At 49.2% G+C, this 141,875-nt stretch overlaps 3 protein-coding genes across 3 annotated transcripts; all 3 read left to right on the top strand.

Annotated features, from left to right (window-relative positions):
- Nucleotides 1-32,728: 32,728 nt before the first annotated feature.
- On the top strand, nt 32,729-55,323 carry LOC309603543 (E3 ubiquitin-protein ligase RBBP6-like; the record flags this gene model as incomplete). Its single annotated transcript, XM_082338363.1, has 18 exons — nt 32,729-32,894; nt 35,411-35,510; nt 37,192-37,230; nt 37,895-37,931; nt 39,381-39,425; nt 41,796-41,884; nt 42,001-42,097; nt 42,910-43,049; nt 43,963-44,135; nt 45,479-45,582; nt 46,031-46,296; nt 48,037-48,133; nt 48,214-48,292; nt 48,386-48,443; nt 49,548-49,913; nt 50,139-50,240; nt 50,939-52,672; nt 53,760-55,323. The coding sequence occupies 18 exons, from the start codon at nt 32,729-32,731 to the stop codon at nt 55,321-55,323; spliced, it is 5,256 nt and encodes a 1,751-aa protein (XP_082194489.1).
- A 15,103-nt stretch (nt 55,324-70,426) lies between these two features.
- On the top strand, nt 70,427-92,997 carry LOC309603544 (E3 ubiquitin-protein ligase RBBP6-like; the record flags this gene model as incomplete). Its single annotated transcript, XM_082338364.1, has 18 exons — nt 70,427-70,592; nt 73,107-73,206; nt 74,890-74,928; nt 75,593-75,629; nt 77,079-77,123; nt 79,497-79,585; nt 79,704-79,800; nt 80,584-80,723; nt 81,637-81,809; nt 83,153-83,256; nt 83,705-83,970; nt 85,711-85,807; nt 85,888-85,966; nt 86,060-86,117; nt 87,222-87,587; nt 87,813-87,914; nt 88,613-90,346; nt 91,434-92,997. 18 exons carry the CDS (start codon nt 70,427-70,429, stop codon nt 92,995-92,997), a joined length of 5,256 nt encoding a protein of 1,751 aa, XP_082194490.1.
- Nucleotides 92,998-107,612: 14,615 nt separating this feature from the next.
- Nucleotides 107,613-130,176, top strand: LOC309603545 (E3 ubiquitin-protein ligase RBBP6-like; the record flags this gene model as incomplete). Its single annotated transcript, XM_082338365.1, has 18 exons — nt 107,613-107,778; nt 110,292-110,391; nt 112,076-112,114; nt 112,779-112,815; nt 114,265-114,309; nt 116,681-116,769; nt 116,888-116,984; nt 117,763-117,902; nt 118,816-118,988; nt 120,332-120,435; nt 120,884-121,149; nt 122,890-122,986; nt 123,067-123,145; nt 123,239-123,296; nt 124,401-124,766; nt 124,992-125,093; nt 125,792-127,525; nt 128,613-130,176. The coding sequence occupies 18 exons, from the start codon at nt 107,613-107,615 to the stop codon at nt 130,174-130,176; spliced, it is 5,256 nt and encodes a 1,751-aa protein (XP_082194491.1).
- Nucleotides 130,177-141,875: the final 11,699 nt, after the last annotated feature.

The following is a 141,875-nucleotide window of genomic DNA, read 5'->3' as shown; positions in this document are numbered from 1 at the left end:
CTGGCACAATGGTACAGCTCGCCTCCCATGTCGCATCTCTGGAATAAGAGGGGATTTCCTCAATGCTGGTGTCTGGAGGTTGGGCTCTTCTGCCAAAGCTGAGGTCAGGCTGAAGAAACTGCCCCCACAATGCCATGCTGCTTTGCTTGGCTTCTCCATGGGATGAGGGGATGAGGGCATGGGGCAATGTATTAGAGAATGGGCCTGGGCTGAGCCTTCACCTGTGGGTGCCCAGTTCCCCCGGAGATGGTGAATGATCGACAGGGATCTGCCTGGGACATCACCCCATGGCTTTCAGGCACCACGGCCCGGTCGCTCTGCAGAGCAGTACCAACAGCTTGGGGCCCTGTGGAGAGCACAGGGAGCGGGTAGGAGCAGCAGGTGAGGCCAGCATGGACAAACTTCCCTGGTGAAGGCTCTCTGGGGGCAGGGACATGCCTGGAGAAGAACAAAGAAGATACTCTCTGCTTCCAGGGGGGCATAAAGGACAAAGAGAAATCTATTACTGAATGCACCAGCTTGGGCAGACTTTTCTATTGCTTTGGCAGCCGGAGCAGCCTGAGGGTTCCCTGGGCCAGGAGTCTTTTCCTGGTGTCATGGTTTAACCCCAGTCAGCAATTAAGCACCACAGAGCTGCTAGCTCACCCTCGTCCCTCCCTGGTCAGATGGGGGAGACAGTCGGAAAAATATAGTAAAACCTGGGGGTTGAGCTAAAGACAGTTTAATAGGACAGCAGAAGAGTAAATAATAATGCAATTGCCCATCACCCACTGATGAGCCCCAGCACGTCCCCGAGCAGCATTTACTGCCCCCCGGCCAACTCCCCCAGTTTCTATACTGACCATGACGTCACATGGTATGGAATAGCCCTTTGGCCAGTCTGGGTCAGCCGTCCTGGCTGTGCCCCCTCCCAGTTTCTTATGCACCTGGCAGAGCATGGGAAGCTGAAAAGTCCTTGACTAGTGGAACCACTGCTTAGCAACAACTGAAACCTCAAGTGTCTATCAACATTATTCTCATCCTAAATCCAAAACACAGCACTGTACCAGCTACTAGGAAGAAAATTTACTCTATCCGAGCCAAAATTAGGACACCTGGGAGAGGGGCTGGCACAGAGGGACTTGCTGGCAGTGGACAATAAGGATGTCTTGGAGACAGGAGCAGCCACTGGCTTCCGTCTCCTCATGCCATGGCTGGCCCTCAGCCCTGCACCTGATGGGGAGGCTGAGACACCTCTCTGCCTCCCAGAAGCTACTGTGACCTTCAGAGGGGCTGGGGCTGTGGGGTTGAGTGTGCAGACCTCTGCAGTACCCATCAATGGGCACTGCCACGGGGTCAGCCCAGAATGGGCTGCTTTTCTGGGCTGGACAGGAGGGAGATGGGTAGGGGGTGGGAAGTGATGGGGAGAGCCAGAGAGGGACTGGGCTGGGCTGGGAAGTGCTCAGGAGAGGAACGCACTGAAGTTAGCTGAGCTGCCTGACCTTGCAGGGTGAGGACTCACACCAGGGGCTGGTGCTGCAGAGCCAGGGCTCATGGAAGGGAGCTGAGACTTGCGGATGCAGGAGAGAGGAGGCTGCTCTGTGCCTTTGGTGCCATGGAGAGTTGGGGCAGGTGCCCCAGGACATTTGTAACCCCCCAGCCTTTCTCCCTGGCCATTTCCAGCACTGGCAGCACACCCCAAGTTTATGGGTGAATTGTCCTGCTTGGCCATTTCCAGCCTCCTGCTGGGCTCAGTGCTTGAATCCCTCTGCTCCAAGATGGTCAGGGACTGGAGCACCTTTGCCATGAGGAGAGGCTGAGGGAGATGAGCTAGTCCAGCCTGGAGAAATGAATGCTGAGAGGACCTCACTGTGGCCTGCCAGTACCTACAAGGACTTGATGGAGAATAGAGAGACAGGCTTTTCACCATGGAGCATGGTGGGAGGACAAAAGACAGGGGGTGGGAGGTGAAAGAGGAGAGATTAAGCCTGCAGATAAGGAAAGTCTGTTTCAGTGTGAGCTGAGCCAAGCATTGGAGCAGGTCACCCAGAGATGCTGTGCAGACTCCGTCCTTGGAGGTTTCCAAACTCAGACTGGATCAAGCCATGAACAACCTGGTCTGACCCTTTTTTTCTGGCAGGTTGGACTGCAAAACTCCCGAGGTCCCTTCCAACTTGAACTGATCCTATGGTGTCAGGCCCCTTCTCTGATAACCACAGAGTAAATGTTTATGGGGCAGGAATCTTCCTGTGCTGTATGTGACCACCTAAACTAACATCTCAGCCAGCGAAAAGAGGTCGATACCCCAGTGTGACTCTCTCTCGGCAAAGACTGAGGGGTATCGCTGACAGTCCTGGGCAGGAACTGTCTTGGGGGCACAGGGCTCTGGGCAAGACACAAAATGACCTTTTTTTTAAATGCTGCTAGCCTGAAAAGAAAAATGTTTAGAAAATGTCAATAAACATAAAACAAAGAATTAAACAGAAAGCTGCAAAGCAAAGAATATGTTTGAAAACACTACTGAGCTTTTAAATTTTATTGTGGTTGGATGTAGGACCCAAATGCCTTCAGCTACAGGGACACAGACACCTCCTGCCAGTACAGATGCCCTGGGAACCCCCTGCCCAGCCTCTGCCCGCACATCCTGAGGGGCTCTGCTCTCCCACACGTCCTGCCTGATAGCTGCCAGCCCCAGGCAAACACCTCGGGTACACTGAGGCCTCTACAAGCCGCCCTGGATGTTTTATGGTCAGACAAACAAGGTCTGCCTGGAAAGGTGAACAAATCTGCAACACTGAGAAAAAAATAGGAGCCCATTTTCACCAGCTGAAACAATTGAGTACTTTTAATATAATGGCAGGGTTTTCCCATCATGCCAGAATGGGAATTTGCAGGGAGTGCATTAATCATAGGAGAAAAAATATTGATCTCCTGTACTTGCATTATGGCTGCTCTATCTATTATATTACGCTGCGTATTCCATCTCCCTTATCTTTCAGGTCTTCCCACCTCTCTTGATTAAATGACCATGTCTAAAGGCATCTTCTCAGCAGAGGTAGTGGGACATTTGCCCTTCCCATTGCTCTCCAGGCTCCCCCCTCCCCCTGCTTTTTGTTCATTCAGATACCTCCCAATTATCTCGTCGATGCTTTGAGCTTCAGGGACTTAGAAGCTCGCCCTGTCTTTCAGAAGTCAAATGAACTCTTTAATCAGCTCCTTCATTGCATTTATATCTATCCCTTCCTATCTCTCTGTCAAAAACAGTTCTTGTATGGCTATTGTCATTGGCCATCTCCACCCCAGGATGTCCTACGCTCCCACGCCTGTGCCTGTTTCCCTGCAGGCTGTAGACACATGATCCACTTCCCCACCTTGCTCTCATCCTCCCATGTCCCTGCCTGTACCAATATCTCTGAAAGAGAAAGCCACGGGCTGATCACAGACAAACACCACCACCACCAGTGACCCGTTGCACCACGCCACTACCCTTCAAGTGACATTTCATCTTCCTCATGCCCAGGCTCAGACTCCAAAGCTTTTCCTTCCTCATGCTGTTTCCTCTACAAAGGAAATCTTCATCCTCCCTGAAACCACCTCTCAAGCGATTGCAGGCTACTACAACCTTGCCCTTGGCTTCTATGCCATGAGGCCAAAGCAGCCCAGGTCCCTCAGTCTCTCCACACAAGCCATGTGATTCAGCCCCTTCATGCCAGCTTGGCAGGCCACCTCTGGACCTTCTCCAGTTCCTCCCCACTCCTGCAGAACATGGAGCCCCACACCAGGAGAGATTATCTCAGATGTGGCCACAACAGCGCTGAGTCAAGGTAACTCCCCTTGTCTGGGTGGTCTCGCTCATCCTAATTCAGCCCCGTGTGCAGCTGGCCTTACTCATGGTCAGCATGCTCCACTGGCTCCTATTGCATCCCTTGTAGCGACCACGGTCTTCTCCTCAGGCTCACTCCTCAGCTGGTCAGCTCCAAGCTTGCCTTGATACATGCGGTTATTCTTCCCCTGATGCAGGACTGGCCACTTCTCCTTGTCAAACTTGATGAGCTTTTTGTTGGCCAAATCCCAGGGTTTCCCAAGGTCCCCATGAACTGAATCTTCCTTGTGTCAGCTGTTCATGTGTGCGTGTAGGTGGCTCACCCTGTCCTGTGGTGCCTCTAACAAGATGACAGCATGAGGAATTGAAGGCCATGACGGATAATAAAAGGAGGTAGCAGTTTAACGGCCTTGCTGACCAAGGTAGGAATTCCCAATGCTGCCAGCCCAGAAACACCAAAGGAGGGCAACAGGCAAGCAAAGCCAGGGCCAGCGGGTAAAGGGGAAACAGAGGTGGCCTTCTTGAATGAGAGGGATTGAGGATGACCAAAGGGAAGAACCTGGGAGGGGGGACACAGGGAATCAGAAAGTTGGAGGTGAAGCAAAGGGTACAACCACGGCTGTTTGTGGGCACCTGTCAATTAGCCCTCAGTCTCAGCAGGGAATCAGCATAGCTGGGCACACCTCTGATGGGCCTGCACAGGAATGCAGATGGCTTGGGGAGCAAACAGGAGGAATTAGGAGTCTGTGGGCAGTTCTTGAGCTGTAATCTCACTTAGGTATCAGGGACGTGGTCAGATAGCTCACACCACTGGAGCGTGGCCATGGATGGAAGCTGCCTCTTTAGGAAGGATGGGGCAGGTCAGTGAGGAGGGGAAGGTGCCCTGTCTGTGGGCGAGCAGAAGGGAAGCATGGAGCTCTGCCTAGTGACAGGTGAGGAGCCAGGTGAGAGCCGATGGATCAGGATTAGTGGGCAGACCAACATTACCACGGGTAATGTTGTAGTTGGTGTCTGCTGTGGACCAACTGGATTAGGAAGAAGCAACAGATGAGGCCTTCTTCAGACAAGTAGAAGCAGCTTCTCATTTGCAGGCCCTGGTCCTCATGGCAGACATTACCCAGCTGGACATCTGCTGGAGGCGCAGCACAGCAGGGCACAAGACACTCAGGAGGTTTCTGGAGGGCACCAAGAACCTCCCGAGCATTCAGAGAGGGTGTTAGGAAAGCCAAAGCCCATCTCAATCTCAATCTGGTGATTCCATCTGGACATGAAGGGCATCAAGAAAGGATTTAACAATGATGCCAGCAGCAAAAGGAAGGCTCAGGAAAATGTGGGCCTGCTGCTAGATGGGGTGGGACCCTGGTGACAGAACACAGAAGAAGCCAAGGTACTCCATGCCTTCTTCCTCTCTGAGTTTACTGGTAAGACCAACCTTCAGGAATCCCAGGCCCCCAAGACCAGAGGCAAGGAGCAAGGAAGACTTACCCTTGGTGCAGGAGTCTCAGCTTAGGGAACATTGAAACAAACTGCACATGCATAAGTCCGTGGGACCTGAGGAGATGCACTCATGAGAGCTGAGGAAGATGGCTGATGTCCTTGTAAGGCCACTTGAAATCATGTTTGAAAGGTCAAGGGGATTTGGTGAGGTTTCTGAGGACGGGAAGAAAGCAAATGGAAACCTTATCTTGAAGCAGAGCAAGAAAGAGGATGCAGGGAGCTGTCAGCCTGTCTCCCATTCTACCCCTATAGACAAGCTGAGCAAGTATGGACTGGCTAAGTGGAAAATGAGAGGGACTGAAAACTGACTGAGTCCCAGGGGGTTGTGTCCAGTGGCACAAAGTCCAGCTGGAGGATAATCACCAGTGGGGTAGCCCAAGGGTTGATACTGGGTCCCATTTTATTCAGCCTTTCATTACAGTCCTGGATGATGGGACCAAGGGCATCCTGAGAAAGTTTGTGGATGATCTAAAATTGGGACGAGTGGCTGATACACCAGCTGGTTGCACTGCTGCTCAGAAGGACCTGGGCAGGCTGGAGAACCGGGCAGAGAGGAGCCTCATGAAGTTCAACAAAGGGAAACACAGAGCCCTGCCCCTGGGCAGGAAGGACCCCATGGACCAGGACAGGCTCGGGGACGGCTGGCTGGAAAGCAGGTTTCTAGAGAATCATAGAATCATAGAATCATCAAGGTTGGAAAAGACCCTTAAGATCATCAAATCCAACTGTTAACCTAACACTGCCAAGTCCATCTATACCATGTCTTCGAGCACTGTATCTATCCATTCTTTAAATACCTCCAGGGATGGAGACTCAACCACTTCCCTGGGCAGCCTGTTCCAATGCTTGACCACCCTCTCAGTGAAGAATGCTTTCCTAATATCCAACCTAAACTTCCCCTGGTGTAGCTTGAGGACGTTTCCTCTCGTTCTATCACTCGTTACTAGGGAAAAGAGACAGACCCCAACCTCGCTACAACCTCCTTTCAGGTAGTTGTAGAGAGCAATAAGGTCTCCCCTCAGCCTCCTCTTCTCCAGGCTAAACAACCCCAATTCCCTCAGCCGCTCCTCATAAGACTTGTGCTCTAGACCCTTCACCAACTTCATTGCCCTCCTCTGGCCATGCTCCAGCACCTCAATGTCCTTCTTGTAGTGAGGGGCCCAAAACGGAACACAGTACTCGAGGTGCGGCCTCACCAGTGCCGAGTACAGGGGCACCATCACTTCCCTAGTCCTGCTGGCCACACTATTCTTGATACAGGCCAGGATGCCATTGGCCCTCTTGGCCACCTGGGCACACTGCTGGCTCATTTTCAGGTGGCTGTCAACCAACACCCCCAGGTCCTTTTCCGCCAAGCAGCTCTCCAGCCACTCCTCCCCCAGCCTGTAGCATTGCATGGGGTTATTGTGACCGAAGTGCAGGACCCGGCACTCAGCCTTGTTGAACCTCATACAGTTGGCCCCGGCCCATCGGTCCAGCCTGTCCAGGTCCCTCTGCAGGGCCTTCCTACCCTCCAGCAGATCGACACTTCCACCCAACTTGGTGTCATCTGCAGACTTACTGAGGGTGCACTCGATCCCCTCATCCAGATCATCAATGAAGATGTTGAACAGCACCAGCCCCAACACTGAGCCCTGGGGAACACCACTCGTGACCGGCCGCCAACTGGATTTGACTCCATTCAGCACCACTCTCTGGGCTCAGCCGTCCAGCCAGTTCTTAACCCAGCGCAGAGTGCACCCATCCAAGCTGTGTGCAGCCAGCTTCTCCAGGAGAATGCTGTGGGAGACAGTGTCAAAGGCCTTACTGAAGTCCAAGTAGACAACACAGCCTTCCCCTCATCCACTAAGTGGGTCACCTTGTCATAGAAGGAGACCAGGTTAGTGAAACAGGATCTCCCTTTCATAAACCCATGCTGGCTGGGCCTGATCCCTCGGTTGTCCCGCACTTGCTGCATAATGGTACTCAAGATGACCTGCTCCATGACCTTCCCCGGCACCGAGGTCAGGCTGACAGGCCTGTAGTTCCCGGGATCCTCCTTCCAAACCTTCTTGTAGAGGGGCGTCATGTTTGCTAGTTTCCAGTGATCCGGGACCTCCCCGGTTGACCAGGACTGCTGATAAATAATGGAGACAGGCTTGGCCAGCTCCTCTGCCCGCTCCCTCATTATCCTCGGGTGGATCCATCTGGGCCCATGGACTTGTGCACATCCAGGTGGAGGAGCAGGTCAGTGACTGCCACCTCTTCAACAACTGGGACTTCACTCTGCGTCCTATCTCCGTCTCCCAGCTCAGGGGCCTGAAAAACCCGAGGATGACTAGCTTGACTATTAAAGACTGAGGCAAAGAAGGCATTGAGTACTTCTGCCTTCTCCTCATCCTTTGTGGCAAGGTCACCTTCTGGATCCAACAAGGGAGGGAGATTCTCCCTGTCCCTCCTTTTGTCACTAACATATTTATAAAAACTTTTTTTGTTGTCTTTAACGGCGGTGGCCAGTTTAAGTTCCAGCTGCGCCTTTGCCTTTCTGATCTTCTCCCTGCATATCCTCACAACATCCTTGTAGTGCCCCTGAGTCACCTGCCCCTTCTTCCAAAGGCGGTAGGCTCTCCTTTTTTTCCTGAGTTCTAGCCAAAGCTCTCTGTCCAGCCAGGCCGGTCTTCTCCCCCGCCTGCTCGACTTGCGGCACATGGGGACGGCCTGCTCCTGCGCCTTTAAGATTTCCTCCTTGAATAACATCCAGCCTTCCTGGACTCCTTTGGCCTTCAGGACTGCCTCCCAAGGGACTCTGTTAACCAGACTCCCGAGCAGGCCAAAGTCCGCCCTTCTAAAGTTCAGGGTAGCGGTCTTGCTGACCCCCTTCCTTACCTCTCCTAGAACTGAAAACTCTACCATTTCATGGTCGCTGAGCCCAAGACAGCCTCCAACCACCACATCGCCCACCAGGCCTTCTCTGTTTGTGAACAGCAGGTCCAGCGGGGCACCTCGCCTGGTTGGCTCACTTACCAGCTGTGTCAGGAAGTTATCTCCCACACACTCCAGGAACCTCCGAGACTGCTTCCCCTCTGCTGTGTTGTATTTCCAGCAGATATCTGGTAAGTTGAAGTCTCCCATGAGAACAAGGGCTAGAGATTGTGAGACTTCAGCCAACCGCTTGTAGAATACTTCATCTGTTTCCTCGTCCTGGTTGGGTGGTCTGTAACAGACTCCCACCACGATATCTGCCTTGTTCGCGTTCCCCCTGATCCTTACCCATAAGCACTCAACCTTATCATTACTGTCGTTAAGCTCCAGACAGTCAAAACACTCCCTAACATACAGGGCTACCCCTCCCCCTCTCTTTCCTAGCCTGTCCCTTCTAAAGAGCTTGTAGCCATCCATTGCAGCACTCCAGTTATGTGAGTCATCCCACCACGTTTCCGTGATGGCGACCACATCATAGTTTTCCTGCCACACAGTGGCTTCCAGCTCTCCTGTTTATTGCCCATGCTGCGTGCATTGGTGTAAATGCACTTCAGTTGGGCTATAGATCTCTTTACCAATACAGGCATCAGGGGATCAGAAGGATCAGGGGGTCCTGGTGGACAGCAAGCTGACCACGAGCCAGCAGTGTGGCTGTGTGGCAAAGCAGGCCGACAGCCTCCTGGTCCGCATTCAGGAGAGGCTGGCCAGCAGGTCAAGAGAGGTGATCCTGCCCCTCTAGTCAGCACTGGTGAGGCCACATCTGGAGCGCTACATCCAGTGCTGGGCTGCCCTGTACAAGAGAGACATTGACTTACTGGAGCGAGTCCAGCAAAGGGCCACAAAGATGATGAAGGCACACAGGAATCCCTCAGGAGGAGAGGCTGAGAGAGCTGGGACTTTTTAGCCTGGAGAAGGGAAGGCTCATGGGGATCTTATCAATGTGTATCAACACCTGATGGGAGGGCATGACGAAGAGGGAGCCAGACTTTTCTCCGTGGTGCCCAGTGACAGACAATGGGTAGAAATGGAAGCACAGGAACTTCCGTCTCAACACAAGAAAACACTTTTCTCCTGTGAGGGGGGTGGATCACTGGAACAGGTTGTCCAGAGAGGTTGTGGAGTCTCCATCCATGGAGATATTCCAAACCCAGCTGCACCCTGTATTGGGCAACCTCAGTAGGTGCCCTAGTCTAGACTAGACTAGGCAATCTCCACAGATACCGCGAAGAAGAGTCAGAAGGAACCAATGGAGGTCTCTAGTGCCACAATCTGCTCTGAGCAGGGAGAGCTTGTCCCTTAGATCAGGCTGGTCAGTGTTTTCTCCACTTGAGTTTTGAAAATCTCTGGGCCCCAGACCCAACACTAAGCAACTATAAAGGTGTGGGCTTTTTTCCTTAAACCTCATTTGAAAATCCCCCTCCTGCTTCTTGTTCTCGTTGTGTCTTGTCCTCTTCTTTCCCTCCTGACTGCTAGACAGATCCTGATGCCTACTCTGACCAAGGACAATCACAACCTTCTCTCCGGCAACACCGGGATCGCCTGCGGCTGCACCGCCAGGCATTGGTGGACAGCTCCAAGGAGAGAGACACCCTTGGGATCGCTGCATGAGCTCGGAGGAGGGCATGTGGAGACACCCAGCACCTAACAGTGAGAGAATGTGGCAGTGCCTGTGGGCTGACACTGAGGGAGAGCTGGGGGCAGCATGGGGGAGCAGAGAATACCTCCAGCAGCTCCTCTGCATACCTGCTCAGGGAGTAATGCACTTGGTGGTGCTTCTGAGAGAGGATGGTGGCATGGGAGGGGAGGTACTAAGAGCTGTGGTGCAGGGCACCGGGGCTCAGAACTAGGTCTGGGCTTCCCAGCCAGCAGTGCCAGTGGCTACAGCCCCCAAAGAGCCCTGACCATGGAGAAAGCAGCAGCACATCTCCTCCCAGCTGTGGAGAGCTGCTCTGGCTGCAGAGAGGCTACCGGGAGTGCTGCGGTCAATCCTGGCTGCCCTGCATCTCCCAACCCAGCCTGTCTCTTGGGTCCCCAGAGCAATTGCACTGACTGGGGTGACAGCCCTGCCTGGCTAGGGACTGAGGGGAACTCTGGGCTGAGTCATGCTTCCTTCAGAGCAAGCCCTGACGCAGGGTCCCAGCCTCCCTTTCGATGCCACCCTTGAGGAGGGGCGATGGCATGAAGGGATGCGCAGTCGTGAGCACCAGTCCTTCTTCATCTGCTTCCCATGCCTGGTGGAGCTCCCGGACAGCAAGGACTTCTGGCTCTGCACCATGACCATGCTTTAGGGGACCCACACCCTGGGCATTGTCTTGGATTAGGTGAACGCTGGTGGTTTTGACTCTGAGGCAATTTCCAGCCCAGGTCATCTCTGTTCTGATCTCTCCCTAACCCTCCTCCCATCTGCCTGGCCATTCCTCGCCTCCTCCCCACCACCCCTGCAGGGCCCCGAGCTGGCAGTGCTGCTCTGCAGAGTGATTTGGCTGTGGTGCCTGGGGTCACAGAGCGACTCCACACTGGCCTTGCTGCTCAGGGTGTGGAGCAGCTCCAGCTGGATGGGGATGGCTGCTGCTCATCTCCCCACTGCACGGGGGAGATCCCGTTTTATTACAGAGAGGCTATGGGGCAGTCAGCTCCGCCCCGGTGTTAGACACACTCTTACCCAGGCTCCAGGTGAGACAGAGCAGGTTCATGCCCCTGGAGAAGCGAGACAAATCCAAACATTTCTCTAGGAACACAATAACCACAAGTAACAATAATGGTAAAGTTAAATGATAATGACAAAAATAATGATAATACACCAAAGCACCAGTTTTGGATGGGATATCCTGGGAGTCGTTTGTGGAGAGAGATGGAGAGTTGATCACTATTGCAGAAACTTTTATGCAAGCCCTTTCCTAATTCCACCCTTGAGCTCCTGGTTCCTCATGCTGTAGATGAGGGGGTCACTGCTGGAGGCACCACTGAGTACAGAGCTGCCATCACCAGACCCAGGGGTGGGGAGGAGATGGAGGGGGGCTTCAGGTGCTGATAAAGAGGGAGACCACGGCCAGGGGAGGAGGCACGCGGAAAAGGCTTTATGCTGTCCCTGCTCCCAGGGGATCCTCAGCACAGTTGTGCACATTTTCCCACGAGACCCAGGAGGGTCCCGCAGCGGTTTTTTGGAGAAGGGTTGTGCAGCCTGGAAGCACAGGGAGGTGGGAAAGTTCTCATGTCAGGCACAGACACTGAAGCTCTGACACCGCAGTGACCCGTTCTCTGACAGCGGTTCAAAGGAGCATTTTTACCTCACCACGAGCCTTCCTTGTGCTCATTTGGGTCACAGCCCTGGAACACGCCAGGAGCAGAGGCACCACCGCCCCTGTCATTACGTACAGGGAGGCCACCACTTGTGACAGCCTCATTCCCCACGTGATCTCATACTGCACTGTGGTTGGCTGGCAGCCATTTCTTTGACACCGTCAGACCCACGTGTTCCCATGCAGCCCTTTGATTGGCTGCCTGCCTCCTTTGGACAAGGAAGTGCTGGGATAGAAAAATATGCAGATTGATGTACAATAGATACATTTTGAGAAAGATATCTAAAACTGAGTGTACAAATAAGTATAACTATATTTTTATTTATTTATGATTAGATACACTATTTTAAATACATATACTTCTATAAACATATACATGTGTATGCCTTTTTATATATATATGTAAACATTTATAAAGGCAGAGAAATAGAATTTATATAGCCATTACAACATAGGTATCAAATGGATAAAACCTGCTTTAATAAGAGCTACTAGAAGGAATAATCAGAGTTTAAATGTGAATAGAAAGCAAAGTACAAGGGTGGGTCAAGGTCCCCCACTTTACCAGGCTGCAGAAGCAGTGAAAGGGGGCTTTAGAGTGTAACAATAAAAGTTGCAACTATTATACAAAAAAACTATTGAAGTAAGGAGTCTTGCAATCTCTCAGCGAAGGACAGTTCCTTGATAAGAACAGAAACTTGTCCTAAAAACCAGCTGAAACCGACCCTGCAGTTTGGACAAGAGTCAAGGAGCAACTGAGTCTGCGCAAGACCAAGGGGTTACCAGCGGTGACGAAGAAGAGTCATCAGCCTTCATCCCCACAACCCCCTGCGACCACCATCAGGAGGCATCGCGCAAGCGCAGTTGGGAGGGATTTATGGAAATGACCTCTGGGGGCTAATTTTAATATGAAGCGGGGACAGGTCATGCATATGTATAGGCGTATTGGGAAACCTTTTGTATATGTAACACTTTCTTGTATAAATCCACGACAAGCCACCACGTGGGCGCGCACGACTTTGGCGGGATGACCCCCCCGTGCTGCCCAGCGCTGAATAAACATACCTACTTTACAGTCTTACGGGTTGTGGAGTCGGTTTCCGCACATCAGCAGCCCAGACATGTCTGGGGTGGGGGGAACTTCAAGAGGGCAGGGAGGACACAGCCAAGCTGGAACATGCCCGAGGGCTATGGCCCCCTCCCAGGAGGCCACCAAGGGGCCCTTGGCCGAAATCCTGTCAGCATACAAAGAAGAGCCCAGTGCTGTGAACCAGCCTAGGAGGCTCCCACATCCCAGCCCGGCCCAGCAGGATGGCCACACAGGGTGAACTGGGGAAGACTCTCAGATTTTCTCTCTGCTGCAAGACACAGGCAAAGCTGTCTGCGAACATGAAAAAAACAGGACAAAATGCCAACTTCAGAAGAATATGTGCATGGGGACCATATGGAAAAGACTCACAGAGGATCTGAGAAAAGACCATGTGAACAAGAGGAACTAGCCAATGAGCCCATGAACAGCAAACTGGATTTTGAGGTGCCAAAGAGAGGGGAAGGGTGCTGGTGGGGAACTCCCTTTCCCCAGGGTTGTGGGGGATCTGACAGCTACCTGTAAGACCACTATAGGGTGTGGGCTGGTGATACGTGTGTTTCCTTGTCCTGAGGTTGATAACCTGATTGAATGTTTCAAAAAGCTCTGGCTGACTGAGTGAGGGGAGAAGTCAGGAGTGTGCTGGGACTTGTCCAGGTCCACCTGAGCCAGACCAGGCAAACCCAGTACGCTGTGCCTGTGTCATGTCAAAGGATGGGGAAGGGAGTGGTGGTGGTGGATGGAAATGTATTGAATACTGTAGGACCTGAGCGGGATGCACACGGTATGGAATAAGGGGTGGAGATTGTACTGGGTCCGGCTGGGATGAAGTTAATTTTCTTCTTAGCAGTCCCTATGGTGCTGTGCTTTGCCTTGGTAGCCAAAACAGCTTTGATAGCACACGGACATTGTAGCTATTGCTGAGCAGTGCTTGCACAGCATCAAGGCCTTCTCTGTTTCTCTCAACAGTGAGGAGGCTGGCTGTGGCAAGAGGCTGGGAGGGCACAAAACCAGGATAGCTGACCCCAACTGACCAAGTCGATTTTGCACGCCATACGATGTCATGGTCAGCAATAAAACTGGGGAGGAGGGTGTATTCTTCAAAGTATCCTTTGCTCAGATACTGGCTGGGCATCGATCTCCTGCTGTGAGTGCTTACTCCTCCACTTATTAAACTGTCTTTATCTCGACCCATGAGATTTGTTTTCTTGCTTTTCTCTTCCAATTCCCTCCTCCATCCCGTTGATGGGGAGTGAGCAAGTGACAGGGTGGGGGCTGCCACATGAGGTCACCCCGCCATGTCAACACATAGCAAATAGGTTGGTATGTGCTTGAGTAGATGATAGGCTGAGAGCTGGCACATGGCTTGTGTAAGTGGTTGTGAGATTACTGATGCCTGTGTAGCTGATAGGCCAAAAGCATGCACGTGGCTTGTGTTGGAGGTTGTGAGGTCACTTGTGCCTTTGTATCGCATAGGCAAGTGGATAGCAAGTAGGTGGATATGTGGTGGTCAGGACACTGGTGCCTGAGTAGCTGATAGGCAAGAGGGAGACACATGGCTTGGGTATGTACTTGTGATGTCACTCTTATCTGAATAGCTGATAGGCCAGGACCAGGTGCATGGCCCTTATAGGTGCTTGTGAGGTCACCGGAGGCTGAGTACCCCAACAGCGAGTACATGGCAGACAGGTGTACATGTTCTTGTGAGGTCATGGGTGCCTGAATAGCTGATAGGGCAGGAGCAGGCCCACAGTTTCTGTAGGTGGTTTTGAGGTCATTGGTGCCTGAGTGGCCAATAGGCCAGGAGCAGGCCAATATCAGAGGTAGATGCTGTGACATCATCTGTGGCTGAGTAGCTGATAGGCCAGGAGCTGGCACATAGCTCGTGTAGGTGCTTCTGATGTCACCAAAATAATATTTAGACCACGCCCAAATATGACTTTTTGGAAGAACCATCATCAGCAGAAGTCCATACACCACACACGTGTGTGACGGTGTAACTCATGAGCACGCAGCATTGGCAGTAGGAGGGTGTGAGGTCACCATCAGTATAACCCATGAGCGCATAGAGGTGGCAGTAGGAGGGTGGCAGTGGTCATGTCACCAATGGCGCCCCATGGCTGTGGGGCTCGGTGCAGAGCAGCCGTGTGCTGTCCCAAGGGCATCACGAGGGACGGGAGCTGCCCGGCCCCGTGTCTGTGAGGCCGAAGGAGCAGCCCCTGCAGCCCTGGCTGGAGCAGTCGGGGTGGGGGTGGCTCGGGGGCACCGCAGGGATGTGCCTGGGCACGGTGCCAGGAGGAAACCACAGACTTCCTGCCCGGGCGCTGCGCGGGGAGCGCGGGGAGCGCTGCGAGGCCACGGGGGCTGTGGTTTGTGCACCTGCAGGCTGGAGCTCCTGATCCACCTGCAGGGAATAACGGCCCCTTGGTGACAGGCTGAGAGTCAGGGACCTGACTGAGCCTCTGGGCTGTGGGTCTGCTGCCAGGGCAGGGACATGAGGGACCTTCCATGGGGCTCTCCAGGGAAGGATGGGTGAGCCAGCACTCCTGGGATGGGGCTCTGGCCTGGGCTAAGGCCCTTTCCCAGCTGCTGCTCCCAGCACAGCGGGGTCTGTAGCAGGGTCAGGGGCTCTTTCTTTCCCTTCCTGACACAGCCTCCAGTGCAGTCCCAGCCCTGTGGTTCCCATGGCACGGGGGCGGCTGGACACTCTCACCTTGGGCTCTTGGATGTGCCTGGCATAGGAGATGCTCAGTGCTCCTGGTCAACACAGCAGGGTTCAAGGGGTGAAAATCCCATTTCCCACCACCACCACCAGCCCTGTCCTGTGACGGACCCCACCACAGTGACGTGACGCAGCAGAGCCGTCTCTCATATATGGTCATGAATGGCACTGGAGAAGTTCATTGGAGGGCTGGGCTGTGTCGGAGGGGAGATAGCTCCCGATAATGTCTAAAAAGGTCCTGCTGCTTTGATTGGCTCGTCCTGTAGCTGGGCTGGGATCTGCAGAGATATATTGCCCTCCCATCATCGTCCCCATGGGTCCCCAGGAGCTGTGGCAGGGAGTGTGGCGCGGCAGGGATGTGCTGGCAGGGCAGGAGGCTCTGGATGGGCACAGGGGAACTCCTGTCCCCTCAGATGCTGTGGCTGCTCCTCTGGGTACAGCTGTGCAGAGGTAAGTGCCAGTTCCATTGTCCCACAGCCCAGGGCCAGCGGGTACCCGCATGGTCATCGGGATCTGTCTGGGAATGAGGTTACTTTGCAGGTGCTACTGAGATGAGGGTCAGAAGGTGCTTGAGTCCATGGACCCTGTGCCTGCCTGTCTGGGTGGGAGAGTACCTCCTTCTCCAGGGCTCCGGTGTTGAAGGCAGCCTGTGCCTGGCTGGATTCATAGACAGCCTGTCCTGGGGCACCCTTTTGGGACCCCCTGTTGCCCAGCACTGTGCCTCTGGAGGCGGTGGTGGCCTAGCTGGTGACGGCAGCACCCAGAGATGCCCAGGGCACTGCCAGCCTCTGGGGTACCCCGGAGGGTTTGTGTGCTGCTGACTGCCCCCTTGTTCCAGGGGAGCCCTGACCCCATGAGGGCAGTTTGTGCCCCGCAGAGAGAAGGGGACGGGGGCATCTGCGTAGAGAGACAGCCTTCCTGGGGGGCCCGGCCCAGTGCAGAGGCTGGGCTGACACCAGGGGTGAGGAGGGGATGTGGGTGGGGGGATCATCGGAATCATCTTGGTGGGAACACAGAAAGCCCTGGGGGTGGGTGTGGTTATGGATCGTGCCGGGGCAGGCGGTTTGCATGGGAAGCTGCAGGCCTGGGTACACGGGGCTGTCGAGGGGGTGCTGTGCTCGGGGAGAGAGGGTGCCCTGTGCAGGGCTGGGCACAGTGTGCAGGTGTGTGTGGGCAGGGGGCAGGTGGCCGCTGGGGTGGGAAAAGGTGCCTTGTGTGGTGGGATGGCAAATGACCCATCAGGGCCAGAACTGCACACAACCAGCCTTGCGCAGCCCATGGGGATAGAAGGGACCCCCCACACTGCCCTGGGGACAGGCTGGAGGGGAGAGCGCTCCCACCCTGGCACCACTGACATGGCCTGGGCAGGGGCTTCTGTACGAATAAGTGAGATTGTGTTTTACTTTGACGAGATGCAGCTGTGCCCTTGAGGCTTGTTACAGGTTCGCAGGAATGCAGCTGTGGCCTTGAGGCTTGTTACAAACAAGTTTGTGAAACTTAGAGGCAGAAAAATAAGGATGAGATTGGATACATCCCTGAAAGAGGAATTTGTGTGCACCAGCTTGAAGAACCAATAAGTAACGCTGAAGAGACGCGTGGACAAAAGACAGTAGCCAATGCAATGGGTTTTGCTTGCTTGTGAACACTAGATCATATTATAAAAGGGATAGATTGTAAAAATAAAGGGTCTTCGCTTGTCTTCGCCTGAACTCATATGCGGAGTCCGTGTCTCATTCCCTTCAAATGGTGACCCCAACGTGATCCGGAGGAGGCAGCGCTGCAAGTAGCGTCTGGAGGGAACCCCAGCTGAACAACTCAAGCTGACGGCAGGACCGCGGCTTTAATCCCGGGACATCACCTTAAGAAACAGGTGAGCAGCTGGTCAGTAATCATAGGAGCTAACATATCAGCTCAAGAAGAAGCTATAGTTAAACTTTTAATGCAGCTATTAGCGAAACGAGGAGTGAAGTATGACGCATATAAAATAAAATTATTACTGAAGTTCTTACAAAAGGAAGGGACTCCTTCTACAGTCTCTGCAGTATTTGATGTGAAAGCTTGGGAACAGGAGGGCAGATGATTTGGGAGGCGGCGTCCAGAGGGGACACCACCACCACCGAAGTCATGACCACTTGGCAATTAGTGACTGAGACCTTGCGCTAGTGGCAAGCTGGAAAAAAAGAAAAAAAAAGAAAAAAAAAAAAGAAAAAAAAAGGAAAATAAAAAGAAAAAAAAGAAAAAGAAAAAAGAAAAAGAAAGCAAAAAGAAAAAGAAAAAGAAAAAAAAAAGGTACAAAACGCAGTCGCTCAAGCGGCGCAGATAAGGAATGATGAACTGAGTGAAAGTAAGCCCCAAGATAAGGAAGCTCTTATAGACCGGGGGAAAATGAAAAGAATGGGAACTTGGGTGAAACAAACAAGGGAACAGGACTCAGACCACCTCCCCCAAGTTCCATTCCAATGAAATCCACTCCGTCCTGTCCCCCGTGTCCGATGCAGCCGCCCACACCGCAGGCTGTACCACAGCCTGAGCGAGCCTTCGACCCCCAGGATTGGTGGGAACAGCTCCGTAGGGAAGCGTTGAAAGATGGAGAAACCGCGGGGTTTGCGTTTCCGGTGCGGGTACAAGATAACAGCAGCCACCCCCGCCCCATGCCGCCGCTACCCTCCGCGCCGTTTTCTCCTTCACCTGCTCCTATAGCTTCAACACCTCTGCTAGACCTTCCGATCCCTGCGATCAGTACCCCTCCACTTCCCCGCCCGCCCGCCCCCGGCCCCTGCTGCGTCGGCATTCTTACCGTCTTTCTCTACCGCTCCTGATACCGATACTCCACAAACCCATAATCAATTGTCGCCCAAGGAATGGGGGGCATCAGCCCCTGCTACGAGGTAGCAAAAGATTAGACACCAAGCATTGCAAGCGGGAGATACAGCTTTTTGTTCAGCGATAGCGTGTCCTGTCATACGCAGCAACGCAAATGTCCCCAATGAGCATGAACCTTTTGGCTATAATGTTTTAAAAGATCTACGACAAACAGTTGCCATGCATGGACTGGGTTCTCCTTTTACACAATCCCTGCTACGGGGAATATTTACAAATGAAATAGTACCATTTGATATATGCATGCTTACTAATCTTATATTGACCCCAACGCAAAAGGTGATCTTTGAAAGCACCTGGCGTACCGCCTGCCAAAACGCCACAATTATCGATATGCAGCGACAACAACGCGACCCTTTACAAGGGGCAGGACTCCCACAGCTTACGGGGGATCCGCCGTTAAATCACCCAACGTTACAGGCACGATTACGACCAGAGATATTAGCACAAGGCAGAGACCTTGCTTTACAGGCATTACTAAAAGTGCCGGATGCCGGAAGAGTGACAAAATCATTTACATTAATAAAGCAAGGGAGAGGAGAGGGATCTATCTCATTCTTAGATCGTCTTAAAGAGGCTTTGGAAAAACAAGTCAAAAATGCAGAAGCAAGAGAGGTCCTACTCTTAAAATTAGCCTTTGAAAATGCGAATCTGGACTGTAAAAAAAGTGCTTTTGCCTCTAAAAAATCCCTCCTTAATGGATATGATAGAAGCTACCCAAAAGGCGGAGTCAATGTTCCATAATATGGAAACATTAGCTACAGCTTTTGCCACCGCAATGAAAGTACAGAAATCATGTTTCTCCTGTGCCAAAACTGGACATTTTGAAAGAGATTGCCCACAACTAAGAAAAAGAGATACGACGAGCTCTAAACAGATATGGACTTGAAATAGACCCTGAAAAAGTGCAAAAAACTGAGCCTTGGAAATATCTGGGCTGGAAAATCTTGCAACAAACAATTGAACCTGCAAAAACAAAAAGGGGGAATGCCAGGAGCCACTCCAGCAGACTAAGTAAAGCCGTGTATGTGTTAAACTACCTGAATATGTCTGAAAATAATATTCCTGTTATTATCTCTCATTTTCTGTCTCTTCAATCAAAAGATTTAATAGCCACCCCCACAGAGGGCTTGATTGGAGTCGGCGGCCTTTCTCAAACCTTTCAAAGTACCCACCTGTTCAATATCAATACCCAAGAAGGGTCTACATTTACTGTATGGTCATATGTGACAAATTTGCCCATGAGCCTGTTGGGGCGAGACGTAATGTCCCACTGCGGCTTCACCTTAAATTGTCCTGAAAATTTTCAGTAGCGGCCATCGATGAGCGACCGACAATGAAACTTATTTGGAAAAAAGAAACACCCATTTGGATAGATCAATGGCCACTCCCCAAAGAAAAGGTCGCTGCCCTTCAAGAACTGGTCAAAGGAGAACTTCAACAAGGACATATCACTCCTACAACCAGCCCCTGGAATTCTCCTGTATTTGTTATAAAAAAGAAGAGTGGAAAATGGCGACTGCTACATGACTTGAGACAAATAAACAAAGCTATGGAAGAAATGGGAGCGCTCCAACCCGGCTTGCCCTCTCCAACAATGATACCCCGAAATTGGGACATAATCATAGTAGACTTAAAAGGCTGCTTCTTTACTATCCCCTTACATCCTACGGATGCACCGCGTTTTGCGTTTTCGGTACCAAAAATTAACTGAGGCGAGCCAATGGATAGATACCTCTGGACTGTCCTGCCTCAAGGAATGAAGAATTCTCCAACGATCTGTCAAACATATGTGGCTAAAGCCATACGTCCTGTGCGACTAAAATTCCCGGAAATGTATATCTATCACTATATAGGCGACATTTTACTAGCAGGCCCCACGAACACCATGGTGCGTGAAGCACTACCTGTTTTAAAATATGCATTGCAAAGCAAAGGACTGCAAATCGCACCAGAAAAAATTCAAATGGAAGCACCATGGAAATATCTTGGGTGGAAAATCTTACAACAAAGTATCCAACCTCAAAATGTGATCATTTCAGCAGACATAAAAACCTTGAATGATGTACAAAATGTATTGGGAAACATAAATTGGAATAGAGCGCAGTGTGGTATTGATAACTACACATTAACACCCTTATTTGAGCTACTTAAAGGAGATACCGATATTAACGCACCACGCCAATGGACGACCTAAGCAAAAAACACACTGAGAATCATAAATGAAAAACTCTCACTGCAACAATGTCACCGATGACTTGAAAATTTACCCATACAATTATATATCTGCAACCAAAACCAACAGCCTCTAGCAATCATCGGACAATGGGAGAACAAAGGAGTAGACCCTCTCATAATGTTGGAATGGGTGTTTTTGCCACATCAGCCTGCGAAAACCCTGGCTACTCGTATTGAAATGTTCGCCGCCTTGATAAAAAAGGGCAGAGAGCAAATTGTAGAAATGGCTGGAGAAGAGCCTCATCTCATTGTCCTTCCTGTCGTAAAGCACTACTTAGATTGGTGCTTACAAAATAGTCTAGAACTTCAAATGGCCTTAGCAGGGTTTAGTGGAAAAATTGATACTCATCACCACTACCACCCCCCTAAAATGTTCACCTTTTACAATAATGTGAAAATTGAAGAGGCGCCACTATACCAGTGGCAACCGGTTAAGGGTCAAACAGTGTTCACCGATGGCTCAGGGAAAACAGGAAAAGCAGTCATCACATGGCGAAAAGAAGGTCAACGGCAACACGAAATAGAACAAATTGAGGGTTTGCCTCAATTAGTCGAGTTGCACGCCATTAACATGGCTTTTAGAGAATGGCCTCTAACTCCATTAAATATTGTATCAGACTCACTATATGCTGTAGGAATTATGCAATGCATTGAAAGGGCACAACTAAAACGTATACTGAAAGAAGCCTTGTTTTTGAGGTTTAAGGAGCTATTATTCTTAATAGAACAACGAAAATATCCCTATTGTGTAATCCACATTAGAAGCCATACAAACTTACCCGGGTTCTTTACAGAAGGAAATGCACGAGCCGATTACCTAACGAACATTGCATTACATACCCCAGTACCAAACACACTTTCTCAAGCTCAATTATCGCATCAATTTTTCCACCAATCTGCCAAAGCTCTTGTGAAACAATTTGCAATCTCTATGGGGGATGCAAAACTTGTTGTGCAAACATGTCCAGACTGTCAACAACAACCATCCCACCCATTGTTTGCGACAAACCCTAGGGGACTCTCTTCCCTTCAGCTCTGGCAAACTGACGTGACTCATGTACCTGACTTTGGTCGGCAGAGATATGTTCACGTTTCCATAGATACCTACTCCCATGCAATCTGGGCCACTGCAATGACAGGTGAAACTAGCCAGCACGTACAAAGCCATTTCCGAGCTGCCTTTGCAGCGCTTGGTATTCCAAAAGAAATAAAAACAGATAATGGCCCTGCATATGTCAGCCACGCGACACAAAAATTTTTCCACACATGGGGTATCACTCATAAGACAGGGATACCCCATTCTCCCACAGGGCAAGCTATTATAGAACGTGCACACAGAACCTTAAAAACTCTATTGCAAAAACAAAAAGAGGGGGAAGCTCAGGAATCTCCACAAAACAGATTAGGAGAAGCTATATATGTACTAAACCATTTATCGCCGCCTTTTCAACATGAAGATGTCACACCCATAGTCAAACATTTTAAAGCTATGGAGTCGGGAATGGCACATATATCAAAGGAGAAGGCGATGGTAATGATGAAGAATTTAAATATTGGGTGTTGGGAAGGGCCATATCAGCTCCTAACTTGGGGTCGAGGGTATGCTTGTATCTCAACAGATGTAGGACCTAAGTGGGTACCTGCAAAGTGCATAAGACCGGCTCTTGCATCGGATAACAAGAACCAACAGCAGAAGACACTGAACTCCGAGAAGACTGATGGGGAATGACTTATTAGATAACTCCAAATTAATCCGTAAAGCAATCAATCAAAGATTTGAAGTTAGCAAATTACAAGTCAGTGATGGATTTGGTTGGCTGAATGACTTACAAGTTGGGGAATTGGCGGGTGGATAATGTCTCTAATCAAAATAGGTTTTTTCTTGTTACTAATATTTTGCACTATAATAATGATAGTTTCTTGTCTAGTGTCTTGGGTACAGAAAATGCTACAGAATATGATTAAACAAGCTTTTGTGGTAGAAGAACAAAAAGGGGGATTTGTAGGAATAAGTGAGATTGTGTTTACTTTGACGAGATGCAGCTGTGCCCTTGAGGCTTGTTACAGGTTCGCAGGAATGCAGCTGTGGCCTTGAGGCTTGTTGCAAACAAGTTTGTGAAACTTAGAGGCAGAAAAATAAGGATGAGATTGGATACATCCCTGAAAGAGGAATTCGTGTGCACCAGCTTGAAGAACGAATAAGTAACACTGAAGAGACGCGTGGACAAAAGACAGTAGCCAATGCAATGGGTTTTGCTTGCTCATGAACACTAGATCATATTATAAAAGGGATAGATGATAAAAATAAAGTGTTATTATCATCGCCATTGCCATTGCCATTGTCGTTGTCGTCATCGTCTTCGCTTGTCTTACTGCCTAAACTCATAGGCGGAGTCTGTGTTTAATTGCCACAGTTTCTTACCCCGTGTCGCCGCTCTGAGCTCCCCTGGTCACCCAGAAAATGCCCCCGAAGCAGCTGCAGCCCCTCTACGCCTCCCCGCAGGGCGTCTGCCCCCTGCCCGCACCATGGTGCCTGCCTGGCTCGCCCGGCCCGGCCCAGCCCAGCTGCTCTCCTGCAGCCAGCCCCAGCCCTGGCCCCGCTGCCGCCCCGCTGAGGTGCGGTGGATGCCATGACACGCTGCTCGGGGCTGGGTGCTGCCCCCGCCCGCCTACCTGCTCCCTGCGCTCGTCTGTGAGCAGCCTGGGTGTCCTGGGCTTGCAGGGCCACCAGGAGGAGGAGGAGGCAGGGGAGAACCACGGCCCCCCACGCTCGCACCACGCTGCTGCTCTATAACCTCACAGCCCCATCGGGCCATGCCCTCCGCCAGGCCTCCCCAGCGCGCACCCACTGCCAGGGAATTACTGAACCTGCACACTGCTGCATTTCCCTCTTCTACACAAGTGTGGAAGGAGCAGGAGTGGAGAAGGGTGGACCCATTTTGGGAGGCCACATGGCTTATGGGAGTGCACAGGCACTCAGCACTTGCTTCCCAGAAACCAATCAAGATCAAAAGCTCCGTACGAAGACTGCATAAAAAAGCCAATTTCAAGTGCCTTAACTTGCTCCTATTTTTGTCAGGCAGTGTTCTAGCAAGAAACTAGCTTTTCCCACGAGTTTTGCTACAGCTTCATTACCTTTAAAGACACTACTTCTTACCTCTGCTGCTCCAATACAGCCTCATAGCCCAGCAAAATCCCACTGCAGGTAGGAAACCTTCACCACACAGAGATGGGCACGCTATGGGAATACGTTACTCTCAACAAACAGACTTTCAGCCACTCTGGCTTACCAAAGTTCAGGCAGTGTTTGAAAACAACAACAAAAGCGCGGGGTTCTTATTCGCCTTTTATGCAGTCCATTGTATCGGCTGTTCAACATAAGGTCCAACTCCAGTCTGAACCCCAGAATAAGAAATGCCTTCCTAAAATCTCCACGAAAAGGAAGGGCTTTGGAGTGGCAAGATCAGAAGACATTCATGAAAGCACCATCATGCGAGTGCATATCCCTTATCACAGGCCACCGCCCCGTTAGCCAAGTAAGTGATGTTCTCAGCTAATCCGCAGCCACGGCCGTCTGGAAGAGAGCACATGGTCTCTTGGTCACTAGTGCTGAGCACGTGGGCTGGAACTGGAGCTGGGAAGAAAACCCTATGAAGTCAGTCTGCTCTCATCCGAGTACATGAGGACAGGTTCAGTTCACATTTCCGAGGAACCACAGCAGGTCCCATCTGTCCCTCCAGTCCCCAACACCGCTCTTGGGCAGCCTCCCGAGGAGCAATAAGCACAGAACAAGAAACCTTCCTTCAAAATGAGGCCCACAGCCTGCTCTTTCCACAAGATGCAGAGAGCAGCCGCTGAGAAGAACCCAGCTCTGCCGTCTCCGTAAGGAGACCAGCTCCTAAATGACCCCTAGCCCTAAACCCACCGATCTTCCCTAGGGCAATGCTAAAGGAAACAGCAGAGCACAGGCGCCCCTGCGCATTCAGTTTAAGCTGATGGGGAGAAGGACAGAGGACTAGAAAGAGACCAACCAAACAAGAGAGAAGACAGAGGAGCCGAGAGAGGAAGAAACTCCCAGGGAAAACGCTAAAGAGGTGGAGAAATGAAGACAGATCGGGATGGGGAGCCCTGGTGAGACATGGAGGAAGAAAAAGTAGCCTTGAGGAGCAGGGCAGAGGGACGGGCGGGAGGGAGGAGAAGAAAGAAGGGGGGATGAAGAAAGACAGGGAGCAGGATGCAGAGATGGAGGGAGAAGGAGGAGGACAGGGAACAGAAGAAAGAGACTGAGAAATAAAGAGAGGGTAAGATCTGGATGAAGAGACTGAAAATGGGAAAAAAACCAGCAATGAGCTAGAAGAAGAGGAAAAGAGAGCTGAGAAGCAGGAAAGAGGAAGAGAGGACAAATAAAAGGGAGAGCCAGCTGGACAGGGGTGGATAGCAAGAAAGAGTGGGACAGGCAGCGGGACAGAGAACTAAAGACAGAAAAAACGGGGATAGGAAGCAGGACAGAGGGACAGCGAGAGGAGAAAAAGGTCAGGGAGTGTGACAGAAGTGGAGAAAGAAGCAGCAGGAACAAAGGGATAGAGAGCACAGAAAGACGGGAAGAAGGACATGGGACAGAGAGAGAAAGACAAGGAAAGGGAGCAGGACACGGATTGTCAGAGAAACACAAGGAGAGGGAGAAGGACAGGGCGATACAGAGAGAGAAAAAAGGGTGAGGGAGGCAGGACAAAGGGAAAGACAGGCAAAAATAAGACAGAGAGAGCAGGGCACAGATGGAGGTAAAAAAGCCTGGGTTGGGCAGCAGGACAGAGAGATGAAGACCAAAAAACCAGCATTGGACTGCAGGAGAAAGATGAGTGAGAAATAACAGCGACAGGGAGCAGGACAGAGTGACAGAGCGGAGAAAGTGAAGAGGGAGCAGGAAAGAAAAAGAGGGTGGGGGAGAGACAGGGAGCAGGGCAGAGAAACAGAGAGGGAATGAGAGGGGCAGGGAGCAGGACAGAGAGAGGGAGCAAGGAGGGAAAAGAGATGGGCAGCAGAACAAAGGGATGGAGAGACAAGGATGGGGGCAGGGATCAGGACAAAGGGATGGAAGAAGAACAAAATAGTGACGGGCTGCAGGACTGAGAAGAATTTAAAAAAAGACACAGGGAGCAGGAGAGAGTGACGGAGAAAGAGAAAAGGAAGAGGGGGCAGGGCAGCACTGGAGGCAAAAACCACCTGCGAAGGGCAGCAGGACAGAGAGATGGAGAGAGAAAAAAACAGAGCGAGAGAAAGTGGACAGAAGGGGCAGCCAGCTGGACAGGGGGATACAGTGAGAAAGGAGGGGACAGGGAACGGGACAGAGAGAGAAAGGCAGCAAGAGGAAAAGGAGAGAAGGACAGCAAGAGGAAAAAAGGGACGGGGATGTGGACAGAGATGGAGAAAGAAGCAGCAGGGAGAGAGGAAGGGAGGCAGAAAGAGGGAGAGGGAGCAGGAGAGAGAAAGAAAAAGAAGGGCTGGGGGCAGGAGAGAGATTGCAAAAAAAGCCTAGGGTGGGCAGCAAGACGGAGAGGAAGTAGAAAAGAACAGGGGCAGGGACAGGGGCAGGGAGCAGGCCAGAGGGATGTAGTGAGAAATGACGGGACAGGGAGCAGGACAGAGCGACAGACAAGAATAACGGCAAAGAGAAAGAGAAAACCAGGGCTGGTGAGCAGCACAGAGGGATGGAGAAAGAGAGGGAGGTTATCAGGAGCCCTGCAGAGAGGTGGGGGTGGTGGGGAGAGATGGTCAGGGAGCAGCAGAGAGGGACAGAGAGAGGAGATGAACAGGAAGAAGGAGAGGGACAGTGGGATCCAGACTGCAAAAACACAGTGACAGTGAACAGGAGAGAGCAAGAGAGAGAGAGAACGAAAGAGAAGCAGAAGGAATGAGGGAGAGGGGAAGACAAGGACAGGGAGCAGAAGCTACAGGCAGAAAGAGACGAAAGACAGGGAACAGGCCAGAGAGATGATGGGGCAAAAGAGAGGGATGCAGATCGAGACAAAGAGATGGAGAAGGGAAAAACCGCGATGGCCTGCAGGACAGAGAGAGACCGAAAGAAAGAGGCTCGGGGAGAAGGAAAGAGGGGCGACAAGGAAAGTAAAGGGAGAAGGAGGATGGCAGAGAAAGAGAGACTTGAAGAGATGGGGGGACAGGGAGCAGAGCACAATAATAGAGATGAAGGGAGGCAGGGGGAAGCGAAAGAAATGACACCGAGGGGAAGGGGAGGGGGCAGGGAGGGCCTGGGACGCAGAAGAGGGGTGACATGACCCCAGGGGCCCAGGACTCCCTGCAGTTCCTGCTCTCTGCACTGCCAGGCAAATTTGAGAGTTCAGGCACTTCTCTCTCTGTCTGTCTGTCCTTGCCTCCCTTCCTCTTCTCTAGCTCCAGGTACTTGACTGTCCTCCAGGGAAGAGAACGCCTGGGTGTCTTACAGCTCTTACAACATGAGGCTTCCCAGGTACACAGCCATGCACACGCACACGCACACGCACACACTACAGGGCCATGCTGCAATTTTCCTTACTTCCACAGGCCCTGCGGTGCCCGTGGGCAATCTGGTCTGCTGAGGCCTGCTCAGAGGGGTCCCTCCTCACCCGGAGAGGCTGGCTGTCTCTTGGCTGCAGCTGGAGGCAGCAGCTGGCTGCATCCCCTTCCTTTCATCCTCCAGCTGCTTCACCTTCTTCTGGTCTCTTCAGCTCCAGCTGCACCGGCTCCTCTCCAAGGCCAGTAAGCGTCCACCTGCCCCTTGTCGCCCACGTCGCCAGGAGAGCAAGGCCAGAGAGCCAGAGGCAGAGCCAGTGCGAGAGGGCCCGGCCCTCACCTCAGCTGGGCCGCAGCCGGAGCAGAGTCGGCGCCTCGCAAGAGCGACATGGCCGCCCGGCAGCCCCGTGCCCAGCACTACAGCTCCCGGCATGCCCCGGGAACCAACATGGCCGCCCGGCAGCCCCGTGCCCAGCACTACAGCTCCCGGCATGCCCCGGGAACCAACATGGCCGCCCGGCAGCCCCGTGCCCAGCACTACAGCTCCCGGCATGCCGCGGGGCGCCCCCTCCTGCTGCCTGACCCTGCGCGGCCACCGTCCCCCGCCCCGGCTGGGCCTCACCCCCCCGCAGCCCCATGGCCGCCTCCCCGGGGCTGCGCTGGCCCAGGCCCAGGCCCCGGAGCCCCGGTGGAGGAGGGAGGAGGAGGAGGAGAGAGGGACAGAGCAGGAGAGAGGGGTGGGACAGGGCGGTGGGGCGGCAGGAGAGGGACGGGAGACGGACAGAGGGACGAGAACGGGGGGAGCTGGGCAGGGAGTGGAGGAAGGAAGAATCCTGGTGAGGAGCTGGCCCAGGGATAGAGCGGGAAAGAGGTGGAGGGGAAGGGGAGAGTGGGGTGCAGGAAGAAAAGTAGCGCTAAGCAGCAGGACAGAGGGCCAGGGAGAGAAGCAGCAGGGCAGGGTGAGGAGGACAGAGGGACAGAGAGACAGAGGCAGGGTGAGGGGGGCAGAGAGACAGGAAAGGCAGCAGGAGAGCGGAGTGAGAGAGAAATGGGAGAGGGAGTGGGAGAGAGGGAGCGAGGGGAAAGGGTGAGAGGGGAAAGGAAGGGGAGGGGGAAAGGGAGAGGCAGGGACGGAGAGCGGGACACAGAGCGAGGGGAGGGCGGGAAACAATCCAGAGGGACGAGACACAGAGGGAGGCGGATGGGGAGAAGGAGGCGGAGGAGGAGAGAACAGCGATGGCCTCCAGGGTGGAGAGGGAGGAAGAACAAAAGGGGATGGGGAGCGGGACGGAGGCCAGAGAGAAGCAGAGGCAGTGGAGCAGGGGATGCAGTCAGGAAAGAGGGCACAGGCTGCAGGACAGGGAGGAACAATTAAGGGCGGGAAGCAGGAGCCGGTGACAGAAAGAAGAGAGGGAGAGGGAGTGGGAGAGAGAGATGTAGAGAAAGGAAAAAATAGCAGCAGGCTATAGGAGAGAGAGGGAGGAATTAGACGAGACAGACAGGGAGTAAGAGAGAGGAAAAAATGGTGACGGGCTAAAGACAGACAGGGAGAAATTAAAAAAGGGGGAGCGGGAGCCAGAGAGAGAGCCATGGGGAGAGAGCAAAAATAGGAGTGATGGGCAGCTGCCCCATTTCTTGCGCACTCCCCAGGACCTGCATTCCCGGGAGCCGCAAGACACGTGCTGCCTGCAACAGCCCTGACCTGGGCCCAGTCCTGCGCCCTCATATTGGTGACAATCATCACCTTGCAGGGTGGCCAGGGCTGGGGGAGAAGAGCCCAGCTGGAAGGGAAAATATCGCCCAGCGGTTTTTTTGTTTGTTTGCTTGTTGATTTTGCTTTTAAAAAAATACTACTGAAGCTCTAAATTCAACCTGCAAGAAAAAATGACCCATGGGAAGGCACCAGCCACACGGAAGGACAAGGGTTTCCCCGAGGGTATGTGGATTTTTGGTTTTTGCCTTTGAGTAAGAAACCTGCAGAGAGGCTGCTATCGTTAAGTTTAGTGACATTTTGTGAAGTCATGGACTGAGTATCGTGTGACTTGAAACATTGCTGAAAAAAATGGTGGGTGTTTGCCTGCGTGTTCTGGAGGCATCGGGTTTGAACATCTGCTCGTGGCGGTGACTTCATGCAGTCCTTAGCTCCTGTCTGAAGGCACAACGTGTGCTTAGGACAAGGTTCATCATCCATGGTAGTGGACGTGAATCTGTATTTCAGATAGATTTCTTGACCATTTTGGATTGGGGGGGCGGGGGCAATTTCTTGTCAGACCTGGGATGAAAGTACCTGCTTTAACTTTTTGTGGCTGTTTGTGCATTCTTTGGCAATATCTACTTAAAAGTCTGCTTCAGCAGCAGCAGCAGAAGAAATCACTTGTGATTTCTGTGTCTGACTAAAAGAACTAACCTGCTCATACAGAGACCTGATGTGAGGAGCGGGATCGGGTACCACCTCTGACGGGTCGTGCTTTCCCTGGGCGTGGGGTGGTGGTTTGTGCGTGGCAGTGGTCTGTGCTGCTGGGTCCGCATCCGCGTTGGTTGCCAGATGCAAGGCAAAGGGCTTATCCTCGTTAACAATTACTTGTCTAATTTCAGAAATTGTCTACAGAGAGTTAAAAATGAAACTCTTCCTGATCGCTGTGCACTAGTAGAGAAGCAGCGAGGGGGTTTCAGGGCAGTGCCTGCGAAAGAGCCTTTAGGAGATCCTGTCCCTTGACTCTCAGGTGGGGCGATGAAGAGTTTGAGCAAGTCATGGGTGTTTTGGTGTTCACCAAAGCAGGTTTTTTGTCTTTTGTCGCTTATGTAGCTTTACGTTTCTTATGTAGGAGAGCTGTGAGGCTGGGAGGAAAGACTGTGGGTAGGAGGGAACGTGCTTAGTTCCATACCAAAGGAAGATAAAATAAATCTCTAAGTAAGGGTCAGTGTAAGTACTGAGAGTTTGGGCTGTTTAAATGTTGGCCTGAACTTTTACTGAAATGGATTTGCTTGCACTTCTCTTCTAGTTCTCGCGTGGGTACAGGAAAGAAGGCAGCAGAGGTGCACTCTAGCTGAAACCCCTTTTTATCGCCGGCCATAAAGGTGCCTCTTGGCTGGGGGCCTGAGAAGGACCCCGTGGTACAATTCTTGATTCCTTACAGGCAATCTTAAGGCTACTCACATGTGCTTTTTTACAGTCTAAAAAACCTGTTGGCTTTGGCCGTGAGATCGCCTGTTACCATTCACTTTTGAGGATTTGTACGCACAAACCCCGTGCAAGCTCGCTTAATGCACATTTATTAGCTGAGTTTGCACTATTTTGTTGCAACTTTGCTGCTTTCAGCTGGTTTCTGTCTGGTTTCTTCTAACAATAGACCCACTTGTATAGGCGAGGTCACTGCCAGTCAAGCTCTCTTGCGCATCCTTCGAAGCCATCTTTACATAGGAGCTTTTTCTTACGCACCCCAGTCTGCTGGTCAGCTTTTTCGCCAGGGCTAGTTCAAAGCCTGCGCAAGAGGATGCAGCTGCTGCCTGACAAGTGTTCTTGATATCCCCCAGGAGCTCGATGGTGATTGATTATCTTCAATCTGGTTATGGCTTCCTGCAGAATAGCGAGTTAATCCATCTGCGAATATCCACATTGTCTTGGAGTCTGCAGGGCCTGATAAGCTCCATGCAGGAAGAAATCTGCAGCGTGATGGCTTATTGCAATAGGTTTTATGTAAGGGCTTCTGGAGAATCTGCCTCCCATGCTCGGTGGATGTGGTATACAACAAGGTTTTGGAAGGATTTGTGGAGTGATACCAATTCCCTTTAGGCCTAGGAACAGATCTATGGAACATTCCAGGCATAAGCCTCCCCTTTTTGTCCGTATGGTCATAAGATCTGAATTGTCCATGTCCCTCCATTCTATGAATTTTACGGCTTATTGGCATTCCCAGTTCCCAGCCCCTACAGAGTGAGTAAGCTTGTCCATAGGTTTGCTCTCCAAGCATACCCAGGGGTCTCCTTTCAGACCGGTGACAAACCCTTCTTGGCGGAAGGGTGCTGTGCTTCCTTTCTTCAGTGAAAATTCGTAACGTAGGGGCCTGTCCTTGTACCACTGAGAATTCAATGGGACGGGTACCCAGGAGAGTAGATTTGTGGTAGAGGATAGGCTTTTAGTGCCTATCCAACAGTCGGGCTTATTTGCCTCTGCTGCTGTCGTTTGGAGTGTGGCGATGGCCCAATTATGGAATGAATGCGTATAATCTATATTCCACCCCAGGCTTATAAGCAAGGCTACCATATTAAAGCCTAGGCTTCCAAATCACTGGTGACAGGAAAAACAAAGAGACACAAGTAGCAAAACTAAGCATCCCTTGGCTATAGAGGACAGCACTGAAATCAAAAGGGTTTCCTGACTCCAGAAACCCAAAAGGCATTTAGAGATCTAAACCAAGCCGTCGTGGAAGCTCCCTCGTTAGCCCCGCCAGACTATAACAGGTCTTTTATATTATATTTACGTGAAGAGAAAGGAATAGCCAGGTGGGCCAGAACTGTCTGCAAGCTGTAGTATATTAGTCAGCAGAACGAGACCTGGTAAGGCAAGGCATGATGTCATGCGCTAGGGCTGTTGCAGCAGCAGCGGCGAGGACTGAGAAAGCAAGAAATATTGTCCTGGGGCAGCTCCTATCGCTCATGGTTCCTTCTTTGCTTTTTAGTCCTCCTCCCCAGAGTTCAGGCAACCGTGGACGTGCCACAGTGGGGAAGTACCTTGGTTGATGGCAAGAAATAGAAATGGTCGTGGGCTTCTTTGACTGAACTTCCCATAAATGCACCCAAATACCCTCCGACACCCTGAGATGTCCCCTCCCTTCGCTGGCCCTGCGGCGCGGGCAGCCGAGCGCCAGCCGGCAAAGGCCGCTGCATCTCCCCCCGGCTGTCTTGCCCTGGCTGGCTGCTGACAGGAGGGGACAGCGGGTGGTGACAGCCTGGGGGTGACAGGAGGGACACCGCAGGCCCAGGGGGCGACAGGACACCGCAGGCCCAGGGCTGTTGGGAGAGGCACCACAGGCCAGGGGCTGGCGGGAGGTGACGCTGGGTGGTGAAGGCCCAGGGGGTGACAGGGGGACACCGCAGGCCCAAAGCGGGGCAGGACAGCGGGCGGCGACAGGCCGGGGGGACAGCAGGGACACCAGCGGCCACGTGAGGCGCGGGGCGGTGGGTGCGGTGTGCCGTTGTGCGTGCGCCATTATGTGTGCGCGGTGACACGCTGACGGCAGCCCCTGCGGTTGTTGGCCGGGAAACCCCTCGGCGGAATGCTGGGGCAGGGGCACCCGAGTTGCCATAGTGAGCGGTTGGGCCGAGGTGCGCTGCGTGCAGAGAGGGAGCGGAGGCTGAGCCGGGGCCGTGGGGGCCTCTCCCCGTCGTCCACTCGCCCGCTTGGACTGCGAGGAGGAGCGGGCGGGAGCCGCCGCCGCAGCCCAGCTCCATCGCCGAGGGCTGTGGGCAGGGGCGTTGCAGGGGCGAGGGCCGGGGCCTTGCAGCACCGCCGGGATGGAGTCCACCACTCGGCCTCCATCAGCCGAGTCTGCCTGAGGCCAGGGGGCCTGGCCGTGGTGGAGCGCTGTGGCCTCTGAGCGGCCTTGAGCCCAGCCCGTGCTGCTTGCCTGGCCCCCTCCGTGGGCCCTTCCCCGAGCTGCCGCAGGCCCTGTCCTGGCGCGGAGGCTGCGACGCCGTCTGCTGCGGTAGACGTCGTCGCGGAGCAGGCACCGACCATGTCGTGCATCCACTATAAGTTCTTTTCCAAGCTGAACTACGATACAGTCACCTTCAATGGGCTCCACATCTCCCTGTGCGACCTGAAGCGCCAGATCATGGGCCGCGAGAAGCTGAAGGCGGCCAACTGTGACCTGCAGATCTCCAACGCCCAGACCCAAGAAGGTGGGTGGGGGTGGTGGGCACGGGGTGGGACGCGATAACGGGATTCGGCCACAGTCGGTAGCTGTGACTTGTGCTGGGGGCCCGACAGAGCTGTTGTTTTGTCGTCGCTGTCCTGACAGCTTCCTTCAGGGCTGTGTTTTAGACACGTTTTTTAGCTTTAGTCCTTTCCGATTAAAAAAAAAAAAAAAAAAAATTAACTTTTTAGTCTACGTGGTTTGACTTCACCTGTAACAAAATTTCCTCACCAAAATGCATTCAATTAATTGAGGCAAAGGAAAAATAAATGTATGAAAGCCAACTGGCCCCAGGTCCCTTCCCACAACGAGCTCAGCAATGTCCTCTGCTGTATGCAAACATTCTTCCACAAATTCTCTGACTGCTGGCTGAGCCAGTAGGAGCCTTCAAGCACCAAATACCAATATGGGCCATGATAAGTGTCCTACACAAATAAAGCCTTTACTTCACCAAGCTATTGTCACTCCTCAGGTGATCCATTTAAATGTGGACTGATTGACTTGGAAGGTGAATTCATTTTTATAGCAGTCTGTCATTAGATGGCTGGAGCTCTCTTCAGTGTGCACTTCACAAGCGGATTGAAAACAAGCACGTACCTGTCTCTCTCCAGATACATGCACGGATAGTCGCTTCAGAAGGCAGATGTCAATGCTTCTCCTCTAACGGTCAATGAATTGTCACAAGATACTAAAAGAGGTCTTATTCCTCTTTCTGCGTCGTACACCCGTTGTGCGTGTTCAAATTGACCGCTGCAGGCTTGCATGATTTGTGAATCAAAGCATTGGTTGCTGTCCTCATATATACAGTCTCTTTCTAGGAGAGGTGCTGCCGCTTGCAATCTTCTGCAGAACCCCCACAGTCCTCAGTTGGGCACAGGCGTAGCAAACCCCTGCCTTTTTGTGGAGCCACTGTTGCTTATTACGTATCTCTGAAATCGAAATCCGGTGGTTTGTGATCTGGAGCAGGAAGAATATTCTGCACGGCTTCGTTCAGCAGCTCAAAACCTTGAAGCTTGGGGCTTCGAGAAGTGCAGCTGGCATGAGCTCCCCGTTCTTTGTCTGGGCCTCAGTACTGTCGGAGCTCCTGCTCCATCAAAACGTCCCAGGGCAGGCCTTTCTTGACAGGGGGCTGCGCAATGGTTAGATTTTCCTTTTGCGAAGAGCTCTAGGGGTTGGTTTCAGGATATGGGCCTTCTGGAAAAGCTTCTGGTTTTGTCAATGGTAGTCCTTTCTAGGACTAAGACACTGAAAAATGGAGCGTAAATTGTGAAATATTCCTATTTTGTATGTGATCACTGAGCAAAACCACCCTGACAGAGCTTGGCTGGGTATGCAGCATCTTTGGGTTTCAGACCATCGTCCTGATTTAGTCTGTGAAGGTAAGGGCTTTTGATATTGAAAACTGTAGGCAGATTACAGGGAATGGCTGCTGAGAGTGCTTTAACATATTTAGTCATATCCAGCTTGTGGAAGTGCAATATCAAAACCATTCTCATGGAGAGATCTTTGCATTTTAAGCTGTCTCAGTCCAAGTGTCTCAGGCAGGTGGTTTTTTGTTGGGGCCTTGTGTAAAGGTCAGGCGGCTTTCCTCCTCTTCAGCAGACTGACATGGTGTGAGCCAAGGCAGAGCATGGGTAGCTTCAGGCACACGCTGTTTTCGAGAGGCTTTCCGAGGCTGCCTTCCTAAGGAATTTCCTTTGAGTCTCTCTGCTCTGCAAAAAGTGAATGGAAAGTATTCACGTTCCTTTGGTTCATTCAAACGAGATGAGCAGCTGAAGAGGGGAGATACCGCGTTGGAGCCCATTCTGCCCTGCTTGTGAAAGCAAGCTCAAAACCCACCCAACATTTCTGTGATCCAGATTCTAGAACTGCCAGCCCCGTTTCCATTTCAGTGTAACGAGCAGCTGAGAAGTGTGGCTGTTGATGGATGAAGCTCCAAGAAATAGGCAGCGAGGGCAGGCTCTCTTCCGTGTTCTGTCCGTCCTGAGCACCAGCAGCGTAGCTGAAGCGTTTTTAGTGAACGGCTACTGAAGCAATGGCGCAGAGTTTCCAGGCTTTAGCGCAGTGCCTGTTTTGCTGCAGGGCAAGCTGGTCAGGCTTCAGAATCTGGTTTATGCAGGTGAGACTTTGCTGCTGTTTGTTTTTCTTCAAAGACCTCCTGGGTTTGGAGCCCAACAGCAGCAAAAGCCACTTCAGCTAGGTCAGGAAAGAACCTCATGCATTAGCAGAGCCTCCTTTAGTGACCCTTGGGACCATTTTGCTGTTGGCATTCCAACTATTTTAAAAAAAAGAACAAGATGGTGCTGCTTGTGTTTGATTATCAGACCTGAAGATTTCTTGAACTGTACTGTTAGTGTGTTGAGATGATAAAAGCGCGATGTTACACATCAAATTTTGCTTTGACATCTGTGAGGGGGTTCTCTGAAGTGCTGTGTAATTAGCTATTAATACACATTCTTAGGAAGTGACTAATGTTTTTGTCTGTATTTATGTTGTTTGCAGAATACACCGATGATAACGCCCTCATTCCTAAGAACTCCTCGGTCATCGTTCGAAGAATCCCTGTTGCAGGAGTTAAAGCTGCCAGCAAACCATACGTGATGTAAGTATCCGTAAAGCATTGCATTCTTTGTTGGGGGTTTCAGTGTGTTAACTTTTTTATTGCTCGTAGTTTACAGAGGCATTCCGATTGGATCTTTCTTGTGAAAGCTGCTGTTAGTTTTTGTTGTAATGGGGTAAATTTTAATCTATCTGTCCCAAAGCAGACTTACCTTTTCAGACCTGCTGGGCCATGGGGTTCAACCTCCAACAGTGGTAACTTTTAAGATGGTTTCATTGGGTTTGTTCTTGGGGTTGATTCTTCTGAGACCCAAGTTGTGGATCCTGTTTCCTCTACATGGAGAGATTCCTTATTCTATGTGTTTGCTTTGATGGCTTTTATAGTACAGACAGATAGGCATTGTAGTGTAAACTTGTAATTTGTTCCCATCTCCGAAGATTCTGCTTCTCAGGGTTTGACTCTTCCTTGCATTTGGGGGAGGGGGGGAGGGATATGGCAGCTCTTCTTAACCCCCAAATCTGGGGCTTTTGCACGCTAGCTCTAGAGGACAGACCAAGGGTTGCCAGCTGGCGAACCATGCAAACAAGAAGTTCCATTCAGAAGTGATTCTTAGTAGTTTCCTAAAGACAATGTCCGTTTCAGGCAAGAGAAAAACAACAATATCCTAAAGTATATTGCCTTTTGTGCGAGTACGATGAAAGAATTGGTAATCCTTTCCAAACTTGAAACTCAGTAAGCAGTTTAGCACGGTACCAAATGTTACTAGTTATCCTTCTAAGTCTGTTTTTACCCTAAGGTGATACCGGTGCCCCAGGTTTTAGTTCTGTATTCCTAAGATTTACGGAGGACAGAGAACCGGGCATATTGATTAAAATGACAGCCCTTCGAATGCAATCCCGACTACAGGATTATTGCTGTCATTTATGTATTCATGCAGTCCAGTTCTATATTAGCTCCACTGGCATTGTTTGGAGGGTCCTCTTTGCCAGCCTACTTAAAGATACGCCTCTCCACCACAATTAGTTGCTATTATTAGCTTGGGGTTCTGCCACGTCTTTCTAATGTTGGTTCTCAGTAAATAAACTGATGAGTTACAGCGTGTCTTGAACCAACAGTACAGGAGCATCCTGGGACCCAGGAAGCCTTTGCAAGCAAAAACCCCTGAATTTATGTGGCTCTGCATGTAAACTTTGGGCGTATTACTGCCGTGGTTGTTACAGTGCTTTCAGGCGCTGCCTGGTAATTCTGGACGCCACAGCGTTGTGCTTATAAACAGGGCCTTGTGTTGGGGGTTAATTTCAACGCGTATGCTTAGCGCCGTCTTGTCAATGCATCCTCCGTTTCGGGTTGGATGGCACCCTCTCCTGGTATTGTAATGCTGCCCTGAAAGGAGAGGAGAGATGCTGCTAGCATCAAAGACCAAATAAATGCCTGCATGTGGGGATGAGGAAAGAATGGCCCTCTCTATTTGTACCTAAATTCCACTGCAGCCTTTGAATTGCCTCTGCTCATGGCACACTTTGGAGGACGTATGAATTGTTTGCTAACGCTATCAGCGGTTGCATGTCTGATCCATGATGAGTAGCATGCAGGTACAGATCAATGAGTGTGTGGAATCTCAGCGAGTGTTCAAATGTAATAAATATTTCCTAAACTATTGTAACATTTTCAAGATTATCTTAATGCAAATTCTGGCAATCAAGACCTTTTTCTTTTGTCGCAGGACTCCTAAGTCGCACAAAGCCCCAGGAACTGCTTTCAGGTGACCTTTCTATTACTATTTTGAGTCAATATAGCATACGTAACACATTTAATATTTTGGCACTTTCATAGCTAAATATGGCAGATACCTGAGCACAGGGCTTGGGCTTCCACAAAGAAACCCTGTTCTAAAGACTCTGCTGCTGACGGTTTTGGTATTTCTTTGTCCGACGGCTGATTTTTTTAACGTACGTGCACTTGCACTTCAAAGTGTCTAGACTGTCCCTGTTCTTTCTTAGAAACTGAAGTGCTGTATCTGGTGCCTATTTGTAACGCTGGGGGCACCCACATTGGCTAAAGTGACCTTCGTGTTTTGATGGCTGATTATGGAAGAACACAGACCTGTAGTACAGACTTTGTATTTTTGATACTTCCATAGCAGAGACAAAATACCTGAGGGCTTGCTCTTGCACTGCTGTGTTCTATAGCTGTAAGCCTTAGAGTAATTTGTGACAAAGTAGAAACGTGATTTGGGGATTATTTTTTAGTTGCACTGCATGTACCAAGGGAGAACAGTTTGTGTATATGAATAAATTTCCACATGTACGAGACTATCGGGACATAATGTTTTGATATTCAGGTTTTATAACCGGTTTTCACTACTTTACGTTGGGTACAAGTGCTTTATTTGAAGTTCTGATCACCTTTATTTCTTCTTCTAGAAGAAGTCGAACTGAGCCAGCGAGTGGCACATCAAGAGCGGTATGTAAAACACAATCTCACGCTTTTTTCTACACACTGCCCTTAATTCTAAACAATGCAGTTTTGTAGTAGTTTTCCAAACATGAACTTAATATCTTTTCCAGTACAACATAGCATATGTTGTAAATACAATGTCTTTGATTGGGCATAGTAAAAACTGAGTAATGCCATTATTTGCACAGCTCTGATGTGAACGTTGGTATTTGTGCCCAGTAATGCGTTGTATTTCGTACTGAGTCTGCTAGAACATGTCCTGAATGACTTTGTGTTGTACAGAGGACGCGTGATCGGTTTTAGATCATGTAGGTTCAGGGTTTGCACAGCTGAACGTGGTGCCGTGTTCTCCATCTGGCTGCCTAGAGCTGGCAAGATGTATGTTTGTACAGCTTGTCGTGTGCTTTTTGTTTCTTTCGGGAATAAAGCACTGGAAAGCTTGCCAATTGTTGTTGAAGAGTAAAGCAGCAAAATTGAAATGAGTTAAGAGTTTTTTTAAAAAGCATGCACAAAAGCTTACACTTTGAATATTTCTTCATTGTCTTGTCTTATGTTAGCTATCATTCTCCACTTCCACATTGGCGCTCTTGCCCTAATGTTACTACGCCCAAAGCAGGAAAGTGGATCCTTTTTGACTTCGATTACTGTTTCAGTAACAGCAAGGATCTCTAGTTGGTGTTTGTCCTTCGAGGCTGCAGAAATGCAGAGAGTCATGGCCGTTGTTTTAGCACCGTCAGGCACAACTGTGATCCTTCCTGGCTGAATTTTTAGTTTGGCCAAGCTCTCGGTCACCTTTATTTCAATAATTTGAGCAGTTGATTTTTGTCTAGACAAAGTGGTGGTTACTTGTATGGCTGATGTTTTGGATTGGTGTTCTTATTTGGGTTTGGTGGGGGACGGTGAATATTCTTAAACTGGTGGACAGGAGGGGCAGAGTTCATGTTTCAGGGCATATACGCCCGTGCTTTATTTTGACGGGCAACTGTACTGTGTCCATAAACCCAAACCGTGTGCATTTCTAAACGACGAGACGTTAACTGCTTAATTTACAAACTACACTGAAAAGAAGTCTCCTGTCGTGATGCTTCCTTCTCAAACAAACTCAAGTATTTTTTTAAGTCCTTTTGAGCTGACAATTGACAGCTTTCTTACCCTTTCAGCTTTTAAGCAGTTGTGAACATTGGACAGGGGTCCTTCTCTGCGATATTCTGGAGCAGTGAGTTGATCGCAAGCGGGTTTGGTTCTTTCAGTTTCTTCTCATGAACCACATAGGCACTCTTAAGCTGTCATAGGCTTGGACTTTGTTTTGAGCAGATACAGATTGCACTAGGTTAGAAATGCCTCTTTGAGTGACACTCAGAGGACATAGCGCAGGCTCTCAGGCTACAGCAGAGGTTAACTATTGCTGTGTTTTGATTGTAGAACTTGAATCTGTGTTTCATTTTTTGTGAACAGATTGATGACTCTTCCGCATCTATTTCTCTGGGCCAGCTTGCTAAGGTATGTACATATTCTTGTCAAATACTTAAAAAAAAAAGTGTTAGCTTCATATTTTTCAGTCCTATACCGTGATCTGTAGCTGGATGACTGTTGTAATGTGAACACAACTTTAATTTAATTCTTAGCAATTTAAAGTTTTTATTTTAACTTTAAAACGTGTGTATATTTTGGTACTATCCTGTAAAGAGGAGCTGCCCGTTTGGGAAGATCGAAGGGGAGTACCTTCTCAGCCTCAACATAATGTTGCAGTATTACTCATCTGCAAGACACAAAGCAGCAGCACTTCGGAAGCCGTTTACCGTTTTTCCTATGTTTTGTTAATTTTGCGTTGGAAACTAACACACTTTTTACAGAAGAATTTAATTGGCTGTAAGTTATGGCCATTTCAAGGGGGTTTGCAACAGCCAAAATAGAAGCGCTTCTGGAACACGGACAATTGCATGGCTATTTTTGAATTTCTAGTCCTTATAGTTCTAGATGCATTCTGTGGATGCTGCACAATTTCATCAGTTGTAGCGTATCTACAGTGGACACCACGGTCTAATTTGTTTGAATGCAGACTGTGTAAATTGTGTCAGTGTACCTAACTGTCGAGAGGAACATGCCGATGCGCATGTGTGGCATATTAGCAGATGTGCCCTTCTGAAACGGTTGTAACGCCCTGTTTTGCTATGGAGCTGCTTGCTGGTTTTGCTCAGCCAGGTGTCACTTTGTCGGGGAAAGCACTAGTGATGGCCCTTTGTGACAGGCGTAGTGCTAGCCAATTGAATTCCTAGTCTGCAAAGTTACAAAGATTAGAGAAGGCAGGGCTTAATGCAGAGGAGCTGGTCCTTTCTTCTGAAAATAAAGGCTGGAGTTCATTGCCGAGAAAGAGAAATCTCTCCCCACGGGTAACTTCTTCCCTCTCTTCCTGCAGAAATTAAATTGTGTACACTGGGGGGAAGGAAACATAAATTTCTTTGGAAGGCAGCCACCAAAAGAAATTGGTCTCCATTGGTGCTGTCTCTGAACGTGTCCTTGGTTCTGTAAACTCCTGTGAAGTTTTACTCTGAAATGTGAAAACCTGTCCAAGTAGGGCACACATTGAAGCTTTTGAGAAAATTTAAGTATTTCAGAAAAATACAGGAACATAGCATAAAGCAGCTCAAAACTGTTACTTGCTCTGACCTCTTCAGTGCAGACTGGCTTAGCATGGAGGCAATGTGTTAGCAGGTTTCTGTTTTATTATTCCCATGTATGAAATGCTATGTTTGAATTTTGGTCTGTTCCTAGTAAGGTTTTGTGGGTTTTGGGTGTGTTTTGTGAACCGTTTGGGTTCAAACAAACGAGTCAAGTATCTGTAAAGTTTTCTATAAACATTAATGATTTCATAGATGTCGATCTGCATTATGTGACTGTGGAGAAAAAGCTGTGTATATGAAACAACCATTTAAGAGAATGTTGAACCTGGCTGGTTGCTTTTGGGAGTGAATGCATCTAAAAACAAAAGCAGGAGTGGTTGACCTGCATGATCAGTGCCTGAAGGTCCAGATCATTTACAGTCACTCCCTCAGGCCCTGCTTGTATCTGGGCTGGTGTGTAATAAAAACATTGGAACAAACACGACTTAAAAAAAAATCAGCTACCTTCAGTAATTCTGGATAAGGTTTCTATTACGATTTGTATGTTAAAAGGACACAGTCAACTGGAAAAACCGGCAGGTTTTGCTTGCTGCAGTTAAATCGCTGAATATGAAGAGGGTAGCGGGGGGGAACGTGCAGCTGGGACTGCCTACAGCACATCGTGGTCAAATTTCCACTGACAAGAATCTTTTGTCTTGCTGAGGGATTATCAAAAGCTTGATTCCTTTTAATGCTTCTGTGTCTGAAGCTGAATTTCAGCCAGCAAGACCCACTTCCCCGACTCTTGTGTGTCCTTTTACTGCTGCAAAATCTAAATAATGGTACTTGCCTGCATCTTTCTCAATTAAACGTCCAGTGGCTATCTTCTGCTTCAAATAGTCTGGGGCTTAAAAGTCCGTTTAAAAGTGCTGGATAGTATGATTTTTCCTACACAGAGCTTCAGTCCACTTGGAAGCACATTGGATTGGTTACAGGAGTCTTTGTGTGAGGTACAAAGAGAGCCCAAGGTTTGGAGTGCCCAAGAAGGCTCTTTTCAAGTAGGTTCCCAGGCCCATAAACCCCCTGCCGTGGCCTAAGGACTCCCCAGAGCATCTTCAGCACGGCTCTGTTTTCTGTCAGCGGCTGTTTTCATGCAACCTCAGCCCGCGTTGTGCTGCTCTTTGCAGGATCGGGGGAGTGGTGGTGTCTTTGGCCGTGTGGGCTGAAATGTGTTTCTAATGTGTGTGTCAAATAATTGCCTGTTGAACAGACTGCCAATCTGGCTGAGGCCAATGCCTCTGAAGAAGATAAAATCAAGGCTATGATGACACAGTCCTGCCATGAGTATCATCCAATCAAGTAAGTGTTGATAACGTCCAATCTGTTCTTTGAAGATGATGGAAAAATCATAGAGATGTTTGTTTTAACAAGAGAGACGCACGCATAGCTTTTTCTTTTTCCCCAAAACCTTTTAGTTACACGAAGAAACCCTTGGGTCTGCTTCCACCATCATATACCTGCTTCCGTTGCGGACAACCTGGCCACTATATAAAGAACTGCCCAACAAATGGGGTAAGGTTGAGGGGGACTTCTGGTGTTACTTGGGGGTTCATTTTAATACCTTGGCAGTTACCTAACAGCTACATGACTGCTCATCTTTGGAATTGTTTCTCTGGGGGTGAAATATAGAGGTTGTATGGCAATGTTGCAAAGCCCTTCAAAATTCAAGGGAAACCTGGAGTTGTAAATGTAAACTTTTATTTTTTCCAGGTCATAGACATTCAATATGTCCATAGATCGTTCTCTGTGAACTTTCATGCATATTTTTAGATATTCCAATATCATTGGAAATGTTTCTGGTTTTAACTCTTTTTAACAACAGTTCACAGTTTTTAGTATTTCGTATAAACCCAAGCTCCTTTCTGTTGACCCCACCCGCTGAATATTTGCCTGTTTTAATGACACAAGCCTCTGGGTGAGTATGCATGCCATTTACCGTTGTATATGCGTGAGGTATGAACTGAACCTTCATATACAGTTCCTCAGTGCCTGGTTCAGAGCACTGAACTGAGCTCGCCCTGGGAATTGCGCTTTGGAGGAGGAGCGGGTTGGTGTCTCTTCTGAGCGGAGGGCAGGCTAAGGGATATTTCACCCTTAAGGAACCTGAAGTTAAGCCCAAGAGTGTCGACGGCGTTCAAAACACTGCTCAAGCCTTGGAACACCCTGGCTATATTCATTTAGGAAAATAAGTATTTTAGTCAAGCAACCCTTCTGTTAAGGAAAAGGAGAGGATTAAAGGCTTTTTCTGCTTAGAATAATCATGGACATGTCATTTTAAGTGTGGGTCTTAAGATGAGCTATGTTTGCCTTTCTTCTCTTAACAGGGCAAAAATGTTGAGTCTGTTCCCAGAATTAAAAGGAGCACGGGAATTCCACGGAGTTTCCTGATAGAGGTGAAAGATCCCAATACAAAGGGTGCTATGCTAACCAACACTGGGAAGTATGCCATACCAGCTATTAATGCGTAAGTAGGGAATTCATTGGACCGACCCAAAAGCGAATGAGAGAAACTGTGCGTAAATGTCTGAGTGGCCAGGCGACCAAATCGGCCAGCCTCTGTAATTGCAGGGGAGGAAGCATTGTCGTTGTATCTGAACCTTAAAATCTGTGATACTTTCTAAGATTAAAATAGGGTGGCCCTACTGCTCATGGCCCTGGAAGCTGGTTAAACTAGTGCTGTGCTAAGAATCTGTATTTCTGCAAAATATTTCAGTAGTGTTGACAGTGGGAGTTGTTCTCTCTGAAAGCTCGTTTTGCTGCTGGTTTATGTTTCAAAGGCTTCTTGCAAAATGTAACCCATCGCCGTTGGACTGAGATTTCCTCCCCCTCTGACTTTTATCCAAGCTCACGTGTGAAACAGGCTGAAGTTTCCCTGTTGCTCTGAACTCAGAAAATCCAGCCGTGGGCTGACAAGAGGGGCTGTTACGAAATGCACTTGGTAGCACTTCTGCTTTTCTGTCGTGGATCTCCTTTTGTAGAAGCTGGAACATAGACTGCCCTTATTTATAAAATGGAATTACTCGGAGACTCACTTCATCCTGAGCCTGCAATTTACCTTTACCCCCGGCAAAGGAGAGGTGGGATTCCTTGCACCCGATTTCTAGCTGTCAAAACATTATTGTTGTAGTCGGAGCCAATTTCTTAGTTGATCCAATGAATGGGAGAGTTCTGCAGAAGGAAAATTGTTCCCCCCTCCCTCTTCTGGTCTTGTGGCTATAGAAAAGCAGTTTAAACGAGATGCCTACGTCTTCAAAGGCTAGTGTGGAGCGAGGAGAATTCCATCTCTTGTCTTCCTTTGATAAAATCCTACGCTTGGAAAAGTTTTCCTTTCCTCGTCTTTCACTTTTTTCTTTTTCCTTCCCCCCCCCCGCCTCCAGGGAAGCTTATGCCAGAGGCAAGAAGGAAAAGCCACCCTTTTTACCCGAGGAGCCGTCCTCCCCCTCCTCCTCCCATGATCCCGTTCCAGAGGAGCTGCTGTGTCTCCTTTGTAAAGATACAATGACTGATGCCGTGGTTATTCCCTGCTGTAGAAACAGTTACTGTGACGAATGTAAGTGTTACTCCCAGGTTTGTTAATCCCCAACATCAAACTGATCTTCTGAAAGCAGACATAGGAGATAACGGCATTACTTTGTCACCAGTTCGATTTAAGACTGAAGTATGGCCTGACTAGGAAAGGACTCTCCTTGTAGAAAGGAAAAAAAAAGGCAGAAAGCTTTTTCCCCTTTTTATGTATCTCATTAAATCTCTTTACACGCGTGTCGTGGTTTAACTCCAGCCGGCAACTAAGCACCACCCAGCCGCTCGCTCGCTCCCCCGCAGTGGGATGGGGAGAGAATCGGAAGGGTAAAAGCGAGAAAGCTGGTGGGTTGAGATAAAGACAGTTTAACAGGTGAAGCAAAAGCCGCGCGCACAAGCAAAGCAACACAAGGAATTCATTCCCTCCTTCCCATGGGCAGGGAGGAGTTCAGCCATCCCCAGGACAGCAGGGCTCCATCACGCGTAACCGTTACCTGGGAAGACAAACGCCATCACTCCCAGCATCCCCCCCTTCCGTCTTCTTCCCCCAGCTCTATATGCTGCGCATGACGCCATACGGTGTGGGATAGCCCTTGGCTCAGCTGGGGTCAGCTGTCCCGGCTGTGTCTCCTTCACACTTCTTCTGCCCCCCCGGCCTCCTTGCTGGTGGGGCGGTGTGAGAAGCAGAAAAGGCCTTGACTCTGTGGAAGCACCGCTCAGCCATAAGGAAACCATCCCCGTGTTACCAACCCTGTTTCCAGCACAAATCCAAACCATAGCCCCCCACTAGCTACTATGAAGAAAATTAACTCTGTCCCTGCCCAGACCAGCACAATACGGAAGGACGAGTATGAGAAGAGTGCGTAATTGTGCAGGAGATTCCAGAATTAGATAGTGACTGCATTTATTTGTCCACAGCCCTTTCTCTCATACAAAATTATATAGCCAGCTCTGGTGATTTGGTGTGGTCTGCAACAAACGGATAGTCAGGCATTTAATCCGCCGCCTTCTCCACCGGAGGGTTGGTTAAAACCTTCAGAACTCAAACCTCCTAATGTGTTGAAATGTGTTTTCTTCATTAACCTTGAGGTTAGTGACTTCTCACTGTACTAGCCAGCGGAAAGAAGATCAGTCGGAACATCAAGGCACAGCCTCCTGTACATCTTCAGGTGTTGCATGAGTGCAGTATCAAACCGTATAGTTATTTGCTGCAGACTGGAAATTTTTTACACTGTTGAACATTGATCGCTCCGTGCTCTCAATTCAAGACCATATTCACCCATTAACCACACACTTGTGTTTAGAATTGATTAGAGCCCAAAAATACTCCTTAGTTTGGCTAAAAGCTGTTTTGATGATTCTGATGATTCACAGGTATTAGAACAGCGTTACTGGACTCTGAGGAACACAGATGCCCAACATGCCATCAAACAGACGTTTCTCCTGACGCTTTAGTCGCCAACAAGTCCCTACGCCAGGTAACACGATGACTTTCACGTAAACTGTTGGTAAGGAAAAGTCTATTTTCCAAAAGCTGAAAGGGAAGAAGATATTCATTTACCTCTCCTTAAGCAAGGCTAAATGGAGTAAGGCTCAATTTACTTTTCAAATACGTTATCTGTTGTTACAGAAGCTTACAACTCTTTAGAGACAATCTGGCAAATTCAGGTCACCCTTTTGTTTAACAGGCTTGTCTCACTTTCAAATTCAGTGCCAACGCTGGAGTACTTTAAATACGGCTGCTCTGAGTTGCAAGTCATGAATATCAGTGTTCAGTGTGATGTATCCATACATCTGTATGTTGATTCATTTTAGGACTGATAGCATTTACAGGAATACACAAGGAGTTTTACTCCGTGCAGGCTTTTCTTCGTCTGTCTACTGAAGTTTCGTATTAACTTTTTGTAAATGCTTTCCTGCCTCTAGGCTGTGAACAACTTCAGAAATGGGACTGGCTACGCAAAAGGGCTCCATAAGCAGGTTCAGCAGCAACAGCAGCAGCAGCCGCCACCGCCACCACCTCCACCACCACTCCTGAGGCAAACAACAGCCCGCAACCTGCAGCCTCTGCTCTGGCCAACAATTTCCAGCCAGCGGGATCCGCTCATGAGTCCACTGGCTTCTCTGGCTTCTCCTTCTGTTGCTGCTCTGTCATCGTTGGCCCCTGCTGAAAAGCCAGGTGGACCTTTTCGGTAAGGAAATCTGTAGATCAACACGAATATAAAAGGCACCAAGGTGCTGAAGTTAGATTGTTTCTCCTGAGCTTCTCAGCTAGCGATTTCTATAGCATTAGTGACAGTTCCAGAGAACTGTGGCCGTTCTGGGTTTGGGTTTTACTTTGAATGAGGACACTTGAATAATTTGGAAGCGTGCCTCATGCAAGAATTTTCTCCAAAGTATTTTGGTTTGCTTCTCTTACAAGTCATTCAGTACGCGTTGACCCTGAAAGAGGAACTTTTTTCCCCCAGGAGCCCTTTGAGTTTAAGCGGCTAGCAATTCCTAAAGTAAGCCTTTGGTTATGTCAGAGCTTCTGGAGTGCATTCATTTCTCTTTAGTACTGAGGAAATAATCGTTTCCTGAAAAGCAAAAAAGCCCAATGAGAGGTAAAACTGACCAGGTGTTTCACATCACTTTTTTCTACAGTATTTCTATCATCAGTATTATAAGTCAGAGTCATTCTCAGTAATGCCGTGTAGTCAGCACCGCACGCAGATTTGGATAATAAACATTGAAACACTGTAAATTTGAAGTCTTTACAAACATTTACCAACAAAGTCCTAGTAGGCAACCCAGTGAAGCGGTAGGAAAATACATGGAAAATCTGTACTGTTGTTGAGGGCTTCTGTCCTTTCACTTTTATGCCTGGAATGCAAAGAGCCACTCTGTCCAGAAGACTGTCAGGCGCAGCTGTACCGTTGACTACAAAGGTCACAAGTCAAAAGAACCTCTAAGGCAGCCACTGAGCCAGCACATAAACGTTTCCCAAGAGAATTTCAGTTCTTGCATCTTCCACAACTGAGAGTCAGTGTCTGGGCTATACGTACTCCAATCCTTTTATGTGCAGCCAGCTTACTAAAATATTTTTCCGGTGAGCCCTGGCAGCCAAGAGGGCAAACTGCATCCTGGGATGCATCAAAGGCAGGGGAAGCAGCCAGTGAAAAGAGGTCATTATCCTGCTGTATTCAGCGTTGCTGCGGCCTCCCCTTGAACACGGTGTGCAGTTCTGGGCCCCACAACTGAAGAAGGAGGTGAAGGTCCTTGAGTGCGTCGAGAGGAGGGCAACAGAGCTGGTGAAAGGGCTGGGAGGAATGTCCTCTGAGGAGCGGCTGAGGACTCTGCCTTTGTCCAGTTTGGAGAAGAGGAGGCGGAGGGGCCACCTCATTGCTCTCTGCAGCTTCCTGCGGAGGGGACGTGGAGAGGGAGGTGCTGATCTCTTCTCGGTGGGATGCAGTGATAGGACGTGTGGGAATGGTTCCAAGCTGCGCCAGGGGAGGCTTAGACTGGACATGAGGAAGCATTGCTTTACCGAGAGGTTGTTCAAACCCTGGAACGGGCTTCCTGGAGAGGTGGTCGATGCCCCAAGCCTGTCAGTGTTGGAGAGGGATTTGGACAATGCCCTTAATCCCATGCTTTAACTTGGTCAGCCCTGAATTGGTCAGGCGGTCAGAGCAGATGATCGTTGTGGGTCCCTTCCAACTGAAATAGTCTAGTCTATTCTGTTCTATTTCTCCTTAAATGCCACTAGTCCAAACAGACTTCTCGTCAGTGCTTCATTTGGAATCGGCCAACTTCCCATTTGTACATCTGGAGAAGATTATTTTTTCATTTTTTTCCCCATTTACTATAGTCAGCCTTTTCTCACTTGGGACTTTGTATTTCAAGTAGCACTTCAAAACACTGTTTGAATAATAAAAATTTGGGTTTTTTTGTAGTGATGCCGGTACTGTTCTACCTCCTGCTGCGCTGGTGAGTGCTGCTGGGCTTTCTAAATCTTCCTTTCAGTCAATCGGCAGTTTGGTGGAAGAGAAGGTAAATTTTATTTCAACATATGCAGTGCTGCTTGTATTTTAGCAGAGCTTCTTTTCCAACTGTTTGCGTTTATTCACAAGGGCTGTCGGGTTCCTGTAGTAAGACAACCAGCGTTACCAAGTCTTCTGGGCCCCCAAGGACACTCAATACACACAACTGGTAAGCAACTATAACTTGAGAAGTTCTTTTCAAAACTTATCTTCAGATCAACTGAATGGGATTTTTTTCTTTTTCCTCTCTCCACGCCAAAAGGTCATCCCAGGAGAGCCAGCGCAGTTCGCTCAGCAGCTGGCAGACCAGGCTGGGAGCTGTAAGTATGCTACAGAAATTCAATATATTCCTACTTGTAACCCGTTAAACGAGACCATAACACGTAGCTTATACAGCAAATAATAATTTAGTAGCTTAAAGCTGATTTAGAATGAAATAAGTGTGCACAGATAGTTGTGGAGAATACAAGTGGTAATTCGTTTTTAAATGGCTTCATTTGAATTGGCTGGAAACCATAATTACATATAAAATTGAAATATCATTAAAGGGTGAGGTGGAAAGCCACCCTTCTGATCACTGGCTGAATAGGGCTGGAGAAATTGATTTCCCCATAGAAATCAGCCTCCAACGTTCTTTTTTACCAACTTAGTTGATACTGAGTGAGCAAAGCATTGGATAGTCAACGCTGTGTTGTGTTATTTTATAAAAATTTTGAATGTCTTCAATTCAGTCCTCTCAAATAGCCAAGCTGCTTTCTCTCAGTTGGAGAGAGAGAGAGGAGTCTGTTTTCTCTATTATTGCAGTGTCAAGTTAGTCCTTCCTTTTGGTACATATTTGTTATAGATAGATTGTAAGGGGGCATTGTGTTCATACTATGCTAAAGATAAATAAAAACAAACCCCAGGATCCATCCCACAGATTGTCTAAAATCTCAAATTCAGTAAGCGAGAAAATAACAATTTGGGGACAAAAGCAGGCCAAACACACCCTCATGAGGCAACAACATAGGAGGCTTATGTGGAAGAAGTTAAAAGAAGTTTGAGAGAAGATGAGTTAGTATTTGTGCAGTGCTTTGAAGATCAGAAGTGTGAAGTATTGACCATATCAAGGAGTGGCAGAGGAGCGGTGGGCACTTGGCCCAGGGGAGATGGGAGTCTCTTTTAAGCACGGGCAGCCTCCATCCACAGGCGCAAAGCTGAGTATAAGGAGAGAAGACTGAGGGAACCGCTGGGGCTGGGGATGTGGAAGGCGAGTCTGAGGATCAAGAAATGAGGGCAGTCTCAAATGAACAGACAGCAGGGAGAGAAATGCTTAAGTTGAGAACAAGAAGTGCTCGCCACCGTGCTCCCGCTTCCTTCGCCTTCCTCTTTAAAATGGGGGCAGAGTGTAACAAACAGTGACACATGTTTTTGGGTTTCTTTAGAAGTTCAAATCGAGGACGCCCGCCTAGTGAACGTACCCAAAGGACTCAGGCCCCAGCACTGCCACCATCAATCGCCATCTTTGTGCCTGTGCCTCCACCTCCCTTGCATCCTCCACCACCCCATGCCCTTCCTCTCCCACCGCGGGTACCACCGCCCCAGTTGCCTCCTCAGTTTCCCCCTGGTCAGCCTCCAGCTGCTGGGTGCACTGCCCCCCCTCCAGGATATCCCCCAGCTCCTGCCAACAGGTCGCCAGCTTGGGTACCAGCAGCAGGACCAACGGCTCCTTCAAATACCATCCCAATGACACAAGCACCTCCTTTACCTAGGGAGGAGTTTTACAGAGAACAACAGAGACCTAAAGAGGAGTAAGTATTTGGCTCCATGCAAAAGTAAACCCAGACAAATGTCATTCTAAAGCTTTCCCTGAAACTTCTAGGCATTCTAAACTGGCTTTGCTTAACTAGGATGTTCACCTTTTGCATTTGCATGCAGTAGACATTTTCTCCTATCGGCCAGGGTTTCTTTCTTGATGTCTTTTTGTAAGAAAGGTCAAACTATCCTTGTAAGAAAGGTCAAACTTCTTTTAACAGGGAGAAGAAAAAGTCCAAATGTGATGAGCTTACAAAGGATTTTGGTAAAGAACTGATGGAATATAAAAAGATTCAAAAGGAGCGTAGGCGTTTGTTTTCCAGGTAACTGCTTTACACGTCCGTAATGGAGAAGCAGGTTGTCTAGAAGAATCAGGAGGAGTTCGCCTCCACCTCTCCATCGTCAGATGGATTGGATGAGTCAAGGGATCAGCAGCGACAGGAGTAAATAGTCCTGGGTGTAAGATTGCAGTACAAGTCTTTTGCATCCTGTACAAATTGCCAAACCAGTAGTGAAGATGAAGAGACTAAGCTGGCATTTTAAAATGGAGCTTTGCCGTCTTCAGGCTAAATCGTGTTTTCTTGGTGTTTGATACTGCACTCTAGCCATTAAGACTTGCACTTTTTGCATCTTACTGCAACAAAAATGATTTGCACTGCAGGTAGTTGTTGAGTAGTGAAAAATGTGTGCGTTCATGTACCAGTAGAGGCCAGTATACCCCGCCTTAGATCAATCAATAGCTGTGGTAGTTAATGTCATAGAAGTGGGTGGAAATAGGCTTCCCCTTCCTGTATGTTGGTACACTAACAATGCAGCAGCTGTTCTGTCTCGTAAGCAGAAACTTTTACATACGATCAAGTCCTTCAGTTTGCAGTAGCAGTATGTCAGCAGCTGAAAGAAGCTTCGGCATTAGCCTGTGGAGAGGAAAAGAAACCCAAACCAAATTTGGGAGGAAAAAAACTGGGGAGAGCGACTGTTTTGAGTTAACTTCACTTTTTTTGTGTTTTGTGTTTTTTTTAAGGTCCAAGTCTCCCTATAGTGCTTCATCTTACTCGAGAAGTTCATACACCTACTCCAAGTCAAGATCAGGTTCTTCCCGCTCTCGCTCCTACTCTCGATCCTTTAGTCGTTCCCATTCTCGTTCCTGCTCACGATCCCCACGGTATTCAAGAAGAGGCAAAGGGAAGAGTCATAAATATCGTTCTAGGTCAAGGTCACGGGGTTATCACCATTCAAGGCTAAGAAGATACCGTTCACGATCAAGGTCTCCAGTGTTTAGAGGCCACTCTCCCACTACACGGACCGTACCTCGAGGGGAAGGAGGAAGGGAGTATTTTAACAGATACAGAGAAGTTCCTCCACATGATATGAAAGCTTGCTATGGCAGATCTGTTGACTTGAGAGATCCATTTGAAAAGGAAAGATACAGAGAATGGGAAAGGAACTCTAGAGAATGGTATGAAAAGTTTCACAAGAGCTTTGCTGTTGGCCCTCAACCTCCACCTCCAGTAAACAGGGGCAACTTTTCTCCAGATAGGTTTGGTCCGCCTGGGACCAGACGAGAGAATTTGCCACAGGCTTGGGGACGTAGGGAGGATTATCCTGGTGGGCAGAGCCACAGAAATCGCAATACAGCTGGAAATTACCCTGAAAAACCTTCTGGAAGAGAGCACCGTGACATCCGAGATGCTACAAAATGCAAAGAGAAGGAGGGGGAAGATCCACTGGGAGATGGCAAAGGAAATAAAGATAAAAACCCCCAGAAGAGAAGAAAAGGGGATGAGAATGAAGGCTTTCCCAAAGCTGAGCTGTTAGACGGTGCGAGGAAAGCCAAAGAGCCAGTTCCAGCCGCAGATGTTAAAATGGACTCTCTGTTCATGCTCCCAAGAAGAGATGATGCCACCCCTGTGAGAGATGAGCCTATGGAAGCAGATTCTCTTGCTTTCAAACCGGTATCTGCAAAGGCGAAAAAAGAGAAGGAGAAGCCAAAAGCAAAAATTGACAAGACCAAGCGGAAAGCAGAAGTGGCTGTTCTGCCTAAGAACGACAGCATAATAAAATCAGCTAAAGCTTCCCAAGAGGAGGTGGACACCGATCGTGAAGAATCTCCTCGAATGGAACCTGCTGTGAAAAAAGTGAAGGAGGAGTTGCCAAAGACAGACAGTGTTAAAACCTCTTCCTCTCAAAAGGCTGAGAAGGCTCTTGGTTCCCCACGGAAAGCTCACCCCAAAGTTACAAAAGATCACCCAGAAACCAGAGCAGCCAACGAGGAAACGGCAAAGAAAGACCATCGAAAAGAAACCAAGTCGGAGAAGCCCTCCAACAAAGAGGGCAAGTCAAAAACACCTGCTGAAAAAAGCAACCCCTCTGATGCAAAACCTGAACAAAGAAAACGAAAAGTAGATGAAAAGGTTGCTGAAGAACATGAAGCGACTTCCCTAAAGGCCTCTAAAGCAGAAGCTGCTGACTCGAAAAGACCACCAAAGGGGAAGACTGAGCCTGATGGTGAAAAAGGAGAGCAAACTCCAGAAGAGGATAAACCTGCTTTTCTTAACAACCCCGCCAAAAAGATTAAACTGAACCAAGAAACTGGCAAAAAGGTTGTGAGTGGAGAAAATGTGCTACCTGCAGAAGAACCTGGTGAGAAAGCTGAGCCGAACAGCAGCAAAGTTAAGCAAGAAAAAGCAAAGGGAAAAGTAAGAAGCAAAGGAACGGCAGCTGATGGATCTAGTGCAACTCTGGTACATTGCACCAGGTACCTCATCTTTTCTTTTCCTATTCTTTCTTTCCTCCCTCCCCCCTGCAAACAAATGTAAAAGTCTGTATGGTGACTAATGAAAGGAACAGCTAAATCTGTGCTAAATGAGTGAATAATCTGTGATCTTTCCTGCTAAGCTGTACTTGGGTCAGAATCAAATTTTGTGAAAGAAAACAAGCAGTCTGTACTGCCCAGACAGCTCATAAGGTTAATTCATTGATGACGTCTTTCACCCTTACTTCTGGGACTTTTTTCCCCCCTTCTTATTCATTATATGTTGACTCTCTGAGGAGTCCCCTCGAGGTCTTCCTTCAGATCCAGCTTACTGCTAAAGGCAAGGATAACAGACATGTCTCTACCATGCAATATGTTGCCTTTGAAAAATTGCAAGGTGCTGTAATGATCTACTTTTGTCAGGGTGAGATGAAACGATACCTTGCAGAAATAGCAGCTTGGTTGCCAATATCTTGTACTGATTTGAGCTTTGAGCACAGTGCCGTGTTGACACAGCTACACTGCTTCCAGCTCAGTGCCAACTTCTTTGAAAGAGTGAATCTAGTGTGAAGCTGTTATTACGTACATTTCAGCATGTAAAGAAGCAGGACAGCGCAAACTCAAACCATTTAAGACGTCACTGGAGACTTAAGATAGTGTCTTGATATTCTAAACAGTTTTTAAAACGTACATTTTTTCTGAAGAAGAACACTGGGACATGGGAATAAAACTGTGGTTGTGTATACCTCTCCCTCATTGCTTGCTTAGATGTCGAAACAAGAATGTATAGCTAATTTATCTACCATTGGTAGAAGCAGGACATGAAGGAATTACCAGGTCAGACAGTCCCCAATCTGATAATCTCGTGTCTTTGTTAATTAAATGTAGAGTAGGAAGGTACTAAATTAATTGATTGCTCATAGTCTTAGCTAGTGGACTCATCCTTTCTCTCGTCTGTTCCCTTAATTGAACATCTTTTGAAAAAATACGCAAGATTTAGAATGGAAACACAAGCCGTTTTCTAAACTGTTACAAAAGATGGCGGTGCGTATATCTCACCCATGATTAATGTCAGCTTTTTCCCTCTTAGCACTAGTTCTACTGGAGGAAGCCCCATTAGAAAGACTGAAGAAAAGCCAGACACAAAACAAACTGTCATTAAGACCATGGAGGAGTATAATAATGATATCACAGCCCCTGAGAAAGACATCCTTATTATGATCCAGGTCCCTCAGTCAAAGTGGGAGAAGGATGAATTTGAGTCTGAAGAGGAAGACATTCAATCTACCCAGGTGCCCGCAACCGTAGGAAAACCTGCTAATGTTGTACAAAATGCGAGTGCTAAGCCACCAAACCCTGTAAAACAGAGTGAGAAAGAGACGGAGCCTTTGAAGGAAAGACAGAAAACTACAAAAGAGGTGAGTTATGAAAGCTCCCAGCATGACGCAAAAAGTTCAAAAAGTTCAATGTCAAATGAAAAAGGAAAAACCAAAGACCGGGATCATTCTTTGTCAGACAAAGACACCTCTGAGAAGAGAAAGAGCAGTGTTCAGCAAGAAGACGACCCCTCAGAACGTGCAACCGAGCAAGGAGATGGAAAAAGTATTTCCCAATCTTCCAAAGACCGCAGATTTTCAGAGAAGCCTGATACTGGCCATGGATCCGCTGCTAAAGACTTTACTCCTAAGCAAGACAAAAATTCTGACCGTGATGGCAACAGAGATTATTCGAGTTCCAAGCGTAGAGATGAAAAGAGTGAATTAGCAAGGGGAAGAGAGTCCCCTTCTCAAAACAGAGAATCTACGTCAGTCCAGGAGAGTAAGCCGAGAGACGAACGAGCAGAGCTGTCCGAAAAGTGCACTGGAGACGCCAACAGGGGCAGCTGCAGCCCTCCGCCTGAGCAGCAGCAGTCTGATCACAAAGCTGCTCACGATTCCAAGCGCACATTGGAGGAACCCAAACCTCTAGATATAAACGCAGGAGAAGAGAAAGAGAAGCACGTACCAGAAGTAAAGAGCAATGAAGAGAAAGAGCCAGGTGGTAATAAAGCACCTTGGAGAGAGGAATCGCCAGATGTAAAACATGAGAAAGAGAACGTGACTGGACAAAACAATAAAAGTGTTGCCCAGCCTAAGCCTCAGGTAAGCAGCTCCTCGCCGCTCTCTTCTGATCGAACGCGAGACACTGATGAGGCTGCATTTGTACCAGACTGCAATGAAAGTGAGAGTAAGGTATCTGCAAAAGGTGAGGAAGCGGCAGGGAAAACTCATGACGACCCAAAGGAAAAGGCTGTTGATAAGGTGAAAGAGGATACAGCAGCACCTGCTGCAGGTGACCGGCCTGAAGCAAGGCGAAGTCAAAGGCAAAGCAGTCCCAGTGTTAGGCGCAGCCGTAGCCAAAGCCCTTCTGAGAGTCAGACTGGAGGCCACAGGAGCAGTGCCAGCTCAGGAGAGAGGCAAGACAGCAAGAAAAAGAACAAGAAAAAAAAGAAGAAGAAGGACAAGAAGCAGAAGAAACAGAAGAAGCAGAAGAAACACATTGGAAATGAAACGGAATTGGAAAAGAGCCACAAACACAAGCACAAGAAGAACAAATGGAAGAAGAGCAAAGACAAGGAGCAAGATGACCAAAAAGTGAAATCTGTCCCTACATAGAATGACAGATAATGAAAAAAGACTTAAATCCCAAGTCATCTGTATTAAACTTTGTTAAAATGTGAACGAGTTCAAGCATTGCAAATGATGCCATGAAAGACCCTGCGTTGCACTTAAAAAATTGCCGCTGGATTGTTTGATTTTTACATCGGAGCTTTAAAAAGCGAACATTTTGTACAGAATTGTGAGTTGTGACCACGCAACATGAAAGGCGTTGCTGGGGCCTCTTATTTTTAACCACCGTTAATTAGTCTGGCTGGAGTTTTCTGTCCTGAAAATTTTCACAGTTGAATTTTCTTTTAATTGCCTGGCAGAAGCAGCTGGTATCAGTTATAAAATAGCAGCAGAATGATTTGCAGAATACATTGCAGCCTTGTTATGTCACTTCTTGATTACAATAAAATGTTTTCAGTAAACTACCCGGTGTGATGAGCTTTTCAGTGATAGCTGAACATCAGCAGAGCAAAGCCTAGTGACAGAAAAAAGCCACCAGTAAAAGCTTGCTGGTAGCTGACATGTATGAAAAATAACGTCCACGGGTTTAATTTTGCAAAGAGCGGTAGGACTTTCAGTCTTCTGAACGGATGCCATGTGGGGAGGCGCTGCCGAGAGGTAAGCCAGCAAAGGGGAAAAGAATTGGAAGGTATTTACATATTTGTATGCAAAACACCTTCCTTCCAAGAGGAAAACCCCAGCCAAGTTTTCTGAAATGCAGCCAGAAACGGAGAGCTAAACCAGCCAAGACTGAATTAACCGAATGAACCACTCAAGGGTGCCTTCAAGTTAGGGGTCCAGCTTCGAGCTGGGTGTCCAGCTCCAACCCACCCCTGACCCCGAGGTGTCACCAAGAGTCTGCAGACCTCAAGGAGAGCAATGGGGCTGGACCAGGCTGTGAAGCCTGGGCTGCTCCGATCCTGGCAAGGGGATCGATGCGGCCTGCAGCCCAGGCAAATCCTGCCCGTCCGTGATGGGTGTGCTCAGCCCCTTGACCAGACTGCCCGTGGTTTGGGGCAGGCTCTGGAAGAGGGAAAGGCCTGAGCCATGGCCAGGCTGTGAACTCCTCTCGTTTCAATCTGATCATCGAGTCCAACCATTAACCTGTCACTGCCAAGTCCACCACTAAACCATGCCCTCGAGCACCACGTCTACCCGTCTTTTAAATACCTCCAGGGGTGGGGACTCAACCACTTTTACCAACGACAGATCTTTGGTAAGTGACTGATATCGTGCATAACCTTGTAGTACGGTAACTTTGATTTTGTCTTGGTAACTTTAATTGCAGGCTGAATTGATGCTAATCAAACATTACATAAACTTGGCATGTACAATCCTTTAGACACAAACTGTTGACCAAGTCTGAGACTAGGTTTGGACCCATCTGCACCTAGTCTCCTCTCTGAGGAAGGAGTTTAGAAAGCAAGGGGGTCCACTCTGAACCTCGTGACTCTACGGGAGGGTCCTCCTTACCCTTTTGTGTCCCCGGTCTCTCTGTGAATCAGTCTAACTCGAGTGTAACTCAGTTTTCCTTTGTAGGATTCTTCCATGCAGTAATTAATAGAGTGAACCTCGCCATCGAACTTTGTTAAGTCAAAGTTTTACAACATCATATGAAAACCACTTTTGCTATTACCTTTGATGGTGATTCCTTAAGCGATCTAAATCACTCTTTTGCGACAAACTGGCGTAGTTGGCAGGATCCTAAATCAGGATTCGCGACACGGTCCCAGCCACCCAAATCTGCCTACCCATCCTCCCCGCTGCCCAAGGGCCCTCTCCCCTCCAGCGACTGCCAGGGTGCTGGCCCCCTCACGGCTCATGAGCAATGTGCTCCTCCGCAAGTCCCGCACGCGCTCCAGGAGCACCACCACCACTCACGCTCGTCCTACCACCACTATCAGTCTGCAGGCTGAAAGTCAATCACAAGCAGAATCAGCATCTGCACCTGACTTCCAACATGAGGAAAGGGCAGCCAAGATCTCTTGGGACATCATGCCTGCCTTGAACACAAATTCAGCACACGCCGGTTCCTGACACCTGCATACCAGCGTCTGCACAAAGCAGCTCTGACCAGTAATGGTACAACGGGGGCAGCAGCTGCCCCTGGGACTCAGCTTGAACCACAGCTGGTAGCAGATGCTGTGCTGGACCATCTCTGTGGCTCACCACCCCACGCAAGGCGTGAAATCGAGCGTCACTGCGGTGAGGCTCTGATTGATCCCTTCCTGCTGTGCAGGCTACAGCACGTCCATACACGAATCTAAAACCTCAGCTGCCCAAGTCATAAGGTCAGAGGGAAATACACCAACCAGGTGCTGCTTGCTCCAAGTCTTTCAGGATTTCCTTTGCACCTTCCGGTATCTTTTGGGAATACTTCCCTATTTGAGCTTTAGGCTTTCCTCTTTGAGGACGTTAACAGAAAGTATGAAGGCCAATTTGACATTAATAAACTATTGAAAAGGAGTGCTTACTCGGTAAAATCAATAAAGACGGACTACTCACCCTTGGGATGCCAGCTGGGATCCAGCCCTGGATCCATCCGAGGAGCTGGAAAAGCCCATCCTGTGGCCATGTCTACAACCAAACACCCACGAGAAGTTACCATCACATGCCCTGATCTGTACCGTCATAACTGAATAGCAGAACATACAAGGGGATCACGGAATGACACGGCACACGCGCGCAGCTCTGTATTCTCACACCTGCAGAGGCGCCTGGCTGACTTTGGACTTCCAGCTGGCAGCTCTCAAAGGCAGTAAAAAGCCACGACGTACCCACGCGACCTGCCTGCGGGTCAGCCCTGGCACCCAGCCGGGAAGCTGGATAACCACTGCCTGCAGCCACGTCTGGAAACGAGCACAGGACAGAGCAGCGCCCCTGAAATATTTCAATATACTTCTTCAGATCGGAATGACAGCGAATGCAATTCAAACACAGGGCTACTCGAGAGCAATCCTCTCTCCCTTCCACTCGGGAGCATCTTGCAAACATTTCCTGGGTGCCTGCAGGGGCCACTAACCAGGCATGGAGCTGTCGGAGAAAGGACTCCCTGGAGCTCACGCCAGCTCTCAACTCAACCCCAAGGCGCCTGCTGGCTTTGCAGCGGGCACTGGAACCAGTGCAGGGGCGGAGCAGCTGGCAAAGACAGCTTTGCAAGGCAGAGCGCCCCGGGGTACATCACTGAGCCGCACCCATTCCCTCTCTGCTCTTCTGCATGCCCAAGCAGCAGCCAAGAAAGCAGTAAGCTAATTTTCACATGAACAGAAAATTAAAATGTAAACGCTCATTCGTTCAAGGGCCTCACCTGTGGGATCGCCCTGAGGCTCACGGACAGGCTCAAGTCGGGAATTCAAGTAGCCGCTGCCTACAGGGACAGCTGTAATCAAGCTGAGATGAAAAATGTTTCCGTTGCACGTTGTGATCTGCCTCTTCCTTGGTGACGTGCAGTGGCCGGAAGGGAGCCAGGCAACAACATGGGACGCAGGCGCAGGCTGCGATTCCCAAAGCTGCAGAGGGGCCTGGTGACCTCTTGGCTGGGGCCCGGCGGCTTTCAAACTACTGTCTCCAGGCCACGTGCGACACCCCGCAAGGACCAGACGGACAAACATAGGGCCTCTCAGGGCCCTCTTACCAGGAGACCTCTCACACACACAAAAGGAAGCCCAGGCAAAAGTGGGAGCAGGTAGCACCACAGGAAAAAACGATCATTCACAATTCTTGTAGAGAAGAGCCTGCTGGCCACTGGGAGGCTGAACTATCACGACAAGATATTAACAAATAACAAACCAACGATTAACAAACACAAAACGCCAATAACAAAGGAAGACTGAATCCTTACCTCTGGGATTCCCCCCAGGCCCAGGAACAGGATTCCACTGAGGGTCGTGATCAACATGGACTGCAGGAACCAAACAGGTAATCGAACACAGGTGAGGAGAGTTTCCATTGCATGTTGTGATCTACTGCTTCCTTAGTCACCTGCAGGGACTGGAAGGGGGTGAGGTAATGACACGGGACACAGACAGAGGTGTAGGTTCCACAGCTGAAAAGGAACACGGGTGACTTGTTTGCCGAGACCTAGCAGCTCTTCAGGGAAATAAATATTCAGGACTCATCTGTGCAACGCCCCCGAGGCACAAACAGCTCCTGGAAGGCCTCAAGAGGATCTTAGGTAAAGCTGCCCATGAATAACCTATTCAAACAGAAGTGTTCCCTCAAGCAGACAGACATGGACAACTTGCCTCTGCGACGCCCCCAAGGCTCATAACCAGGACCCAGCTGAGAAGCTCGATGAGCACTGCCAATGCCATCCCCTGGAATCAAGCACAGAGCAGAGGAGTTTCCACGCACACAGAGGAAGGAGGAAACTGGAGGAAAAAGCGATTGTCTGTGCTGCTTGTGGACAAGAGCCTGGGAAAGGCTGCACCAGCGCTACCCCTGCGTGTTCCTGCGGGCTGGGGACCTGCAGTTCATTCAAGGGAAGCAGGGCGAGAGCAGAAACGCTCCTGTTTTCCCGAGCGGACACCTCCCGAGCGTGCCGCTCCGGGACCTCCCTGAGGCTGGAAGCCAGGATCCAGCTGGGCAGCAGCAGAGTCATGGCCCTGGGCACGGCTGCAACCAGCCTGGGGAGAAATGCTGCCGTGGGCTGCTGCCTGGCTCCTGCGGCGCTGCTCGCTCACCACCCCTGGCCCGACGTGCACACTGGGGGCAGGCTGCTCCGGGGCAGGGCAGTGTGGCACGGGGCCAGGCAGCAGGGAGAGCCCCACGGGGACTCAGCGTCGGGCTTCCTACCCCATGTCGCCGCTCTGAGCTCCCCTGCTCACCCAGAAAATGCCCCCGAAGCAGCTGCAGCCCCTCTACGCCTCCCCGCAGGGCGTCTGCCCCCTGCCCGCACCATGGTGCCTGCCTGGCTCGCCCGGCCCAGCCCAGCCCAGCTGCTCTCCTGCAGCCAGCCCCAGCCCTGGCCCCGCTGCTGCCCCGCTGAGGTGCGGTGGATGCCATGACACGCTGCTCGGGGCTGGGTGCTGCCCCCGCCCGCCTACCTGCTCCCTGCGCTCGTCTGTGAGCAGCCTGGGTGTTCTGGGCTTGCAGGGCCACCAGGAGGAGGAGGAGGCGGGGGAGAACCACGGCCCCCCACGCTCGCACCACGCTGCTGCTCTATAACCTCACAGCCCCATCGGGCCATGCCCTCCGCCAGGCCTCCCCAGCGCGCACCCGTTGCCAGGGAATTACTGAACCTGCACACTGCTGCATTTCCCTCTTCTGCACGAGTGTGGAAGGAGCAGGAGTGGAGAAGGGTGGACCCATTTTGGGAGGCCACACGGCTTATGGGAGTGCACAGGCACTCAGCACTTGCTTCCCAGAAACCAATCAAGATCAAAAGCTCCGTACGAAGACTGCATAAAAAAGCCAATTTCAAGTGCCTTAACTTGCTCCTATTTTTGTCAGGCAGCGTTCTAGCAAGAAACTAGCTTTTCCCACGAGTTTTGCTACAGCTTCATTACCTCTAAAGACACCACTTCTTACCTCTGCTGCTCCAATACAGCCTCATAGCCCAGCAAAATCCCACTGCAGGTAGGAAACCTTCACCACACAGAGATGGGCACGCTACGGGAATACGTTACTCTCAACAAACAGACTTTCAGCCACTCTGGCTTACCAAAGTTCAGGCAGTGTTTGAAAACAACAACAAAAGCGCGGGGTTCTTATTCGCCTTTTATGCAGTCCATTGTATCGGCTGTTCAACATAAAGTCCAACTCCAGTCTGAACCCCAGAATAAGAAATGCCTTCCTAAAATCTCCACGAAAAGGAAGGGCTTTGGAGTGGCAAGATCAGAAGACATTCATGAAAGCACCATCATGCGAGTGCATATCCCTTATCACAGGCCACCGCCCCGTTACCCAAGTAAGTGATGTTCTCAGCTAATCCGCAGCCACGGCCGTCTGGAAGAGAGCACATGGTCTCTTGGTCACTAGTGCTGAGCACGTGGGCTGGAACTGGAGCTGGGAAGAAAACCCTATGAAGTCAGTCTGCTCTCATCCGAGTACATGAGGACAGGTTCAGTTCACATTTCCGAGGAACCACAGCAGGTCCCATCTGTCCCTCCAGTCCCCAACACCGCTCTTGGGCAGCCTCCCGAGGAGCAATAAGCACAGAACAAGAAACCTTCCTTCAAAATGAGGCCCACAGCCTGCTCTTTCCACAAGATGCAGAGAGCAGCCGCTGAGAAGAACCCAGCTCTGCCGTCTCCGTAAGGAGACCAGCTCCTAAATGACCCCTAGCCCTAAACCCACCGATCTTCCCTAGGGCAATGCTAAAGGAAACAGCAGAGCACAGGCGCCCCTGCGCATTCAGTTTAAGCTGATGGGGAGAAGGACAGAGGACTAGAAAGAGACCAATCAAACAAGAGAGAAGACAGAGGAGCCGAGAGAGGAAGAAACTCCCAGGGAAAACGCTAAAGAGGTGGAGAAATGAAGACAGATCGGGATGGGGAGCCCTGGTGAGACATGGAGGAAGAAAAAGTAGCCTTGAGGAGCAGGGCAGAGGGACGGGCGGGAGGGAGGAGAAGAAAGAAGGGGGGATGAAGAAAGACAGGGAGCAGGATGTAGAGATGGAGGGAGAAGGAGGAGGACAGGGAACAGAAGAAAGAGACTGAGAAATAAAGAGAGGGTAAGATCTGGATGAAGAGACCGAGAATGGGAAAAAAACCAGCAGTGAGCTAGAAGAAGAGGAAAAGAGAGCTGAGAAGCAGGAAAGAGGAAGAGAGGACAAATAAAAGGGAGAGCCAGCTGGACAGGGGTGGATAGCAAGAAAGAGTGGGACAGGCAGTGGGACAGAGAACTAAAGACAGAAAAAACGGGGATAGGAAGCAGGACAGAGGGACAGCGAGAGGAGAAAAAGGTCAGGGAGTGTGACAGAAGTGGAGAAAGAAGCAGCAGGAACAAAGGGATAGAGAGAACAGAAAGACGGGAAGAAGGACATGGGACAGAGAGAGAAAGACAAGGAAAGGGAGCAGGACACGGATTGTCAGAGAAACACAAGGAGAGGGAGAAGGACAGGGCGATACAGAGAGAGAAAAAAGGGTGAGGGAGGCAGGACAAAGGGAAAGACAGGCAAAAATAAGACAGAGAGAGCAGGGCACAGATGGAGGTAAAAAAGCCTGGGTTGGGCAGCAGGACAGAGAGATGAAGACCAAAAAACCAGCATTGGACTGCAGGAGAAAGATGAGTGAGAAATAACAGCGACAGGGAGCAGGACAGAGTGACAGAGCGGAGAAAGTGAAGAGGGAGCAGGAAAGAAAAAGAGGGTGGGGGAGAGACAGGGAGCAGGGCAGAGAAACAGAGAGGGAATGAGAGGGGCAGGGAGCAGGACAGAGAGAGGGAGCAAGGAGGGAAAAGAGATGGGCAGCAGAACAAAGGGAAGGAGAGACAAGGATGGGGGCAGGGATCAGGACAAAGGGATGGAAGAAGAACAAAATAGTGACGGGCTGCAGGACTGAGAAGAATTTAAAAAAAGACACAGGGAGCAGGAGAGAGTGACGGAGAAAGAGAAAAGGAAGAGGGGGCAGGGCAGCACTGGAGGCAAAAAACACCTGTGAAGGGCAGCAGGACAGAGAGATGGAGAGAGAAAAAAACAGAGCGAGAGAAAGTGGACAGAAGGGGCAGCCAGCTGGACAGGGGGATACAGTGAGAAAGGAGGGGACAGGGAACGGGACAGAGAGAGAAAGGCAGCAAGAGGAAAAGGAGAGAAGGACAGCAAGAGGAAAAAAGGGACGGGGATGTGGACAGAGATGGAGAAAGAAGCAGCAGGGAGAGAGGAAGGGAGGCAGAAAGAGGGAGAGGGAGCAGGAGAGAGAAAGAAAAAGAAGGGCTGGGGGCAGGAGAGAGATTGCAAAAAAAGCCTAGGGTGGGCAGCAAGACGGAGAGGAAGTAGAAAAGAACAGGGGCAGGGACAGGGGCAGGGAGCAGGCCAGAGGGATGTAGTGAGAAATGACGGGACAGGGAGCAGGACAGAGCGACAGACAAGAATAACGGCAAAGAGAAAGAGAAAACCAGGGCTGGTGAGCAGCACAGAGGGGTGGAGAAAGAGAGGGAGGTTATCAGGAGCCCTGCAGAGAGGTGGGGGTGGTGGGGAGAGATGGTCAGGGAGCAGCAGAGAGGGACAGAGAGAGGAGATGAACAGGAAGAAGGAGAGGGACAGTGGGATCCAGACTGCAAAAACACAGTGACAGTGAACAGGAGAGAGCAAGAGAGAGAGAGAACGAAAGAGAAGCAGAAGGAATGAGGGAGAGGGGAAGACAAGGACAGGGAGCAGAAGCTACAGGCAGAAAGAGACGAAAGACAGGGAACAGGCCAGAGAGATGATGGGGCAAAAGAGAGGGATGCAGATCGAGACAAAGAGATGGAGAAGGGAAAAAACGCGATGGCCTGCAGGACAGAGAGAGACCGAAAGAAAGAGGCTCGGGGAGAAGGAAAGAGGGGCGACAAGGAAAGTAAAGGGAGAAGGAGGATGGCAGAGAAAGAGAGACTTGAAGAGATGGGGGGACAGGGAGCAGAGCACAATAATAGAGATGAAGGGAGGCAGGGGGAAGCGAAAAAAATGACACCGAGGGGAAGGGGAGGGGGCAGGGAGGGCCTGGGACGCAGAAGAGGGGTGACATGACCCCAGGGGCCCAGGACTCCCTGCAGTTCCTGCTCTCTGCACTGCCAGGCAAATTTGAGAGTTCAGGCACTTCTCTCTCTGTCTGTCTGTCCTTGCCTCCCTTCCTCTTCTCTAGCTCCAGGTACTTGACTGTCCTCCAGGGAAGAGAACACCGGGGTGTCTTACAGCTCTTACAACATGAGGCTTCCCAGGTACACAGCCATGCACACGCACACGCACACGCACACGCACACACTACAGGGCCATGCTGCAATTTTCCTTACTTCCACAGGCCCTGCGGTGCCCGTGGGCAATCTGGTCTGCTGAGGCCTGCTCAGAGGGGTCCCTCCTCACCTGGAGAGGCTGGCTGTCTCTTGGCTGCAGCTGGAGGCAGCAGCTGGCTGCATCCCCTTCCTTTCATCCTCCAGCTGCTTCACCTTCTTCTGGTCTCTTCAGCTCCAGCTGCACCGGCTCCTCTCCAAGGCCAGTAAGCGTCCACCTGCCCCTTGTCGCCCACGTCGCCAGGAGAGCAAGGCCAGAGAGCCAGAGGCAGAGCCAGTGCGAGAGGGCCCGGCCCTCACCTCAGCTGGGCCGCAGCCGGAGCAGAGTCGGCGCCTCGCAAGAGCGACATGGCCGCCCGGCAGCCCCGTGCCCAGCACTACAGCTCCCGGCATGCCCCGGGAACCAACATGGCCGCCCGGCAGCCCCGTGCCCAGCACTACAGCTCCCGGCATGCCCCGGGAACCAACATGGCCGCCCGGCAGCCCCGTGCCCAGCACTACAGCTCCCGGCATGCCGCGGGGCGCCCCCTCCTGCTGCCTGACCCTGCGCGGCCACCGTCCCCCGCCCCGGCTGGGCCTCACCCCCCCGCAGCCCCATGGCCGCCTCCCCGGGGCTGCGCTGGCCCAGGCCCAGGCCCCGGAGCCCCGGTGGAGGAGGGAGGAGGAGGAGGAGAGAGGGACAGAGCAGGAGAGAGGGGTGGGACAGGGCGGTGGGGCGGCAGGAGAGGGACGGGAGACGGGCAGAGGGACGAGAACGGGGGGAGCTGGGCAGGGAGTGGAGGAAGGAAGAATCCTGGTGAGGAGCTGGCCCAGGGATAGAGCGGGAAAGAGGTGGAGGGGAAGGGGAGAGTGGGGTGCAGGAAGAAAAGTAGCGCTAAGCAGCAGGACAGAGGGCCAGGGAGAGAAGCAGCAGGGCAGGGTGAGGAGGACAGAGGGACAGAGAGACAGAGGCAGGGTGAGGGGGGCAGAGAGACAGGAAAGGCAGCAGGAGAGCGGAGTGAGAGAGAAATGGGAGAGGGAGTGGGAGAGAGGGAGCGAGGGGAAAGGGTGAGAGGGGAAAGGAAGGGGAGGGGGAAAGGGAGAGGCAGGGACGGAGAGCGGGACACAGAGCGAGGGGAGGGCGGGAAACAATCCAGAGGGACGAGACACAGAGGGAGGCGGATGGGGAGAAGGAGGCGGAGGAGGAGAGAACAGCGATGGCCTCCAGGGTGGAGAGGGAGGAAGAACAAAAGGGGATGGGGAGCGGGACGGAGGCCAGAGAGAAGCAGAGGCAGTGGAGCAGGGGATGCAGTCAGGAAAGAGGGCACAGGCTGCAGGACAGGGAGGAACAATTAAGGGCGGGAAGCAGGAGCCGGTGACAGAAAGAAGAGAGGGAGAGGGAGTGGGAGAGAGAGATGTAGAGAAAGGAAAAAATAGCAGCAGGCTATAGGAGAGAGAGGGAGGAATTAGACGAGACAGACAGGGAGTAAGAGAGAGGAAAAAATGGTGACGGGCTAAAGACAGACAGGGAGAAATTAAAAAAGGGGGAGCGGGAGCCAGAGAGAGAGCCATGGGGAGAGAGCAAAAATAGGAGTGATGGGCAGCTGCCCCATTTCTTGCGCACTCCCCAGGACCTGCATTCCCGGGAGCCGCAAGACACGTGCTGCCTGCAACAGCCCTGACCTGGGCCCAGTCCTGCGCCCTCATATTGGTGACAATCATCACCTTGCAGGGTGGCCAGGGCTGGGGGAGAAGAGCCCAGCTGGAAGGAAAAATATCGCCCAGCGGTTTTTTTGTTTGTTTGCTTGTTGATTTTGCTTTTAAAAAAATACTATTGAAGCTCTAAATTCAACCTGCAAGAAAAAATGACCCATGGGAAGACACCAGCCACATGGAAGGACAAGGGTTTCCCCGAGGGTATGTGGCTTTTTGGTTTTTGCTTTTGAGTAAGAAAACTGCAGAGAGGCTGCTATCGTTTTGTGACATTTCGTAAAGTATCGCGTGACTTGAAACATTGCTGAAAAAAATGGTGGTGTTTTCCTGCGTGTTCTGGAGGCATCGGGTTTGAACATCTGCTCATGGCGGTGACTTCATGCAGTCCTTAGCTCCTGTCTGAAGGCACAACGTGTGCTTAGGACGAGGTTCATCATCCATGGTAGTGGATGTGAATCTGTATTTCAGATAGATTTCTTGATCATTTTGGATTTGGGGGGGGCCAATTTCTTGTCAGACCTGTGTCGATCAACCTTGGTTTTGCCTCTTCACGTGGCTGGTGAAGAGCTCGTAGGAGGAGCAGAAGGGTCAGCACTCCTGTTTCAACGTTGGTCGCTTGTACTGGAGTTATCAGGGTTATCTTCCATCCATGGTTTCTTTGCGGGCATCTCTTTAAGCCTCTTTTCTGTTTTGTGAGGGGCAGTGGGCTTAACGGGAGACCTTTTGTTCCTCTTTAGTGCCTCAGATGTTTACCTGTCATTGCTTGTTTGTTTGCTTTTTATTTGCCGTGCTTGATTTAAAAAGCTGCTTGTAGCTCTCAGATTTCTGTCCTTAAAGGAAGTCTCAGGTATTTCTACGGCCGGAGTGAGGTGACCACAAAGGACTGTCCTTGTCCACTGCTGCCAGCCTTCAGTCCGGAGAAATGTCTTGTAGGGGAGTATGCTCAATGGCAATGTCACTCAAATGCATCTGAAGTGGGGACCCTTTAGAGAAGAGAATGTGAGCAACACTTCAATGGTGTGCATCTAGTGAGGATGAAAGTACCTGCTTTAACTTTTTGTGGCTGTTTGTGCATTCTTTGGCAATATCTACTTAAAAGTCTGCTTCGGCAGCAGCAGCAGGAGAAATCACTTCTGATTTCTGTGTCTGACTAAAAGAACTAACCTGCTCATACAGAGACCTGATGTGAGGAGCGGGATCGGGTACCACCTCTGACGGGTCGTGCTTTCCCTGGGCGTGGGGTGGTGGTTTGTGTGTGGCAGTGGTCTGTGCTGCTGGGTCCGCATCCGCGTTGGTTGCCAGATGCAAGGCAAAGGGCTTATCCTCGTTAACAATTACTTGTCTAATTTCAGAAATTGTCTACAGAGAGTTAAAAATGAAACTCTTCCTGATCGCTGTGCACTAGTAGAGAAGCAGCGAGGGGGTTTCAGGGCAGTGCCTGCGAAAGAGCCTTTAGGAGATCCTGTCCCTTGACTCTCAGGTGGGGCGATGAAGAGTTTGAGCAAGTCATGGGTGTTTTGGTGTTCACCAAAGCAGGTTTTTTGTCTTTTGTCGCTTATGTAGCTTTACGTTTCTTATGTAGGAGAGCTGTGAGGCTGGGAGGAAAGACTGTGGGTAGGAGGGAACGTGCTTAGTTCCATACCAAAGGAAGATAAAATAAATCTCTAAGTAAGGGTCAGTGTAAGTACTGAGAGTTTGGGCTGTTTAAATGTTGGCCTGAACTTTTACTGAAATGGATTTGCTTGCACTTCTCTTCTAGTTCTCGCGTGGGTACAGGAAAGAAGGCAGCAGAGGTGCACTCTAGCTGAAACCCCTTTTTATCGCCGGCCATAAAGGTGCCTCTTGGCTGGGGGCCTGAGAAGGACCCCGTGGTACAATTCTTGATTCCTTACAGGCAATCTTAAGGCTACTCACATGTGCTTTTTTACAGTCTAAAAAACCTGTTGGCTTTGGCCGTGAGATCGCCTGTTACCATTCACTTTTGAGGATTTGTACGCACAAACCCCGTGCAAGCTCGCTTAATGCACATTTATTAGCTGAGTTTGCACTATTTTGTTGCAACTTTGCTGCTTTCAGCTGGTTTCTGTCTGGTTTCTTCTAACAATAGACCCACTTGTATAGGCGAGGTCACTGCCAGTCAAGCTCTCTTGCGCATCCTTCGAAGCCATCTTTACATAGGAGCTTTTTCTTACGCACCCCAGTCTGCTGGTCAGCTTTTTCGCCAGGGCTAGTTCAAAGCCTGCGCAAGAGGATGCAGCTGCTGCCTGACAAGTGTTCTTGATATCCCCCAGGAGCTCGATGGTGATTGATTATCTTCAATCTGGTTATGGCTTCCTGCAGAATAGCGAGTTAATCCATCTGCGAATATCCACATTGTCTTGGAGTCTGCAGGGCCTGATAAGCTCCATGCAGGAAGAAATCTGCAGCGTGATGGCTTATTGCAATAGGTTTTATGTAAGGGCTTCTGGAGAATCTGCCTCCCATGCTCGGTGGATGTGGTATACAACAAGGTTTTGGAAGGATTTGTGGAGTGATACCAATTCCCTTTAGGCCTAGGAACAGATCTATGGAACATTCCAGGCATAAGCCTCCCCTTTTTGTCCGTATGGTCATAAGATCTGAATTGTCCATGTCCCTCCATTCTATGAATTTTACGGCTTATTGGCATTCCCAGTTCCCAGCCCCTACAGAGTGAGTAAGCTTGTCCATAGGTTTGCTCTCCAAGCATACCCAGGGGTCTCCTTTCAGACCGGTGACAAACCCTTCTTGGCGGAAGGGTGCTGTGCTTCCTTTCTTCAGTGAAAATTCGTAACGTAGAGGCCTGTCCTTGTACCACTGAGAATTCAATGGGACGGGTACCCAGGAGAGTAGATTTGTGGTAGAGGATAGGCTTTTAGTGCCTATCCAACAGTCGGGCTTATTTGCCTCTGCTGCTGTCGTTTGGAGTGTGGCGATGGCCCAATTATGGAATGAATGCGTATAATCCATATTCCACCCCAGGCTTATAAGCAAGGCTACCATATTAAAGCCTAGGCTTCCAAATCACTGGTGACAGGAAAAACAAAGAGACACAAGTAGCAAAACTAAGCATCCCTTGGCTATAGAGGACAGCACTGAAATCAAAAGGGTTTCCTGACTCCAGAAACCCAAAAGGCATTTAGAGATCTAAACCAAGCCGTCGTGGAAGCTCCCTCGTTAGCCCCGCCAGACTATAACAGGTCTTTTATATTATATTTACGTGAAGAGAAAGGAATAGCCAGTTGGGCCAGAACCGTCTGCAAGCTGTAGCATATTAGTCAGCAGAACGAGACCTGGTAAGGCAAGGCATGATGTCATGCGCTAGGGCTGTTGCAGCAGCAGCGGCGAGGACTGAGAAAGCAAGAAATATTGTCCTGGGGCAGCTCCTATCGCTCATGGTTCCTTCTTTGCTTTTTAGTCCTCCTCCCCAGAGTTCAGGCAACCGTGGACGTGCCACAGTGGGGAAGTACCTTGGTTGATGGCAAGAAATAGAAATGGTCGTGGGCTTCTTTGACTGAACTTCCCATAAATGCACCCAAATACCCTCCGACACCCTGAGATGTCCCCTCCCTTCGCTGGCCCTGCGGCGCGGGCAGCCGAGCGCCAGCCGGCAAAGGCCGCTGCATCTCCCCCCAGCTGTCTTGCCCTGGCTGGCTGCTGACAGGAGGGGACAGCGGGTGGTGACAGCCTGGGGGTGACAGGAGGGACACCGCAGGCCCAGGGGGCGACAGGACACCGCAGGCCCAGGGCTGTTGGGAGAGGCACCACAGGCCAGGGGCTGGCGGGAGGTGACGCTGGGTGGTGAAGGCCCAGGGGGTGACAGGGGGACACCGCAGGCCCAAAGCGGGGCAGGACAGCGGGCGGCGACAGGCCGGGGGGACAGCAGGGACACCAGCGGCCACGTGAGGCGCGGGGCGGTGGGTGCGGTGTGCCGTTGTGCGTGCGCCATTATGTGTGCGCGGTGACACGCTGACGGCAGCCCCTGCGGTTGTTGGCCGGGAAACCCCTCGGCGGAACGCTGGGGCAGGGGCACCCGAGTTGCCATAGTGAGCGGTTGGGCCGAGGTGCGCTGCGTGCAGAGAGGGAGCGGAGGCTGAGCCGGGGCCGTGGGGGCCTCTCCCCGTCGTCCACTCGCCCGCTTGGACTGCGAGGAGGAGCGGGCGGGAGCCGCCGCCGCAGCCCAGCTCCATCGCTGAGGGCTGTGGGCAGGGGCGTTGCAGGGGCGAGGGCCGGGGCCTTGCAGCACCGCCGGGATGGAGTCCACCACTCGGCCTCCATCAGCCGAGTCTGCCTGAGGCCAGGGGGCCTGGCCGTGGTGGAGCGCTGTGGCCTCTGAGCGGCCTTGAGCCCAGCCCGTGCTGCTTGCCTGGCCCCCTCCGTGGGCCCTTCCCCGAGCTGCCGCAGGCCCTGTCCTGGCGCGGAGGCTGCGACGCCGTCTGCTGCGGTAGACGTCGTCGCGGAGCAGGCACCGACCATGTCGTGCATCCACTATAAGTTCTTTTCCAAGCTGAACTACGATACAGTCACCTTCAATGGGCTCCACATCTCCCTGTGCGACCTGAAGCGCCAGATCATGGGCCGCGAGAAGCTGAAGGCGGCCAACTGTGACCTGCAGATCTCCAACGCCCAGACCCAAGAAGGTGGGTGGGGGTGGTGGGCACGGGGTGGGACGCGATAACGGGATTCGGCCACAGTCGGTAGCTGTGACTTGTGCTGGGGGCCCGACAGAGCTGTTGTTTTGTCGTCGCTGTCCTGACAGCTACCTTCAGGGCTGTGTTTTAGACACGTTTTTTAGCTTTAGTCCTTTCCGATTAAAAAAAAAAAAAAAAAATTAACTTTTTAGTCTACGTGGTTTGACTTCACGTGTAACAAAATTTCCTCACCAAAATGCATTCAATTAATTGAGGCAAAGGAAAAGTAAATGTATGAAAGCCAACTGGCCCCAGGTCCCTTCCCACAACGAGCTCAGCAATGTCCTCTGCTGTATGCAAACACTCTTCCACAAATTCTCTGACTGCTGGCTGAGCCAGTAGGATCCTTCAAGCACCAAATACCAATATGGGCCATGATAAGTGTCCTACACAAATAAAGCCTTTACTTCACCAAGCTATTGTCACTCCTCAGGTGATCCATTTAAATGTGGACTGATTGACTTGGAAGGTGAATTCATTTTTATAGCAGTCTGTCATTAGATGGCTGGAGCTCTCTTCAGTGTGCACTTCACAAGTGGATTGAAAACAAGCACGTACCTGTCTCTCTCCAGATACATGCACGGATAGTCGCTTCAGAAGGCAGATGTCAATGCTTCTCCTCTAACGGTCAATGAATTGTCACAAGATACTAAAAGAGGTCTTATTCCTCTTTCTGCGTCGTACACCCGTTGTGCGTGTTCAAATTGACCGCTGCAGGCTTGCATGATTTGTGAATCAAAGCATTGGTTGCTGTCCTCATATATACAGTCTCTTTCTAGGAGAGGTGCTGCCGCTTGCAATCTTCTGCAGAACCCCCGCAATCCTCAGTTGGGCACAGGCGTAGCAAACCCCTGCCTTTTTGTGGAGCCACTGTTGCTTATCACGTATCTCTGAAATCGAAATCCGGTGGTTTGTGATCTGGAGCAGGAAGAATATTCTGCACGGCTTCGTTCAGCAGCTCAAAACCTTGAAGCTTGGGGCTTCGAGAAGTGCAGCTGGCATGAGCTCCCCGTTCTTTGTCTGGGCCTCAGTACTGTCGGAGGTCCTGCTCCATCGAAACATCCCAGGGCAGGCCTTTCTTGACAGGGGGCTGCGCAATGGTTAGATTTTCCTTTTGCGAAGAGCTCTAGGGGTTGGTTTCAGGATATGGGCCTTCTGGAAAAGCTTCTGGTTTTGTCAATGGTAGTCCTTTCTAGGACTAAGACACTGAAAAATGGAGCGTAAATTGTGAAATATTCCTATTTTGTATGTGATCACTGAGCAAAACCACCCTGACAGAGCTTGGCTGGGTATGCAGCATCTTTGGGTTTCAGACCATCGTCCTGATTTAGTCTGTGAAGGTAAGGGCTTTTGATATTGAAAACTGTAGGCAGATTACAGGGAATGGCTGCTGAGAGTGCTTTAACATATTTAGTCATATCCAGCTTGTGGAAGTGCAATATCAAAACCATTCTCATGGAGAGATCTTTGCATTTTAAGCTGTCTCAGTCCAAGTGTCTCAGGCAGGTGGTTTTTTGTTGGGGCCTTGTGTAAAGGTCAGGCGGCTTTCCTCCTCTTCAGCAGACTGACATGGTGTGAGCCAAGGCAGAGCATGGGTAGCTTCAGGCACACGCTGTTTTCGAGAGGCTTTCCGAGGCTGCCTTCCTAAGGAATTTCCTTTGAGTCTCTCTGCTCTGCAAAAAGTGAATGGAAAGTATTCACATTCCTTTGGTTCATTCAAACGAGATGAGTAGCTGAAGAGGGGAGATACCGCGTTGGAGCCCATTCTGCCCTGCTTGTGAAAGCAAGCTCAAAACCCACCCAACATTTCTGTGATCCAGATTCTAGAACTGCCAGCCCCGTTTCCATTTCAGTGTAACGAGCAGCTGAGAAGTGTGGCTGTTGATGGATGAAGCTCCAAGAAATAGGCAGCGAGGGCAGGCTCTCTTCTGTGTTCTGTCCGTCCTGAGCACCAGCAGCGTAGCTGAAGCGTTTTTAGTGAACGGCTACTGAAGCAATGGCGCAGAGTTTCCAGGCTTTAGCGCAGTGCCTGTTTTGCTGCAGGGCAAGCTGGTCAGGCTTCAGAATCTGGTTTATGCAGGTGAGACTTTGCTGCTGTTTGTTTTTCTTCAAAGACCTCCTGGGTTTGGAGCCCAACAGCAGCAAAAGCCACTTCAGCTAGGTCAGGAAAGAACCTCATGCATTAGCAGAGCCTCCTTTAGTGACCCTTGGGACCATTTTGCTGTTGGCATTCCAACTATTTTAAAAAAATGAACAAGATGGTGCTGCTTGTGTTTGATTATCAGACCTGAAGATTTCTTGAACTGTACTGTTAGTGTGTTGAGATGATAAAAGCGCGATGTTACACATCAAATTTTGCTTTGACATCTGTGAGGGGGTTCTCTGAAGTGCTGTGTAATTAGCTATTAATATACATTCTTGGGAAGTGACTAATGTTTTTGTCTGTATTTATGTTGTTGGCAGAATACACCGATGATAACGCCCTCATTCCTAAGAACTCCTCGGTCATCGTTCGAAGAATCCCTGTTGCAGGAGTTAAAGCTGCCAGCAAACCATACGTGATGTAAGTATCCGTAAAGCATTGCATTCTTTGTTGGGGGTTTCAGTGTGTTAACTTTTTTATTGCTCGTAGTTTACAGAGGCATTCCGATTGGATCATTCTTGTGAAAGCTGCTGTTAGTTTTTGTTGTAATGGGGTAAATTTTAATCTATCTGTCCCAAAGCAGACTTACCTTTTCAGACCTGCTGGGCCATGGGGTTTAACCTCCAACGGTGGTAACTTTTAAGATGGTTTCATTGGGTTTGTTCTTGGGGTTGATTCTTCTGAGAGCCAAGTTGTGGATCCTGTTTCCTCTACACGGAGAGATTCCTTATTCTATGTGTTTGCTTTGATGGCTTTTATAGTACAGACAGATAGGCATTGTAGTGTAAACTTGTAATTTGTTCCCATCTCCGAAGATTCTGCTTCTCAGGGTTTGACTCTTCCTTGCATTTGGGGGAGGGGGGGGGAGGGATATGGCAGCTCTTCTTACCCCCCAAATCTGGGGCTTTTGCACGCTAGCTCTAGAGGACAGACCAAGGGTTGCCAGCTGGCGAACCATGCAAACAAGAAGTTCCATTCAGAAGTGATTCTTAGTAGTTTCCTAAAGACAATGTCCGTTTCAGGCAAGAGAAAAACAACAATATCCTAAAGTATATTGCCTTTTGTGCGAGTACGATGAAGGAATGGATAATCCTTTCCAAACTTGAAACTCAGTAAGCCGTTTAGCACGGTACCAAATGTTACTAGTTATCCTTCTAAGTCTGTTTTTACCCTAAGGTGATACCGGTGCCCCAGGTTTTAGTTCTGTATTCCTAAGATTTACGGAGGACAGAGAACCGGGCATATTGATTAAAATGACAGCCCTTCGAATGCAATCCCGACTACAGGATTATTGCTGTCATTTATGTATTCATGCAGTCCAGTTCTATATTAGCTCCACTGGCATTGTTTGGAGGGTCCTCTTTGCCAGCCTACTTAAAGATACGCCTCTCCACCACAATTAGTTGCTATTATTAGCTTGGGGTTCTGCCACGTCTTTCTAATGTTGGTTCTCAGTAAATAAACTGATGAGTTACAGCGTGTCTTGAACCAACAGTACAGGAGCATCCTGGGACCCAGGAAGCCTTTGCAAGCAAAAACCCCTGAATTTATGTGGCTCTGCATGTAAACTTTGGGCGTATTACTGCCGTGGTTGTTACAGTGCTTTCAGGCGCTGCCTGGTAATTCTGGACGCCACAGCGTTGTGCTTATAAACACGGCCTTGTGTTGGGGGTTAATTTCAACGCGTATGCTTAGCGCCGTCTTGTCAATGCATCCTCCGTTTCGGGTTGGATGGCACCCTCTCCTGGTATTGTAATGCTGCCCTGAAAGGAGAGGAGAGATGCTGCTAGCATCAAAGACCAAATAAATGCCTGCATGTGGGGATGAGGAAAGAATGGCCCTCTCTATTTGTACCTAAATTCCACTGCAGCCTTTGAATTGCCTCTGCTCATGGCACACTTTGGAGGACGTATGAATTGTTTGCTAACGCTATCAGCGGTTGCATGTCTGATCCATGATGAGTAGCATGCAGGGACAGATCAATGAGTGTGTGGAATCTCAGCGAGTGTTCAAATGTAATAAATATTTCCTAAACTATTGTAACATTTTCAAGATTATCTTAATGCAAATTCTGGCAATCAAGACCTTTTTCTTTTGTCGCAGGACTCCTAAGTCGCACAAAGCCCCAGGAACTGCTTTCAGGTGACCTTTCTATTACTATTTTGAGTCAATATAGCATACGTAACACATTTAATATTTTGGCACTTTCATAGCTAAATATGGCAGATATCTGAGCACAGGGCTTGGGCTTCCACAAAGAAACCCTGTTCTAAAGACTCTGCTGCTGACGGTTTTGGTATTTCTTTGTCCGACGGCTGATTTTTTTAACGTACGTGCACTTGCACTTCAAAGTGTCTAGACTGTCCCTGTTCTTTCTTAGAAACTGAAGTGCTGTATCTGGTGCCTATTTGTAACACTGGGGGCACCCACATTGGCTAAAGTGACCTTCGTGTTTTGATGGCTGATTATGGAAGAACACAGACCTGTAGTACAGACTTTGTATTTTTGATACTTCCATAGCAGAGACAAAATACCTGAGGGCTTGCTCTTGCACTGCTGTGTTCTATAGCTGTAAGCCTTAGAGTAATTTGTGACAAAGTAGAAACGTGATTTGGGGATTTTTTTTTAGTTGCACTGCATGTACCAAGGGAGAACAGTTTGTGTATATGAATAAATTTCCACATGTACGAGACTATCAGGACATAATGTTTTGATATTCAGGTTTTATAACCGGTTTTCACTACTTTACGTTGGGTACAAGTGCTTTATTTGAAGTTCTGATCACCTTTATTTCTTCTTCTAGAAGAAGTCGAACTGAGCCAGCGAGTGGCACATCAAGAGCAGTATGTAAAACACAATCTCACGCTTTTTTCTACACACTGCCCTTAATTCTAAACAACGCAGTTTTGTAGTAGTTTTCCAAACATGAACTTAATATCTTTTCCAGTACAACATAGCATATGTTGTAAATACAATGTCTTTGATTGGGCATAGTAAAAACTGAGTAATGCCATTATTTGCACAGCTCTGATGTGAACGTTGGTATTTGTGCCCAGTAATGCGTTGTATTTCGTACTGAGTCTGCTAGAACATGTCCTGAATGACTTTGTGTTGTACAGAGGACGCGTGATCGGTTTTAGATCATGTAGGTTCAGGGTTTGCACAGCTGAACGTGGTGCCGTGTTCTCCATCTGGCTGCCTAGAGCTGGCAAGATGTATGTTTGTACAGCTTGTCGTGTGCTTTTTGTTTCTTTCGGGAATAAAGCACTGGAAAGCTTGCCAATTGTTGTTGAAGAGTAAAGCAGCAAAATTGAAATGAGTTAAGAGTTTTTTTAAAAAGCATGCACAAAAGCTTACACTTTGAATATTTCTTCATTGTCTTGTCTTATGTTAGCTATCATTCTCCACTTCCACATTGGCGCTCTTGCCCTAATGTTACTACGCCCAAAGCAGGAAAGTGGATCCTTTTTGACTTCGATTACTGTTTCAGTAACAGCAAGGATCTCTAGTTGGTGTTTGTCCTTCGAGGCTGCAGAAATGCAGAGAGTCATGGCCGTTGTTTTAGCACCGTCAGGCACAACTGTGATCCTTCCTGGCTGAATTTTTAGTTTGGCCAAGCTCTCGGTCACCTTTATTTCAATAATTTGAGCAGTTGATTTTTGTCTAGACAAAGTGGTGGTTACTTGTATGGCTGATGTTTTGGATTGGTGTTCTTATTTGGGTTTGGTGGGGGACGGTGAATATTCTTAAACTGGTGGACAGGAGGGGCAGAGTTCATGTTTCAGGGCATATACGCCCGTGCTTTATTTTGACGGGCAACTGTACTGTGTCCATAAACCCAAACCGTGTGCATTTCTAAACGACGAGACGTTAACTGCTTAATTTACAAACTACACTGAAAAGAAGTCTCCTGTCGTGATGCTTCCTTCTCAAACAAACTCAAGTATTTTTTTAAGTCCTTTTGAGCTGACAATTGACAGCTTCCTTACCCTTTCAGCTTTTAAGCAGTTGTGAACATTGGACAGGGGTCCTTCTCTGCGATATTCTGGAGCAGCGAGTTGATCGCAAGCGGGTTTGGTTCTTTTAGTTTCTTCTCATTAACCACATAGGCACTCTTAAGCTGTCATAGGCTTGGACTTTGTTTTGAGCAGATACAGATTGCACTAGGTTAGAAATGCCTCTTTGAGTGACACTCAGAGGACATAGCGCAGGCTCTCAGGCTACAGCAGAGGTTAACTATTGCTGTGTTTTGATTGTAGAACTTGAATCTGTGTTTCATTTTTTGTGAACAGATTGATGACTCTTCCGCATCTATTTCTCTGGGCCAGCTTGCTAAGGTATGTACATATTCTTGTCAAATACTTAAAAAAAAAAAAGTGTTAGCTTCATATTTTTCAGTCCTATACCGTGATCTGTAGCTGGATGACTGTTGTAATGTGAACACAACTTTAATTTAATTCTTAGCAATTTAAAGTTTTTATTTTAACTTTAAAACGTGTGTATATTTTGGTACTATCCTGTAAAGAGGAGCTGCCCGTTTGGGAAGATCGAAGGGGAGTACCTTCTCAGCCTCAACATAATGTTGCAGTATTACTCATCTGCAAGACACAAAGCAGCAGCACTTCGGAAGCCGTTTACCGTTTTTCCTATGTTTTGTTAATTTTGCGTTGGAAACTAACACACTTTTTACAGAAGAATTTAATTGGCTGTAAGTTATGGCCATTTCAAGGGGGTTTGCAACAGCCAAAATAGAAGCGCTTCTGGAACACGGACAATTGCATGGCTATTTTTGAATTTCTAGTCCTTATAGTTCTAGATGCATTCTGTGGATGCTGCACAATTTCATCAGTTGTAGCGTATCTACAGTGGACACCACGATCTAATTTGTTTGAATGCAGACTGTGTAAATTGTGTCAGTGTACCTAACTGTCGAGAGGAACATGCCGATGCGCATGTGTGGCATATTAGCAGATGTGCCCTTCTGAAACGGTTGTAACGCCCTGTTTTGCTATGGAGCTGCTTGCTGGTTTTGCTCAGCCAGGTGTCACTTTGTCGGGGAAAGCACTAGTGATGGCCCTTTGTGACAGGCGTAGTGCTAGCCAATTGAATTCCTAGTCTGCAAAGTTACAAAGATTAGAGAAGGCAGGGCTTAATGCACAGGAGCTGGTCCTTTCTTCTGAAAATAAAGGCTGGAGTTCATTGCCGAGAAAGAGAAATCTCTCCCCACGGGTAACTTCTTCCCTCTCTTCCTGCAGAAATTAAATTGTGTACACTGGGGGGAAGGAAACATAAATTTGTTTGGAAGGCAGCCACCAAAAGAAATTGGTCTCCATTGGTGCTGTCTCTGAACGTGTCCTTGGTTCTGTAAACTCCTGTGAAGTTTTACTCTGAAATGTGAAAACCTGTCCAAGTAGGGCACACATTGAAGCTTTTGAGAAAATTTAAGTATTTCAGAAAAATACAGGAACATAGCATAAAGCAGCTCAAAACTGTTACTTGCTCTGACCTCTTCAGTGCAGACTGGCTTAGCATGGAGGCAATGTGTTAGCAGGTTTCTGTTTTATTATTCCCATGTATGAAATGCTATGTTTGAATTTTGGTCTGTTCCTAGTAAGGTTTTGTGGGTTTTGGGTGTGTTTTGTGAACCGTTTGGGTTCAAACAAACGAGTCAAGTATCTGTAAAGTTTTCTATAAACATTAATGATTTCATAGATGTCGATCTGCATTATGTGACTGTGGAGAAAAAGCTGTGTATATGAAACAACCATTTAAGAGAATGTTGAACCTGGCTGGTTGCTTTTGGGAGTGAATGCATCTAAAAACAAAAGCAGGAGTGGTTGACCTGCATGATCAGTGCCTGAAGGTCCAGATCATTTACAGTCACTCCCTCAGGCCCTGCTTGTATCTGGGCTGGTGTGTAATAAAAACATTGGAACAAACACGACTTAAAAAAAAATCAGCTACCTTCAGTAATTCTGGATAAGGTTTCTATTACGATTTGTATGTTAAAAGGACACAGTCAACTGGAAAAACCGGCAGGTTTTGCTTGCTGCAGTTAAATTGCTGAATATGAAGAGGGTAGCGGGGGGGAACGTGCAGCTGGGACTGCCTACAGCACATCGTGGTCAAATTTCCACTGACAAGAATCTTTTGTCTTGCTGAGGGATTATCAAAAGCTTGATTCCTTTTAATGCTTCTGTGTCTGAAGCTGAATTTCAGCCAGCAAGACCCACTTCCCCGACTCTTGTGTGTCCTTTTACTGCTGCGAAATGTAAATAATGGTACTTGCCTGCATCTTTCTCAATTAAACGTCCAGTGGCTATCTTCTGCTTCAAATAGTCTGGGGCTTAAAAATCCGTTTAAAAGTGCTGGATAGTATGATTTTTCCTACACAGAGCTTCAGTCCACTTGGAAGCACATTGGATTGGTTACAGGAGTCTTTGTGTGAGGTACAAAGAGAGCCCAAGGTTTGGAGTGCCCAAGAAGGCTCTTTTCAAGTAGGTTCCCAGGCCCATAAACCCCCTGCCGTGGCCTTAAGGACTCCCCAGAGCATCTTCAGCACGGCTCTGTTTTCTGTCAGCGGCTGTTTTCATGCAGCCTCAGCCCGCGTTGTGCTGCTCTTTGCAGGATCGGGGGAGTGGTGGTGTCTTTGGCCGTGTGGGCTGAAATGTGTTTCTAATGTGTGTGTCAAATAATTGCCTGTTGAACAGACTGCCAATCTGGCTGAGGCCAATGCCTCTGAAGAAGATAAAATCAAGGCTATGATGACACAGTCCTGCCATGAGTATCATCCAATCAAGTAAGTGTTGATAACGTCCAATCTGTTCTTTGAAGATGATGGAAAAATCGTAGAGATGTTTGTTTTAACAAGAGAGACGCACGCATAGCTTTTTCTTTTTTTCCCCAAAACCTTTTAGTTACACGAAGAAACCCTTGGGTCTGCTTCCACCATCATATACCTGCTTCCGTTGCGGACAACCTGGCCACTATATAAAGAACTGCCCAACAAATGGGGTAAGGTTGAGGGGGACTTCTGGTGTTACTTGGGGGTTCATTTTATTACCTTGGCAGTTACCTAACAGCTACATGACTGCTCATCTTCGGAATTGTTTCTCTGGGGGTGAAGCCCTTCAAAATTCAAGGGAAAGCTGGAGTTGTAAATGTAAACTTTTATTTTTTCCAGGTCATAGACATTCAATATGTCCATAGATCGTTCTCTGTGAACTTTCATGCATATTTTTAGATATTCCAATATCATTGGAAATGTTTCTGGTTTTAACTCTTTTTAACAACAGTTCACAGTTTTTAGTATTTCGTATAAACCCAAGCTCCTTTCTGTTGACCCCACCCGCTGAATATTTGCCTGTTTTAATGACACAAGCCTCTGGGTGAGTATGCATGCCATTTACCGTTGTATATGCGTGAGGTATGAACTGAACCTTCATATACAGTTCCTCAGTGCCTGGTTCAGAGCACTGAACTGAGCTCGCCCTGGGAATTGCGCTTTGGAGGAGGAGCGGGTTGGTGTCTCTTCTGAGCGGAGGGCAGGCTAAGGGATATTTCACCCTTAAGGAACCTGAAGTTAAGCCCAAGAGTGTCGACGGCGTTCAAAACACTGCTCAAGCCTTGGAACACCCTGGCTATATTCATTTAGGAAAATAAGTATTTTAGTTAAGCAACCCTTCTGTTAAGGAAAAGGAGAGGATTAAAGGCTTTTTCTGCTTAGAATAATCATGGACATGTCATTTTAAGTGTGGGTCTTAAGATGAGCTATGTTTGCCTTTCTTCTCTTAACAGGGCAAAAATGTTGAGTCTGTTCCCAGAATTAAAAGGAGCACGGGAATTCCACGGAGTTTCCTGATAGAGGTGAAAGATCCCAATACAAAGGGTGCTATGCTAACCAGCACTGGGAAGTATGCCATACCAGCTATTAATGCGTAAGTAGGGAATTCATTGGACCGACCCAAAAGCGAATGAGAGAAACTGTGCGTAAATGTCTGAGTGGCCAGGCGACCAAATCGGCCAGCCTCTGTAATTGCAGGGGAGGAAGCATTGTCGTTGTATCTGAACCTTAAAATCTGTGATACTTTCTAAGATTAAAATAGGGTGGCCCTACTGCTCATGGCCCTGGAAGCTGGTTAAACTAGTGCTGTGCTAAGAATCTGTATTTCTGCAAAATATTTCAGTAGTGTTGACAGTGGGAGTTGTTCTCTCTGAAAGCTCGTTTTGCTGCTGGTTTATGTTTCAAAGGCTTCTTGCAAAATGTAACCCATCGCCGTTGGACTGAGATTTCCTCCCCCTCTGACTTTTATCCAAGCTCACGTGTGAAACAGGCTGAAGTTTCCCTGTTGCTCTGAACTCAGAAAATCCAGCCGTGGGCTGACAAGAGGGGCTGTTACGAAATGCACTTGGTAGCACTTCTGCTTTTCTGTCGTGGATCTCCTTTTGTAGAAGCTGGAACATAGACTGCCCTTATTTATAAAATGGAATTACTCGGAGACTCACTTCATCCTGAGCCTGCAATTTACCTTTACCCCCTGGCAAAGGAGAGGTGGGATTCCTTGCACCCGATTTCTAGCTGTCAAAACATTATTGTTGTAGTCGGAGCCAATTTCTTAGTTGATCCAATGAATGGGAGAGTTCTGCAGAAGGAAAATTGTTCCCCCCTCCCTCTTCTGGTCTTGTGGCTATAGAAAAGCAGTTTAAACGAGATGCCTACGTCTTCGAAGGCTAGTGTGGAGCGAGGAGAATTCCATCTCTTGTCTTCCTTTGATAAAATCCTACGCTTGGAAAAGTTTTCCTTTCCTCGTCTTTCACTTTTTTCTTTTTCCTTCCCCCCCCCGCCTCCAGGGAAGCTTATGCCAGAGGCAAGAAGGAAAAGCCACCCTTTTTACCCGAGGAGCCGTCCTCCCCCTCCTCCTCCCATGATCCCGTTCCAGAGGAGCTGCTGTGTCTCCTTTGTAAAGATACAATGACTGATGCCGTGGTTATTCCCTGCTGTAGAAACAGTTACTGTGACGAATGTAAGTGTTACTCCCAGGTTTGTTAATCCCCAACATCAAACTGATCTTCTGAAAGCAGACATAGGAGATAACGGCATTACTTTGTCACCAGTTCGATTTAAGACTGAAGTATGGCCTGACTAGGAAAGGACTCTCCTTGTAGAAAGGAAAAAAAAAGGCAGAAAGCTTTTTCCCCTTTTTATGTATCTCATTAAATCTCTTTACACGCGTGTCGTGGTTTAACTCCAGCCGGCAACTAAGCACCACCCAGCCGCTCGCTCGCTCCCCCGCAGTGGGATGGGGAGAGAATCGGAAGGGTAAAAGCGAGAAAGCTGGTGGGTTGAGATAAAGACAGTTTAACAGGTGAAGCAAAAGCCGCGCGCACAAGCAAAGCAACACAAGGAATTCATTCCCTCCTTCCCATGGGCAGGGAGGTGTTCAGCCATCCCCAGGACAGCAGGGCTCCATCACGCGTAACCGTTACCTGGGAAGACAAACGCCATCACTCCCAACATCCCCCCCTTCCTTCTTCTTCCCCCAGCTCTATATGCTGCGCATGACGCCATACGGTGTGGGATAGCCCTTGGCTCAGCTGGGGTCAGCTGTCCCGGCTGTGTCTCCTTCACACTTCTTCTGCCCCCCCGGCCTCCTTGCTGGTGGGGCGGTGTGAGAAGCAGAAAAGGCCTTGACTCTGTGGAAGCACCGCTCAGCCCTAAGGAAACCATCCCCGTGTTACCAACCCTGTTTCCAGCACAAATCCAAACCATAGCCCCCCACTAGCTACTATGAAGAAAATTAACTCTGTCCCCGCCCAGACCAGCACAATACGGAAGGACGAGTATGAGAAGAGTGCGTAATTGTGCAGGAGATTCCAGAATTAGATAGTGACTGCATTTATTTGTCCACAGCCCTTTCTCTCATACAAAATTATATAGCCAGCTCTGGTGATTTGGTGTGGTCTGCAACAAACGGATAGTCAGGCATTTAATCCGCCGCCTTCTCCACCGGAGGGTTGGTTAAAACCTTCAGAACTCAAACCTCCTAATGTGTTGAAATGTGTTTTCTTCATTAACCTTGAGGTTAGTGACTTCTCACTGTACTAGCCAGCGGAAAGAAGATCAGTCGGAACATCAAGGCACAGCCTCCTGTACATCTTCAGGTGTTGCATGAGTGCAGTATCAAACCGTATAGTTATTTGCTGCAGACTGGAAATTTTTTACACTGTTGAACATTGATCGCTCCATGCTCTCAATTCAAGACCATATTCACCCATTAACCACACACTTGTGTTTAGAATTGATTAGAGCCCAAAAATACTCCTTAGTTTGGCTAAAAGCTGTTTTGATGATTCTGATGATTCACAGGTATTAGAACAGCGTTACTGGACTCTGAGGAACACAGATGCCCAACATGCCATCAAACAGACGTTTCTCCTGACGCTTTAGTCGCCAACAAGTCCCTACGCCAGGTAACACGATGACTTTCACGTAAACTGTTGGCAAGGAAAAGTCTATTTTCCAAAAGCTGAAAGGGAAGAAGATATTCATTTACCTCTCCTTAAGCAAGGCTAAATGGAGTAAGGCTCAATTTACTTTTCAAATACGTTATCTGTTGTTACAGAAGCTTACAACTCTTTAGAGACAATCTGGCAAATTCAGGTCACCCTTTTGTTTAACAGGCTTGTCTCACTTTCAAATTCAGTGCCAACGCTGGAGTACTTTAAATACGGCTGCTCTGAGTTGCAAGTCATGAATATCAGTGTTCAGTGTGATGTATCCATACATCTGTATGTTGATTCATTTTAGGACTGATAGCATTTACAGGAATACACAAGGAGTTTTACTCCGTGCAGGCTTTTCTTCGTCTGTCTGCTGAAGTTTCGTATTAACTTTTTGTAAATGCTTTCCTGCCTCTAGGCTGTGAACAACTTCAGAAATGGGACTGGCTACGCAAAAGGGCTCCATAAGCAGGTTCAGCAGCAACAGCAGCAGCAGCCGCCACCGCCACCGCCTCCACCACCACTCCTGAGGCAAACAACAGCCCGCAACCTGCAGCCTCTGCTCTGGCCAACAATTTCCAGCCAGCGGGATCCGCTCATGAGTCCACTGGCTTCTCTGGCTTCTCCTTCTGTTGCTGCTCTGTCATCGTTGGCCCCTGCTGAAAAGCCAGGTGGACCTTTTCGGTAAGGAAATCTGTAGATCAACACGAATATAAAAGGCACCAAGGTGCTGAAGTTAGATTGTTTCTCTTGAGCTTCTCAGCTAGCGATTTCTATAGCATTAGTGACAGTTCCAGAGAACTGTGGCCGTTCTGGGTTTGGGTTTTACTTTGAATGAGGACACTTGAATAATTTGGAAGCGTGCCTCATGCAAGAATTTTCTCCAAAGTATTTTGGTTTGCTTCTCTTACAAGTCATTCAGTACGCGTTGACCCTGAAAGAGGAACTTTTTTCCCCCAGGAGCCCTTTGAGTTTAAGCGGCTAGCAATTCCTAAAGTAAGCATTTGGTTATGTCAGAGCTTCTGGAGTGCATTCATTTCTCTTTAGTACTGAGGAAATAATCGTTTCCTGAAAAGCGAAAAAGCCCAATGAGAGGTAAAACTGACCAGGTGTTTCACATCACTTTTTTCTTCAGTATTTCTATCATCAGTATTATAAGTCAGAGTCATTCTCAGTAATGCCGTGTAGTCAGCACCGCACGCAGATTTGGATAATAAACATTGAAACACTGTAAATTTGAAGTCTTTACAAACATTTACCAACAAAGTCCTAGTAGGCAACCCAGTGAAGCGGTAGGAAAATACATGGAAAATCTGTACTGTTGTTGAGGGCTTCTGTCCTTTCACTTTTATGCCTGGAATGCAAAGAGCCACTCTGTCCAGAAGACTGTCAGGCGCAGCTGTACCGTTGACTACAAAGGTCACAAGTCAAAAGAACCTCTAAGGCAGCCACTGAGCCAGCACATAAACGTTTCCCAAGAGAATTTCAGTTCTTGCATCTTCCACAACTGAGAGTCAGTGTCTGGGCTATACGTACTCCAATCCTTTTATGTGCAGCCAGCTTACTAAAATATTTTTCCGGTGAGCCCTGGCAGCCAAGAGGGCAAACTGCATCCTGGGATGCATCAAAGGCAGGGGAAGCAGCCAGTGAAAAGAGGTCATTATCCTGCTGTATTCAGCGTTGCTGCGGCCTCCCCTTGAACACGGTGTGCAGTTCTGGGCCCCACAACTGAAGAAGGAGGTGAAGGTCCTTGAGTGCGTCGAGAGGAGGGCAACAGAGCTGGTGAAAGGGCTGGGAGGAATGTCCTCTGAGGAGCGGCTGAGGACTCTGCCTTTGTCCAGTTTGGAGAAGAGGAGGCGGAGGGGCCACCTCATTGCTCTCTGCAGCTTCCTGCGGAGGGGACGTGGAGAGGGAGGTGCTGATCTCTTCTCGGTGGGATGCAGTGATAGGACACGTGGGAATGGTTCCAAGCTGTGCCAGGGGAGGCTTAGACTGGACATGAGGAAGCATTTCTTTACCGAGAGGTTGTTCAAACCCTGGAACGGGCTTCCTGGAGAGGTGGTCGATGCCCCAAGCCTGTCAGTGTTGGAGAGGGATTTGGACAATGCCCTTAATCCCATGCTTTAACTTGGTCAGCCCTGAATTGGTCAGGCGGTCAGAGCAGATGATCGTTGTGGGTCCCTTCCAACTGAAATAGTCTAGTCTATTCTGTTCTATTTCTCCTTAAATGCCACTAGTCCAAACAGACTTCTCGTCAGTGCTTCATTTGGAATCGGCCAACTTCCCATTTGTACATCTGGAGAAGATTATTTTTTCATTTTTTTCCCCATTTACTATAGTCAGCCTTTTCTCACTTGGGACTTTGTATTTCAAGTAGCACTTCAAAACACTGTTTGAATAATAAAAATTTGGGTTTTTTTGTAGTGATGCCGGTACTGTTCTACCTCCTGCTGCGCTGGTGAGTGCTGCTGGGCTTTCTAAATCTTCCTTTCAGTCAATCGGCAGTTTGGTGGAAGAGAAGGTAAATTTTATTTCAACATATGCAGTGCTGCTTGTATTTTAGCAGAGCTTCTTTTCCAACTGTTTGCGTTTATTCACAAGGGCTGTCGGGTTCCTGTAGTAAGACAACCAGCGTTACCAAGTCTTCTGGGCCCCCAAGGACACTCAATACACACAACTGGTAAGCAACTATAACTTGAGAAGTTCTTTTCAAAACTTATCTTCAGATCAACTGAATGGGATTTTTTTCTTTTTCCTCTCTCCACGCCAAAAGGTCATCCCAGGAGAGCCAGCGCAGTTCGCTCAGCAGCTGGCAGACCAGGCTGGGAGCTGTAAGTATGCTACAGAAATTCAATATATTCCTACTTGTAACCCGTTAAACGAGACCATAACACGTAGCTTATACAGCAAATAATAATTTAGTAGCTTAAAGCTGATTTAGAATGAAATAAGTGTGCACAGATAGTTGTGGAGAATACAAGTGGTAATTCGTTTTTAAATGGCTTCATTTGAATTGGCTGGAAACCATAATTACATATAAAATTGAAATATCATTAAAGGGTGAGGTGGAAAGCCACCCTTCTGATCACTGGCTGAATAGGGCTGGAGAAATTGATTTCCCCATAGAAATCAGCCTCCAACGTTCTTTTTTACCAACTTAGTTGATACTGAGTGAGCAAAGCATTGGATAGTCAACGCTGTGTTGTGTTATTTTATAAAAATTTTGAATGTCTTCAATTCAGTCCTCTCAAATAGCCAAGCTGCTTTCTCTCAGTTGGAGAGAGAGAGAGGAGTCTGTTTTCTCTATTATTGCAGTGTCAAGTTAGTCCTTCCTTTTGGTACATATTTGTTATAGATAGATTGTAAGGGGGCATTGTGTTCATACTATGCTAAAGATAAATAAAAACAAACCCCAGGATCCATCCCACAGATTGTCTAAAATCTCAAATTCAGTAAGCGAGAAAATAACAATTTGGGGACAAAAGCAGGCCAAACACACCCTCATGAGGCAACAACATAGGAGGCTTATGTGGAAGAAGTTAAAAGAAGTTTGAGAGAAGATGAGTTAATATTTGTGCAGTGCTTTGAAGATCAGAAGTGTGAAGTATTGACCATATCAAGGAGTGGCAGAGGAGCGGTGGGCACTTGGCACAGGGGAGATGGGAGTCTCTTTTAAGCACGGGCAGCCTCCATCCACAGGCGCAAAGCTGAGTATAAGGAGAGAAGACTGAGGGAACCGCTGGGGCTGGGGATGTGGAAGGCGAGTCTGAGGATCAAGAAATGAGGGCAGTCTCAAATGAACAGACAGCAGGGAGAGAAATGCTTAAGTTGAGAACAAGAAGTGCTCGCCACCGTGCTCCCGCTTCCTTCGCCTTCCTCTTTAAAATGGGGGCAGAGTGTAACAAACAGTGACACATGTTTTTGGGTTTCTTTAGAAGTTCAAATCGAGGACGCCCGCCTAGTGAACGTACCCAAAGGACTCAGGCCCCAGCACTGCCACCATCAATCGCCATCTTTGTGCCTGTGCCTCCACCTCCCTTGCATCCTCCACCACCCCATGCCCTTCCTCTCCCGCCGCGGGTACCACCGCCCCAGTTGCCTCCTCAGTTTCCCCCTGGTCAGCCTCCAGCTGCTGGGTGCACTGCCCCCCCTCCAGGATATCCCCCCGCTCCTGCCAACAGGTCGCCAGCTTGGGTACCAGCAGCAGGACCAACGGCTCCTTCAAATACCATCCCAACGACACAAGCACCTCCTTTACCTAGGGAGGAGTTTTACAGAGAACAACAGAGACCTAAAGAGGAGTAAGTATTTGGCTCCATGCAAAAGTAAACCCAGACAAATGTCATTCTAAAGCTTTCCCTGAAACTTCTAGGCATTCTAAACTGGCTTTGCTTAACTAGGATGTTCACCTTTTGCATTTGCATGCAGTAGACATTTTCTCCTATCGGCCAGGGTTTCTTTCTTGATGTCTTTTTGTAAGAAAGGTCAAACTATCCTTGTAAGAAAGGTCAAACTTCTTTTAACAGGGAGAAGAAAAAGTCCAAATGTGATGAGCTTACAAAGGATTTTGGTAAAGAACTGATGGAATATAAAAAGATTCAAAAGGAGCGTAGGCGTTTGTTTTCCAGGTAACTGCTTTACACGTCCGTAATGGAGAAGCGGGTTGTCTAGAAGAATCAGGAGGAGTTCGCCTCCACCTCTCCATCGTCAGATGGATTGGATGAGTCAAGGGATCAGCAGCGACAGGAGTAAATAGTCCTGGGTGTAAGATTGCAGTACAAGTCTTTTGCATCCTGTACAAATTGCCAAACCAGTAGTGAAGATGAAGAGACTAAGCTGGCATTTTAAAATGGAGCTTTGCCGTCTTCAGGCTAAATCGTGTTTTCTTGGTGTTTGATACTGCACTCTAGCCATTAAGACTTGCACTTTTTGCATCTTACTGCAACAAAAATGATTTGCACTGCAGGTAGTTGTTGAGTAGTGAAAAATGTGTGCGTTCATGTACCAGTAGAGGCCAGTATACCCCGCCTTAGATCAATCAATAGCTGTGGTAGTTAATGTCATAGAAGTGGGTGGAAATAGGCTTCCCCTTCCTGTATGTTGGTACACTAACAATGCAGCAGCTGTTCTGTCTCGTAAGCAGAAACTTTTACATACGATCAAGTCCTTCAGTTTGCAGTAGCAGTATGTCAGCAGCTGAAAGAAGCTTCGGCATTAGCCTGTGGAGAGGAAAAGAAACCCAAACCAAATTTGGGAGGAAAAAAACTGGGGAGAGCGACTGTTTTGAGTTAACTTCACTTTTTTTGTGTTTTGTGTTTTTTTTAAGGTCCAAGTCTCCCTATAGTGCTTCATCTTACTCGAGAAGTTCATACACCTACTCCAAGTCAAGATCAGGTTCTTCCCGCTCTCGCTCCTACTCTCGATCCTTTAGTCGTTCCCATTCTCGTTCCTGCTCACGATCCCCACGGTATTCAAGAAGAGGCAAAGGGAAGAGTCATAAATATCGTTCTAGGTCAAGGTCACGGGGTTATCACCATTCAAGGCTAAGAAGATACCGTTCACGATCAAGGTCTCCAGTGTTTAGAGGCCACTCTCCCACTACACGGACCGTACCTCGAGGGGAAGGAGGAAGGGAGTATTTTAACAGATACAGAGAAGTTCCTCCACATGATATGAAAGCTTGCTATGGCAGATCTGTTGACTTGAGAGATCCATTTGAAAAGGAAAGATACAGAGAATGGGAAAGGAACTCTAGAGAATGGTATGAAAAGTTTCACAAGAGCTTTGCTGTTGGCCCTCAACCTCCACCTCCAGTAAACAGGGGCAACTTTTCTCCAGATAGGTTTGGTCCGCCTGGGACCAGACGAGAGAATTTGCCACAGGCTTGGGGACGTAGGGAGGATTATCCTGGTGGGCAGAGCCACAGAAATCGCAATACAGCTGGAAATTACCCTGAAAAACCTTCTGGAAGAGAGCACCGTGACATCCGAGATGCTACAAAATGCAAAGAGAAGGAGGGGGAAGATCCACTGGGAGATGGCAAAGGAAATAAAGATAAAAACCCCCAGAAGAGAAGAAAAGGGGATGAGAATGAAGGCTTTCCCAAAGCTGAGCTGTTAGACGGTGCGAGGAAAGCCAAAGAGCCAGTTCCAGCCGCAGATGTTAAAATGGACTCTCTGTTCATGCTCCCAAGAAGAGATGATGCCACCCCTGTGAGAGATGAGCCTATGGAAGCAGATTCTCTTGCTTTCAAACCGGTATCTGCAAAGGCGAAAAAAGAGAAGGAGAAGCCAAAAGCAAAAATTGACAAGACCAAGCGGAAAGCAGAAGTGGCTGTTCTGCCTAAGAACGACAGCATAATAAAATCAGCTAAAGCTTCCCAAGAGGAGGTGGACACCGATCGTGAAGAATCTCCTCGAATGGAACCTGCTGTGAAAAAAGTGAAGGAGGAGTTGCCAAAGACAGACAGTGTTAAAACCTCTTCCTCTCAAAAGGCTGAGAAGGCTCTTGGTTCCCCACGGAAAGCTCACCCCAAAGTTACAAAAGATCACCCAGAAACCAGAGCAGCCAACGAGGAAACGGCAAAGAAAGACCATCGAAAAGAAACCAAGTCGGAGAAGCCCTCCAACAAAGAGGGCAAGTCAAAAACACCTGCTGAAAAAAGCAACCCCTCTGATGCAAAACCTGAACAAAGAAAACGAAAAGTAGATGAAAAGGTTGCTGAAGAACATGAAGCGACTTCCCTAAAGGCCTCTAAAGCAGAAGCTGCTGACTCGAAAAGACCACCAAAGGGGAAGACTGAGCCTGATGGTGAAAAAGGAGAGCAAACTCCAGAAGAGGATAAACCTGCTTTTCTTAACAACCCCGCCAAAAAGATTAAACTGAACCAAGAAACTGGCAAAAAGGTTGTGAGTGGAGAAAATGTGCTACCTGCAGAAGAACCTGGTGAGAAAGCTGAGCCGAACAGCAGCAAAGTTAAGCAAGAAAAAGCAAAGGGAAAAGTAAGAAGCAAAGGAACGGCAGCTGATGGATCTAGTGCAACTCTGGTACATTGCACCAGGTACCTCATCTTTTCTTTTCCTATTCTTTCTTTCCTCCCTCCCCCCTGCAAACAAATGTAAAAGTCTGTATGGTGACTAATGAAAGGAACAGCTAAATCTGTGCTAAATGAGTGAATAATCTGTGATCTTTCCTGCTAAGCTGTACTTGGGTCAGAATCAAATTTTGTGAAAGAAAACAAGCAGTCTGTACTGCCCAGACAGCTCATAAGGTTAATTCATTGATGACGTCTTTCACCCTTACTTCTGGGACTTTTTTCCCCCCTTCTTATTCATTATATGTTGACTCTCTGAGGAGTCCCCTCGAGGTCTTCCTTCAGATCCAGCTTACTGCTAAAGGCAAGGATAACAGACATGTCTCTACCATGCAATATGTTGCCTTTGAAAAATTGCAAGGTGCTGTAATGATCTACTTTTGTCAGGGTGAGATGAAACGATACCTTGCAGAAATAGCAGCTTGGTTGCCAATATCTTGTACTGATTTGAGCTTTGAGCACAGTGCCGTGTTGACACAGCTACACTGCTTCCAGCTCAGTGCCAACTTCTTTGAAAGAGTGAATCTAGTGTGAAGCTGTTATTACGTACATTTCAGCATGTAAAGAAGCAGGACAGCGCAAACTCAAACCATTTAAGACGTCACTGGAGACTTAAGATAGTGTCTTGATATTCTAAACAGTTTTTAAAACGTACATTTTTTCTGAAGAAGAACACTGGGACATGGGAATAAAACTGTGGTTGTGTATACCTCTCCCTCATTGCTTGCTTAGATGTCGAAACAAGAATGTATAGCTAATTTATCTACCATTGGTAGAAGCAGGACATGAAGGAATTACCAGGTCAGACAGTCCCCAATCTGATAATCTCGTGTCTTTGTTAATTAAATGTAGAGTAGGAAGGTACTAAATTAATTGATTGCTCGTAGTCTTAGCTAGTGGACTCATCCTTTCTCTCGTCTGTTCCCTTAATTGAACATCTTTTGAAAAAATACGCAAGATTTAGAATGGAAACACAAGCTGTTTTCTAAACTGTTACAAAAGATGGCGGTGCGTATATCTCACCCACGATTAATGTCAGCTTTTTCCCTCTTAGCACTAGTTCTACTGGAGGAAGCCCCATTAGAAAGACTGAAGAAAAGCCAGACACAAAACAAACTGTCATTAAGACCATGGAGGAGTATAATAATGATATCACAGCCCCTGAGAAAGACATCCTTATTATCATCCAGGTCCCTCAGTCAAAGTGGGAGAAGGATGACTTTGAGTCTGAAGAGGAAGACATTCAATCTACCCAGGTGCCCGCAACCGTAGGAAAACCTGCTAATGTTATACAAAATGCGAGTGCTAAGCCACCAAACCCTGTAAAACAGAGTGAGAAAGAGACGGAGCCTTTGAAGGAAAGACAGAAAACTACAAAAGAGGTGAGTTATGAAAGCTCCCAGCATGACGCAAAAAGTTCAAAAAGTTCGATGTCAAATGAAAAAGGAAAAACCAAAGACCGGGATCATTCTTTGTCAGACAAAGACACCTCTGAGAAGAGAAAGAGCAGTGTTCAGCAAGAAGACGACCCCTCAGAACGTGCAACCGAGCAAGGAGATGGAAAAAGTATTTCCCAATCTTCCAAAGACCGCAGATTTTCAGAGAAGCCTGATACTGGCCATGGATCGGCTGCTAAAGACTTTACTCCTAAGCAAGACAAAAATTCTGACCGTGATGGCAACAGAGATTATTCGAGTTCCAAGCGTAGAGATGAAAAGAGTGAATTAGCAAGGGGAAGAGAGTCCCCTTCTCAAAACAGAGAATCTACGTCAGTCCAGGAGAGTAAGCCGAGAGACGAACGACCAGAGCTGTCCGAAAAGTGCACTGGAGACGCCAACAGGAGCAGCTGCAGCCCTCCGCCTGAGCAGCAGCAGTCTGATCACAAAGCTGCTCACGATTCCAAGCGCACATTGGAGGAACCCAAACCTCTAGATATAAACGCAGGAGAAGAGAAAGAGAAGCACGTACCAGAAGTAAAGAGCAATGAAGAGAAAGAGCCAGGTGGTAATAAGGCACCTTGGAGAGAGGAATCGCCAGATGTAAAACATGAGAAAGAGAACGTGACTGGACAAAACAATAAAAGTGTTGCCCAGCCTAAGCCTCAGGTAAGCAGCTCCTCGCCGCTCTCTTCTGATCGAACGCGAGACACTGATGAGGCTGCATTTGTACCAGACTGCAATGAAAGTGAGAGTAAGGTATCTGCAAAAGGTGAGGAAGCGGCAGGGAAAACTCATGACGACCCAAAGGAAAAGGCTGTTGATAAGGTGAAAGAGGATACAGCAGCACCTGCTGCAGGTGACCAGCCTGAAGCAAGGCGAAGTCAAAGGCAAAGCAGTCCCAGTGTTAGGCGCAGCCGTAGCCAAAGCCCTTCTGAGAGTCAGACTGGAGGCCACAGGAGCAGTGCCAGCTCAGGAGAGAGGCAAGACAGCAAGAAAAAGAACAAGAAAAAAAAGAAGAAGAAGGACAAGAAGCAGAAGAAACAGAAGAAGCAGAAGAAACACATTGGAAATGAAACGGAATTGGAAAAGAGCCACAAACACAAGCACAAGAAGAACAAATGGAAGAAGAGCAAAGACAAGGAGCAAGATGACCAAAAAGTGAAATCTGTCCCTACATAGAATGACAGATAATGAAAAAAGACTTAAATCCCAAGTCATCTGTATTAAACTTTGTTAAAATGTGAACGAGTTCAAGCATTGCAAATGATGCCATGAAAGACCCTGCGTTGCACTTAAAAAATTGCCGCTGGATTGTTTGATTTTTACATCGGAGCTTTAAAAAGCGAACATTTTGTACAGAATTGTGAGTTGTGACCACGCAACATGAAAGGCGTTGCTGGGGCCTCTTATTTTTAACCACCGTTAATTAGTCTGGCTGGAGTTTTCTGTCCTGAAAATTTTCACAGTTGAATTTTCTTTTAATTGCCTGGCAGAAGCAGCTGGTATCAGTTATAAAATAGCAGCAGAATGATTTGCAGAATACATTGCAGCCTTGTTATGTCACTTCTTGATTACAATAAAATGTTTTCAGTAAACTACCCGGTGTGATGAGCTTTTCAGTGATAGCTGAACATCAGCAGAGCAAAGCCTAGTGACAGAAAAAAGCCACCAGTAAAAGCTTGCTGGTAGCTGACATGTATGAAAAATAACGTCCACGGGTTTAATTTTGCAAAGAGCGGTAGGACTTTCAGTCTTCTGAACGGATGCCATGTGGGGAGGCGCTGCCGAGAGGTAAGCCAGCAAAGGGGAAAAGAATTGGAAGGTATTTACATATTTGTATGCAAAACACTTTCCTTCCAAGAGGAAAACCCCAGCCAAGTTTTCTGAAATGCAGCCAGAAACGGAGAGCTAAACCAGCCAAGACTGAATTAACCGAATGAACCACTCAAGGGTGCCTTCAAGTTAGGGGTCCAGCTTCGAGCTGGGTGTCCAGCTCCAACCCACCCCTGACCCCGAGGTGTCACCAAGAGTCTGCAGACCTCAAGGAGAGCAACGGGGCTGGACCAGGCTGTGAAGCCTGGGCTGCTCCGATCCTGGCAAGGGGATCGATGCGGCCTGCAGCCCAGGCAAATCCTGCCCGTCCGTGATGGGTGTGCTCAGCCCCTTGACCAGACTGCCCGTGGTTTGGGGCAGGCTCTGGAAGAGGGAAAGGCCTGAGCCATGGCCAGGCTGTGAACTCCTCTCGTTTCAATCTGATCATCGAGTCCAACCATCAACCTGTCACTGCCAAGTCCACCACTAAACCATGCCCTCGAGCACCACGTCTACCCGTCTTTTAAATACCTCCAGGGATGGAGACTCAACCACTTTTACCAACGACAGATCTTTGGTAAGTGACTGATATCGTGCATAACCTTGTAGTACGGTAACTTTGATTTTGTCTTGGTAACTTTAATTGCAGGCTGAATTGATGCTAATCAAACATTACATAAACTTGGCATGTACAATCCTTTAGACACAAACTGTTGACCAAGTCTGAGACTAGGTTTGGACCCATCTGCACCTAGTCTCCTCTCTGAGGAAGGAGTTTAGAAAGCAAGGGGGTCCACTCTGAACCTCGTGACTCTACGGGAGGGTCCTCCTTACCCTTTTGTGTCCCCGGTCTCTCTGTGAATCAGTCTAACTCGAGTGTAACTCAGTTTTCCTTTGTAGGATTCTTCCATGCAGTAATTAATAGAGTGAACCTCGCCATCGAACTTTGTTAAGTCAAAGTTTTACAACATCATATGAAAACCACTTTTGCTATTACCTTTGATGGTGATTCCTTAAGCGATCTAAATCACTCTTTTGCGACAAACTGGCGTAGTTGGCAGGATCCTAAATCAGGATTCGCGACACGGTCCCAGCCACCCAAATCTGCCTACCCATCCTCCCCGCTGCCCAAGGGCCCTCTCCCCTCCAGCGACTGCCAGGGTGCTGGCCCTCTCACGGCTCATGAGCAATGTGCTCCTCCGCAAGTCCCGCACGCGCTCCAGGAGCACCACCACCACTCACGCTCGTCCTACCACCACTATCAGTCTGCAGGCTGAAAGTCAATCACAAGCAGAATCAGCATCTGCACCTGACTTCCAACATGAGGAAAGGGCAGCCAAGATCTCTTGGGACATCATGCCTGCCTTGAACACAAATTCAGCACACGCCGGTTCCTGACACCTGCATACCAGCGTCTGCACAAAGCAGCTCTGACCAGTAATGGTACAACGGGGGCAGCAGCTGCCCCTGGGACTCAGCTTGAACCACAGCTGGTAGCAGATGCTGTGCTGGACCATCTCTGTGGCTCACCACCCCACGCAAGGCGTGAAATCGAGCGTCACTGCGGTGAGGCTCTGATTGATCCCTTCCTGCTGTGCAGGCTACAGCACGTCCATACACGAATCTAAAACCTCAGCTGCCCAAGTCATAAGGTCAGAGGGAAATACACCAACCAGGTGCTGCTTGCTCCAAGTCTTTCAGGATTTCCTTTGCACCTTCCGGTATCTTTTGGGAATACTTCCCTATTTGAGCTTTAGGCTTTCCTCTTTGAGGACGTTAACAGAAAGTATGAAGGCCAATTTCACATTAATAAACTATTGAAAAGGAGTGCTTACTCGGTAAAATCAATAAAGACGGACTACTCACCCTTGGGATGCCAGCTGGGATCCAGCCCTGGATCCATCCGAGGAGCTGGAAAAGCCCATCCTGTGGCCATGTCTACAACCAAACACCCACGAGAAGTTACCATCACATGCCCTGATCTGTACCATCATAACTGAATAGCAGAACATACAAGGGGATCACGGAATGACACGGCACACGCGCGCAGCTCTGTATTCTCACACCTGCAGAGGCGCCTGGCTGACTTTGGACTTCCAGCTGGCAGCTCTCAAAGGCAGTAAAAAGCCACGACGTACCCACGCGACCTGCCTGCGGGTCAGCCCTGGCACCCAGCCGGGAAGCTGGATAACCACTGCCTGCAGCCACGTCTGGAAACGAGCACAGGACAGAGCAGCGCCCCTGAAATATTTCAATATACTTCTTCAGATCGGAATGACAGTGAATGCAATTCAAACACAGGGCTACTCGAGAGCAATCCTCTCTCCCTTCCACTCGGGAGCATCTTGCAAACATTTCCTGGGTGCCTGCAGTGGCCACTAACCAGGCATGGAGCTGTCGGAGAAAGGACTCCCTGGAGCTCACGCCAGCTCTCAACTCAACCCCAAGGCGCCTGCTGGCTTTGCAGCGGGCACTGGAACCAGTGCAGGGGCGGAGCAGCTGGCAAAGACAGCTTTGCAAGGCAGAGCGCCCCGGGGTACATCACTGAGCCGCACCCATTCCCTCTCTGCTCTTCTGCATGCCCAAGCAGCAGCCAAGAAAGCAGTAAGCTAATTTTCACATGAACAGAAAATTAAAATGTAAACGCTCATTCGTTCAAGGGCCTCACCTGTGGGATCGCCCTGAGGCTCACGGACAGGCTCAAGTCGGGAATTCAAGTAGCCGCTGCCTACAGGGACAGCTGTAATCAAGCTGAGATGAAAAATGTTTCCGTTGCACGTTGTGATCTGCCTCTTCCTTGGTGACGTGCAGTGGCCGGAAGGGAGCCAGGCAACAACATGGGACGCAGGCGCAGGCTGCGATTCCCAAAGCTGCAGAGGGGCCTGGTGACCTCTTGGCTGGGGCCCGGCGGCTTTCAAACTACTGTCTCCAGGCCACGTGCGACACCCCGCAAGGACCAGACGGACAAACATAGGGCCTCTCAGGGCCCTCTTACCAGGAGACCTCTCACACACACAAAAGGAAGCCCAGGCAAAAGTGGGAGCAGGTAGCACCACAGGAAAAAACGATCATTCACAATTGTTGTAGAGAAGAGCCTGCTGGCCACTGGGAGGCTGAACTATCACGACAAGATATTAACAAATAACAAACCAACGATTAACAAACACAAAACGCCAATAACAAAGGAAGACTGAATCCTTACCTCTGGGATTCCCCCCAGGCCCAGGAACAGGATTCCACTGAGGGTCGTGATCAACATGGACTGCAGGAACCAAACAGGTAATCGAACACAGGTGAGGAGAGTTTCCATTGCATGTTGTGATCTACTGCTTCCTTAGTCACCTGCAGGGACTGGAAGGGGGTGAGGTAATGACACGGGACACAGACAGAGGTGTAGGTTCCACAGCTGAAAAGGAACACGGGTGACTTGTTTGCCGAGACCTAGCAGCTCTTCAGGGAAATAAATATTCAGGACTCATCTGTGCAACGCCCCCGAGGCACAAACAGCTCCTGGAAGGCCTCAAGAGGATCTTAGGTAAAGCTGCCCATGAATAACCTATTCAAACAGAAGTGTTCCCTCAAGCAGACAGACATGGACAACTTACCTCTGCCACCCCCCCAAGGCTCATAACCAGGACCCAGCTGAGAAGCTCGATGAGCACTGCCAATGCCATCCCCTGGAATCAAGCACAGAGCAGAGGAGTTTCCACGCACACAGAGGAAGGAGGAAACTGGAGGAAAAAGCGGTTGTCTGTGCTGCTTGTGGACAAGAGCCTGGGAAAGGCTGCACCAGCGCTACCCCTGCGTGTTCCTGCGGGCTGGGGACCTGCAGTTCATTCAAGGGAAGCAGGGCGAGAGCAGGAACGCTCCTGTTTTCCCGAGCGGACACCTCCTGAGCGTGCCCCTCCGGGACCTCCCTGAGGCTGGAAGCCAGGATCCAGCTGGGCAGCAGCAGAGCCATGGCCCTGGGCACGGCTGCAACCAGCCTGGGGAGAAATGCTGCCGTGGGCTGCTGCCTGGCTCCTGCGGCGCTGCTCGCTCACCACCCCCGGCCCGACGTGCACACTGGGGGCAGGCTGCTCCGGGGCAGGGCAGTGTGGCACGGGGCCAGGCAGCAGGGAGAGCCCCACGGGGACTCAGCGCCGGGCTTCCTACCCCGTGTCGCCGCTCTGAGCTCCCCTGCTCACCCAGAAAATGCCCCCGAAGCAGCTGCAGCCCCTCTACGCCTCCCCGCAGGGCGTCTGCCCCCTGCCCGCACCATGGTGCCTGCCTGGCTCGCCCGGCCCAGCCCAGCCCAGCCCAGCTGCTCTCCTGCAGCCAGCCCCAGCCCTGGCCCCGCTGCCGCCCCGCTGAGGTGCGGTGGATGCCATGACACGCTGCTCGGGGCTGGGTGCTGCCCCCGCCCGCCTACCTGCTCCCTGCGCTCGTCTGTGAGCAGCCTGGGTGTCCTGGGCTTGCAGGGCCACCAGGAGGAGGAGGAGGATGCAGGGGAGAACCACGGCCCCCCACGCTCGCACCACGCTGCTGCTCTGTAACCTCACAGCCCCGTCGGGCCATGCCCTCCGCCAGGCCTCCCCAGCGCGCACCCGTTGCCAGGGAATTACTGAACCTGCACACTGCTGCATTTCCCTCTTCTACACGAGTGTGGAAGGAGCAGGAGTGGAGAAGGGTGGACCCATTTTGGGAGGCCACACGGCTTATGGGAGTGCACAGGCACTCAGCACTTGCTTCCCAGAAACCAATCAAGATCAAAAGCTCCGTACGAAGACTGCATAAAAAAGCCAATTTCAAGTGCCTTAACTTGCTCCTATTTTTGTCAGGCAGCGTTCTAGCAAGAAACTAGCTTTTCCCACGAGTTTTGCTACAGCTTCATTACCTCTAAAGACACCACTTCTTACCTCTGCTGCTCCAATACAGCCTCATAGCCCAGCAAAATCCCACTGCAGGTAGGAAACCTTCACCACACAGAGATGGGCACGCTACGGGAATACGTTACTCTCAACAAACAGACTTTCAGCCACTCTGGCTTACCAAAGTTCAGGCAGTGTTTGAAAACAACAACAAAAGCGCGGGGTTCTTATTCGCCTTTTATGCAGTCCATTGTATCGGCTGTTCAACATAAAGTCCAACTCCAGTCTGAACCCCAGAATAAGAAATGCCTTCCTAAAATCTCCACGAAAAGGAAGGGCTTTGGAGTGGCAAGATCAGAAGACATTCATGAAAGCACCATCATGCGAGTGCATATCCCTTATCACAGGCCACCGCTCCGTTACCCAAGTAAGTGATGTTCTCAGCTAATCCGCAGCCACGGCCGTCTGGAAGAGAGCACATGGTCTCTTGGTCACTAGTGCTGAGCACGTGGGCTGGAACTGGAGCTGGGAAGAAAACCCTATGAAGTCAGTCTGCTCTCATCCGAGTACATTAGGACAGGTTCAGTTCACATTTCCGAGGAACCACAGCAGGTCCCATCTGTCCCTCCAGACCCCAACACCGCTCTTGGGCAGCCTCCCGAGGAGCAATAAGCACAGAACAAGAAACCTTCCTTCAAAATGAGGCCCACAGCCTGCTCTTTCCACAAGATGCAGAGAGCAGCCGCTGAGAAGAACCCAGCTCTGCCGTCTCCGTAAGGAGACCAGCTCCTAAATGACCCCTAGCCCTAAACCCACCGATCTTCCCTAGGGCAATGCTAAAGGAAACAGCAGAGCACAGGCGCCCCTGCGCATTCAGTTTAAGCTGATGGGGAGAAGGACAGAGGACTAGAAAGAGACCAATCAAACAAGACAGAAGACAGAGGAGCCGAGAGAGGAAGAAACTCCCAGGGAAAATGCTAAAGAGGTGGAGAAATGAAGACAGATCGGGATGGGGAGCCCTGGTGAGACATGGAGGAAGAAAAAGTAGCCTTGAGGAGCAGGGCAGAGGGACGGGCGGGAGGGAGGAGAAGAAAGAAGGGGGGATGAAGAAAGACAGGGAGCAGGATGCAGAGATGGAGGGAGAAGGAGGAGGACAGGGAACAGAAGAAAGAGACTGAGAAATAAAGAGAGGGTAAGATCTGGATGAAGAGACCGAGAACGGGAAAAAAACCAGCAATGAGCTAGAAGAAGAGGAAAAGAGAGCTGAGAAGCAGGAAAGAGGAAGAGAGGACAAATAAAAGGGAGAGCCAGCTGGACAGGGGTGGATAGCAAGAAAGAGTGGGACAGGCAGCGGGACAGAGAACTAAAGACAGAAAAAACGGGGATAGGAAGCAGGACAGAGGGACAGCGAGAGGAGAAAAAGGTCAGGGAGTGTGACAGAAGTGGAGAAAGAAGCAGCAGGAACAAAGGGATAGAGAGCACAGAAAGATGGGAAGAAGGACATGGGACAGAGAGAGAAAGACAAGGAAAGGGAGCAGGACACGGATTGTCAGAGAAACACAAGGAGAGGGAGAAGGACAGGGCGATACAGAGAGAGAAAAAAGGGTGAGGGAGGCAGGACAAAGGGAAAGACAGGCAAAAATAAGACAGAGAGAGCAGGGCACAGATGGAGGTAAAAAAGCCTGGGTTGGGCAGCAGGACAGAGAGATGAAGACCAAAAAACCAGCATTGGACTGCAGGAGAAAGATGAGTGAGAAATAACAGCGACAGGGAGCAGGACAGAGTGACAGAGCGGAGAAAGTGAAGAGGGAGCAGGAAAGAAAAAGAGGGTGGGGGAGAGACAGGGAGCAGGGCAGAGAAACAGAGAGGGAATGAGAGGGGCAGGGAGCAGGACAGAGAGAGGGAGCAAGGAGGGAAAAGAGATGGGCAGCAGAACAAAGGGAAGGAGAGACAAGGATGGGGGCAGGGATCAGGACAAAGGGATGGAAGAAGAACAAAATAGTGACGGGCTGCAGGACTGAGAAGAATTTAAAAAAAGACACAGGGAGCAGGAGAGAGTGACGGAGAAAGAGAAAAGGAAGAGGGGGCAGGGCAGCACTGGAGGCAAAAAACACCTGTGAAGGGCAGCAGGACAGAGAGATGGAGAGAGAAAAAAACAGAGCGAGAGAAAGTGGACAGAAGGGGCAGCCAGCTGGACAGGGGGATACAGTGAGAACGGAGGGGACAGGGAACGGGACAGAGAGAGAAAGGCAGCAAGAGGAAAAGGAGAGAAGGACAGCAAGAGGAAAAAAGGGACGGGGATGTGGACAGAGATGGAGAAAGAAGCAGCAGGGAGAGAGGAAGGGAGGCAGAAAGAGGGAGAGGGAGCAGGAGAGAGAAAGAAAAAGAAGGGCTGGGGGCAGGAGAGAGATTGCAAAAAAAGCCTAGGGTGGGCAGCAAGACGGAGAGGAAGTAGAAAAGAACAGGGGCAGGGACAGGGGCAGGGAGCAGGCCAGAGGGATGTAGTGAGAAATGACGGGACAGGGAGCAGGACAGAGCGACAGACAAGAATAACGGCAAAGAGAAAGAGAAAACCAGGGCTGGTGAGCAGCACAGAGGGGTGGAGAAAGAGAGGGAGGTTATCAGGAGCCCTGCAGAGAGGTGGGGGTGGTGGGGAGAGATGGTCAGGGAGCAGCAGAGAGGGACAGAGAGAGGAGATGAACAGGAAGAAGGAGAGGGACAGTGGGATCCAGACTGCAAAAACACAGTGACAGTGAACAGGAGAGAGCAAGAGAGAGAGAGAAAGAAAGAGAAGCAGAAGGAATGAGGGAGAGGGGAAGACAAGGACAGGGAGCAGAAGCTACAGGCAGAAAGAGACGAAAGACAGGGAACAAGCCAGAGAGATGATGGGGCAAAAGAGAGGGATGCAGATCGAGACAAAGAGATGGAGAAGGGAAAAAACGCGATGGCCTGCAGGACAGAGAGAGACCGAAAGAAAGAGGCTCGGGGAGAAGGAAAGAGGGGCGACAAGGAAAGTAAAGGGAGAAGGAGGATGGCAGAGAAAGAGAGACTTGAAGAGATGGGGGGACAGGGAGCAGAGCACAATAATAGAGATGAAGGGAGGCAGGGGGAAGCGAAAAAAATGACACCGAGGGGAAGGGGAGGGGGCAGGGAGGGCCTGGGACGCAGAAGAGGGGTGACATGACCCCAGGGGCCCAGGACTCCCTGCAGTTCCTGCTCTCTGCACTGCCAGGCAAATTTGAGAGTTCAGGCACTTCTCTCTCTGTCTGTCTGTCCTTGCCTCCCTTCCTCTTCTCTAGCTCCAGGTACTTGACTGTCCTCCAGGGAAGAGAACACCGGGGTGTCTTACAGCTCTTACAACATGAGGCTTCCCAGGTACACAGCCATGCACACGCACACGCACACGCACACACTACAGGGCCATGCTGCAATTTTCCTTACTTCCACAGGCCCTGCGGTGCCCGTGGGCAATCTGGTCTGCTGAGGCCTGCTCAGAGGGGTCCCTCCTCACCCGGAGAGGCTGGCTGTCTCTTGGCTGCAGCTGGAGGCAGCAGCTGGCTGCATCCCCTTCCTTTCATCCTCCAGCTGCTTCACCTTCTTCTGGTCTCTTCAGCTCCAGCTGCACCGGCTCCTCTCCAAGGCCAGTAAGCGTCCACCTGCCCCTTGTCGCCCACGTCGCCAGGAGAGCAAGGCCAGAGAGCCAGAGGCAGAGCCAGTGCGAGAGGGCCCGGCCCTCACCTCAGCTGGGCCGCAGCCGGAGCAGAGTCGGCGCCTCGCAAGAGCGACATGGCCGCCCGGCAGCCCCGTGCCCAGCACTACAGCTCCCGGCATGCCCCGGGAACCAACATGGCCGCCCGGCAGCCCCGTGCCCAGCACTACAGCTCCCGGCATGCCCCGGGAACCAACATGGCCGCCCGGCAGCCCCGTGCCCAGCACTACAGCTCCCGGCATGCCGCGGGGCGCCCCCTCCTGCTGCCTGACCCTGCGCGGCCACCGTCCCCCGCCCCGGCTGGGCCTCACCCCCCCGCAGCCCCATGGCCGCCTCCCCGGGGCTGCGCTGGCCCAGGCCCAGGCCCCGGAGCCCCGGTGGAGGAGGGAGGAGGAGGAGGAGAGAGGGACAGAGCAGGAGAGAGGGGTGGGACAGGGCGGTGGGGCGGCAGGAGAGGGACGGGAGACGGGCAGAGGGACGAGAACGGGGGGAGCTGGGCAGGGAGTGGAGGAAGGAAGAATCCTGGTGAGGAGCTGGCCCAGGGATAGAGCGGGAAAGAGGTGGAGGGGAAGGGGAGAGTGGGGTGCAGGAAGAAAAGTAGCGCTAAGCAGCAGGACAGAGGGCCAGGGAGAGAAGCAGCAGGGCAGGGTGAGGAGGACAGAGGGACAGAGAGACAGAGGCAGGGTGAGGGGGGCAGAGAGACAGGAAAGGCAGCAGGAGAGCGGAGTGAGAGAGAAATGGGAGAGGGAGTGGGAGAGAGGGAGCGAGGGGAAAGGGTGAGAGGGGAAAGGAAGGGGAGGGGGAAAGGGAGAGGCAGGGACGGAGAGCGGGACACAGAGCGAGGGGAGGGCGGGAAACAATCCAGAGGGACGAGACACAGAGGGAGGCGGATGGGGAGAAGGAGGCGGAGGAGGAGAGAACAGCGATGGCCTCCAGGGTGGAGAGGGAGGAGGAACAAAAGGGGATGGGGAGCGGGACGGAGGCCAGAGAGAAGCAGAGGCAGTGGAGCAGGGGATGCAGTCAGGAAAGAGGGCACAGGCTGCAGGACAGGGAGGAACAATTAAGGGCGGGAAGCAGGAGCCGGTGACAGAAAGAAGAGAGGGAGAGGGAGTGGGAGAGAGAGATGTAGAGAAAGGAAAAAATAGCAGCAGGCTACAGGAGAGAGAGGGAGGAATTAGACGAGACAGACAGGGAGTAAGAGAGAGGAAAAAATGGTGACGGGCTAAAGACAGACAGGGAGAAATTAAAAAAGGGGGAGCGGGAGCCAGAGAGAGAGCCATGGGGAGAGAGCAAAAATAGGAGTGATGGGCAGCTGCCCCATTTCTTGCGCACTCCCCAGGACCTGCATTCCCGGGAGCCGCAAGACACGTGCTGCCTGCAACAGCCCTGACCTGGGCCCAGTCCTGCGCCCTCATATTGGTGACAATCATCACCTTGCAGGGTGGCCAGGGCTGGGGGAGAAGAGCCCAGCTGGAAGGGAAAATATCGCCCAGCGGTTTTTTTGTTTGTTTGCTTGTTGATTTTGCTTTTAAAAAAATACTACTGAAGCTCTAAATTCAACCTGCAAGAAAAAATGACCCATGGGAAGGCACCAACCACACGGAAGGACAAGGATTTCCCCGAGGGTATGTGGGTTTTTGGTTTTTGCCTTTGAGTAAGAAACCTGCAGAGAGGCTGCTATCGTTAAGTTTAGTGACATTTTGTGAAGTCATGGACTGAGTATCGCGTGACTTGAAACATTGCTGAAAAAAATGGTGGGTGTTTGCCTGCGTGTTCTGGAGGCATCGGGTTTGAACATCTGCTCATGGCGGTGACTTCATGCAGTCCTTAGCTCCTGTCTGAAGGCACAACGTGTGCTTAGGACGAGGTTCATCATCCATGATAGTGGACGTGAATCTGTATTTCAGATAGATTTCTGACCATTTTGGATTGGGGGGGCGGGGGCAATTTCTTGTCAGACCTGGGATGAAAGTACCTGCTTTAACTTTTTGTGGCTGTTTGTGCATTCTTTGGCAATATCTACTTAAAAGTCTGCTTCAGCAGCAGCAGCAGAAGAAATCACTTGTGATTTCTGTGTCTGACTAAAAGAACTAACCTGCTCATACAGAGACCTGATGTGAGGAGCGGGATCGGGTACCACCTCTGACGGGTCGTGCTTTCCCTGGGCGTGGGGTGGTGGCTTGTGCGTGGCAGTGGTCTGTGCTGCTGGGTCCGCATCCGCGTTGGTTGCCAGATGCAAGGCAAAGGGCTTATCCTCGTTAACAATTACTTGTCTAATTTCAGAAATTGTCTACAGAGACTTAAAAATGAAACTCTTCCTGATCGCTGTGCACTAGCAGAGAAGCAGCGAGGGGGTTTCAGGGCAGTGCCTGCGAAAGAGCCTTTAGGAGATCCTGTCCCTTGACTCTCAGGTGGGGCGATGAAGAGTTTGAGCAAGTCATGGGTGTTTTGGTGTTCACCAAAGCAGGTTTTTTGTCTTTTGTCGCTTATGTAGCTTTACGTTTCTTATGTAGGAGAGCTGTGAGGCTGGGAGGAAAGACTGTGGGTAGGAGGGAACGTGCTTAGTTCCATACCAAAGGAAGATAAAATAAATCTCTAAGTAAGGGTCAGTGTAAGTACTGAGAGTTTGGGCTGTTTAAATGTTGGCCTGAACTTTTACTGAAATGGATTTGCTTGCACTTCTCTTCTAGTTCTCGCGTGGGTACAGGAAAGAAGGCAGCAGAGGTGCACTCTAGCTGAAACCCCTTTTTATCGCCGGCCATAAAGGTGCCTCTTGGCTGGGGGCCTGAGAAGGACCCCGTGGTACAATTCTTGATTCCTTACAGGCAATCTTAAGGCTACTCACATGTGCTTTTTTACAGTCTAAAAAACCTGTTGGCTTTGGCCGTGAGATCGCCTGTTACCATTCACTTTTGAGGATTTGTACGCACAAACCCCGTGCAAGCTCGCTTAATGCACATTTATTAGCTGAGTTTGCACTATTTTGTTGCAACTTTGCTGCTTTCAGCTGGTTTCTGTCTGGTTTCTTCTAACAATAGACCCACTTGTATAGGCGAGGTCACTGCCAGTCAAGCTCTCTTGCGCATCCTTCGAAGCCATCTTTACATAGGAGCTTTTTCTTACGCACCCCAGTCTGCTGGTCAGCTTTTTCGCCAGGGCTAGTTCAAAGCCTGCGCAAGAGGATGCAGCTGCTGCCTGACAAGTGTTCTTGATATCCCCCAGGAGCTCGATGGTGATTGATTATCTTCAATCTGGTTATGGCTTCCTGCAGAATAGCGAGTTAATCCATCTGCGAATATCCACATTGTCTTGGAGTCTGCAGGGCCTGATAAGCTCCATGCAGGAAGAAATCTGCAGCGTGATGGCTTATTGCAATAGGTTTTATGTAAGGGCTTCTGGAGAATCTGCCTCCCATGCTCGGTGGATGTGGTATACAACAAGGTTTTGGAAGGATTTGTGGAGTGATACCAATTCCCTTTAGGCCTAGGAACAGATCTATGGAACATTCCAGGCATAAGCCTCCCCTTTTTGTCCGTATGGTCATAAGATCTGAATTGTCCATGTCCCTCCATTCTATGAATTTTACGGCTTATTGGCATTCCCAGTTCCCAGCCCCTACAGAGTGAGTAAGCTTGTCCATAGGTTTGCTCTCCAAGCATACCCAGGGGTCTCCTTTCAGACCGGTGACAAACCCTTCTTGGCGGAAGGGTGCTGTGCTTCCTTTCTTCAGTGAAAATTCGTAACGTAGAGGCCTGTCCTTGTACCACTGAGAATTCAATGGGACGGGTACCCAGGAGAGTAGATTTGTGGTAGAGGATAGGCTTTTAGTGCCTATCCAACAGTCGGGCTTATTTGCCTCTGCTGCTGTCGTTTGGAGTGTGGCGATGGCCCAATTATGGAATGAATGCGTATAATCCATATTCCACCCCAGGCTTATAAGCAAGGCTACCATATTAAAGCCTAGGCTTCCAAATCACTGGTGACAGGAAAAACAAAGAGACACAAGTAGCAAAACTAAGCATCCCTTGGCTATAGAGGACAGCACTGAAATCAAAAGGGTTTCCTGACTCCAGAAACCCAAAAGGCATTTAGAGATCTAAACCAAGCCGTCGTGGAAGCTCCCTCGTTAGCCCCGCCAGACTATAACAGGTCTTTTATATTATATTTACGTGAAGAGAAAGGAATAGCCAGTTGGGCCAGAACCGTCTGCAAGCTGTAGCATATTAGTCAGCAGAACGAGACCTGGTAAGGCAAGGCATGATGTCATGCGCTAGGGCTGTTGCAGCAGCAGCGGCGAGGACTGAGAAAGCAAGAAATATTGTCCTGGGGCAGCTCCTATCGCTCATGGTTCCTTCTTTGCTTTTTAGTCCTCCTCCCCAGAGTTCAGGCAACCGTGGACGTGCCACAGTGGGGAAGTACCTTGGTTGATGGCAAGAAATAGAAATGGTCGTGGGCTTCTTTGACTGAACTTCCCATAAATGCACCCAAATACCCTCCGACACCCTGAGATGTCCCCTCCCTTCGCTGGCCCTGCGGCGCGGGCAGCCGAGCGCCAGCCGGCAAAGGCCGCTGCATCTCCCCCCAGCTGTCTTGCCCTGGCTGGCTGCTGACAGGAGGGGACAGCGGGTGGTGACAGCCTGGGGGTGACAGGAGGGACACCGCAGGCCCAGGGGGCGACAGGACACCGCAGGCCCAGGGCTGTTGGGAGAGGCACCACAGGCCAGGGGCTGGCGGGAGGTGACGCTGGGTGGTGAAGGCCCAGGGGGTGACAGGGGGACACCGCAGGCCCAAAGCGGGGCAGGACAGCGGGCGGCGACAGGCCGGGGGGACAGCAGGGACACCAGCGGCCACGTGAGGCGCGGGGCGGTGGGTGCGGTGTGCCGTTGTGCGTGCGCCATTATGTGTGCGCGGTGACACGCTGACGGCAGCCCCTGCGGTTGTTGGCCGGGAAACCCCTCGGCGGAACGCTGGGGCAGGGGCACCCGAGTTGCCATAGTGAGCGGTTGGGCCGAGGTGCGCTGCGTGCAGAGAGGGAGCGGAGGCTGAGCCGGGGCCGTGGGGGCCTCTCCCCGTCGTCCACTCGCCCGCTTGGACTGCGAGGAGGAGCGGGCGGGAGCCGCCGCCGCAGCCCAGCTCCATCGCTGAGGGCTGTGGGCAGGGGCGTTGCAGGGGCGAGGGCCGGGGCCTTGCAGCACCGCCGGGATGGAGTCCACCACTCGGCCTCCATCAGCCGAGTCTGCCTGAGGCCAGGGGGCCTGGCCGTGGTGGAGCGCTGTGGCCTCTGAGCGGCCTTGAGCCCAGCCCGTGCTGCTTGCCTGGCCCCCTCCGTGGGCCCTTCCCCGAGCTGCCGCAGGCCCTGTCCTGGCGCGGAGGCTGCGACGCCGTCTGCTGCGGTAGACGTCGTCGCGGAGCAGGCACCGACCATGTCGTGCATCCACTATAAGTTCTTTTCCAAGCTGAACTACGATACAGTCACCTTCAATGGGCTCCACATCTCCCTGTGCGACCTGAAGCGCCAGATCATGGGCCGCGAGAAGCTGAAGGCGGCCAACTGTGACCTGCAGATCTCCAACGCCCAGACCCAAGAAGGTGGGTGGGGGTGGTGGGCACGGGGTGGGACGCGATAACGGGATTCGGCCACAGTCGGTAGCTGTGACTTGTGCTGGGGGCCCGACAGAGCTGTTGTTTTGTCGTCGCTGTCCTGACAGCTACCTTCAGGGCTGTGTTTTAGACACGTTTTTTAGCTTTAGTCCTTTCCGATTAAAAAAAAAAAAAAAAATTAACTTTTTAGTCTACGTGGTTTGACTTCACGTGTAACAAAATTTCCTCACCAAAATGCATTCAATTAATTGAGGCAAAGGAAAAGTAAATGTATGAAAGCCAACTGGCCCCAGGTCCCTTCCCACAACGAGCTCAGCAATGTCCTCTGCTGTATGCAAACACTCTTCCACAAATTCTCTGACTGCTGGCTGAGCCAGTAGGATCCTTCAAGCACCAAATACCAATATGGGCCATGATAAGTGTCCTACACAAATAAAGCCTTTACTTCACCAAGCTATTGTCACTCCTCAGGTGATCCATTTAAATGTGGACTGATTGACTTGGAAGGTGAATTCATTTTTATAGCAGTCTGTCATTAGATGGCTGGAGCTCTCTTCAGTGTGCACTTCACAAGTGGATTGAAAACAAGCACGTACCTGTCTCTCTCCAGATACATGCACGGATAGTCGCTTCAGAAGGCAGATGTCAATGCTTCTCCTCTAACGGTCAATGAATTGTCACAAGATACTAAAAGAGGTCTTATTCCTCTTTCTGCGTCGTACACCCGTTGTGCGTGTTCAAATTGACCGCTGCAGGCTTGCATGATTTGTGAATCAAAGCATTGGTTGCTGTCCTCATATATACAGTCTCTTTCTAGGAGAGGTGCTGCCGCTTGCAATCTTCTGCAGAACCCCCGCAATCCTCAGTTGGGCACAGGCGTAGCAAACCCCTGCCTTTTTGTGGAGCCACTGTTGCTTATCACGTATCTCTGAAATCGAAATCCGGTGGTTTGTGATCTGGAGCAGGAAGAATATTCTGCACGGCTTCGTTCAGCAGCTCAAAACCTTGAAGCTTGGGGCTTCGAGAAGTGCAGCTGGCATGAGCTCCCCGTTCTTTGTCTGGGCCTCAGTACTGTCGGAGGTCCTGCTCCATCGAAACATCCCAGGGCAGGCCTTTCTTGACAGGGGGCTGCGCAATGGTTAGATTTTCCTTTTGCGAAGAGCTCTAGGGGTTGGTTTCAGGATATGGGCCTTCTGGAAAAGCTTCTGGTTTTGTCAATGGTAGTCCTTTCTAGGACTAAGACACTGAAAAATGGAGCGTAAATTGTGAAATATTCCTATTTTGTATGTGATCACTGAGCAAAACCACCCTGACAGAGCTTGGCTGGGTATGCAGCATCTTTGGGTTTCAGACCATCGTCCTGATTTAGTCTGTGAAGGTAAGGGCTTTTGATATTGAAAACTGTAGGCAGATTACAGGGAATGGCTGCTGAGAGTGCTTTAACATATTTAGTCATATCCAGCTTGTGGAAGTGCAATATCAAAACCATTCTCATGGAGAGATCTTTGCATTTTAAGCTGTCTCAGTCCAAGTGTCTCAGGCAGGTGGTTTTTTGTTGGGGCCTTGTGTAAAGGTCAGGCGGCTTTCCTCCTCTTCAGCAGACTGACATGGTGTGAGCCAAGGCAGAGCATGGGTAGCTTCAGGCACACGCTGTTTTCGAGAGGCTTTCCGAGGCTGCCTTCCTAAGGAATTTCCTTTGAGTCTCTCTGCTCTGCAAAAAGTGAATGGAAAGTATTCACATTCCTTTGGTTCATTCAAACGAGATGAGTAGCTGAAGAGGGGAGATACCGCGTTGGAGCCCATTCTGCCCTGCTTGTGAAAGCAAGCTCAAAACCCACCCAACATTTCTGTGATCCAGATTCTAGAACTGCCAGCCCCGTTTCCATTTCAGTGTAACGAGCAGCTGAGAAGTGTGGCTGTTGATGGATGAAGCTCCAAGAAACAGGCAGCGAGGGCAGGCTCTCTTCTGTGTTCTGTCCGTCCTGAGCACCAGCAGCGTAGCTGAAGCGTTTTTAGTGAACGGCTACTGAAGCAATGGCGCAGAGTTTCCAGGCTTTAGCGCAGTGCCTGTTTTGCTGCAGGGCAAGCTGGTCAGGCTTCAGAATCTGGTTTATGCAGGTGAGACTTTGCTGCTGTTTGTTTTTCTTCAAAGACCTCCTGGGTTTGGAGCCCAACAGCAGCAAAAGCCACTTCAGCTAGGTCAGGAAAGAACCTCATGCATTAGCAGAGCCTCCTTTAGTGACCCTTGGGACCATTTTGCTGTTGGCATTCCAACTATTTTAAAAAAATGAACAAGATGGTGCTGCTTGTGTTTGATTATCAGACCTGAAGATTTCTTGAACTGTACTGTTAGTGTGTTGAGATGATAAAAGCGCGATGTTACACATCAAATTTTGCTTTGACATCTGTGAGGGGGTTCTCTGAAGTGCTGTGTAATTAGCTATTAATACACATTCTTAGGAAGTGACTAATGTTTTTGTCTGTATTTATGTTGTTGGCAGAATACACCGATGATAACGCCCTCATTCCTAAGAACTCCTCGGTCATCGTTCGAAGAATCCCTGTTGCAGGAGTTAAAGCTGCCAGCAAACCATACGTGATGTAAGTATCCGTAAAGCATTGCATTCTTTGTTGGGGGTTTCAGTGTGTTAACTTTTTTATTGCTCGTAGTTTACAGAGGCATTCCGATTGGATCATTCTTGTGAAAGCTGCTGTTAGTTTTTGTTGTAATGGGGTAAATTTTAATCTATCTGTCCCAAAGCAGACTTACCTTTTCAGACCTGCTGGGCCATGGGGTTTAACCTCCAACGGTGGTAACTTTTAAGATGGTTTCATTGGGTTTGTTCTTGGGGTTGATTCTTCTGAGAGCCAAGTTGTGGATCCTGTTTCCTCTACACGGAGAGATTCCTTATTCTATGTGTTTGCTTTGATGGCTTTTATAGTACAGACAGATAGGCATTGTAGTGTAAACTTGTAATTTGTTCCCATCTCCGAAGATTCTGCTTCTCAGGGTTTGACTCTTCCTTGCATTTGGGGGAGGGGGGGGGGAGGGATATGGCAGCTCTTCTTACCCCCCAAATCTGGGGCTTTTGCACGCTAGCTCTAGAGGACAGACCAAGGGTTGCCAGCTGGCGAACCATGCAAACAAGAAGTTCCATTCAGAAGTGATTCTTAGTAGTTTCCTAAAGACAATGTCCGTTTCAGGCAAGAGAAAAACAACAATATCCTAAAGTATATTGCCTTTTGTGCGAGTACGATGAAGGAATGGATAATCCTTTCCAAACTTGAAACTCAGTAAGCCGTTTAGCACAGTACCAAATGTTACTAGTTATCCTTCTAAGTCTGTTTTTACCCTAAGGTGATACCGGTGCCCCAGGTTTTAGTTCTGTATTCCTAAGATTTACGGAGGACAGAGAACCGGGCATATTGATTAAAATGACAGCCCTTCGAATGCAATCCCGACTACAGGATTATTGCTGTCATTTATGTATTCATGCAGTCCAGTTCTATATTAGCTCCACTGGCATTGTTTGGAGGGTCCTCTTTGCCAGCCTACTTAAAGATACGCCTCTCCACCACAATTAGTTGCTATTATTAGCTTGGGGTTCTGCCACGTCTTTCTAATGTTGGTTCTCAGTAAATAAACTGATGAGTTACAGCGTGTCTTGAACCAACAGTACAGGAGCATCCTGGGACCCAGGAAGCCTTTGCAAGCAAAAACCCCTGAATTTATGTGGCTCTGCATGTAAACTTTGGGCGTATTACTGCCGTGGTTGTTACAGTGCTTTCAGGCGCTGCCTGGTAATTCTGGACGCCACAGCGTTGTGCTTATAAACACGGCCTTGTGTTGGGGGTTAATTTCAACGCGTATGCTTAGCGCCGTCTTGTCAATGCATCCTCCGTTTCGGGTTGGATGGCACCCTCTCCTGGTATTGTAATGCTGCCCTGAAAGGAGAGGAGAGATGCTGCTAGCATCAAAGACCAAATAAATGCCTGCATGTGGGGATGAGGAAAGAATGGCCCTCTCTATTTGTACCTAAATTCCACTGCAGCCTTTGAATTGCCTCTGCTCATGGCACACTTTGGAGGACGTATGAATTGTTTGCTAACGCTATCAGCGGTTGCATGTCTGATCCATGATGAGTAGCATGCAGGGACAGATCAATGAGTGTGTGGAATCTCAGCGAGTGTTCAAATGTAATAAATATTTCCTAAACTATTGTAACATTTTCAAGATTATCTTAATGCAAATTCTGGCAATCAAGACCTTTTTCTTTTGTCGCAGGACTCCTAAGTCGCACAAAGCCCCAGGAACTGCTTTCAGGTGACCTTTCTATTACTATTTTGAGTCAATATAGCATACGTAACACATTTAATATTTTGGCACTTTCATAGCTAAATATGGCAGATACCTGAGCACAGGGCTTGGGCTTCCACAAAGAAACCCTGTTCTAAAGACTCTGCTGCTGACGGTTTTGGTATTTCTTTGTCCGACGGCTGATTTTTTTAACGTACGTGCACTTGCACTTCAAAGTGTCTAGACTGTCCCTGTTCTTTCTTAGAAACTGAAGTGCTGTATCTGGTGCCTATTTGTAACGCTGGGGGCACCCACATTGGCTAAAGTGACCTTCGTGTTTTGATGGCTGATTATGGAAGAACACAGACCTGTAGTACAGACTTTGTATTTTTGATACTTCCATAGCAGAGACAAAATACCTGAGGGCTTGCTCTTGCACTGCTGTGTTCTATAGCTGTAAGCCTTAGAGTAATTTGTGACAAAGTAGAAACGTGATTTGGGGATTTTTTTTTAGTTGCACTGCATGTACCAAGGGAGAACAGTTTGTGTATATGAATAAATTTCCACATGTACGAGACTATCAGGACATAATGTTTTGATATTCAGGTTTTATAACCGGTTTTCACTACTTTACGTTGGGTACAAGTGCTTTATTTGAAGTTCTGATCACCTTTATTTCTTCTTCTAGAAGAAGTCGAACTGAGCCAGCGAGTGGCACATCAAGAGCAGTATGTAAAACACAATCTCACGCTTTTTTCTACACACTGCCCTTAATTCTAAACAACGCAGTTTTGTAGTAGTTTTCCAAACATGAACTTAATATCTTTTCCAGTACAACATAGCATATGTTGTAAATACAATGTCTTTGATTGGGCATAGTAAAAACTGAGTAATGCCATTATTTGCACAGCTCTGATGTGAACGTTGGTATTTGTGCCCAGTAATGCGTTGTATTTCGTACTGAGTCTGCTAGAACATTTCCTGAATGACTTTGTGTTGTACAGAGGACGCGTGATCGGTTTTAGATCATGTAGGTTCAGGGTTTGCACAGCTGAACGTGGTGCCGTGTTCTCCATCTGGCTGCCTAGAGCTGGCAAGATGTATGTTTGTACAGCTTGTCGTGTGCTTTTTGTTTCTTTCGGGAATAAAGCACTGGAAAGCTTGCCAATTGTTGTTGAAGAGTAAAGCAGCAAAATTGAAATGAGTTAAGAGTTTTTTTAAAAAGCATGCACAAAAGCTTACACTTTGAATATTTCTTCATTGTCTTGTCTTATGTTAGCTATCATTCTCCACTTCCACATTGGCGCTCTTGCCCTAATGTTACTACGCCCAAAGCAGGAAAGTGGATCCTTTTTGACTTCGATTACTGTTTCAGTAACAGCAAGGATCTCTAGTTGGTGTTTGTCCTTCGAGGCTGCAGAAATGCAGAGAGTCATGGCCGTTGTTTTAGCACCGTCAGGCACAACTGTGATCCTTCCTGGCTGAATTTTTAGTTTGGCCAAGCTCTCGGTCACCTTTATTTCAATAATTTGAGCAGTTGATTTTTGTCTAGACAAAGTGGTGGTTACTTGTATGGCTGATGTTTTGGATTGGTGTTCTTATTTGGGTTTGGTGGGGGACGGTGAATATTCTTAAACTGGTGGACAGGAGGGGCAGAGTTCATGTTTCAGGGCATATACGCCCGTGCTTTATTTTGACGGGCAACTGTACTGTGTCCATAAACCCAAACCGTGTGCATTTCTAAACGACGAGACGTTAACTGCTTAATTTACAAACTACACTGAAAAGAAGTCTCCTGTCGTGATGCTTCCTTCTCAAACAAACTCAAGTATTTTTTTAAGTCCTTTTGAGCTGACAATTGACAGCTTCCTTACCCTTTCAGCTTTTAAGCAGTTGTGAACATTGGACAGGGGTCCTTCTCTGCGATATTCTGGAGCAGCGAGTTGATCGCAAGCGGGTTTGGTTCTTTTAGTTTCTTCTCATTAACCACATAGGCACTCTTAAGCTGTCATAGGCTTGGACTTTGTTTTGAGCAGATACAGATTGCACTAGGTTAGAAATGCCTCTTTGAGTGACACTCAGAGGACATAGCGCAGGCTCTCAGGCTACAGCAAAGGTTAACTATTGCTGTGTTTTGATTGTAGAACTTGAATCTGTGTTTCATTTTTTGTGAACAGATTGATGACTCTTCCGCATCTATTTCTCTGGGCCAGCTTGCTAAGGTATGTACATATTCTTGTCAAATACTTAAAAAAAAAAAAGTGTTAGCTTCATATTTTTCAGTCCTATACCGTGATCTGTAGCTGGATGACTGTTGTAATGTGAACACAACTTTAATTTAATTCTTAGCAATTTAAAGTTTTTATTTTAACTTTAAAACGTGTGTATATTTTGGTACTATCCTGTAAAGAGGAGCTGCCCGTTTGGGAAGATCGAAGGGGAGTACCTTCTCAGCCTCAACATAATGTTGCAGTATTACTCATCTGCAAGACACAAAGCAGCAGCACTTCGGAAGCCGTTTACCGTTTTTCCTATGTTTTGTTAATTTTGCGTTGGAAACTAACACACTTTTTACAGAAGAATTTAATTGGCTGTAAGTTATGGCCATTTCAAGGGGGTTTGCAACAGCCAAAATAGAAGCGCTTCTGGAACACGGACAATTGCATGGCTATTTTTGAATTTCTAGTCCTTATAGTTCTAGATGCATTCTGTGGATGCTGCACAATTTCATCAGTTGTAGCGTATCTACAGTGGACACCACGGTCTAATTTGTTTGAATGCAGACTGTGTAAATTGTGTCAGTGTACCTAACTGTCGAGAGGAACATGCCGATGCGCATGTGTGGCATATTAGCAGATGTGCCCTTCTGAAACGGTTGTAACGCCCTGTTTTGCTATGGAGCTGCTTGCTGGTTTTGCTCAGCCAGGTGTCACTTTGTCGGGGAAAGCACTAGTGATGGCCCTTTGTGACAGGCGTAGTGCTAGCCAATTGAATTCCTAGTCTGCAAAGTTACAAAGATTAGAGAAGGCAGGGCTTAATGCACAGGAGCTGGTCCTTTCTTCTGAAAATAAAGGCTGGAGTTCATTGCCGAGAAAGAGAAATCTCTCCCCACGGGTAACTTCTTCCCTCTCTTCCTGCAGAAATTAAATTGTGTACACTGGGGGGAAGGAAACATAAATTTGTTTGGAAGGCAGCCACCAAAAGAAATTGGTCTCCATTGGTGCTGTCTCTGAACGTGTCCTTGGTTCTGTAAACTCCTGTGAAGTTTTACTCTGAAATGTGAAAACCTGTCCAAGTAGGGCACACATTGAAGCTTTTGAGAAAATTTAAGTATTTCAGAAAAATACAGGAACATAGCATAAAGCAGCTCAAAACTGTTACTTGCTCTGACCTCTTCAGTGCAGACTGGCTTAGCATGGAGGCAATGTGTTAGCAGGTTTCTGTTTTATTATTCCCATGTATGAAATGCTATGTTTGAATTTTGGTCTGTTCCTAGTAAGGTTTTGTGGGTTTTGGGTGTGTTTTGTGAACCGTTTGGGTTCAAACAAACGAGTCAAGTATCTGTAAAGTTTTCTATAAACATTAATGATTTCATAGATGTCGATCTGCATTATGTGACTGTGGAGAAAAAGCTGTGTATATGAAACAACCATTTAAGAGAATGTTGAACCTGGCTGGTTGCTTTTGGGAGTGAATGCATCTAAAAACAAAAGCAGGAGTGGTTGACCTGCATGATCAGTGCCTGAAGGTCCAGATCATTTACAGTCACTCCCTCAGGCCCTGCTTGTATCTGGGCTGGTGTGTAATAAAAACATTGGAACAAACACGACTTAAAAAAAAATCAGCTACCTTCAGTAATTCTGGATAAGGTTTCTATTACGATTTGTATGTTAAAAGGACACAGTCAACTGGAAAAACCGGCAGGTTTTGCTTGCTGCAGTTAAATCGCTGATATGAAGAGGGTAGCGGGGGGGAACGTGCAGCTGGGACTGCCTACAGCACATCGTGGTCAAATTTCCACTGACAAGAATCTTTTGTCTTGCTGAGGGATTATCAAAAGCTTGATTCCTTTTAATGCTTCTGTGTCTGAAGCTGAATTTCAGCCAGCAAGACCCACTTCCCCGACTCTTGTGTGTCCTTTTACTGCTGCGAAATGTAAATAATGGTACTTGCCTGCATCTTTCTCAATTAAACGTCCAGTGGCTATCTTCTGCTTCAAATAGTCTGGGGCTTAAAAATCCGTTTAAAAGTGCTGGATAGTATGATTTTTCCTACACAGAGCTTCAGTCCACTTGGAAGCACATTGGATTGGTTACAGGAGTCTTTGTGTGAGGTACAAAGAGAGCCCAAGGTTTGGAGTGCCCAAGAAGGCTCTTTTCAAGTAGGTTCCCAGGCCCATAAACCCCCTGCCGTGGCCTAAGGACTCCCCAGAGCATCTTCAGCACGGCTCTGTTTTCTGTCAGCGGCTGTTTTCATGCAACCTCAGCCCGCGTTGTGCTGCTCTTTGCAGGATCGGGGGAGTGGTGGTGTCTTTGGCCGTGTGGGCTGAAATGTGTTTCTAATGTGTGTGTCAAATAATTGCCTGTTGAACAGACTGCCAATCTGGCTGAGGCCAATGCCTCTGAAGAAGATAAAATCAAGGCTATGATGACACAGTCCTGCCATGAGTATCATCCAATCAAGTAAGTGTTGATAACGTCCAATCTGTTCTTTGAAGATGATGGAAAAATCGTAGAGATGTTTGTTTTAACAAGAGAGACGCACGCATAGCTTTTTCTTTTTTTCCCCAAAACCTTTTAGTTACACGAAGAAACCCTTGGGTCTGCTTCCACCATCATATACCTGCTTCCGTTGCGGACAACCTGGCCACTATATAAAGAACTGCCCAACAAATGGGGTAAGGTTGAGGGGGACTTCTGGTGTTACTTGGGGGTTCATTTTATTACCTTGGCAGTTACCTAACAGCTACATGACTGCTCATCTTCGGAATTGTTTCTCTGGGGGTGAAGCCCTTCAAAATTCAAGGGAAAGCTGGAGTTGTAAATGTAAACTTTTATTTTTTCCAGGTCATAGACATTCAATATGTCCATAGATCGTTCTCTGTGAACTTTCATGCATATTTTTAGATATTCCAATATCATTGGAAATGTTTCTGGTTTTAACTCTTTTTAACAACAGTTCACAGTTTTTAGTATTTCGTATAAACCCAAGCTCCTTTCTGTTGACCCCACCCGCTGAATATTTGCCTGTTTTAATGACACAAGCCTCTGGGTGAGTATGCATGCCATTTACCGTTGTATATGCGTGAGGTATGAACTGAACCTTCATATACAGTTCCTCAGTGCCTGGTTCAGAGCACTGAACTGAGCTCGCCCTGGGAATTGCGCTTTGGAGGAGGAGCGGGTTGGTGTCTCTTCTGAGCGGAGGGCAGGCTAAGGGATATTTCACCCTTAAGGAACCTGAAGTTAAGCCCAAGAGTGTCGACGGCGTTCAAAACACTGCTCAAGCCTTGGAACACCCTGGCTATATTCATTTAGGAAAATAAGTATTTTAGTTAAGCAACCCTTCTGTTAAGGAAAAGGAGAGGATTAAAGGCTTTTGCTGCTTAGAATAATCATGGACATTTCATTTTAAGTGTGGGTCTTAAGATGAGCTATGTTTGCCTTTCTTAACAGGGCAAAAATGTTGAGTCTGTTCCCAGAATTAAAAGGAGCACGGGAATTCCACGGAGTTTCCTGATAGAGGTGAAAGATCCCAATACAAAGGGTGCTATGCTAACCAGCACTGGGAAGTATGCCATACCAGCTATTAATGCGTAAGTAGGGAATTCATTGGACCGACCCAAAAGCGAATGAGAGAAACTGTGCGTAAATGTCTGAGTGGCCAGGCGACCAAATCGGCCAGCCTCTGTAATTGCAGGGGAGGAAGCATTGTCGTTGTATCTGAACCTTAAAATCTGTGATACTTTCTAAGATTAAAATAGGGTGGCCCTACTGCTCATGGCCCTGGAAGCTGGTTAAACTAGTGCTGTGCTAAGAATCTGTATTTCTGCAAAATATTTCAGTAGTGTTGACAGTGGGAGTTGTTCTCTCTGAAAGCTCGTTTTGCTGCTGGTTTATGTTTCAAAGGCTTCTTGCAAAATGTAACCCATCGCCGTTGGACTGAGATTTCCTCCCCCTCTGACTTTTATCCAAGCTCACGTGTGAAACAGGCTGAAGTTTCCCTGTTGCTCTGAACTCAGAAAATCCAGCCGTGGGCTGACAAGAGGGGCTGTTACGAAATGCACTTGGTAGCACTTCTGCTTTTCTGTCGTGGATCTCCTTTTGTAGAAGCTGGAACATAGACTGCCCTTATTTATAAAATGGAATTACTCGGAGACTCACTTCATCCTGAGCCTGCAATTTACCTTTACCCCCTGGCAAAGGAGAGGTGGGATTCCTTGCACCCGATTTCTAGCTGTCAAAACATTATTGTTGTAGTCGGAGCCAATTTCTTAGTTGATCCAATGAATGGGAGAGTTCTGCAGAAGGAAAATTGTTCCCCCCTCCCTCTTCTGGTCTTGTGGCTATAGAAAAGCAGTTTAAACGAGATGCCTACGTCTTCGAAGGCTAGTGTGGAGCGAGGAGAATTCCATCTCTTGTCTTCCTTTGATAAAATCCTACGCTTGGAAAAGTTTTCCTTTCCTCGTCTTTCACTTTTTTCTTTTTCCTTCCCCCCCCCGCCTCCAGGGAAGCTTATGCCAGAGGCAAGAAGGAAAAGCCACCCTTTTTACCCGAGGAGCCGTCCTCCCCCTCCTCCTCCCATGATCCCGTTCCAGAGGAGCTGCTGTGTCTCCTTTGTAAAGATACAATGACTGATGCCGTGGTTATTCCCTGCTGTAGAAACAGTTACTGTGACGAATGTAAGTGTTACTCCCAGGTTTGTTAATCCCCAACATCAAACTGATCTTCTGAAAGCAGACATAGGAGATAACGGCATTACTTTGTCACCAGTTCGATTTAAGACTGAAGTATGGCCTGACTAGGAAAGGACTCTCCTTGTAGAAAGGAAAAAAAAAGGCAGAAAGCTTTTTCCCCTTTTTATGTATCTCATTAAATCTCTTTACACGCGTGTCGTGGTTTAACTCCAGCCGGCAACTAAGCACCACCCAGCCGCTCGCTCGCTCCCCCGCAGTGGGATGGGGAGAGAATCGGAAGGGTAAAAGCGAGAAAGCTGGTGGGTTGAGATAAAGACAGTTTAACAGGTGAAGCAAAAGCCGCGCGCACAAGCAAAGCAACACAAGGAATTCATTCCCTCCTTCCCATGGGCAGGGAGGTGTTCAGCCATCCCCAGGACAGCAGGGCTCCATCACGCGTAACCGTTACCTGGGAAGACAAACGCCATCACTCCCAACATCCCCCCCTTCCTTCTTCTTCCCCCAGCTCTATATGCTGCGCATGACGCCATACGGTGTGGGATAGCCCTTGGCTCAGCTGGGGTCAGCTGTCCCGGCTGTGTCTCCTTCACACTTCTTCTGCCCCCCCGGCCTCCTTGCTGGTGGGGCGGTGTGAGAAGCAGAAAAGGCCTTGACTCTGTGGAAGCACCGCTCAGCCCTAAGGAAACCATCCCCGTGTTACCAACCCTGTTTCCAGCACAAATCCAAACCATAGCCCCCCACTAGCTACTATGAAGAAAATTAACTCTGTCCCCGCCCAGACCAGCACAATACGGAAGGACGAGTATGAGAAGAGTGCGTAATTGTGCAGGAGATTCCAGAATTAGATAGTGACTGCATTTATTTGTCCACAGCCCTTTCTCTCATACAAAATTATATAGCCAGCTCTGGTGATTTGGTGTGGTCTGCAACAAACGGATAGTCAGGCATTTAATCCGCCGCCTTCTCCACCGGAGGGTTGGTTAAAACCTTCAGAACTCAAACCTCCTAATGTGTTGAAATGTGTTTTCTTCATTAACCTTGAGGTTAGTGACTTCTCACTGTACTAGCCAGCGGAAAGAAGATCAGTCGGAACATCAAGGCACAACCTCCTGTACATCTTCAGGTGTTGCATGAGTGCAGTATCAAACCGTATAGTTATTTGCTGCAGACTGGAAATTTTTTACACTGTTGAACATTGATCGCTCCGTGCTCTCAATTCAAGACCATATTCACCCATTAACCACACACTTGTGTTTAGAATTGATTAGAGCCCAAAAATACTCCTTAGTTTGGCTAAAAGCTGTTTTGATGATTCTGATGATTCACAGGTATTAGAACAGCGTTACTGGACTCTGAGGAACACAGATGCCCCACATGTCATCAAACAGACGTTTCTCCTGACGCTTTAGTCGCCAACAAGTCCCTACGCCAGGTAACACGATGACTTTCACGTAAACTGTTGGTAAGGAAAAGTCTATTTTCCAAAAGCTGAAAGGGAAGAAGATATTCATTTACCTCTCCTTAAGCAAGGCTAAATGGAGTAAGGCTCAATTTACTTTTCAAATACGTTATCTGTTGTTACAGAAGCTTACAACTCTTTAGAGACAATCTGGCAAATTCAGGTCACCCTTTTGTTTAACAGGCTTGTCTCACTTTCAAATTCAGTGCCAACGCTGGAGTACTTTAAATACGGCTGCTCTGAGTTGCAAGTCATGAATATCAGTGTTCAGTGTGATGTATCCATACATCTGTATGTTGATTCATTTTAGGACTGATAGCATTTACAGGAATACACAAGGAGTTTTACTCCGTGCAGGCTTTTCTTCGTCTGTCTGCTGAAGTTTCGTATTAACTTTTTGTAAATGCTTTCCTGCCTCTAGGCTGTGAACAACTTCAGAAATGGGACTGGCTACGCAAAAGGGCTCCATAAGCAGGTTCAGCAGCAACAGCAGCAGCAGCCGCCACCGCCACCGCCTCCACCACCACTCCTGAGGCAAACAACAGCCCGCAACCTGCAGCCTCTGCTCTGGCCAACAATTTCCAGCCAGCGGGATCCGCTCATGAGTCCACTGGCTTCTCTGGCTTCTCCTTCTGTTGCTGCTCTGTCATCGTTGGCCCCTGCTGAAAAGCCAGGTGGACCTTTTCGGTAAGGAAATCTGTAGATCAACACGAATATAAAAGGCACCAAGGTGCTGAAGTTAGATTGTTTCTCTTGAGCTTCTCAGCTAGCGATTTCTATAGCATTAGTGACAGTTCCAGAGAACTGTGGCCGTTCTGGGTTTGGGTTTTACTTTGAATGAGGACACTTGAATAATTTGGAAGCGTGCCTCATGCAAGAATTTTCTCCAAAGTATTTTGGTTTGCTTCTCTTACAAGTCATTCAGTACGCGTTGACCCTGAAAGAGGAACTTTTTTCCCCCAGGAGCCCTTTGAGTTTAAGCGGCTAGCAATTCCTAAAGTAAGCATTTGGTTATGTCAGAGCTTCTGGAGTGCATTCATTTCTCTTTAGTACTGAGGAAATAATCGTTTCCTGAAAAGCGAAAAAGCCCAATGAGAGGTAAAACTGACCAGGTGTTTCACATCACTTTTTTCTTCAGTATTTCTATCATCAGTATTATAAGTCAGAGTCATTCTCAGTAATGCCGTGTAGTCAGCACCGCACGCAGATTTGGATAATAAACATTGAAACACTGTAAATTTGAAGTCTTTACAAACATTTACCAACAAAGTCCTAGTAGGCAACCCAGTGAAGCGGTAGGAAAATACATGGAAAATCTGTACTGTTGTTGAGGGCTTCTGTCCTTTCACTTTTATGCCTGGAATGCAAAGAGCCACTCTGTCCAGAAGACTGTCAGGCGCAGCTGTACCGTTGACTACAAAGGTCACAAGTCAAAAGAACCTCTAAGGCAGCCACTGAGCCAGCACATAAACGTTTCCCAAGAGAATTTCAGTTCTTGCATCTTCCACAACTGAGAGTCAGTGTCTGGGCTATACGTACTCCAATCCTTTTATGTGCAGCCAGCTTACTAAAATATTTTTCCGGTGAGCCCTGGCAGCCAAGAGGGCAAACTGCATCCTGGGATGCATCAAAGGCAGGGGAAGCAGCCAGTGAAAAGAGGTCATTATCCTGCTGTATTCAGCGTTGCTGCGGCCTCCCCTTGAACACGGTGTGCAGTTCTGGGCCCCACAACTGAAGAAGGAGGTGAAGGTCCTTGAGTGCGTCGAGAGGAGGGCAACAGAGCTGGTGAAAGGGCTGGGAGGAATGTCCTCTGAGGAGCGGCTGAGGACTCTGCCTTTGTCCAGTTTGGAGAAGAGGAGGCGGAGGGGCCACCTCATTGCTCTCTGCAGCTTCCTGCAGAGGGGACGTGGAGAGGGAGGTGCTGATCTCTTCTCGGTGGGATGCAGTGATAGGACACGTGGGAATGGCTCCAAGCTGTGCCAGGGGAGGCTTAGACTGGACATGAGGAAGCATTTCTTTACCGAGAGGTTGTTCAAACCCTGGAACGGGCTTCCTGGAGAGGTGGTCGATGCCCCAAGCCTGTCAGTGTTGGAGAGGGATTTGGACAATGCCCTTAATCCCATGCTTTAACTTGGTCAGCCCTGAATTGGTCAGGCAGTCAGAGCAGATGATCGTTGTGAGTCCCTTCCAACTGAAATAGTCTAGTCTATTCTGTTCTATTTCTCCTTAAATGCCACTAGTCCAAACAGACTTCTCGTCAGTGCTTCATTTGGAATCGGCCAACTTCCCATTTGTACATCTGGAGAAGATTATTTTTTCATTTTTTTCCCCATTTACTATAGTCAGCCTTTTCTCACTTGGGACTTTGTATTTCAAGTAGCACTTCAAAACACTGTTTGAATAATAAAAATTTGGGTTCTTTTGTAGTGATGCCGGTACTGTTCTACCTCCTGCTGCGCTGGTGAGTGCTGCTGGGCTTTCTAAATCTTCCTTTCAGTCAATCGGCAGTTTGGTGGAAGAGAAGGTAAATTTTATTTCAACATATGCAGTGCTGCTTGTATTTTAGCAGAGCTTCTTTTCCAACTGTTTGCGTTTATTCACAAGGGCTGTCGGGTTCCTGTAGTAAGACAACCAGCGTTACCAAGTCTTCTGGGCCCCCAAGGACACTCAATACACACAACTGGTAAGCAACTATAACTTGAGAAGTTCTTTTCAAAACTTATCTTCAGATCAACTGAATGGGATTTTTTTCTTTTTCCTCTCTCCACGCCAAAAGGTCATCCCAGGAGAGCCAGCGCAGTTCGCTCAGCAGCTGGCAGACCAGGCTGGGAGCTGTAAGTATGCTACAGAAATTCAATATATTCCTACTTGTAACCCGTTAAACGAGACCATAACACGTAGCTTATACAGCAAATAATAATTTAGTAGCTTAAAGCTGATTTAGAATGAAATAAGTGTGCACAGATAGTTGTGGAGAATACAAGTGGTAATTCGTTTTTAAATGGCTTCATTTGAATTGGCTGGAAACCATAATTACATATAAAATTGAAATATCATTAAAGGGTGAGGTGGAAAGCCACCCTTCTGATCACTGGCTGAATAGGGCTGGAGAAATTGATTTCCCCATAGAAATCAGCCTCCAACGTTCTTTTTTACCAACTTAGTTGATACTGAGTGAGCAAAGCATTGGATAGTCAACGCTGTGTTGTGTTATTTTATAAAAATTTTGAATGTCTTCAATTCAGTCCTCTCAAATAGCCAAGCTGCTTTCTCTCAGTTGGAGAGAGAGAGAGGAGTCTGTTTTCTCTATTATTGCAGTGTCAAGTTAGTCCTTCCTTTTGGTACATATTTGTTATAGATAGATTGTAAGGGGGCATTGTGTTCATACTATGCTAAAGATAAATAAAAACAAACCCCAGGATCCATCCCACAGATTGTCTAAAATCTCAAATTCAGTAAGCGAGAAAATAACAATTTGGGGACAAAAGCAGGCCAAACACACCCTCATGAGGCAACAACATAGGAGGCTTATGTGGAAGAAGTTAAAAGAAGTTTGAGAGAAGATGAGTTAATATTTGTGCAGTGCTTTGAAGATCAGAAGTGTGAAGTATTGACCATATCAAGGAGTGGCAGAGGAGCGGTGGGCACTTGGCCCAGGGGAGATGGGAGTCTCTTTTAAGCACGGGCAGCCTCCATCCACAGGCGCAAAGCTGAGTATAAGGAGAGAAGACTGAGGGAACCGCTGGGGCTGGGGATGTGGAAGGCGAGTCTGAGGATCAAGAAATGAGGGCAGTCTCAAATGAACAGACAGCAGGGAGAGAAATGCTTAAGTTGAGAACAAGAAGTGCTCGCCACCGTGCTCCCGCTTCCTTCGCCTTCCTCTTTAAAATGGGGGCAGAGTGTAACAAACAGTGACACATGTTTTTGGGTTTCTTTAGAAGTTCAAATCGAGGACGCCCGCCTAGTGAACGTACCCAAAGGACTCAGGCCCCAGCACTGCCACCATCAATCGCCATCTTTGTGCCTGTGCCTCCACCTCCCTTGCATCCTCCACCACCCCATGCCCTTCCTCTCCCACCGCGGGTACCACCGCCCCAGTTGCCTCCTCAGTTTCCCCCTGGTCAGCCTCCAGCTGCTGGGTGCACTGCCCCCCCTCCAGGATATCCCCCCGCTCCTGCCAACAGGTCGCCAGCTTGGGTACCAGCAGCAGGACCAACGGCTCCTTCAAATACCATCCCAACGACACAAGCACCTCCTTTACCTAGGGAGGAGTTTTACAGAGAACAACAGAGACCTAAAGAGGAGTAAGTATTTGGCTCCATGCAAAAGTAAACCCAGACAAATGTCATTCTAAAGCTTTCCCTGAAACTTCTAGGCATTCTAAACTGGCTTTGCTTAACTAGGATGTTCACCTTTTGCATTTGCATGCAGTAGACATTTTCTCCTATCGGCCAGGGTTTCTTTCTTGATGTCTTTTTGTAAGAAAGGTCAAACTATCCTTGTAAGAAAGGTCAAACTTCTTTTAACAGGGAGAAGAAAAAGTCCAAATGTGATGAGCTTACAAAGGATTTTGGTAAAGAACTGATGGAATATAAAAAGATTCAAAAGGAGCGTAGGCGTTTGTTTTCCAGGTAACTGCTTTACACGTCCGTAATGGAGAAGCGGGTTGTCTAGAAGAATCAGGAGGAGTTCGCCTCCACCTCTCCATCGTCAGATGGATTGGATGAGTCAAGGGATCAGCAGCGACAGGAGTAAATAGTCCTGGGTGTAAGATTGCAGTACAAGTCTTTTGCATCCTGTACAAATTGCCAAACCAGTAGTGAAGATGAAGAGACTAAGCTGGCATTTTAAAATGGAGCTTTGCCGTCTTCAGGCTAAATCGTGTTTTCTTGGTGTTTGATACTGCACTCTAGCCATTAAGACTTGCACTTTTTGCATCTTACTGCAACAAAAATGATTTGCACTGCAGGTAGTTGTTGAGTAGTGAAAAATGTGTGCGTTCATGTACCAGTAGAGGCCAGTATACCCCGCCTTAGATCAATCAATAGCTGTGGTAGTTAATGTCATAGAAGTGGGTGGAAATAGGCTTCCCCTTCCTGTATGTTGGTACACTAACAATGCAGCAGCTGTTCTGTCTCGTAAGCAGAAACTTTTACATACGATCAAGTCCTTCAGTTTGCAGTAGCAGTATGTCAGCAGCTGAAAGAAGCTTCGGCATTAGCCTGTGGAGAGGAAAAGAAACCCAAACCAAATTTGGGAGGAAAAAAACTGGGGAGAGCGACTGTTTTGAGTTAACTTCACTTTTTTTGTGTTTTGTGTTTTTTTTAAGGTCCAAGTCTCCCTATAGTGCTTCATCTTACTCGAGAAGTTCATACACCTACTCCAAGTCAAGATCAGGTTCTTCCCGCTCTCGCTCCTACTCTCGATCCTTTAGTCGTTCCCATTCTCGTTCCTGCTCACGATCCCCACGGTATTCAAGAAGAGGCAAAGGGAAGAGTCATAAATATCGTTCTAGGTCAAGGTCACGGGGTTATCACCATTCAAGGCTAAGAAGATACCGTTCACGATCAAGGTCTCCAGTGTTTAGAGGCCACTCTCCCACTACACGGACCGTACCTCGAGGGGAAGGAGGAAGGGAGTATTTTAACAGATACAGAGAAGTTCCTCCACATGATATGAAAGCTTGCTATGGCAGATCTGTTGACTTGAGAGATCCATTTGAAAAGGAAAGATACAGAGAATGGGAAAGGAACTCTAGAGAATGGTATGAAAAGTTTCACAAGAGCTTTGCTGTTGGCCCTCAACCTCCACCTCCAGTAAACAGGGGCAACTTTTCTCCAGATAGGTTTGGTCCGCCTGGGACCAGACGAGAGAATTTGCCACAGGCTTGGGGACGTAGGGAGGATTATCCTGGTGGGCAGAGCCACAGAAATCGCAATACAGCTGGAAATTACCCTGAAAAACCTTCTGGAAGAGAGCACCGTGACATCCGAGATGCTACAAAATGCAAAGAGAAGGAGGGGGAAGATCCACTGGGAGATGGCAAAGGAAATAAAGATAAAAACCCCCAGAAGAGAAGAAAAGGGGATGAGAATGAAGGCTTTCCCAAAGCTGAGCTGTTAGACGGTGCGAGGAAAGCCAAAGAGCCAGTTCCAGCCGCAGATGTTAAAATGGACTCTCTGTTCATGCTCCCAAGAAGAGATGATGCCACCCCTGTGAGAGATGAGCCTATGGAAGCAGATTCTCTTGCTTTCAAACCGGTATCTGCAAAGGCGAAAAAAGAGAAGGAGAAGCCAAAAGCAAAAATTGACAAGACCAAGCGGAAAGCAGAAGTGGCTGTTCTGCCTAAGAACGACAGCATAATAAAATCAGCTAAAGCTTCCCAAGAGGAGGTGGACACCGATCGTGAAGAATCTCCTCGAATGGAACCTGCTGTGAAAAAAGTGAAGGAGGAGTTGCCAAAGACAGACAGTGTTAAAACCTCTTCCTCTCAAAAGGCTGAGAAGGCTCTTGGTTCCCCACGGAAAGCTCACCCCAAAGTTACAAAAGATCACCCAGAAACCAGAGCAGCCAACGAGGAAACGGCAAAGAAAGACCATCGAAAAGAAACCAAGTCGGAGAAGCCCTCCAACAAAGAGGGCAAGTCAAAAACACCTGCTGAAAAAAGCAACCCCTCTGATGCAAAACCTGAACAAAGAAAACGAAAAGTAGATGAAAAGGTTGCTGAAGAACATGAAGCGACTTCCCTAAAGGCCTCTAAAGCAGAAGCTGCTGACTCGAAAAGACCACCAAAGGGGAAGACTGAGCCTGATGGTGAAAAAGGAGAGCAAACTCCAGAAGAGGATAAACCTGCTTTTCTTAACAACCCCGCCAAAAAGATTAAACTGAACCAAGAAACTGGCAAAAAGGTTGTGAGTGGAGAAAATGTGCTACCTGCAGAAGAACCTGGTGAGAAAGCTGAGCCGAACAGCAGCAAAGTTAAGCAAGAAAAAGCAAAGGGAAAAGTAAGAAGCAAAGGAACGGCAGCTGATGGATCTAGTGCAACTCTGGTACATTGCACCAGGTACCTCATCTTTTCTTTTCCTATTCTTTCTTTCCTCCCTCCCCCCTGCAAACAAATGTAAAAGTCTGTATGGTGACTAATGAAAGGAACAGCTAAATCTGTGCTAAATGAGTGAATAATCTGTGATCTTTCCTGCTAAGCTGTACTTGGGTCAGAATCAAATTTTGTGAAAGAAAACAAGCAGTCTGTACTGCCCAGACAGCTCATAAGGTTAATTCATTGATGACGTCTTTCACCCTTACTTCTGGGACTTTTTTCCCCCCTTCTTATTCATTATATGTTGACTCTCTGAGGAGTCCCCTCGAGGTCTTCCTTCAGATCCAGCTTACTGCTAAAGGCAAGGATAACAGACATGTCTCTACCATGCAATATGTTGCCTTTGAAAAATTGCAAGGTGCTGTAATGATCTACTTTTGTCAGGGTGAGATGAAACGATACCTTGCAGAAATAGCAGCTTGGTTGCCAATATCTTGTACTGATTTGAGCTTTGAGCACAGTGCCGTGTTGACACAGCTACACTGCTTCCAGCTCAGTGCCAACTTCTTTGAAAGAGTGAATCTAGTGTGAAGCTGTTATTACGTACATTTCAGCATGTAAAGAAGCAGGACAGCGCAAACTCAAACCATTTAAGACGTCACTGGAGACTTAAGATAGTGTCTTGATATTCTAAACAGTTTTTAAAACGTACATTTTTTCTGAAGAAGAACACTGGGACATGGGAATAAAACTGTGGTTGTGTATACCTCTCCCTCATTGCTTGCTTAGATGTCGAAACAAGAATGTATAGCTAATTTATCTACCATTGGTAGAAGCAGGACATGAAGGAATTACCAGGTCAGACAGTCCCCAATCTGATAATCTCGTGTCTTTGTTAATTAAATGTAGAGTAGGAAGGTACTAAATTAATTGATTGCTCGTAGTCTTAGCTAGTGGACTCATCCTTTCTCTCGTCTGTTCCCTTAATTGAACATCTTTTGAAAAAATACGCAAGATTTAGAATGGAAACACAAGCTGTTTTCTAAACTGTTACAAAAGATGGCGGTGCGTATATCTCACCCACGATTAATGTCAGCTTTTTCCCTCTTAGCACTAGTTCTACTGGAGGAAGCCCCATTAGAAAGACTGAAGAAAAGCCAGACACAAAACAAACTGTCATTAAGACCATGGAGGAGTATAATAATGATATCACAGCCCCTGAGAAAGACATCCTTATTATCATCCAGGTCCCTCAGTCAAAGTGGGAGAAGGATGACTTTGAGTCTGAAGAGGAAGACATTCAATCTACCCAGGTGCCCGCAACCGTAGGAAAACCTGCTAATGTTATACAAAATGCGAGTGCTAAGCCACCAAACCCTGTAAAACAGAGTGAGAAAGAGACGGAGCCTTTGAAGGAAAGACAGAAAACTACAAAAGAGGTGAGTTATGAAAGCTCCCAGCATGACGCAAAAAGTTCAAAAAGTTCGATGTCAAATGAAAAAGGAAAAACCAAAGACCGGGATCATTCTTTGTCAGACAAAGACACCTCTGAGAAGAGAAAGAGCAGTGTTCAGCAAGAAGACGACCCCTCAGAACGTGCAACCGAGCAAGGAGATGGAAAAAGTATTTCCCAATCTTCCAAAGACCGCAGATTTTCAGAGAAGCCTGATACTGGCCATGGATCGGCTGCTAAAGACTTTACTCCTAAGCAAGACAAAAATTCTGACCGTGATGGCAACAGAGATTATTCGAGTTCCAAGCGTAGAGATGAAAAGAGTGAATTAGCAAGGGGAAGAGAGTCCCCTTCTCAAAACAGAGAATCTACGTCAGTCCAGGAGAGTAAGCCGAGAGACGAACGACCAGAGCTGTCCGAAAAGTGCACTGGAGACGCCAACAGGAGCAGCTGCAGCCCTCCGCCTGAGCAGCAGCAGTCTGATCACAAAGCTGCTCACGATTCCAAGCGCACATTGGAGGAACCCAAACCTCTAGATATAAACGCAGGAGAAGAGAAAGAGAAGCACGTACCAGAAGTAAAGAGCAATGAAGAGAAAGAGCCAGGTGGTAATAAGGCACCTTGGAGAGAGGAATCGCCAGATGTAAAACATGAGAAAGAGAACGTGACTGGACAAAACAATAAAAGTGTTGCCCAGCCTAAGCCTCAGGTAAGCAGCTCCTCGCCGCTCTCTTCTGATCGAACGCGAGACACTGATGAGGCTGCATTTGTACCAGACTGCAATGAAAGTGAGAGTAAGGTATCTGCAAAAGGTGAGGAAGCGGCAGGGAAAACTCATGACGACCCAAAGGAAAAGGCTGTTGATAAGGTGAAAGAGGATACAGCAGCACCTGCTGCAGGTGACCAGCCTGAAGCAAGGCGAAGTCAAAGGCAAAGCAGTCCCAGTGTTAGGCGCAGCCGTAGCCAAAGCCCTTCTGAGAGTCAGACTGGAGGCCACAGGAGCAGTGCCAGCTCAGGAGAGAGGCAAGACAGCAAGAAAAAGAACAAGAAAAAAAAGAAGAAGAAGGACAAGAAGCAGAAGAAACAGAAGAAGCAGAAGAAACACATTGGAAATGAAACGGAATTGGAAAAGAGCCACAAACACAAGCACAAGAAGAACAAATGGAAGAAGAGCAAAGACAAGGAGCAAGATGACCAAAAAGTGAAATCTGTCCCTACATAGAATGACAGATAATGAAAAAAGACTTAAATCCCAAGTCATCTGTATTAAACTTTGTTAAAATGTGAACGAGTTCAAGCATTGCAAATGATGCCATGAAAGACCCTGCGTTGCACTTAAAAAATTGCCGCTGGATTGTTTGATTTTTACATCGGAGCTTTAAAAAGCGAACATTTTGTACAGAATTGTGAGTTGTGACCACGCAACATGAAAGGCGTTGCTGGGGCCTCTTATTTTTAACCACCGTTAATTAGTCTGGCTGGAGTTTTCTGTCCTGAAAATTTTCACAGTTGAATTTTCTTTTAATTGCCTGGCAGAAGCAGCTGGTATCAGTTATAAAATAGCAGCAGAATGATTTGCAGAATACATTGCAGCCTTGTTATGTCACTTCTTGATTACAATAAAATGTTTTCAGTAAACTACCCGGTGTGATGAGCTTTTCAGTGATAGCTGAACATCAGCAGAGCAAAGCCTAGTGACAGAAAAAAGCCACCAGTAAAAGCTTGCTGGTAGCTGACATGTATGAAAAATAACGTCCACGGGTTTAATTTTGCAAAGAGCGGTAGGACTTTCAGTCTTCTGAACGGATGCCATGTGGGGAGGCGCTGCCGAGAGGTAAGCCAGCAAAGGGGAAAAGAATTGGAAGGTATTTACATATTTGTATGCAAAACACTTTCCTTCCAAGAGGAAAACCCCAGCCAAGTTTTCTGAAATGCAGCCAGAAACGGAGAGCTAAACCAGCCAAGACTGAATTAACCGAATGAACCACTCAAGGGTGCCTTCAAGTTAGGGGTCCAGCTTCGAGCTGGGTGTCCAGCTCCAACCCACCCCTGACCCCGAGGTGTCACCAAGAGTCTGCAGACCTCAAGGAGAGCAACGGGGCTGGACCAGGCTGTGAAGCCTGGGCTGCTCCGATCCTGGCAAGGGGATCGATGCGGCCTGCAGCCCAGGCAAATCCTGCCCGTCCGTGATGGGTGTGCTCAGCCCCTTGACCAGACTGCCCGTGGTTTGGGGCAGGCTCTGGAAGAGGGAAAGGCCTGAGCCATGGCCAGGCTGTGAACTCCTCTCGTTTCAATCTGATCATCGAGTCCAACCATCAACCTGTCACTGCCAAGTCCACCACTAAACCATGCCCTCGAGCACCACGTCTACCCGTCTTTTAAATACCTCCAGGGATGGAGACTCAACCACTTTTACCAACGACAGATCTTTGGTAAGTGACTGATATCGTGCATAACCTTGTAGTACGGTAACTTTGATTTTGTCTTGGTAACTTTAATTGCAGGCTGAATTGATGCTAATCAAACATTACATAAACTTGGCATGTACAATCCTTTAGACACAAACTGTTGACCAAGTCTGAGACTAGGTTTGGACCCATCTGCACCTAGTCTCCTCTCTGAGGAAGGAGTTTAGAAAGCAAGGGGGTCCACTCTGAACCTCGTGACTCTACGGGAGGGTCCTCCTTACCCTTTTGTGTCCCCGGTCTCTCTGTGAATCAGTCTAACTCGAGTGTAACTCAGTTTTCCTTTGTAGGATTCTTCCATGCAGTAATTAATAGAGTGAACCTCGCCATCGAACTTTGTTAAGTCAAAGTTTTACAACATCATATGAAAACCACTTTTGCTATTACCTTTGATGGTGATTCCTTAAGCGATCTAAATCACTCTTTTGCGACAAACTGGCGTAGTTGGCAGGATCCTAAATCAGGATTCGCGACACGGTCCCAGCCACCCAAATCTGCCTACCCATCCTCCCCGCTGCCCAAGGGCCCTCTCCCCTCCAGCGACTGCCAGGGTGCTGGCCCTCTCACGGCTCATGAGCAATGTGCTCCTCCGCAAGTCCCGCACGCGCTCCAGGAGCACCACCACCACTCACGCTCGTCCTACCACCACTATCAGTCTGCAGGCTGAAAGTCAATCACAAGCAGAATCAGCATCTGCACCTGACTTCCAACATGAGGAAAGGGCAGCCAAGATCTCTTGGGACATCATGCCTGCCTTGAACACAAATTCAGCACACGCCGGTTCCTGACACCTGCATACCAGCGTCTGCACAAAGCAGCTCTGACCAGTAATGGTACAACGGGGGCAGCAGCTGCCCCTGGGACTCAGCTTGAACCACAGCTGGTAGCAGATGCTGTGCTGGACCATCTCTGTGGCTCACCACCCCACGCAAGGCGTGAAATCGAGCGTCACTGCGGTGAGGCTCTGATTGATCCCTTCCTGCTGTGCAGGCTACAGCACGTCCATACACGAATCTAAAACCTCAGCTGCCCAAGTCATAAGGTCAGAGGGAAATACACCAACCAGGTGCTGCTTGCTCCAAGTCTTTCAGGATTTCCTTTGCACCTTCCGGTATCTTTTGGGAATACTTCCCTATTTGAGCTTTAGGCTTTCCTCTTTGAGGACGTTAACAGAAAGTATGAAGGCCAATTTCACATTAATAAACTATTGAAAAGGAGTGCTTACTCGGTAAAATCAATAAAGACGGACTACTCACCCTTGGGATGCCAGCTGGGATCCAGCCCTGGATCCATCCGAGGAGCTGGAAAAGCCCATCCTGTGGCCATGTCTACAACCAAACACCCACGAGAAGTTACCATCACATGCCCTGATCTGTACCATCATAACTGAATAGCAGAACATACAAGGGGATCACGGAATGACACGGCACACGCGCGCAGCTCTGTATTCTCACACCTGCAGAGGCGCCTGGCTGACTTTGGACTTCCAGCTGGCAGCTCTCAAAGGCAGTAAAAAGCCACGACGTACCCACGCGACCTGCCTGCGGGTCAGCCCTGGCACCCAGCCGGGAAGCTGGATAACCACTGCCTGCAGCCACGTCTGGAAACGAGCACAGGACAGAGCAGCGCCCCTGAAATATTTCAATATACTTCTTCAGATCGGAATGACAGTGAATGCAATTCAAACACAGGGCTACTCGAGAGCAATCCTCTCTCCCTTCCACTCGGGAGCATCTTGCAAACATTTCCTGGGTGCCTGCAGTGGCCACTAACCAGGCATGGAGCTGTCGGAGAAAGGACTCCCTGGAGCTCACGCCAGCTCTCAACTCAACCCCAAGGCGCCTGCTGGCTTTGCAGCGGGCACTGGAACCAGTGCAGGGGCGGAGCAGCTGGCAAAGACAGCTTTGCAAGGCAGAGCGCCCCGGGGTACATCACTGAGCCGCACCCATTCCCTCTCTGCTCTTCTGCATGCCCAAGCAGCAGCCAAGAAAGCAGTAAGCTAATTTTCACATGAACAGAAAATTAAAATGTAAACGCTCATTCGTTCAAGGGCCTCACCTGTGGGATCGCCCTGAGGCTCACGGACAGGCTCAAGTCGGGAATTCAAGTAGCCGCTGCCTACAGGGACAGCTGTAATCAAGCTGAGATGAAAAATGTTTCCGTTGCACGTTGTGATCTGCCTCTTCCTTGGTGACGTGCAGTGGCCGGAAGGGAGCCAGGCAACAACATGGGACGCAGGCGCAGGCTGCGATTCCCAAAGCTGCAGAGGGGCCTGGTGACCTCTTGGCTGGGGCCCGGCGGCTTTCAAACTACTGTCTCCAGGCCACGTGCGACACCCCGCAAGGACCAGACGGACAAACATAGGGCCTCTCAGGGCCCTCTTACCAGGAGACCTCTCACACACACAAAAGGAAGCCCAGGCAAAAGTGGGAGCAGGTAGCACCACAGGAAAAAACGATCATTCACAATTGTTGTAGAGAAGAGCCTGCTGGCCACTGGGAGGCTGAACTATCACGACAAGATATTAACAAATAACAAACCAACGATTAACAAACACAAAACGCCAATAACAAAGGAAGACTGAATCCTTACCTCTGGGATTCCCCCCAGGCCCAGGAACAGGATTCCACTGAGGGTCGTGATCAACATGGACTGCAGGAACCAAACAGGTAATCGAACACAGGTGAGGAGAGTTTCCATTGCATGTTGTGATCTACTGCTTCCTTAGTCACCTGCAGGGACTGGAAGGGGGTGAGGTAATGACACGGGACACAGACAGAGGTGTAGGTTCCACAGCTGAAAAGGAACACGGGTGACTTGTTTGCCGAGACCTAGCAGCTCTTCAGGGAAATAAATATTCAGGACTCATCTGTGCAACGCCCCCGAGGCACAAACAGCTCCTGGAAGGCCTCAAGAGGATCTTAGGTAAAGCTGCCCATGAATAACCTATTCAAACAGAAGTGTTCCCTCAAGCAGACAGACATGGACAACTTACCTCTGCCACCCCCCCAAGGCTCATAACCAGGACCCAGCTGAGAAGCTCGATGAGCACTGCCAATGCCATCCCCTGGAATCAAGCACAGAGCAGAGGAGTTTCCACGCACACAGAGGAAGGAGGAAACTGGAGGAAAAAGCGGTTGTCTGTGCTGCTTGTGGACAAGAGCCCGGGAAAGGCTGCACCAGCGCTACCCCTGCGTGTTCCTGCGGGCTGGGGACCTGCAGTTCATTCAAGGGAAGCAGGGCGAGAGCAGGAACGCTCCTGTTTTCCCCAGCGGACACCTCCTGAGCGTGCCGCTCCGGGACCTCCCTGAGGCTGGAAGCCAGGATCCAGCTGGGCAGCAGCAGAGTCATGGCCCTGGGCACGGCTGCAACCAGCCTGGGGAGAAATGCTGCCGTGGGCTGCTGCCTGGCTCCTGCGGCGCTGCTCGCTCACCACCCCCGGCCCGACGTGCACACTGGGGGCAGGCTGCTCCGGGGCAGGGCAGTGTGGCACGGGGCCAGGCAGCAGGGAGAGCCCCACGGGGACTCAGCGCCGGGCTTCCTACCCCGTGTCGCCGCTCTGAGCTCCCCTGCTCACCCAGAAAATGCCCCCGAAGCAGCTGCAGCCCCTCTACGCCTCCCCGCAGGGCGTCTGCCCCCTGCCCGCACCATGGTGCCTGCCTGGCTCGCCCGGCCCAGCCCAGCCCAGCCCAGCTGCTCTCCTGCAGCCAGCCCCAGCCCTGGCCCCGCTGCCGCCCCGCTGAGGTGCGGTGGATGCCATGACACGCTGCTCGGGGCTGGGTGCTGCCCCCGCCCGCCTACCTGCTCCCTGCGCTCGTCTGTGAGCAGCCTGGGTGTCCTGGGCTTGCAGGGCCACCAGGAGGAGGAGGAGGATGCAGGGGAGAACCACGGCCCCCCACGCTCGCACCACGCTGCTGCTCTGTAACCTCACAGCCCCGTCGGGCCATGCCCTCCGCCAGGCCTCCCCAGCGCGCACCCGTTGCCAGGGAATTACTGAACCTGCACACTGCTGCATTTCCCTCTTCTACACGAGTGTGGAAGGAGCAGGAGTGGAGAAGGGTGGACCCATTTTGGGAGGCCACACGGCTTATGGGAGTGCACAGGCACTCAGCACTTGCTTCCCAGAAACCAATCAAGATCAAAAGCTCCGTACGAAGACTGCATAAAAAAGCCAATTTCAAGTGCCTTAACTTGCTCCTATTTTTGTCAGGCAGCGTTCTAGCAAGAAACTAGCTTTTCCCACGAGTTTTGCTACAGCTTCATTACCTTTAAAGACACCACTTCTTACCTCTGCTGCTCCAATACAGCCTCATAGCCCAGCAAAATCCCACTGCTGGTAGGAAACCTTCACCACACAGAGATGGGCACGCTATGGGAATACGTTACTCTCAACAAACAGACTTTCAGCCACTCTGGCTTACCAAAGTTCAGGCAGTGTTTGAAAACAACAACAAAAGCGCGGGGTTCTTATTCGCCTTTTATGCAGTCCATTGTATCGGCTGTTCAACATAAAGTCCAACTCCAGTCTGAACCCCAGAATAAGAAATGCCTTCCTAAAATCTCCACGAAAAGGAAGGGCTTTGGAGTGGCAAGATCAGAAGACATTCATGAAAGCACCATCATGCGAGTGCATATCCCTTATCACAGGCCACCGCCCCGTTACCCAAGTAAGTGATGTTCTCAGCTAATCCGCAGCCACGGCCGTCTGGAAGAGAGCACATGGTCTCTTGGTCACTAGTGCTGAGCACGTGGGCTGGAACTGGAGCTGGGAAGAAAACCCTATGAAGTCAGTCTGCTCTCATCCGAGTACATTAGGACAGGTTCAGTTCACATTTCCGAGGAACCACAGCAGGTCCCATCTGTCCCTCCAGTCCCCAACACCGCTCTTGGGCAGCCTCCCGAGGAGCAATAAGCACAGAACAAGAAACCTTCCTTCAAAATGAGGCCCACAGCCTGCTCTTTCCACAAGATGCAGAGAGCAGCCGCTGAGAAGAACCCAGCTCTGCCGTCTCCGTAAGGAGACCAGCTCCTAAATGACCCCTAGCCCTAAACCCACCGATCTTCCCTAGGGCAATGCTAAAGGAAACAGCAGAGCACAGGCGCCCCTGCGCATTCAGTTTAAGCTGATGGGGAGAAGGACAGAGGACTAGAAAGAGACCAATCAAACAAGAGAGAAGACAGAGGAGCCGAGAGAGGAAGAAACTCCCAGGGAAAACGCTAAAGAGGTGGAGAAATGAAGACAGATCGGGATGGGGAGCCCTGGTGAGACATGGAGGAAGAAAAAGTAGCCTTGAGGAGCAGGGCAGAGGGACGGGCGGGAGGGAGGAGAAGAAAGAAGGGGGGATGAAGAAAGACAGGGAGCAGGATGCAGAGATGGAGGGAGAAGGAGGAGGACAGGGAACAGAAGAAAGAGACTGAGAAACAAAGAGAGGGTAAGATCTGGATGAAGAGACCGAGAACGGGAAAAAAACCAGCAGTGAGCTAGAAGAAGAGGAAAAGAGAGCTGAGAAGCAGGAAAGAGGAAGAGAGGACAAATAAAAGGGAGAGCCAGCTGGACAGGGGTGGATAGCAAGAAAGAGTGGGACAGGCAGCGGGACAGAGAACTAAAGACAGAAGAAACGGGGATAGGAAGCAGGACAGAGGGACAGCGAGAGGAGAAAAAGGTCAGGGAGTGTGACAGAAGTGGAGAAAGAAGCAGCAGGAACAAAGGGATAGAGAGAACAGAAAGACGGGAAGAAGGACATGGGACAGAGAGAGAAAGACAAGGAAAGGGAGCAGGACACGGATTGTCAGAGAAACACAAGGAGAGGGAGAAGGACAGGGCGATACAGAGAGAGAAAAAAGGGTGAGGGAGGCAGGACAAAGGGAAAGACAGGCAAAAATAAGACAGAGAGAGCAGGGCACAGATGGAGGTAAAAAAGCCTGGGTTGGGCAGCAGGACAGAGAGATGAAGACCAAAAAACCAGCATTGGACTGCAGGAGAAAGATGAGTGAGAAATAACAGCGACAGGGAGCAGGACAGAGTGACAGAGCGGAGAAAGTGAAGAGGGAGCAGGAAAGAAAAAGAGGGTGGGGGAGAGACAGGGAGCAGGGCAGAGAAACAGAGAGGGAATGAGAGGGGCAGGGAGCAGGACAGAGAGAGGGAGCAAGGAGGGAAAAGAGATGGGCAGCAGAACAAAGGGAAGGAGAGACAAGGATGGGGGCAGGGATCAGGACAAAGGGATGGAAGAAGAACAAAATAGTGACGGGCTGCAGGACTGAGAAGAATTTAAAAAAAGACACAGGGAGCAGGAGAGAGTGACGGAGAAAGAGAAAAGGAAGAGGGGGCAGGGCAGCACTGGAGGCAAAAAACACCTGCGAAGGGCAGCAGGACAGAGAGATGGAGAGAGAAAAAAACAGAGCGAGAGAAAGTGGACAGAAGGGGCAGCCAGCTGGACAGGGGGATACAGTGAGAAAGGAGGGGACAGGGAACGGGACAGAGAGAGAAAGGCAGCAAGAGGAAAAGGAGAGAAGGACAGCAAGAGGAAAAAAGGGACGGGGATGTGGACAGAGATGGAGAAAGAAGCAGCAGGGAGAGAGGAAGGGAGGCAGAAAGAGGGAGAGGGAGCAGGAGAGAGAAAGAAAAAGAAGGGCTGGGGGCAGGAGAGAGATTGCAAAAAAAGCCTAGGGTGGGCAGCAAGACGGAGAGGAAGTAGAAAAGAACAGGGGCAGGGACAGGGGCAGGGAGCAGGCCAGAGGGATGTAGTGAGAAATGACGGGACAGGGAGCAGGACAGAGCGACAGACAAGAATAACGGCAAAGAGAAAGAGAAAACCGGGGCTGGTGAGCAGCACAGAGGGGTGGAGAAAGAGAGGGAGGTTATCAGGAGCCCTGCAGAGAGGTGGGGGTGGTGGGGAGAGATGGTCAGGGAGCAGCAGAGAGGGACAGAGAGAGGAGATGAACAGGAAGAAGGAGAGGGACAGTGGGATCCAGACTGCAAAAACACAGTGACAGTGAACAGGAGAGAGCAAGAGAGAGAGAGAAAGAAAGAGAAGCAGAAGGAATGAGGGAGAGGGGAAGGCAAGGACAGGGAGCAGAAGCTACAGGCAGAAAGAGACGAAAGACAGGGAACAGGCCAGAGAGATGATGGGGCAAAAGAGAGGGATGCAGATCGAGACAAAGAGATGGAGAAGGGAAAAACTGCGATGGCCTGCAGGACAGAGAGAGACCGAAAGAAAGAGGCTCGGGGAGAAGGAAAGAGGGGCGACAAGGAAAGTAAAGGGAGAAGGAGGATGGCAGAGAGAGACTTGAAGAGATGGGGGGACAGGGAGCAGAGCACAATAATAGAGATGAAGGGAGGCAGGGGGAAGCGAAAAAAATGACACCGAGGGGAAGGGGAGGGGGCAGGGAGGGCCTGGGACGCAGAAGAGGGGTGACATGACCCCAGGGGCCCAGGACTCCCTGCAGTTCCTGCTCTCTGCACTGCCAGGCAAATTTGAGAGTTCAGGCACTTCTCTCTCTGTCTGTCTGTCCTTGCCTCCCTTCCTCTTCTCTAGCTCCAGGTACTTGACTGTCCTCCAGGGAAGAGAACACCGGGGTGTCTTACAGCTCTTACAACATGAGGCTTCCCAGGTACACAGCCATGCACACGCACACGCACACGCACACACTACAGGGCCATGCTGCAATTTTCCTTACTTCCACAGGCCCTGCGGTGCCCGTGGGCAATGTGGTCTGCTGAGGCCTGCTCAGAGGGGTCCCTCCTCACCTGGAGAGGCTGGCTGTCTCTTGGCTGCAGCTGGAGGCAGCAGCTGGCTGCATCCCCTTCCTTTCATCCTCCAGCTGCTTCACCTTCTTCTGGTCTCTTCAGCTCCAGCTGCACCGGCTCCTCTCCAAGGCCAGTAAGCGTCCACCTGCCCCTTGTCGCCCACGTCGCCAGGAGAGCAAGGCCAGAGAGCCAGAGGCAGAGCCAGTGCGAGAGGGCCCGGCCCTCACCTCAGCTGGGCCGCAGCCGGAGCAGAGTCGGCGCCTCGCAAGAGCGACATGGCCGCCCGGCAGCCCCGTGCCCAGCACTACAGCTCCCGGCATGCCCCGGGAACCAACATGGCCGCCCGGCAGCCCCGTGCCCAGCACTACAGCTCCCGGCATGCCCCGGGAACCAACATGGCCGCCCGGCAGCCCCGTGCCCAGCACTACAGCTCCCGGCATGCCGCGGGGCGCCCCCTCCTGCTGCCTGACCCTGCGCGGCCACCGTCCCCCGCCCCGGCTGGGCCTCACCCCCCCGCAGCCCCATGGCCGCCTCCCCGGGGCTGCGCTGGCCCAGGCCCAGGCCCCGGAGCCCCGGTGGAGGAGGGAGGAGGAGGAGGAGAGAGGGACAGAGCAGGAGAGAGGGGTGGGACAGGGCGGTGGGGCGGCAGGAGAGGGACGGGAGACGGGCAGAGGGACGAGAACGGGGGGAGCTGGGCAGGGAGTGGAGGAAGGAAGAATCCTGGTGAGGAGCTGGCCCAGGGATAGAGCGGGAAAGAGGTGGAGGGGAAGGGGAGAGTGGGGTGCAGGAAGAAAAGTAGCGCTAAGCAGCAGGACAGAGGGCCAGGGAGAGAAGCAGCAGGGCAGGGTGAGGAGGACAGAGGGACAGAGAGACAGAGGCAGGGTGAGGGGGGCAGAGAGACAGGAAAGGCAGCAGGAGAGCGGAGTGAGAGAGAAATGGGAGAGGGAGTGGGAGAGAGGGAGCGAGGGGAAAGGGTGAGAGGGGAAAGGAAGGGGAGGGGGAAAGGGAGAGGCAGGGACGGAGAGCGGGACACAGAGCGAGGGGAGGGCGGGAAACAATCCAGAGGGACGAGACACAGAGGGAGGCGGATGGGGAGAAGGAGGCGGAGGAGGAGAGAACAGCGATGGCCTCCAGGGTGGAGAGGGAGGAGGAACAAAAGGGGATGGGGAGCGGGACGGAGGCCAGAGAGAAGCAGAGGCAGTGGAGCAGGGGATGCAGTCAGGAAAGAGGGCACAGGCTGCAGGACAGGGAGGAACAATTAAGGGCGGGAAGCAGGAGCCGGTGACAGAAAGAAGAGAGGGAGAGGGAGTGGGAGAGAGAGATGTAGAGAAAGGAAAAAATAGCAGCAGGCTACAGGAGAGAGAGGGAGGAATTAGACGAGACAGACAGGGAGTAAGAGAGAGGAAAAAATGGTGACGGGCTAAAGACAGACAGGGAGAAATTAAAAAAGGGGGAGCGGGAGCCAGAGAGAGAGCCATGGGGAGAGAGCAAAAATAGGAGTGATGGGCAGCTGCCCCATTTCTTGCGCACTCCCCAGGACCTGCATTCCCGGGAGCCGCAAGACACGTGCTGCCTGCAACAGCCCTGACCTGGGCCCAGTCCTGCGCCCTCATATTGGTGACAATCATCACCTTGCAGGGTGGCCAGGGCTGGGGGAGAAGAGCCCAGCTGGAAGGAAAAATATCGCCCAGCGGTTTTTTTGTTTGTTTGCTTGTTGATTTTGCTTTTAAAAAAATACTATTGAAGCTCTAAATTCAACCTGCAAGAAAAAATGACCCATGGGAAGGCACCAACCACACGGAAGGACAAGGATTTCCCCGAGGGTATGTGGGTTTTTGGTTTTTGCCTTTGAGTAAGAAACCTGCAGAGAGGCTGCTATCGTTAAGTTTAGTGACATTTTGTGAAGTCATGGACTGAGTATCGCGTGACTTGAAACATTGCTGAAAAAAATGGTGGGTGTTTGCCTGCGTGTTCTGGAGGCATCGGGTTTGAACATCTGCTCATGGCGGTGACTTCATGCAGTCCTTAGCTCCTGTCTGAAGGCACAACGTGTGCTTAGGACGAGGTTCATCATCCATGATAGTGGACGTGAATCTGTATTTCAGATAGATTTCTGACCATTTTGGATTGGGGGGGCGGGGGCAATTTCTTGTCAGACCTGGGATGAAAGTACCTGCTTTAACTTTTTGTGGCTGTTTGTGCATTCTTTGGCAATATCTACTTAAAAGTCTGCTTCAGCAGCAGCAGCAGAAGAAATCACTTGTGATTTCTGTGTCTGACTAAAAGAACTAACCTGCTCATACAGAGACCTGATGTGAGGAGCGGGATCGGGTACCACCTCTGACGGGTCGTGCTTTCCCTGGGCGTGGGGTGGTGGCTTGTGCGTGGCAGTGGTCTGTGCTGCTGGGTCCGCATCCGCGTTGGTTGCCAGATGCAAGGCAAAGGGCTTATCCTCGTTAACAATTACTTGTCTAATTTCAGAAATTGTCTACAGAGACTTAAAAATGAAACTCTTCCTGATCGCTGTGCACTAGCAGAGAAGCAGCGAGGGGGTTTCAGGGCAGTGCCTGCGAAAGAGCCTTTAGGAGATCCTGTCCCTTGACTCTCAGGTGGGGCGATGAAGAGTTTGAGCAAGTCATGGGTGTTTTGGTGTTCACCAAAGCAGGTTTTTTGTCTTTTGTCGCTTATGTAGCTTTACGTTTCTTATGT

This window comes from Platalea leucorodia, assembly GCF_965183815.1.
Source record: "Platalea leucorodia genome assembly, contig: HAP1_HAP1_SCAFFOLD_124, whole genome shotgun sequence".
Taxonomy (NCBI): domain Eukaryota; kingdom Metazoa; phylum Chordata; class Aves; order Pelecaniformes; family Threskiornithidae; genus Platalea; species Platalea leucorodia.
This window is presented reverse-complemented; position numbering and strand designations above follow the sequence as displayed.